Source organism: Phacochoerus africanus, chromosome 4, assembly GCF_016906955.1.
Source record: "Phacochoerus africanus isolate WHEZ1 chromosome 4, ROS_Pafr_v1, whole genome shotgun sequence".
In the NCBI taxonomy this organism is placed as follows: domain Eukaryota; kingdom Metazoa; phylum Chordata; class Mammalia; order Artiodactyla; family Suidae; genus Phacochoerus; species Phacochoerus africanus.
Window position 1 is genome coordinate 60,978,189 of NC_062547.1, and position 123,680 is coordinate 61,101,868.

A 123,680-nucleotide genomic window follows, 5' to 3' on the forward strand; every position below is an offset into this window, starting at 1 on the left:
TGGATTAAGATGAGTCCTAAACCCAAGGACAAGCGTCCCTATGAGGTAAGAGAAAGGAGGGGAATATGTGAGACAGAGGAGACAGACATGTGAGGACAGGGGCAGAGCCTGGAAGGAAGCTGCCACAAGCCAAGAAAGGCTCAGGGTTTTGGGCAGCCATCAGAAGCCAGGAGAGACCAGGGACAGATTCTCCCTCCCAGCCTTTAGATGAAAGAAACACTGCCAGTGCCCTGATCTCAGATTTCTTGCTTCCAGACCATGAGAGAAGACATTTTTGTTATTAAGCCACCCAGTTCTTGGCACTTTGTTTCAGTAGCCCCAGGAAACTCCCGCAATTCCCTTTATCCCACATAACAATCCCCCTGTGTTCTCGCAGGTACCCTGCTTGAAAGGGTGGTGCCTACCCCCAGGGAGTGGGGAGGCATGAGTTTTTCTTTTTGGGACCTCAAGGGAGTGTGGGTTGTGGACTCTAAGATGCTTAGAAACTCCGGACACTTTCTAAAGCATTGGAAAGTCTGAGTTTCATGTGAATCTGTGACCGGGGAAACTGGTTTTGTTGGATTTTGCAGTGCTTGCCAATTAAATGGCATATCATCGGTGTTTGGATGTGCATCTTCTTTATCTCCAATTGATGGTGAACATCTCACCACATGAGTTTTCTCCTTGGCTTCTTCGTACTCTTCATGATGAGTTATAGGAGTTCTTTATATATGTTTGATACTATTCCTCTGTCAGCTGAGTATAGCACAAATATCTCCCCCTCATTTGTAATTTGTCTCTTTCTTCAAGTTGCTTTTGATTAGTAAAAAAGTTAATCTGAATACATGCAAATTGATTAATATTCTTATAAAGTGCTTCTTGGCTCTTTGGGGGGAAGTCTTTCCTTATTGAGGATCACCTGTGTTTTCTACCAAGGCATTTGAGATTTAGTCAAGTTTTTTGTTTGTTTGTTTTTTGTTTTGCATATAACCCCTGCACCCACAAGGGGTTGAATTCTCTGTGATGCAGGGATCCAATTTAGGGGTCCAATTTTTTTTTTTTTGGTCTTTTTAGGACTGCACCCACTGCATGTGGAGGTTCCCAGGCTAGGAGTCGAATCGGAGCTATAGCTGCCAGCCTGCACCATAGCCACCGAGCCCCACCTGTGACCCACCACAGCTCATGGCAACACCGGATCCTTAACCCACTGAGCAAGGCCAGGGATTGAACCCGCAACCTCATGGTTCCTAGTCAGATTCATTTCTGCTGCACCACGACGGGAACTCCCCAATTTGTTTTAAATATGGACTCTCCCTTCCCAGATCCTTTTATGAGATAATCTCCCCTCCCCAACACTAGGACAGACCCTCTCACTCCATTTTGGAGCAAAATTCATGACCTATATTGGTGTCTGTGGGCATTTAATTTCAATCCATTAATCAATGTGTCTCTCCCTGTGCCAGCATCCCTCTGACTCAATTGCAGCCTTCATAATGGGTCCCAATATCTTGTAAGACAGGTAGAACCATCCTGTTCTTCTTCAGAAGTGTCTTGGCAATTTGCAACCCTCTGCTCTTCCAGATAAAAGTTTGAATCATTGTGTCAAGTTCCAGTGGGAGGAAACCCTGTTGTGACTTTGCCTGGGATTGTGTCACAATTTCAGATGGGGAGAATCGGTGTCTTTTGAGCCTCAGCTTCCCTGTCCATGAATATGGTACATCCACCATACCCACTTCTTCCTTAATATCTCTTAATACAGCTATTTATGTTTCCCAGAAGAACTGAGAGCTCTTGCTTCCTTTATTCCTCTTTCCTGATGCAGGGAGGAATGCTCCATCTGATCTTCCCTTTCGCCTCTTCATTCTTGATTCCACCAAGAGGTTTTGTTTTGTTTTGTTTTGTTTTTCCCATACCTGGTATTTCTGATTTTTGCCTGCTTCATAACTAAATTTTGTTTCGTTTCATTTTGTTCAGATGGACTCACTTTCTCATGGCTGGTGTAGTCCTCTGCTTGTTTGGGGAGGCACGTCAAGCTCATTTTAAGCTCCTGGCCTATAAATCCTCCTGTTCCCACTCCAGGTGGAAATTTCAGAGATTTTTTTTTTCCTGGTGAAATGATGTGTTTCTCCAGATCTGGTCATTTTGATTCCAGCCCATTTCCTTAGGAATGTCAAAGCAAGGCCAGCCCCTGTCCCCCAGACTCAGAATGAGATGGATCCGCAAGTACCTTAAAGCCTCAGGTCATCACTTCTCGCTGCCCCTCCCTCCCCAGTCCCAGCTTCCCCCAGCAACTCCCAGGGAGGTGGCCTGGCCCGTGGGAGGGGGATCACTCTGTCATTTGCAAGCATCCACCCCCAGGAGTAAGGAGTCATTCTTCTGGCAGGTGTGGGGGTGTGCACAGCATGTTCCTTCAATGGGGGGGGTGCGGAGAGTAGAATTCCCAGCCGCCCCCTCGAGGCTGTCTGGCGCCTCCATCTCAGACTCGGGTCATTCCCTGAGTTTTCTCAGCATCCCCCACTCTGGCGCCTCTGGGCCAGTCTCCAGGAAGAGCTGAGATTTCCCTCAGTCCTGGACATCAAGCCTGGGATCGGCCTCAGGAGCCCAGAGGTCATTTAAAACTGCTCTGTGTCATGGAAAATTTCAAACACACCCTGCAGTCAAGAAGGCACAGAGGTCCCTGGGCCATCCTCAGATTCGCAGTGACCCAGGTTGCACTCACTCCGTGTCCACAACAACCCTCCCCCCTTGACCTTATTAGGTCTGTGCTAATCCCAAGGTCATGTTCATGGCCTGATGTGAGACGCTGGGTTCTTCTTATAAGACAAGCCCGGTTCCAAAACCCAAAACCCACCAAGAACCAGCATCCCTTTCATTCCTTGCTCCTCAGTCTTTGGGGTCCTACAAACATTTCTCCATCCTTAAGGTCCTGGCTGGTGTCACCACCCGGGGAACTGCAGGTTGGGAGCTTGGGACCTCAGTTTTCCCATCTGTATGTTGAAGCTGAACCAGTCTGGTTGGGGGCAGGAGGGGTCTGCAAGCTAGACCTGGGGAGTGGGATTAAACCGCCCAAGGTCTCTCTCTGATTCTCCCCACCCTGTCTCTCCTACTGTCTCCCTGTCTCTTTATCTCTCTCCATCTATCTCCCTCTCTGTGTCTGTTTCTTCCATCTCTCCCTGTTTCTCTGTTTCTATCTCTGCTGCTCTCTTCCTTGTGTCTGTCTCTGTCTCCCTCCTCGTCTCGATCTGTTTCCTCATCTCTCTCTCTCTCCCCACCTCTCTTTCCCTGTCTTTTATCCATATCTCTCTCCTTGTGGCTCTCTCTCCTTGTGTCTCTCTGTGTCATTTCTCTCTCTCCCTCTCCCTGTCTCTCACATCCCCCCCAACTTTTTTTTTTTTTTGTCTTTTTAGGGCCACACAAATGGCACATGGAGGTTCCCAGGCTAGGAGTCGAATTGGAGCTGCAGATGCTGGCCTACAGCATGGCCACAGCAACGTGGGATTGGAGCCACATCTGTGACCTACATCAGGGCAACAAGGAATCCTTAACCCACTGAGCAAGGCCAGAGATCAAGCCTGTGTCCTCATAGATACTAGTTGGGTTTGTTACCACTGAGACACAATGGGAACTCCTCTCTCTCTCTTTTTTTTTTTTTTTTTGTCTTTTTAGGGCTGCACCCTCGGCATATGGAAGTTCCCAGGCTAGGGGTCTAATTGGAGCTGTTGCTGCCGGCCTACACCACAGGCACAGTAACTCGGGATCCAAGCCACATCTGCAACCTACATCACAGCCCACGACAACGCCAGATCCTTAACCCACTGAGCAAGGCCAGGGATCGAACCCGTGTCCTCATGGATGCTAGTTGGGTTCATTAACCCCTGAGCCATTATGGGAACTCCCCCCCCCCTTTGTGTCTCTCTCTGTCTGTTTCTCTTTCCCTGTTTCTCTGTCTCTCTCCTGTCTCTCTGTGTCCCTCTGTCACCGACTATCTGTCTCTCTTTCATACAGGTGTATTGGATCCACTGTCTGACCGCCTTGCAACCCCTGCATCTTCCTGAGGCCTCCAGTCTGAAGAAGGTGAACTATGGTTAATTTCTTCTTCTTCTTTTTTTTTTTTTGGCTGCACCCATGGCACGCAGAAGTATCCAAGCCAGGGATCAAACCCACGCCACAGCAGTGACAAGGCCGGATCCTTAAACCACTGCACCACAAGGGAACTCCAGGATGAGCAATGGCTGAACCTCCAGTAAATGGTTGATGGGCTGGACTTCAGGGTGAGGCCAAAATTGCACACACAAGCCCCAAGCCAAGTGTGGCCACCTTGTCCTGACCCTGTGAATCCCCACCCCCACGGGGGGCCCACATTGTTGAGTCCCCAAAGCAGCCTCCCCAGATCTCCATGCCAAGCTGTGAGCTCCCCCGTTGTCACCCTGAGTCCAGTTTCCCAATGATCCAGGGTCTCCAGTGTCAGGACACTGGCTCCTCACCACTCCCAAGATTGTTCTAGGGTAGAAGCAGCCCTTGGACTGGACCTTGTCAAGGGGCAGCTGTGTACTGGGATGTTGCTGAGACAGTGCTGCTGCCTCATTGGAGTGGTCCTGGCCATGAAGGGAAGGTTCCTGCCCTGTAGACTAGCAACCCAAGCCTTTGGACAAGATTGAGATGTACGATCTAGGTGTTTTTTTGTTTGTTTGTTTGTTTTTTGTCTTTTGGTCTTTTTAGGGCCCCACCTGTGGCACATGGAGGTTCCCAGGCTAGGGGTTGAATCACAGCTGTAGCCACCGGCCTACACCACAGCCACAGCAACGCCAGATCCAAGCCACGTCTGTGATCTACACCAGAGCTCACAGCAATGCTGGATCCTTAACCCACTGAGTGAGGCCAGGGATTGAACCCACAACCTCATGGTTCCTAGTTTAAGTTGTTACCGCTGTGCCACAACGGGAACTCCTGATCGAGCCTTTATGTTGACTTTTCTCAGCATAAAACAAAGGCGGCAGAGAGGACAAAAGATACTGGATGGAACCCAGGATTTATTTATCCTTCCCAGATGATTCCTATCACATCAACCTACTCTAACCCCAAAACCATTCCAATGGGGCGGGGGATCATTACCCCACAGTATAGATGGGGAAAATGAGGCAGCACCTCTGTGCAGCTGTGACAGCTATAATATCTCCATTTCCAAACAGACTGCTTTTTTAACCTTTTGCCTGTGTTTACATAATGGTATGCTCACATATTTTTCACAAGTGCCTCGCGTGTAGCCACGTTGACATTGACACAACTTAAAATGTAGATGTATTTTATTTTGAAGGGCACATCTGGACAGTGAGAGTAGTAAGAGATCATTTTTCTTCCTTCCAAGGCTCCAGTCAATAGCATGCATTTCCAAAACAGGGAGACTTTGTATAAAAACATTTAGTTTTTTTTTTTTTTTTTTTTTGGCTGCAACTGTGGCACACAAAACTTCCTGGGCTGGGAATTGAACCCATGCCACAGCAGTGACCTGAGCCACAGCAGTGACAACACCAGATCCTTAAGCCACTGAGCCACCAGGGAACGCCTCTAGATTTTTTTTTTTTATGGCTGCACCTGTGGCATATGTTAATTCCCAGGCTAGGGGTTGAATCAGAGCTGTAGCTGCCAGCCTAGACCACAGAAACTCAGGATTTTAGTCACATCTGCAACCTACATGACAGCTCACAGCAAAGCTGGATCCTTAACCCACTGAATGAGGCCAGGGATCAAACCCGAGTCCTCATGGATACTAGTCAGGTTCATTACCTCTGAGCCACAATGGGAACTCCTAGATTTTGTTCTTATGTTGCCTTCCCCCACCACTCCCGTCGTCTTGAAATAAAATATCATATACCTATTTTTAAAGCCAGCTTGATTAGGTTATAATTCACAAACAATAGAGTATAGCTGGATGAGTTTTAACAAAAGCATAACCTTGGAACTATCAATGTTGATATAATATTTCCATCACCCCAAAAGTTCCATCACGGAGTTCCCACTGTGGCTCAGCTGGTTAAGAACCCTACTAGCATCCATGAGGATTTGGGTTTGATCCCTGGCATCTCTCAGAGGCTTAAGGATCTGGCGTTGTGGCAAGCTGTGTCATAGTTCAAAGATGAGGCTTGGATCTGTTGTTGCTGTGGCTGTGGTGTAGGCTGGCAGCTGCAGCTCTGATTTGACTCCTAGCCTGGGAGCTTCCATATGCTGTGAATGTGGCCCTAAAAAACAAAACAAAACAACAAAAAGTTCCATCAGGCCCCATTGACGGTCACACACACACCCCCATTGCAAGTTGGCAGTAAACGATGAGTACTGGGTGAGAACATTTCTCTTTACCCACTGGATACAGCGAGTTACAGAGATTTACAGATTCATTTGGAGGGGAGGTAGGGGCTCCTCCTGCCAGGAACCCCCTGGACTGAGCCCAGGGCCTGGGGTGAAGAATCTGCCTGTGGACATCCATTGTTGGCCAAAGTCCCATTTTACAGCTAGTCCTACTGGTAAGGCTAGAGACAAATAGCCTGGTGGGTCCAGCGGCCTTAATTCTGCCCCTAGACAGGATCGGCAGCATCTCTGCAGTGCCAGGACACGGGTTCAATCCCCGGTCTGGCACAGTGGGTTAAAGGATGCATTGTTGCTGCAGCTGTGGCTGAGGTCACAACTGTGGCTCAGATCTGATCCCTGGCCCAGTGGGAATTCCATATGCCACAAGGTGGCCCAAAAAGGAAAGGAAAAGGGGGTGGGGTGGTGCAGCTAGTTAAGGGTCCAGCATTGTCACTGCTGTAACTCAGGTCACTGCTGTGGTGTGGGTTCAATCCCTGGTCCAGGAAACTCCACAGGCCACAGGTATGGCAAAAAAAAAAAAAAAAAAAAAAAAGGGAAAATTGGTTTTGCTGTAGACTGAATGTTTGCATTCCCTCTAAACTCATAAACTGAAATCGCAGGGCGTTCCCATTGTGGTGTAGTGGAAAGGAATCCGACTAGTATCCATGACGATGCCAGTTCAATCCCTGGCCTCGCTCAGTGAGTGGGGGATCCAGTGTTGCCATGAGCTGTGGTGTAGGTCACAGATGAGGCTCAGATTCTGCGTCGATGTGGCTGTTGCTCCCATTCAACCCCTAGCCTGGGAACCTCCACATGCCGTGAGTGTGGCCCTAAAAAGCAAACAACAACAACAATAACAAAAAACAACAACAACAACAAAAAACAAAACTAAGAAATCACAATCCCCAATGTGATGGTAGTTGGAGATGGGGCCTTTGGGAGGTAATTAGGTCATGATGGTGGAGCCCCCATTGAGGGGATTAGTGCCTTTATAGTAGAGACATGACAGAGCCTGTTCCCTCTCTCTGCTCTGCAGCAGCCACGTGAGAACCCAGCAAGAAGGGAGCCATCTGCCAGTCAGAAAGCGAGCTTTCACCAGACTCCAGGTCTGCTGGCACCTTAATCTGGGCTACTCAGCCTCCAGAACCATGAGAAATACATATCTGTTGTTTTAGCTCCCCAGTCTTTAGGTTTTTGTTGTTTGTTTTGTTTTATGGCCACAACCCAGGCATAGGAAAGCTCCCAGGCCAGGGATCAAATTTGAGCCATAGCTTCAACCCATGCCACAGAGGATCCTTAATGCACTTCACCACGTGGGGATTGAACCTGGACCTCCACAGCAACCTGAGCTGCTGCAGTCAGGTTCTTAACCCACTGTGCCACAGTGGGAACTCCTCCCAGCCTTAGGTATTTTTGTCATAGCAACCCAAACTAAGACCTGCTGCATCCTGGGGCCACCACAAATCCTTGGCCAACCAGCAGTTTCTTCCTGCTGGGGCTTTTTGTTTTTTTGAAGTACAGTTGATTTACAATATTGTGTTTATTTCAGATACATTTAGTTATATATACATATTTTGTATTTTTTCCTATCATAGGTTATTACAAAGTATTAAATACAGTTTCCTGAGGTATACAGTAAATCCTGTTGTTTATCTATTCTATGTAGAGTAGTTTGCATTTGTGAATCCCACACCCCTCATTTTTTTTTTTTTTTTTGGCTTTTTAGGGCCACACCTGCGGCATATGGAAGTTCCCAGGCCAGGGATCGAACCAGAGCTACAGCTGCTGGCCTACACCACAGCCATAGCAATGCAGGATCCAAGACTCATCTGCAGCCTACACCACAGCTCATGACAACACCAGATCCTTAACCCACTGAGGGAGGCCAGGGATCAAACCCACAACCTCATGGTTCCTAGTCGGATTTGTTAACCACTGTACCACGATGGGAACTCCCCACACTCCTAATTTATCCCCCTCCCTTTCACCTTTGGTAATTGTAAGCCTGATTTCTCTGTCTGTGAATCTGTTTCTGATTTGTACATAGATTCATTTGTATTGTATTGTTTTGTTTTGTTTTTTCTTTTTAGGGCCATACCTATGGCATATGGAAGTTCCTGGGCTACAGCCTCAGGCCTATGGCAGAGCGAGTGCAATGACAGATCCTTAACCCACTGAGCAAGGAGGATGGAACCTGCATCCTCACAGAGGCAGCTTTGGGTCCTTAACCTGCAGAGCCACAACAGGAACTCCATCATTTATATTATTTTTTAGATTGCACATATAAATGATATCATAAAATATTTGTCTTACTCCATCTGACTTACTTCATTAAGCATAATATTGTTTAGGTCTATCTGTGTTGCTGCAAATGGCATTATTTCATTCTTTTTCATGGCTAAGCAATATTGCATTATGTACATATAAACCACACCTTCTTTATCCATTCATCTGTCAGTGGACACTTAGTTTGCTCCCATGTCTTGGCTATTGCGAATAGTGCTTCAATGAACACTGGGGTGCATGTATCTTTTCAAATTATGGTTTTCTCCAGATACAGGCCCAGGAGTGGGATTGCTGGATCATATGGTCACTCTATTTTTAACTTGTTAAGGAAACTTCATACTGTTTTCCATAGTAGCTGTATCAATTTACATTCCTGGTGGGGGAGTTCCTTCTGTGGTGCAACAGGGTCAGGGGTGTCTCTGCAGTGCCAGAATGCAGGCTCCATCCCTAGCCTGGCACAGTGGCATAGGTTGAAACTTTGGCTCAAATCTGATCCCTGGCCTGGGAACTCCATATGTCACAGGGCAGCCAAAAAAGAGAAAGAGAAAAAAAAATTATATTCCTAGTGGAGCTTTTGTGGCGATTAAATGAGATCTTTCCTAGCAAGGCCTGGCTGGGCACTCCCAGGCATTAGTGGATGCTGTTATTGTGGTTGCTATTGTTGCCACCCCAGCCCAGCTTCTTGGCCCTGAGATCTCCTAGCCCAGCATCCCAAAGCTCTTCTCTCTGTCCCTTGGCCTCACCCAGCAGCCTGTGGCCCTATCCCATTCCTCCTGTGCATGTCTCCTGTGGTAGCCAGGGCATCGTGGGAGCAGAGGGTGCACTCAGGAGGCAGGCAACTCTGGAAATTCCAGGGCAGAGGCTGTGTTGGGTGCTATTTTGTCTCACCCCTGCCAGGGCTGAGGATGTGGCAGGGCTTTCATCCTTCTCACTGTGGGTGATTCAGGACACAGCATCCTGCCCAACTTGCCACGCAACCCTGGACATCCTAAACTTAGCCTTGCTGACTGTCTGCTGTGGAGCCTGCAAATTGTCAAGAGGAGCTCAGGGTGGCATGAAAACAGTCCTTGAAATCATCATGTTCCCTCCCACCCTGGGACCTTTGCACATGTTGTGCCCTCCACTTGGAACTCTGTGCCTTCTGTTTATACCTACAGGTCTCTCTGTCAGGTCCTCCAGGAAGCCTTCCTGGACTTTACGCTGGTGGGGGGGGCGGGGTCCTAGGACTGGGGGTCTCCCTTTGGCAGGTCCTGTCCAAGTTATAATTTTTCACTTATGGTGAAGGTAATATCCATCCCCTTTGTTGATGAGGAGCCCTGGGCAGCCAAGGATTGGGGTGCCTGGCATCTAGTAAGTATTTGATAAAGAGTGGTGGGATTGGAGTTCCCGCTATGGCACAGTGGGTTAAGCATCCAGCATTGCTGCAGCTGTAGCATCAGTCACAGCTGTGGCTTGGATTCTGTCCCTGGCCTGGGAACTTCCATATGCCATGGGTGCAGCATCTCCACCCCCTCCCAAAAAAAGGTGGGATCAGTTACTGAATTCAATTAACTACTTATTGAAGCCCATCTTCCATCCACTCAGTGACTCTTTCAGACTCTGGGTGCTGGGGACACACTGTGAATGAAGAAACTCGGACTTTCTTCCCTCCTGGGGGAACCCTGTGGTCTGGAGCCTCTTGTTGACAGTCCTAATGAAACTCTTGAATAATAGCACTGTTCTTGTCACCCAGACCCTGGTCCTCAGAGACAGATGATGTATTTATGAGCCACTCATCAGACTTTACTCCAGCTCATCCCCATGAGTTCCTGAGAGGGACAAGGATGATGAACCACTGTGGTATCACTTTGGCGCCACTGTCGGTGGTACCACTTTCTCTATGCCTGGCCCGGGAGCCCCTCAGAATCTCCACAACCTCCTGTGACTGAGGCTTCATCAAAGGGGGAGGGTCAGATTTAGCAAATAAACATCTGGGTAACCAGTTAACTTCAAATTTCAGATAAACAATGAATACATTTTTTTTTTTCTTTTTGGGCTGCACCCAAGGCATATGGAAGTTCCCAGGCTAGGGGATCCAAGCCACATCTGTGACCTATACCACAGCTCACAGCAACACTGGATCCTTAACCCACTGAGTGAGGCCAGGAATCATACCTGCATCCTTGTGGATCCTAGCTGGGTTCATTAACCACTGAGCCATAAAGGGAACTCCTACATTTTTAAATATGTAGGGGTGTGTGTGTGTGTGTGTGTGTTTTCTTTTTACAGCCATACCTATGGCATATGGAAGTTCCCTGGGTAGGGGTCAATCTCAGCTTCATCTGGGACCTATGCCACAACTACAGCAATACTGGGTCTGAGATGCAGCTATGACCTGTACCTCAGCTTGTGGCAATGCTGGATCCTTAACCACTGAGTGAGGCCAAGAATCAAACCCACATACTCACAGAGACAGTGTCAGGTTCTTAAGCCACTGAGCCACCATGGAAACTCCCATTTCTTTAGATATATAGTTTAATATGTAGTTTATATGAAATTCATAGGTGTCTTGTATTTTGTCTGGCAATGCTGATCCATCATCATTGTGCCCATTTTACAGGTAAGGAAGTGGAGGCCCAGAGAGGTTAATTCATACCCCTGATGCAGCATAGCCAGGGATGGGCAGAGGGAGAATCCAAGCGGGATGACACTCAGTGCCTTCAGTGCTCAATTCTTGCCTTCAGAGTGCTCGGCCTGAAAACAGGGGTCCTTTGAATGGGCAAAAGCAGCACCTCGCCTGGGTAGGGAGCACTTTTCCTCACTCTTGCTCGTGGTGCAGAGAGAGGGGTCCCCAAGAGCAGAGCTCTCTGGAAACAGGAGGAGCCTGTCTCACCATCTGGATTCTGGCATCCGGAAGCAGGACGGTTAGTCTCCTGTAAATAGCCTGTCTCGTGTCACTGTAAACAGCTGATGTCTAGAGTTGCTGTCACAGTGCCCAAGTCTTGGTGTGACTGCCCTGTGACTTGATACTCTGCCTCCGACCCCTGTCACTGGATACTTAGTAAACAGTGTTCTGAGAATGGGCAGGAGTGCCCCATCTGGTCAGTACCAGTGCCGGGGCAGGTGGTCGGGTTGGTCCAGCGTAAATCCAGGCCTGACATCAGCCCACCTCGCTTGCTTTGTTCTGATATTTTGTAAACATAGCATCTTGATACCTGTTACTTGTCAACCAGCCAACAGTGTTAGTCCTCAAACCTGCCTTAACATTTCCTAGCTTAACATTTCCTGGAAGCACTTTAAATAGCGTTCTGATACTTTGTAAATAATGAATCCTGATACTTTGTTACCCATCAAGGGCCTCCTCCAGAGGTTGCCAAACCACAGCTCTGGCCAGCCCTAGAAATGCCTTCTGCACTTTTCTACGGTTGCAGAGTTTCCAAAAGATGATTTTAGAGTTCCTGTCATGGCTCAGGGGTTAACGAACCCAACCAGCATCCATGAGGATTGAGGGTTTGACCCCTGGACTTGCTCAGTGGGTTAAGGATCCGGCGTTGCCATGAGCTGTGGTGTTGGTCGCAGACGTGGCTCAGATCCTGTATTGCTGTGGCTGTGGTGTAGGCCGGCAGCTACAGCTCTGATTTGACCCCTAGCCTGGGAACCTCCATATGCTGCTGATGTAGCCCTAAAAGACAAAAAGATCAAAAAAGAAAAGAAAAAAAAATGAAAGAAAAGAAAAAGAAAACAATTTTGTGACCTGAGAAAATGACCTGAAATTCAAATTTCAGTGTCCACAAATAAAGTTTTATCCGCTTACAATATTCATTTGAGTGACTAGTTGCAATAGATACCGTATGGCCCACAGAGTTGAGAAGATTTATAATCTGGCCATTTATAGAAAAAGTTTGTTGACTCCTAATTTAAATTTTCAGACAGTTGCTGTTTTCTATGCTATGTTTAGTATCCTGTTAGTAGTCAATAGTCCACGGTGTTCATATACTGTGCAAACAACGAGTTCAGTGGTCCATGATGTTCACGCACACAAGAGGCATCCCCTTACTTTGTAAGAGTCATAGTCAGCTCAATGGGATGACTTGCTTGGTGCTGTGACAATTTGGTCTCTGGCAACATGTCCTGAGTCTCTGTCAACAGTCAGTCCTGAGAGAGGCACCAAGATGAGACCCAAAGGGTGATTAAGAATTAGGCAAAGGGGAGTTCCCGTTGTGGCTCAGTAGTTAGCAAATCTGACTAGGAACCATGAGGTTGCGGATTGGATCCCTGGCCTTGCTCAGTGGGTTGGGGATCCGGCATTGCTGTGAGCTGTGGTGTAGGTCACAGATGCGGGCTCGGATCCTGAATTGCTGTGGCTCTGGCATAGGCCGGTGGCTACAGCTCTGATTAGACCCCTAGCCTGGGAACCTCCATATGCCATGGAAACAGCCCTAGAAAAGGCAAAAAGACCAAAAAATAAATTAATTAATTGAAAAAAATAAAAAATAATTAGGCAAAGGAAGAAGGAAGGATCTTGACACATTAGGGCAGGACATGGAACACTGAGCCAAAGAGTTTCAAGAACCCTGGTGATGGGAAAGAGATGAGGGGCATGCTTAGCTTGGATGCATTTTGGATGCAGGACCCTCCCTTGACTGGTATCTCCCACTTGTGCTGTGGGCTGAGGTGGCCAAAATAAGGACCTTTCTGGGCCTGGAGTCTGGAAGGAAAGGGGGCCCTGGATCTGATGGGGAGGGCTTTATGAGAGGCCACTCTCAGTGGGGATTTCTGCTCACCCCACCCCCATGCCCCAGACACCAAGTAGGCTTTGCAGAAGAGGGGGCGGCAAGGACCTGGAGGCCAGCAGTGAGGTCGGAGATGCTCCCTTAAGGGGACATGCTCTGAGGTCCTGCACCCTCCTTTGTTGCTGCCTGCCTCAGCTCTGCCCTCCTGGAGCTCCCATTACAGACGGGAGGTGGAAGATGACCAGGAAGCCACCAATACGCAGTAATTGGGAATAGTCAGAGCGCAAGGGAAGGGGTGGGAGGGAAAGGGTGAAGCAAAGAGCGTCAGTCAGGGAGGCCAAGGGGCCTCTGAGGAAGGGATATATATATAATTTTTATATATTAATATATTTCCTTCCTCCTTCCCTCCTCCCTCCCTTTCTCCGTCCTTTCTGTCTTCCTTCCTTCCTTCCTTCCTTTCTTTCTTTCTCTCTCTCTCTTTCTTTCTTTCCTTCTTCGGCTCCCTGTGGCATATGCAGTTTCCCATTCAAGGATCAAATACGAGCTGCAGTTTGACTTATGCTGCACTTGCAGCAATTCTGGATTATATATATATATATATATATTTTTTTTTTTTTTTGGTTTTTTTAGGGCCGAACCCATGGCATACGGAGATTCCCAGGCTAAGGGTTGCATTGGAGCTGTAGCCACCAGCCCACACCACAGCGACAGCAACTCAGGATCTGAGCCACATCTGTGACCTACGCCACAGCTCATGGCAATGCCGGATCCTTAACCCACTGAACAAGGCCAGGGATCGAACCTGAGTCCTTCCTCATGGTTACTAGTTGGGTTTGCTAACCACCGAGCCATGATAGAATTCCAATGCTGGATCCTTTTAACCCACTGTGCCAGGAAGGGGATCAAACCTACCTCCAGGAGCTGCAGAGACACTGCTGATCCTGTTGTGTCACAGCAGGAACTTCTGGGGAAGGGATATTTGATTTTTTTTTTCTTTTCTTTTCTGACTGTGCCTGTGGCATGTGAAAGCTCCTAGGCCAGGGATTTTTGTTTGTTTGTTTGTTTGTATTTTTTTTTAAGGCCACTCCCATGGCATATGGAGATTCTCAGGCTAGGGATCGAATTGGAGCTATAGCTGCTGGCCTACACCACAGCCACAGCAATGCCAGATCTGAGCCATGTCTGTGACCTACATCACAGCTCACAGCAATGCCGGACCTTAACCCACTGAGTGAGGCCAGGGATCAAACCTGTGTCCTCATGAATGCTAGTCAGATTCGTTTCCACTCAGCCATGATGGGAAGCTCCTAGGCCATGGATTTTCAACCCACGCCACAGCAGTGATCTGAGCTGCTACAGTGACAATGCCAGATTCTTTTTTTGTTGTTGTCTTTTATCCTTTTTTTTAGGGCCACACCTGCGGCATATGGAGGTTCCCAGGCTAGGGGTCCAATTGGAGCTATAGCTGCTGGCCTACACCACAGAAATGCCAGATCCGAGCCATGTCTGTGACCACAACTTACGGCTATGCCAGATCCTCAACCCACTGAGTGAGGCCAGGGATCAAACCCGCAACCCCATGGTTCCTGGTCAGATTCGTTTCTGCTGCGCCATGACGGGAACTCCAATGCCAGATTCTTAACCTGCTGTGCCACAAAGGAACTCTGGGATGTTTGATTTAGTCCTAAGGGAGAAGGTGAAGGCCTTGTGCAGAGTGAGGGGAGGGCTTTCCCAATGGAGGGAACAGCAAGTGCAAAGGTCCTGAGGTAGGACTGAACCTGTTGTGACGGAGGCTGTGGGAGCCAGGCTACACAGAACCTTGTGGACTTTGAGGAAGGTGTATAGGGATGGGATCCAAGCCTTGTTTCACAGTTCCTATAGCTGCCCTGGGGCTAGGCACCAGCAAGAAATCCCACCAGCACTAACTGGAGCTGGGAATATCTCAGATCCATTTGACAGATGAATCAGTCTGGTGTGGAGCTGATGCAAGCCAAGACCACTGGGGCTAAAGGCTTGGGCAGGAGAGTCTCTAGAACATACAAGCCTCTGGATGGAATGGGAATGTCTTGCCTGTCCTTTTAAACCACAGAGCTTGGCAGGTCCTTGGGGTGATAAGGCAGCAGGAGGCAACTCCTAGGAATGAGGCATCGCAGGGGGACCTGGGCTGGCTCCAGGAAGTTGGCGTGTGAGAAACATGGTCCCCTGTACCTGTTTGGGTGATGCTAGGCTCCTGAGAGGCCTCAGCCCTGGCCAGTCTAGAGCAGACAGACATGGCCAGACAAAAAGTGCCCTCAGCCCCTGAGATCAGAACTGGTCAGAGAAAAGGGGTACTGATGATGGGGTTTTGAAGGATGAGCAGAAGTTTGTGAGCAAGAAAAAGGTACCCTAGGAATGTAACCCACAGGAGGCCCCAGTTTGGCTCCAGTTAGCCCTTGTGGCTTAGTGACCCTAGAGTGTCCTCGACCCTCAAGTGTTTCTCTCATTTAATAGGAGCAAGGATAAATCCTCTGTGGGAGTTTCCGTCATGGCTCAGTGAAAACAAATCTGAGTAGTATCTGTGAGGAGGCTGGTTAGATCCCTGCCCTCAGTCAGTAGGGTAAGGATCTGGTGTGGCCGTGAGCTGTGGTGTAGGTCATAGATGTGGCTCAGATCCTATGTTGCTGTGACTGTGATGTAGGCCAGCGGCTACAGCTGTGATTCAACCCCTAGCCTAGGAATTTCCATATGCTGTGAGTGCAGCCCTAAAAAGACAAAAAAAAAAAAAAAAGGAATAATGCCTTTGGGAATCCGGCCAGCCCAGATTTGAATCCAGGCCTTTCCACTCTCTGGGTGACTCTGGATGAATGAAGCCACACCAAAACTGGCCTCAGTTTACAGGAGAATAAACTGAGGCTTATAGAGGAAGTTCCACTCATCCTTGGATGCACAGGGAAGTGGTCAAAGCTGGGACCTGTGGTCAGGACTCAAGAGAAGACAGAGAGGTAGTCAAGAAGCAGGAGAGGGGTGACTTGCTCAAGGCCAGTATCCTGGGGCCTGAGAGATAGTGAGGAGGGGAAGGAAGAGCAGTCAAGGGCAGTGGGCATAGCAGGTGCAAAGCCCCTGAGGTAGAAACATATGTGGCTGCCTCCAGGAACAGCAAGGAGGCAGGTGGGCCAGGGACTGATGTGTGAGGAGCAGATGGATGGAAAGGAGGGCAGGGCAGTCACAGGGACTGTGCAGGGCCTTGCGGACCAGGAGGAGCCATGCTGTGTTTGTAGCAGGGAAGAGATGGAATCCAGAGGGACCACCAGCAGCTGAATCAAGGTTTACTTGGGGATTCAGAGGGCTGGGGGCTGCCATATAGCCTCCTACCTGCCAGCACATTTTAGGCCACGCCAGTCTATATCGGCAAAAGCCTGGACAGGTCAGAACGCTCCAGGATAAGCCAGCTCTTGCCGGCATACACCGGTACCCACTGCCAACAGACACTGGTGCCTAACACCTAGACCCAGACATGCAAATGCACCCACATGTGCTTCCTGTATTGACAGAGATGTGTTCCACATTCAAGTACATCTACACATGTGCACAGCCCTCCGGGTCACTCCATAGACAAGGCGGACACGCCAACACGTAGGCAGAGGCTAGTGGCTCCACCTACTTCTAAGCCGCCTGCAAACACACATGTATGCACGCACACACCCCCCCCCCCCCGCAAGCCTGCGTCATGAGGAGGCTCAGGAAGTGCTGCTGGGGACTCCCTTGAGAGCTGGCTTCCTGTTTTCAAAGAGGCTGGGAACTGCTGATGGAATGTTCTGGACAGGCCCAACCCCTCCCCCTCTGCCTCAGCACCCCCTATCTAGCCCCACAGACCCTGTACCCCCTCTGTGCCCCAGTGGTGCCCTTGTCCTACAGTGAGGTCTGGCTCTAAATGAGGAAAGTGAGGTTCAGAGAGGTGCAGCCACTAGCCCAAGGTCACACAGTAGGAAAGAGGTGGTACCCTGTGTCCACAGCCCGAGATCTAACCTGCCTCCTTCTGGAGCACTGTTCGTAGAGTCCAGGATTCACAGATGAGGAATCACCCCCCTTCTGCCTGGACCATGGCCCAGATCCTCCTGGCTCCTGGGGCCACCCTCAAAGCAACTATAGGCTCTCCTGCCCCATAATCCAATCTCCCCATCCCCCTCACCCATCCCATCCCTCTATGTCCCCAAAAGGAGGGTCACCCAGTCACAGATATTAATGTAGCTTCAGCATCTAACAAAGCAGACCTGGTTTTCATCCACTGGGAGCTGAGGTGGAGAACATCCAGCAAATAAAAAAACATATCTACAGCTGTCTTCTCTATGCTCTGGCTCCCACAGAGCCACAAGGATGGCTGAGGACATGCTTGGCTCTCTCTTGTCTGCTGGGGTTGCATAGGCTGTTCCCTTTGCTTGGAGTGCCCTTCTCCAACTCCCTGGTGAACTCCTCTCCGTCCATAAAAGCCCCAACTCCAATGCCCTCTCCTCCCAGAAACACTTCCAGGACCCTCCAGCCCGCATCCTTCCCTCTGGCCCCACGCTGACTTCACAGGGTGGGGATATTTGTGGACTCCACCACAAGGACCCTGGGACTCTGTTCTGCTGTCCTTTTGTGGTGGCAAAAATGATCCCTATCGGATTCCCACTGTGGTGCAACAGGATGAGTGGTGTCTCTGCAGCGCCAGGACACATTTTTGATCCCTGGCTCAGCACAGTGGGTTAAGGGATGAGATCTCAGCTGCATTTTCAACCTATGCCACAGCTGCAGCTTGGATCTGATCCCTGGCCTGGGGAACTCCAGAGGCAATGGGGTGGCCAAAAAAAGAAGAAAAAAAGAGGGACCCAATCATCACTTCCAGGGAGTCCCCAAACTCCCACAGTGATTGGTTGAGCTGGAGTCACCTGTCCATCCCTGAACCAATCCTTGACTCTGTGGTGATGAAAGGCTCTAATTGGCCAGCCTTGGTCACATGTCCACATGCGCAAGCAGGAAATGAACCTGGCTCCTTTTGCCCACCAAAAGGTGGGCCGGGAAAAGCAGATGCCCTCAAGATACTGTTACTGAGGACTTGCCCCATCCTGGCTGGGGGGGGTCTTGGGCAAATCACCTGTTCTCTTTGCCTTGGTTGCCCTATCTGTGAATCAAGTTGGAGCACAGAGGGCCGGTCCAGGCACTATTCAGAGGAACTGTCCACTATGCACCTCCTTCCCCCATCCTTTCTTGTTGTTCCTGTGATTCCCCAGAGATGGGGCAGCACAGCGTGGCAGGCACACTGATGGCTGCCAGCTGAGTCACCACTTCCTCCCGGGCCCCTTGCCCAGCCCGATGCTTTTTGGGGACTTTCCTGGCCTTCCCTGAACATCAAAAACATGGTGGGGGAATGACTCCAGGCAGGGAAAGAGGAGGCAGAGGCGCATGTGGACAAGACTGTGTCCACCCTGGCATGGGTTCAAATCCCATGTCCTGTCCCCACCTGAAAAGAGGACTTAACCGCTCCTCCTCAGAGTTTGGGGGCTCCACACATGAACACTCCACAAACTCTCAACTGGGGCTGTGGGGCCCAGCACTGGGGTGAGCATGGTCATCACTGTCATACTTGTTCCATAGGTATGAGGAGGCATGTGGGTCAGTGTTAGTGGTTTCTGGACTGTGTGCGCCTGAGTTCGCTGGCCCGTTCCTGGGTTTCTGCACTTGTGTGTGTTCATTGGGGAGCTCCCATGTGTAGAACCCAGTGGGCTTAAAAGACAGGGATATCCAGGAGTTGCCGCCATGGCTCAGTGGTTAACGAATCCAACTAGGAGCCATGAGGTTGCAGGTTCGATCCCTGGCCTCGCTCAGTGGGTTAAGGATCCAGCGTTGCCATGAGCTGTGGTGTAGGTTGCAGATGCAGCTCGAATCCCGCGTTGCTGTGGCTCTGGTGCAGGCTGGTGGGTACAGCTCTGATCAGACCCCTGGCCTGGGAACCTCCATATGCTGTGGGAGCAGCCAGAGAAAAGGCAAAAAGACCAAAAAAAAAAAAAAAAAAGAATCCTACTAGTGTATCCATGAGGATGCAAATTCCATCCCCGGCCTCGCTCAGTGGGTTAAGGATCCTGAGTGGCCATGAGCTGTGGTGTAGGTCGCAGACACAGCTTGGATCCTGAGTTGCTGTGGCTGTGGCATGGGCTGGCAGCTGCAGCTCTGACTCCATCCCTAGTCTGGGAACTTCCATGTGCCACAGGTGTGGCCCTCAAAAAATAAATTAAAAATAATTGAAATGAAATGAATTAAAATAAAATACAGGGAGACCCAGCCCCTTGCTGGATGAAGGTATATCTGGTGGTTCAGAGGACTCCCTGGGCGGGGGCGCTGGGAGATGGCTGGTGTGTGGAAGGGTTGGGGGAGGCTGGGGCTGGGGCAGATCAGGCAGGCTGAGAGGATAAGGAACTGTGTGTGTGCGAGGTTGGGAGGCATCAATTCTTTTTCTTTTTTTGCTTTTTAGGGCTGCACCAATGGCATATGGATATTCCCAGGCTAGAGGTCGAATCAGAGCTATAGCCGCCGGCTTATGCCACAGACATAGCAATGTGGGATCTGAGACATGTCTGCGACCTACACCACAGCTCAAGGTGACACCAGATCCTTAACCCACTGAGCGAGGCCAGGGATCAAACCCACAACCTCATGGTTCCTAGTCGGATTCGTTTCTGCTGTGCCACAAAGGGAATCCAGGGCATCAATTCTAAAATATTCCCCAAGTACCTACTGTGTGTGCCCAGTGCTGTGGATATAGTGGGGCCCTGGGGTTACAGCCATGTAAATCAAGCCACATATAAATATATAACTCTGGGGAGGGAGAAGATCAGGGAGCAAAATGTATCAGAGCAGGAGGTAGGGGAATTGAGGAGGCCCTCTGGCCTAAGGACCGGGAGGTCTACAAAGGAGAAAGGTCTGGGACCTCTCTGCAGAGAGGGAGCTCCAGGTGGAAGGCACAGCAGGTGCAAAGTTCCTGAGGTGGGGAAGAGCTGGCAGAAGGGCCCCATTAAGGAAGATCTAAGCCCAGGGGGAGGAGGGGAGGCCTCAGGGGCAGCACTGGTAGCGGGGCTACCAGGACGGGCTGTCCTGTAACTGGAGCCCAGCAGGAACACATTGCCCCCCCCACCCGCCCCCAGCACTCCCTGCTTGGGACAGAATGTGCCGGGAGGGGAGGCTGGTGGTGGCTGGGCCTGGTGGCTGGAGCAGGGCGGCTGGAGGATTCCTGAACAGCAGCCCGGCTGGGCCTGCCGCCAACCAGGGCGGAAAACAAGCAGCAGGCGCCCTGCCTGCCTGTCACCCCATGCCCCGGGCTTGGCCTGGCCAGGGCAGGAGACAGAGACTGGGAAGGAGTCAGGGACTGAGAGAGAGAGACAGCGAGAGACAGAGATAGTGAGAGAGACAGAGATGCAGAGACAGGAAGACAGAAACAGTGAGAGAGCAACATGAAGAGGCAGAGATGGGGGAGACAAAGGTGGTGAAAGAGTCAGAGACTAAGAGAGAAAGACAGCAGTGAGAGGAAGAGACTTGGCATTGACCCTGAACCAGTGACAGGTCGGCTTCTAGGAGGTCCTGGGAACAAACATGAGGCAGTGATGCTCCCACCCCCATCAGAGTCTTTGTTTACACCAGAGTAGACGGGGTGTCCACTCAGTGACTGTCACCTGCTCTCAGGCCTGCTGTGTGCTGGGGCCAGGGACACAGCCCTGACTCAGCCCTGCCCTCAAAGTCTCAGACAAACAAGTGAATATCTAAATATGAATTTCAGAGATCGATGAAGACTATGAAAACAATAGGACAGGGGGATGGGAGAGGAAATGATGAGGGGTGGTGACTTTAAGTCAGAATATACCTGGAAAGGTAAGGCTAGTGGAGAACAAGGCATAGGGAAGAGCCTTTCAGCAGAGGGAATCACACATGCAAAGGCCCTGAGTTGGGAACCAGGTTGATATGTTTGAATAAACCAGGAGTGGAGGAGGAGCTGGAAGGGAGGGGTGGGTGGGTGGCCTTAGGGACCCCAGAAAGGGAGGAATTTTATCTTAGAATATTTGGCCACCTTCCTCTACACCCTTTGGGCCCCTCTCTATGATCAGGGAGTTCCCTGAATTTTGAATTGCCTGGACCAGCTCCATCCATGTTGTCATTTATCTGTACCAGAAAATCCTCCTCCCTTAGGGATCAGGTTCCAGATAGTTGCAGACACAGGAGTTCTGAGGACACGAGATGACTTGTCCTCCCAAGCCCCCCAGGGGAAAGTTTCAGAGGACTCAATTCATATCCACTGTTGCAATAAACACCTTAGACCCTTCTTAGTTTGAAATATGGATCTGGAAACGGGGATCTTGCATCTCCCACAACCCAGCTGATGGGGAACACAGCCCTTCCTGAGGCTGACATTTTGGGGTCTAGGTGAGTATGCTGTGGGATCCTCTCCCCTCCACTGGGCCCCAAGGAACCCCAAGTCCAACAAACTCCAAGCTTGATGGCAGACCAGCTGCCCAGGGTGGATGCTGGATGGGGGGCTGCGTGAACCCTAGGACCAGGAGCCCCTGGAAATCAGGGCCCAAATTTAGACTGGGGAGGGGGTGACTGAGGCTGTGGGGAGGTATTCCAGAGTCTCAGATGGGGAAACTGAGGCTCAGAAGCAAGTGACCTGCCCGTCATCACACAGAGAGCCAAGCCTGAACCCAGAGCTCCCACTACCCAACTCCTGAGTCCCCCAGTCCTCAGCCCTGCCCCTCCAGGATGCCAGTTAATTTTCACTGCCTTGGGCAGGCTGGTGGGTGTAGCCAGAGCTATCAGAGAGCTGGTCTAATTAGGCCCCACCCAAAAGGGGCTTGGCCTGGTGTCCAGGGTGAGCCTGGGCTTCTGGGAGAGGCACCATGGTGCGCACATGGCCTGTGGGGTTTGGATTCCAGAGTTCCAGGGCCAGATTTTTGAGTGGCAGCTCTGTTAGTCTTTACCATGAGTTCCTGGGCATGTCGCCTTGCTCTGATAGACTTACTTTTCCCACTTGCAGCTCCAGAACAATGACAATCTCCACACCATCCAGGCTGCCTTAGAGCCCAGCGAATATTCAAACAAGTCCTCGCATATGCACGACCACAGCAGTGCTATAGTGAAAAATTACCAAGCCACGATCACCAAAACATGGAAACAGTCCAAGAGGAAAACAATCTAAGATCAACTCCAAAATCAAGGGGATGGGGGTGGAGGAAATGAGTGGATTAATCAAATGTGGCTCGGGAGTTCCCATTGTGGCACAGTGGAAATGAATCCAACCAGGAACCATGAGGATGCAGGTTCAATCCCGGTCCCTGCCCAGTGGGTTAAGGATCCAGCGTTGCTGTGAGCTGTGGTGTAGGTTGCAGATGTGGCTCGGATCTGGCGTTGCTGTGGCTGTGCCGTAGGCCAGTAGCTACAGCTCCGTTTGGACCCCTAGCCTGGGAACCTCCATATGCCATGGGTGCGGCCCTAAAAATACAATAGATAAATAAATAAATAAAAAATGTGTCTCATCCACACGGTGGAATATTATTTGGCCAGCAAAAGGATTAAAGAATTGATTCCTCCTGCCACAAAAGTGGCTGAACCTCCAAATACATCATGCTGGGTGAAAGAAGCCAGACTCAAAAGGCCTGAATATACTATGACCCCATCTACATGAAATGCTGAGAATATGGAAATCCATCAAATCCACAAACAGAAAGCATGTGAGTGGTTGCCTTGGGCTAAGGGAGGGGGGATAGGGAGTGACTGCTAATGGGGTCAAGGGTTTCCTCTGGGGCACTTGAAAATATTCTGGAATTAGCAAGAGGTGGTTGCACAACATTGTCCTAAAGGCTGAGGAATTGTACACTTTCAAATGGTATAGGAATTGAACCTCAATAAAAGCAAAAACAGCCCAGACTCCACAGTCAGGCATCCGCTTCTACATCTGCCTGTCCCCTCCCCCCACCCCCACCCCGCCTTCCACACTCCCAGCCTCTGAGACAACATCCTGCACATGTCTCAGCCTCACCTTTACCTTCTGGCCAATGGGCTCCTCAACCCTTCACAGCCTGGAATTCTGTCTGAGATCTAGACCCACTGATGGTGGTTCTGGGCCACCCCAGCTTCCTTGGGCATCTGGAGGCAATAAACCATGAAGCCCAGCCTTTTCCTCTGTGCTTTTTAATTTTTTTTTAAAAAAAATAATTATACAAAAGAGAACAAGTTAAGGCTTGTCAGAAATGTGGAGTCCCAGGTGGGGGCCCTGCCTCCGCCAGGCCTGGGACTCTGCACTTGGGGGCTTGTCCAGCGGCCCCGCCGTGTTCTGTCCCTCCAGGACACAGGGAGTATCCAGAAGCACATTGGCCCTTGGTCCCCACAGCCTGGTTTAATGCTCTGCTGTCCCTGTCTTGAAATTCTTGAAATTCTTGGTTCTTGAATAAGGGGCCTTGCATCTTCATTTTGCAAAAATTATGTAGCTGGGTCTTGTCTGCTCCACTTGGAGCCTGGATTTCTTGGGCTATACAGTATTCAGGCAGATCTTATGTCTTGGAGTGTGTGGAAGGGTCCCCCAGGCAATTCAGCCTGGGCCAAGAATCTCTGACTTGCAAAGGTTTCAAAGGCTGAATTGCTGCCCCTATTGCCTGCTGGCTCCACAAGGGTCTGACAACCTGCTTTCCCTGAATGCCTCATTCCTGGGCCCTCTTGCCCGCCCGCCGATCTTACTGTAAGGCCTCAACTGAGGCACTTGCCCTCTGAGCCCCAGTTCTGAGATCAAGGGGGCAGTCTCCAAACATCACTCAGCTCTGACCCTCTTCGACTTTTTCTTCTTCTTGATCGCCTGCCTTCTGAGCTCTTATTCATATGCCAAAGCCTTCGGTAAAAAAGCCCTTTCCTCCACAAAGCCTTCTCTGCTCCTCCTTTGGACTCTCCCAGCTTCTGGGTCCCTTTTTCTGGTCCCAAGATTTATGTTTGACTCTGTCTCACCCAGACTGGAGGCTTCGAGGGACCCTAGGCTGGCTGCCAGGCCAGCATAGACAAGTTGAGTTGAACAGTCTCAGACCCTACGCTGGACATTTGATCCCTTAGGAGGACCAGTCCAGATATGTCAGACTCCACAGACTGGCTTCTTCCTCTGTTCTGTGTGATGTCAGAATGGCCCTGTCCCATCCCGAGACTCAGTTTCCACAACTTCACTGCAGTCAGGATGGTCTGCTTTTGACCCAGTCACACCTCACTCATGTCCACGGCTGGCTGGAAGGAGTACAACCTCATCCTTGGAAATATCCACTTGCCACTCAGTTCAGCAGGTCATGCAGCGTGGCCTCACAACCTCTGATGGTGGGTTTGGATCCTCCTGGGGCGAGGGTGGGATGGGGAAAGATCTCATCAGGTCTCAGGATGCCCTGGAAGCTCAGGAACACCCCTCCCCGCACCTCTCCACTCACTCAGAGGACACGCAAGGCGGGTTCAGGCCCCGCAGAAGCACAGGGGTTTCTTGAACCCCCCAGCTCACCTCGGAGTACAGGGGCGGCGGGCGGTAGCGAAACTCCTGGATGTAGGTGAAAAAGGGGCCTTCGGGGCTCATGTTAGGGTCCTGCAGTAGTGGGAAGGGGCTCTGCTCCACGGCTGCAGCTGCAGCTGCAGCTGCCACCTCGTCGTCGGCCACCACCTCGGAGTACTCGGGAGGGGCTGGAATCAAGAGACAAGGTGGGTGAGGCTGCCACAGGAGGCAGGGAGCCTCCTGCCACCCCAACATGATTGTTACTGAGCACTTTTATGGTTGGGGAGGGCACGGGGCTAGAGGGAGAATCAGCTTGGCGCCCCGCCCCACCCCCCCATCCCCTGCTGCAAGGTGGAGAGCTCACCTTCAGGCCGCTCCGGCAGGACCCCCAGCCCCCAATCCAGCAGGAAGCTGGCATGGCTGCCCACGCTGGACGAGCGGCTGCCAAAAGGATGCAGAGGGATGGTGCCGATGACCAGCGGAAGCTCCAGGAGCAGCTTGGATGAGCCTGGGATGTCCACGCAGACCTGGAGGAATGAGCCATAATGAAGGGCGCCTGGGCAGCCTTGGCCACACCCTCCTACAGGAGGTCCAGAGGCCCCGGCTCTAGCCTGGCACCAGGGTGGATGGGTGGCGGAGCCCAGCCTTGGGGACAGAGATACACCCCCACCCACCCACCCCTGGGCCTCCAAGAATACTCTACCTTGAGGGCATAGTCCACATGCAGCACGCGGCAGTGCAGGATAGAGGGACCCACAGGAGGGATCCGCAGCGCCCGGCCCTGCCACAGTGCCCGATGCCCAGGGCCCACAGGCTCCCCTGAGAGACTAGCCACCACTGATCGTTTCTGTTTGCGGGCACCTCGTGCCATGAAGGTCTGTGTCTGGACCACAGCCGCTCGGGGCAGCACTGGGCGTGTGGTGCCATTGTCGATCTCGGCGAAGACGGGGATCACCTCACCTGTAGAGGGGAGGGGCAGGGCCTCAGTTGCAGGTCGCCACCTGCAACCCCGACACTGGCCTGCTCTCCACTCCAGCCCCTCCCATGTACTACCTGGTGTGTACCCCTTGCGGTCAATCTTGGCTGAGAGGGAGACAAGGCCACGGTTACTGTACCAGGATCGGGCGATCTTCTCCCGAGCTCCCGCTTGAGGGGCCTGGTGGGATGGAGGAAAAAGATGTCAAACAGTCCTGCTGTACAAACTACAGACCACATGGAGCTTCTAAACCCTCAGCTGAAGGAGAAGGGCCAGGGCCTACTTTCCAGGTTTCTTTTCAACAATCCAAGAACTGTGTCTAAAATGGGTTCAAGGAGTTCCCATTGTGGCTCAGTGGTTAATGAATCTGATTAGGAACCATGAGATTGTGGGTTAGATCCCTGGCTTCGCTCAGTGGGTTAAGGATCCGGCGTTGCTGTGAGCTGTGGTTAGGTCACAGACGCGGCTCTGATCTGGTGTTGCTGTGGCTCTGGTGTAGGCCGGTGGCTACAGCTCTGATTTGACCCCTAGCCTGGGAACCTCCATGTGCCGCAGGTGTGGCCCTAAAAAGACAAAAGACAAGATAGTAATAATAGTAGTAATAAAATAAAATGGGTCCAGGAATAAGACCCACCTCATTAGGCCGAAAACAAAGTGAACAAGCCAAGCACTTAGGGTGTAATCAGTGCTCAGGAGGCCATTACTACCATAAGCTTTGTGCCTGATTTCACAGACAAAGCATCAGGAGGCTCAGAGAGGGTGAGACGCTCGCCCAGAACCACAAAGCAAATTGGTGCAGCTGTAATTTCCACCTGGATCTACTGGACTTCCCATGCATGCCTGCCTCCCTCCCTGCCAGGGATCAGCTGTGACCCCCACTTTGTGTAGGGACTGAGGAGCCAGTCATCAAGTAGCTAAGAAACTTTGCTTGTGGAACTCCCACCCCACCTCCCCACTACCCCACAAGGGCAGCCACTCACCAGCAGAGCTGGTGTGTTGATGTCCACAGGCTCGATAACAGTAAACACCTTCCTTGTGCGGCGGGCAGGGACCCAGGGACGGTGCAGGGTGGCTTTGATGCAGTATCGGACACTGCCATGTTTGCCTTCAAATGAAGTTACTAGAGTCCTAGGGGTGGAGGGAAGGGGCTTCAGGGAGTGAGCTCCAGACACCCAGGTGGGGGATTCCCAAAGACTCAGGGGGATGAGAGACACAAGACACTTGGGCCTCCTCCCCAGATCCCCAGCAGTGCAGTCCCAAACCCGGAAGGAGCTGCAGGCTAAGGGACCCCCACCCTCACAATGACTTACGGTGGCAGCTGAAAGCTGAATGGGAACTCATGGCGCCCAGGAGGTAGTGTTGTGATCTCTCCGGTGTCTGCAGGTAGGAGCAAGAGAGAGAGGAAAGCTCAGTGGCTGCGCAGAACTCCCGGAGCCCTGGAGCACGCGCAGCACGCGCGGTGTAGGGGTCCCGGTCTGGTACCTGGTGCAAGCAGCGTGGCGCGGTGGTTCACAAACTCCACGCGCTCGCTGTAGCTTTGTGTGTACGCGGTGCTCGAGCCCGCGCTGCGTGACTCGGTCCAGTGCACATGGGCGCGGCCTCGCGCGCGCAGCTTCAGGGTGCCCACGCGCGCCGGGCCCGTCAGCTCCAGCAGCACCCGGCCGACCACTGCCTGGCCGCCGCTGAACACGGGCTCGGCGCCCGCGCTCGCACCATCCAGTTGCACCATGAACGCCTTCACCTTATCGAACAGCATCACCGCTGGGATGCGAACTCACGTCGCGCCGTCCCTAGCTTCGAACCCGCGACACGGTGGCGCAAGGTGCCAACGCCGCAGCCTCAAGACGCGAACTCGGAAGAGACGCGCAAGCGCATTCCCCCACTCAGCCAGAAACTGCTCACAGCCTACGCTGGCGCCGCATTTATACGGCAGGGAGGGTGGGGCGCGGCGCCAGTCCCGCCCCCGGAAGGGAATACGCCAATGGGGCGCGACGAGAGGCGTGGTTCCACCCAGGCGTGGAGCAAAATAACAAAAGCTCGGGCTGGAGGTCGGCTGCCTTCCGCCCTCGGGGATCCTGGGGTGAAACAAGCATCGCAGGACAGGACGAATATCCGTCAGACTCCGGGAATAAAAAGAAAAAACAGGCCTGGAGGCGGGACCTGGGCCTGAGGTCGCCCAGCAAGAGATTCTGTCGGCTTAATTATCACCAATCGGCCGCCAGTTGCAGACGTGACTCGACGCACATTCAGCCCAAGCTAGAGGGGTGTGAAATGGCCTGGCCCCAGTCGAGGCCCTAAGAACTTAAGACTAACTACCTCGGGCTTCAGTTTACCCACTCTGTGCAATGGGAGAAGGAGGAAGTGGATGGCGCCTCCCTTCACTCGGGTGCCTGCTGCCCCCTCCTCTGATTCGAAACTCGCTAAGCTGGCTGACCTGGGCTAGTGACAACCCCTTGGAACCTGAGTTTCCAGGTTTGTAGAGCCAGAAGAAAATCAGTCCCGACGTTAGGGTTGTGCATGAATCATAGTGTAGCCCCTACTCGACCACTCCCAGAGCCTCTCTCCCAGCCTGACAACCACTACTCGGCTGCACCTTAGCTCTTTTGCCCAGGCTATTCCTACCATCCGGCTTTCCCTTTCCAACTTTCAACTATGGCCCACACCCCGCCCCCTCCGCACGACCCCCCGCCGCCACATCTCCGCCAACTCCTACTTGCCCTCCAGACCTAGTTCATCCCCTCACTGACAGAACCAAGTACTGGAGAAGCTCTAGGAACCCTCGGGTTCAGAGCTGGAGTGTCCCTTTGGGGACGGTAACCTCTCTCTGGGCCCCAGCTTTCTCAAAGAACCGCGAGTAGAATTTCCAAGTCGGAGGCGGCTTGCTCACGATCTGCGGGGCATCTGCGCCCTCTGGTGGCACGGGAATGCACTGCCTCTCCAACCCACCCTCTACCTTGGCCATCCCCTTTAAGTCTGGCTTAGGCCAGGTGGGCCGCCCCATCCCCACCCCCGCCCCGCCACTGCTCAGCATCCCAACGGGCCTCAGCTAGGAGGCCTCAGCACCCCAACGGGGGGCATCTATAACCAGTCACAGCCAGCCAGTGATAGGGGGCAGGACAGGCCGGAAGAGAGAGGTAGAGGCTGTCCACTCAGTGATCAGCCTGAGGGACTGCCTGGAGGAGGGGGCTCTGGGACTGAAATAAGAGGTTGAGACCTTTTCTCAGGTCTAAGAGGAGCCTAAAAGGAGGCGAAGAGGCCATAAGCCCAGGAGGGGATGGGCAATGAAGGGGAGATGGGAAGGCTCCTACTGAGTCAGGGCCCTCAGTCCAGTTCACAGCTGGGTCCCCAGAGGCCCAGAGACAGGCAGGGCCCCATGAGGGGTCACACAGCAGCTCCACAAATTTCACCCTTCCAGTATCTTAAGAAAGCCACCAGTAAGTGAGACCAGCCCCAATTTCGCTCGAGTCACAGGGAAAGGGAAGTGCCTACAGGGCCCCTTCCTGCCTCACCCCATGCTGGCTACACCTCAGTTTCCATAGCTGGTCAGGCGAGCCCTCACACCTGGGGGCTGCTGGGACAAGGCTGCAAACCTGCATGCAAAGCATCTGGTGTGTACAGTGCCGGAAAAAAAAAAAAACGGGTGTGTGGTGGGTATTGCAGGCAGGGAGCCAAGCCTGAGCTGCTTCCTGCCTCCACCCATTTTGCCAGCGGGTATGGTGAGGTCTGCCTTCCCTGAGAGGAGGTGGTCAGGGCAGCCCAGAGAGGCTAGCATCTTCCTTAGCCACACAGTACCATATTGTGACACAGACTTACTCCTTCTGTGGCCCCTGTTCTGCTCCTGACTGGCTGTACAGCCTGAGGGTAGGGATCTCAGGTTCAGGGCAAGGGAAGGCCATGTCCAAGACCTAAGACTGCCAGCCCAAGTCTCCTCCCTGCCTAGGATGCAGTCCTACCCTCTCATGTGCAAACACCACCAGAACCCCCAACCCTGCGAAGAGCCCTTCCTTCAAACACAGGGAAAGAGCACTGACAGTACATGAGACAGGGCCCTTCTTTGGGAATCAGAGGTCCCAGGCCTGGGGCTAACGTGGCATCTTGTGATCCAGAAAGGATTTCCCAGCTCCACCCAGGGATTCACCCAGACTCCCATTTAGTGCGTGTGTGGTGGAGGGTGAGGGGGTGGGGTGTCTCCACTGCAAACCTCTAAGTCGAGGTTGTCCCGGCTCTGAATGGGGTGCACCCAGATCCTGGGAGGGATTCCTGGGAAAGAGGGCTTAGGAAGTGGGTAGGTGCGTGGATGTCCCGGTAGGAAGGTCCACACCCCGGGGAAGAGGTCTCCACTTCATGAGGAGGATCACCCAACTGCACAGCCTCTAAGTCGAAAGGCTGGCTCCGGAGAGGGGGGCCCACTCCTCGGAAGAAGGTCCCGGGGTATCTTGGCTTGGGGGTGGGGGTTGGAGGGGCTCACCTCGGAGAAGCAGCTGCCGCCGCCGCAAGTACGTCTCGGCAGCCGCGTAGTCGCTGGACACGGCGTTTATACCCACGCTTCGGCCCTCGAGCCAGTGCGTGGCCGCCCAGCCGCGGGCCGCCACCTCGAGCGCTCGCACCCGCAGCGGCGCGGCCGCCTCCAGCAGCACCCGGCCGCACAGCCGCTCCCCGCCGCGGTACGCGCCGCCCGGGCCCCGCGCCAGCTCCAGCACGAAGCTGCGCACGCCCCCCAGGTGCATGGCGCGGGCCGGGGCCCACGGCGGGGAGGACGCTCCCGGCGGGGGCCCGTCGGGCCCGCGGAGGCCGGGCGCGCCGCTGGGGAGCGTCTGCAGGCCTCCCAGGTCTCAGCGCTGGTCCTTGCCGCCGCCGCCTCCGGGTGCCCCCCAAGCTTTCTCCTCCTTCTACAAACTTGTGCGGGCGCCGCGGGCCTGCGCGGAGTTGGCTGACTTCCTGATTCTCTGCGTCCGCCTTCGTGACGCGCTCGGCCCTCAGGGGACCTGCCGCCCGCGTGCTGGCGCGGCTGACTTTGCTACCCCTCAGCGCCGGGCGGGCCCTGCTTTCGCAGGGTAGGCGCTGTTGAGTCAGAGGCGGGCGGGGGCGGATGTGGATGGCGTGGAGCTACCCGGCTCTGTCTTGTGTCCTCATTCGTCCCCTACCCGGCACCTTTGGACCGGGCGCCGCCCCAGCCTCCTCCCTGGTCTCCCTGCCACCATCTGGTTGTTCCCCAGACACACCAAACTCGGATCTTGGCTCTTGGCCTTTGCACTGGTTGTTTTGTTACTTGGAACGCCCTTTTCCAATGTACCCACTCTCGCCCAGATGTCACCTCCTCAGAGTCATGCTCTGGGCTTATTTCTTTATGGTTCTGGTCGCTGTGTTTGCAACTGCTGTGTGTTTACTGTGCTTCCTCCATCAGCCTGAGTGCTCCCAGGGGTGAGCCCTGTGCCCTATTCTTTGGCACCTGATCTTACAGAAGAAGAAACTGAGGCTCCCAGAAGGGCAACCACTGGCCAGAAGCACCCAGCTGTGGCACAGTCTGGCTTGAACCCATGTCTGACCACTGCCCACCGACACTTCCCCAGACACTCTTGCTCTTGGGCCCATCCTATCATCCCCAAACAGATGGCCCCTGGCCTTATCAGAGGCTGCCAGGGCCTGGGCTCTCAGCTGGGCCCAGATTAGCCTCCCTCTCCACCCAGGGCCCAGCATCTGCCAAGTGCCTGGCACCCCCACCCGACTCCAGCATTCTGAGCCCAAGGCCTGAGGGGACCTGATTCTATTTGTTTGGAAACTTCCCCTCCATCCTACCCCAGGAGGTCCTCTCTCACCCCAGGATCACACCACTCTTCTCCCCATGGAGAGCCCTCCACCAATTCCTCTTGACATGTAGAACCCCCAATTTAATCCCTGGCTCCCCATCTCCCTCATTCTGTAGGTGGCTTCACTTCTCCGAGTCTCCCCGTCCAACTATGGTCAGGTCCTGAAGACTGGATGGCCCTCCTTACTCACATTACTCCCCCTCTAGACTATGGGCCCTGCTGGAGCCTGGCTCATAGTGGGTGCTCCAGCAAAGCCAGCTGGAAGGACCTCCCGATTATCTGCTGCCTCCTGCAGGCCAGGCCATGCCCTCCACTTATTTATTTATTTACTCATATTTTTTAGGGCCACACCCACGACATATGGAAGTTCCATATGGAGTCAAATTGGAGCTGCAACTGCCAGCCTACACCACAGCCACAGCAATGCCAGATCTGAGCTGGCAATGCTGGATCCTTAACCCACTGAGCAAGGTCTGGCATTGAACCTGCATCCTCAGGGATGCTATTCAGGTTCTTAACCTACTAAGCCACAGGAAGAACTCCTGGGCCATGCCCTCTGGAGGGGCCTCCTACTGGGGCCAGGTGGGACTGATGTAGATGTCCTCAGGGAGTTGTCCCTGACTGAACTCAGGTCCAGGAGTCTGCCAGGCTAGGATAGTGATGGGATGGGCTCACTGTGACCCCCAAATCCTGTCTGGGCCCTGGGGTCGGATGTCCACCTCCCATGTTATGTGATTATGGGTGTGCCCCCAGCCACACACAACAGGCAGCAGCTGGGTGGGTCCTGCTTTATTTGGAACTGGCAAGGACCCCTCTCCTGGCTGCTCCACACCCACCAGGGGCCTAGGGAGAGCCAGGGGGCCAGGGGACTAGAGGAAGCTCCGGGCTCCTGCAGCTCCAATCAGGGAGGAAGCAGTGGTCGGTGGCCCGCCCCTGCTCTCACCTGCGGTTTGGCCCTGCCCTCTGCCCGGACAGTCTAGGAGGGGCGCGGTGGGGCGCGCCCCAGTCCACTCAGCCCAACTCAGCTTCGGCTCCTTGAACTCCAAGAGGCGCCACTGTACAGGGCTTCCCGGATGGCATGGAGGTGGCGGCCACACGATGGCCAAGATTGAGGGGTCTGGTGGCAGGCAGGGCCGTCACCCGCAGTCTGAAGGGGCCACGGGTTGCCACCGGTGTGGGGAACTCCGAGTCACCTGGTCCGAGGGGCCGGGGCCAGGCCGGGGAGGCAGGGGTGGTGGGGGCGGGCGTATGGCTTGGGCGATGAGGCCGGGTAAGGCCTGCAGGGAGGTGCCCAATGCATCCAGGCGGCTTTCGAGGGCAGCCAGGCGGACCTCAAGTTCCTCGTGCTGGGCGTGCAGCTCGGACATGAGGTCGTACATGACATTCTGGGTCTGCCAAAGACAGAGAGGGTTGGAGAGAGAGGAGAGGCCAGGTAAGAGAGAGGGAGGGATGGACACAGAGAGAGATGGCAGAACAGCCCTGGTAAGGGGACCCAAATGAGGGGCAACTGTGAGGGCACCACCAGCCCAGCCAAAAGGAATGGTGGGAGAAGACGCAAGGGGAGAGACAGGAGTTTTTGTTTTGGCCATGCCTGTGGCATGTGGAAATTCCTGGGCCAGGGATCGAACCCACACACCCGTGACCCAAGCCGCTGCAGTGACAATGCCAGATCCTTAACCTGCTGCGCCATCAGGGAATTCTTGAAAGACAAGTCTCGAATGCCAGGCTCAGGGCCAGCAGATGAGGGGAAGGTCAAAGGAAATCCTGGGGACAAGTGGATGGAACAAGAGCAGCCCTGAGGGGATGAACTAGCCTCATGGCACATAAAGCCAGAAGGTGGTCTTGGATGATTCTGGGCTGATGTTGCTCCAGGCTGGGGTCTAGGTGGAGGGGGAGAAGGCTCAGTTGCAAGCTGTCCCCCGCTCCTCACATTAGACTGGAAAGGGAATAGGGGGAGAGGGGACCACCCCAAGGATCTGACCCAATCAGAGCAGGGAACACAACAGACACAGTTACAGTCACAGCAGGTGGTGGGACACCCCTGTCACCTAGACTGCTCCCCCTAACAAAGCAAGCAGGGGCTGGTTCTGCCAGTGTCCAGATAGGCCCCCAGGCGCAGGGATGGAGGAGTGGGGGGCCAGCCATGCAGGGATAGCCCTCGATGCAGACGCCACTATGGCCACCAGGTGGCGCCAGAACACCGTTCCGTGTCAGCCTAGCTCCGCGCAGACCGACTGTCCAGGGGGACCGCAGCTCACCATCAGCCCTGGACCTCAGCTTGGAGGATTTAAGGGGTTGTGTCATCCCTCACCCCCACCCCAGCTTCTCGTTCTGTGGGAGGGAGACAGGTCATTCACACCAGAGCTCCTTCTTACCACAATGAACCCGCAGCCTCTCCTCTCCATCCCCATGCCTTTACCTGGTCTGTGCCTTCTACCCTTTCCTGTTACTGCTTGGCCAACCTCATGCAAGGGTGAACACCGGCTCTGGGCCCCTCCTAGGGCCAGAGACTCGCACCCCAGCCTGCCTCGTGCTGCCACACAGTCCCCAGGGCCAGAGGGTAACATCTGGAGGCACCCTACTCTTTTTGGCGCTCTCTAAGTTTTAATTTTAATTAATTTAATTAACTAATTTATTGTCCTTTTTAGGGCTGCACCTGTGGCATATGGACGTTCCCAGGCTAGGGGTTGAATTGGAGCTGCAGCTGCCGTTAACTATGCCACAGCAACCCTGGGTCTGAGCTGCATCTGCAACCCATGCCGCAGCTTGCAGCAATGATGGATCCTTAACCCACTGAGCAAGGCCAGGGATCGAACCTGAAACCTCATGTTTCCTAGTCGGATTCGTTAACCACTGAGCCACGATGGAAACTCCTAGAAATTCACATTTTAATCATGTAATAAAGTGTGATATAGACCATCGAAAACCATTTTAGTACCTGAGTTTTTCAAAGGCGTTTGATATGTATTTAGAGGTATAATCTCATATGACATCAAATTAATAGGCTAAGGATTTCTGTTTGGGTTTTTTTGGCAACCCCATGGCATATGGAGTTCCTGGGCCAGGGATCATATCCGAGCAGTGGTTGTGACCTGTGCCACAGCTGTGGCAGCGCTGGATCCTTTAACCCCCTGTGCTGGGCCAAGGATTGAATCTGTATCCTGGTGCTGCACAGACGTCACCGATCCCATTGCACCACAGCAGGAACTCCTGGCTAAGGATTTCTACATGAGCTTAGGATTATGCTCTTTCTACTACCAGTTGAATTATTTCTTTGGGGTTCTAGAATATGTTTTTTCCTCTGTAATGCTCCCTTCCAAATTAAGTTTGTGTAGGTTAGTAGTATTAAATTACATTCTCTTGCTAATGATAAAGAGAGTGAGTCCAAAATGTGACGAGTATAAGATAGCAGAGGACTTAACATTTTCTAAAGATAACATTAAATTAGGCTCAGATAGATTAATTGATCAGGAGATGGAGCCAATTAGCAAAGTTCACACTCGAACTATTTGTGAAAGGTATGCCATTGGTCAGACGGGAGTTCAGAATAGTGTGACAAATATTCTGAGAGTTTGCCCAACTAAAGTTTGGTCAGTTGACATATCTTCTAATGGATTAATAAAAAATGGGGAAAAGATGGGACCTGACATTAGAACGAAGAGATTCATTTATAACACAAACCAATCTTTTTTTTTTTTTTTGTCTTTTTGTTGTTGTTGTTGCTATTTCTTGGGCCGCTCCCGGGGCATATGGAGATTCCCAGGCTAGGGGTTGAATCGGAGCTGTAGCCACCGGCCTATGCCAGAGCCACAGCAAAGCGGGATCCGAGCCGCGTCTGCAACCTACACCACAGCTCACAGCAACGCCGGATCGTTAACCCACTGAGCAAGGGCAGGGACCGAACCCGCAACCTCATGGTTCCTAGTCGGATTCATTAACCACTGCGCCACGACGGGAACTCCGCACAAACCAATCTTAAAGAGGTCTTGCAATCAACTTTAATTTCCTGAAAGATGTCTAATTGCTATATAAATAAGCTTTCTCTTGATGCTATAATTTGAATTTTTATCTAGAGCAAATTTGTTTTTCTCTTAAATTTTAGACATTCCTATATATGAAAATACCACGTCACCAATTTAGCCCACTAATTACTACATATCCTTATTAAAGCTATTTTATTAGCTATTAATTTTAAAAAGTAGCTGCCAACATTAAGAAGTAACGATTTTACACACAGATGGAGTTTTCCAGCATCTATTTTCCTTTCTTAATCTCTTTCTTTTTCTTTCTTTCTTCCTTTCTTCCTTCCTTTCCTTCCTTCCTTCCTTCCTTCCTTCCTTCCTTCCTTCCTTCCTTCCTTCCTTCCCTCCCTCCCTCCTTCCTTTTTTTTTTTTTTTGGCTACCTCTACAGCATACGGAGTTCCTGGGCCAGGGATCAGATCTGAGCCGCAGTTGCAACTACACCACAACTGCGGCAATGCCAGATCCTTAACCTACTGTGCTGGTGGGGATAGAACTTGTGTCCTGGCACTGCAGAGATGCAGCCTATCCTACTGTGCCACAGTGGGAACTCCCTGACATCTTTCTAACAATCAGAGCCTCTGGCCACAGTGGACACTTGCGGACAGGGCTCATGTCACCTGGTGTGATCTCTGCCCACCCTGCATTCCTTGCTTGAGTCACCTGTCTGCACCCCAGCACTGTCCCTCCCTCCCAGGCAGGAGCTGGGCCCTGTCCTTTACTGAACACCTCCCATCCTCCTCTGAATGCTGAACCAACCCCTTCTGGCCCAGGGAGCTGTCCTGCCCCACTCTCCCCTGCTTACCTTGGCCAGGTCTGCGAGCGTGTTGGTCTGGTCATTCAGTTTCCCTTGCTCGATTTTGACACTCCGGAGCCTAGGGGACAAGTGGGTGGGTGGGGTTCTGTGGGGGCTGCAGTGGGGCCAGGGATCTTTCACGTACCCACCCCACCCAGAGCCACCTTGTAGGATATGCAGCGAGGGATGAGCGGCAAGCCCCCTTGCAGCCCATTCCCTTCCAGCATGCAGGGTGCAGCAGCGCCTGCGGGGTGGTTCAGCCACCACCCTCGGAACCCACATGCACTCACCCCCAGCAAGTGACTTACTTCTGAGCTCTGGCAGGACCCGGCGGAGCAGAGAGAAACCACAAGGCAATTTTAATCTCAGCACACTGGGCGGAACGTGTCCAGCCCTGCCTGCCTCCCACATGCACCAATCCAGGGCCATGCCAGGGGGGCTCCCAGACAGCAGAGGGGCCACTGCCCTTGCTCTCGGGAGACATCCAGCCTCTGAGTGGGTGGATCAGCCCTCAGGGATGTATCCTCCCTCTGTCCCCTCCTTCCAGCAGCGCCCACCCAGCAAATGCAGCTGCTTTCAACCCTTCAGCCGCACTGTTTGCCAGCCTTTGCCAAGGCCCCAGCCCTGGAGGTGGCATTTAGTCCAGAAAAGTACCCACACCATTTCAAGAGGGGGAAACTGGGGCCCAGAGGGGCAAAGCCAGTGCTTACTGGCATCCCTGGAAGGATCTGAACCTGTACCTACCACTTGGCCTCTGAGACCCTGGCCCCCTGGACAGCTGCCCATGGGGTGGGGTGGGGGGAGTTGCCCAGGGTGTGTCCTCACCCCTCCTTTCCACCCCATCTGTAGCTAAAATGACCCAGAGAGACTGTTCAGAAGGACTCTCCTCCTCACTGGTCCAAACTCAAGCCCTGCATGCCCACATGTGATAGATGCTTGGGGAGGCCCCTCGGGGCTCACCCATGCTGGGTGCTGCCCGGACCCCTGAGAGGACCCAGCCCTTGGTCTGGAGAAGTAGAAGTGGATGGAGACAGCCCCAGACCTGGAATTCTGGGGGTGCTGCCCTAGAGAGGAAACAGAGGCTTGCCAAGGAGCCACTGACATGCCTTCCCTGGGGAAGTCTTTTTTTTTTTTTTGGCTGTGCCCTTGGCATGTAGAAGTTCTCAGGCCAAGGATCGAACCTGCACCACAGCAGCAACCCGAGCCACTGCAGTGGCCACACTGGATCCTTAACCCACTGAGCCGTATGGGAACTCCCAGGGGAGTCATTCTTGACTTATCTAGAACCTTCCCATTGTGGCTTAGTGGTAACGAACCCAATCAGTATCCTTGAGGACACAGGTTCGATCCTGGAACTTCCATATGCTATGGGTACAGCTCCTAAAAAGCAAAAAAAAAAAAAAAAAAAGATATATTGAGGTCCTAATCCTCAGTATCTCAGAACATGACCTTATTAGGAAATAGGGTCTTTGTAGATTTAACCAGGTTAGGATAATTAGTGTCTTTATAAAAGGGGGGAAATCTGGACATAGACACACATAGAGGGAAGACTGTGTGAAGCCAGAGAGAGACACTTCAGGAGGCTGGATGGTTGGAGCGATGCTTCCACAAGCCAAGGAATGCCTGAGGCTCCCAAAAGCTAGGAGAGAGGCCTGGAACAGACCATCCCCGAAGCCTGCAAAAGGAGAATGACCCTGCCGACACCTTGATTTTGGACTTCTGGTCTCCAGAGCATTGGGGTCATAAATTCTGTTTGTTTGTTTCTCTTTTTTAGGGCCGCACCTGTGGCATATGGAAGTTCCTGGGCTAGGGATTGAACTGGAGCTTCAGCTGCCAGCCTACGCCCCAGCCACAGCAATGCCAGATCTGAGCCATATTTATGACCCTCGGCTTTTGGCAACACTAGATCCTTAACCCACAAGGCCAGGGATTGAACAAGCCTCCTCAAAGACATTGTGTTGGGTTCTTAACCCGCTGAGCTGCAATGGGAACTCCTCATGAATTCTGTTTTAAACCACCCAGGTTGTGGTACTTGGTAAGGCTGCCCGAGGAGATGCGTACACTCCCCAGACCCACACTGTGTTCCTCAATCCGTCCTCTCCGAGACCATTTCTTCCTTTTCAGTGGCTGCTCATAAGAGTGTTCCCATTGTATGAGCAGCCAGGGCATCTTCTTTTTTTTTTTTTTTTTTGGTCTTTTGTTGTTGTTGCTATTTCTTGGGCCGCTCCCATGGCATATGGAGGTTCCCAGGCCAGGGGTTGAATCGGAGCTGTAGCCACCGGCCTACGCCAGAGCCACAGCAATGCGGGATCCGAGCCGCATCTGCAACCTACACCACAGCTCACAGCAACGCCGGATCGTTAACCCACTGAGCGAGGCCAGGGATCGAACCTGCAACCTCATGGTTCCTAGTCGGATTCGTTAACCACTGCGCCACGACGGGAACTCCAGGGCATCTTCTTGAGCTGGATACTCATGTACCTGCAGACGGTACCTCCGGTCTCCCTGGCACCTGTGCTCATTCCCACCTCCCCCCACCTTTGCCCAACTTGTGTACACTCCTTGGTATGCTTGCCCACCACCCAGTTTCCTACCCAAATCTCAGCTACCCTTCAGGCCCTAGTTCACACCTGTTTGATTTCATCAGCTACTCTCATAAAGCCACCTTGTGGGGGGCAGAGCAGGGGGACCTAAGGGTGAATGAGACAGTCCTGCCCCAGAACAAAGGGACACTGGTAATTCACCCAGCAGGTGCCTTCTCCGCAGACCTGGTTCTCCTGAATTCCTACCTTCCCACTTCCCCCAAAGAGCCTTCTGAGACATCTCTTAGAGCAATGTCCAGAGCAGGGCCGTGTCTGTGGCCCCCATGCCTGGCACACCAGCTGGTGCAGGAAATGCTTGTGGATGATCGAATGAACATACTGAGGGTGGTAATAACCACAATAATGCCAGTTCCCAGTTTCTGAAAATACTGTGGCAGGCAGGAGGCAAGTTATCTGATCACCCCAATTGTGACATACTCCATTCCTGGAGAAGAGGCCCATTACCACTGTCGCTACTTCATTGATAAGAACATGAAGCTTGGAGTAGCATAGTCCCTTGCCAAGGGCCCCACAGTTAGGTGACAGAGACCAGATGGGGACCCAGCGGTCAGTAAACAGCTGTTGGAGGGTCAACAAGGAGGTTCTTGGGGTCTGGTGAGGAAATACTGTGTGGCAGGCAGGAGGCAAGTGAAGTCAAGTAAGCAGGGTACCAACTTGGGTATCCTGTTGGGTACCCAACAGGGGAAGCAGAGACAGGGAGCACAGACTGGGGGCGCCATGTGTTACTTAGTGCTTGCTCTGCGCCAGAGACTTTGCCAGGCATTTCTGCACATCCCTCCATTTAGACCTGCCCACAGTCCTGTGAAGTAGGGGCTGTTATCATGAGAAATTAATCTAATCATAACAGTAAACACAATAAATGTAAATGGACTAAATGCTAGCTAAAAAACAAGGATGGTACAGTAAACATAATAAAAAATACCTGGACTAAACTTTCTAACTACAAGACAAGGATGATAGGGGCTCAAGGAGATTTTCAGGGTGATGGATTTGTTCATTATCTTGACCATGGTGATAGTTGCATAGGTGTACACATATTAACACTGTTCAAACTGTACACTTTAAATAGGTGCAGTTGACTGTATGTCAATTATACCTTAACAAAGTTCGTCTCTAAATAGAGGCAAAAGTGATTTGAAAGGATTAAAAAAATTCAAGTGCAGCTGGCTGAGCTTCCTCTCCCCTGGTCTGGTTTCCCTGTGGGTCACACTCCTTTACTCTCTGGTGGCCCAGGAGTTGGGTTGCCCTAGCCACACCCTGGGGTCTCCCCCAAACCAGCTGCCCCAGCTGTCCCATTGTACCACTCACATGAGGGCTCTCTGTGCTGCCTCCCAACTCTGTTCCCCATGGCTGACTTGGTTGCCTTCCTGGTTGTACTATTCAGACCCTAAGATTGTTTGCCTCACTGTCTGATTCATCAGCTCCTGAGTCTGGTCTGGGAGTTCTTAGGGCAGGGACCCACCTGAGTCACCTAGAGAAGCCCAATTGTGCCTGGGGGTTTCCAAGAAATAAGAGATGGGAATGCATGGGATCATTTTGAAAAGTGCCTAAAAACACATTTTTTTTTCTATTTTAAATCAGGTACCATGTGATTCAGCTCTAATTTATGTCTGAGTGCCTAACCCCGTAAAATTTGGAGCTCTTTAAGTTCTAGACTGGGCACTGTCTCATATACTCTCTAAATAGCTCCTGAGTATTGAAATGTAGCTGGTCTGAATAAAAATAGACTCCAAGTGTAAACTACATACCAGACTTAGAGGATTTAGTACTAAAAACTTTCTAAAATATCTCATTAATGATTTTTACATTCATCACATTTCTAGATAAATTTGATTGGATAAGTATATTAAAATTAATTTCACTTATTTCTTTTCATCTTTCTTTTTTTCCCCCCTTTTTGGCCATCCCATGGCATATGAAGCTCCCAGGTCAGGGATCAGATCTGAGTCACAGTTGCAACCTACCCTGCAGCTGTAGCAATGATGGATCCTTAACCCACTGTGCCCGGTCGGATCAAACTTGCATCCTGGCACTCCAAAGATGCTGCCCATTCCGTTGTGCCATGGCAGGAACTCCAGAAAATTTTAAATTATATATGTGGCTCATGTGGTATTTCTTGTGGACAGTGACTGGCATATTATAGTCTATAGGCCAATCTGGATAAACACTTGTTTTGGAAAATAAAGTTTTCTGGGAATATAGCAACACTCATTCATCTTTGCTGCCTTCCTGCTACAACAGCAGAGCTGAGTGATTGTGACGGAGACCTTTTGGGCCACAAAGCCTGAAATAATCAATATCTGGTCCTTCACAGAAAAAGTTTGCCAACTCTGGCTGCAGAGTGGACTCACCTGAGGAACTTAAACTTGAGCTCATGCTGCATCCCAGACTCTATTGTAACTGGTTTTGGGTTGGATATGGCCTGTGGGTTTTTTTTTTCAGCTGAGCTCACAGCATGTGGAAGTTCCAGGCCAGGGATCAAACCTGTGCCACAGCAGTGACCCAAGTTGCTACAGTGACAATGCCAGATCCTTAACCCACTGTGCCTCAAGGAAACTCTGACAGCCAGTGGGATTTTAAAAAGCTCCCCCACCAGGTGACTCCAATGAGCAGCCAAAGATGAGAACCACTTGATTAAATAGTTCTCAGGACAAAGGAACAACAGAGGAAATCATGTAATCTCTAATTACCCCACATGATCACATGAATTAGGCCATAAATTTAATTATGCGCTTCCTAGAAGCCAGAGCAAAGAGGGGAAATTGCTTCAATGTCCAAGAGCTATTCCAGAGAATAATACATGCTTCCTGCCACTTATATTGGGTGGTTTGCATAATTTATCAGAGGTGACTGTCCTGGATAAGTACTGGGCCCATCACTGTCCCCCTCTAATCATCCCACCCTCCCACCCAACACAGAAGCTACAGGCCCCAATCAAGTGGCCACCCAGCCCAGGAATGGCCACCATAAGGCCACAACAAGCTGCCTGGCCTAGTGTGAGGCCTCCTCCTGGGAGCCATGGCTGCCTCTGCGCCAGGCGGACACAGAAACATGAGTGGGAAAGGTGCTGGACTTACTGATGGATGGCTTGGAGGAACTTACGCTGGTGTTTCCGAACCCGGGCGTGGTCTGGCTTCTTCACCAGCCTGGTATGTTTGTAGATGAGCCACGTCTCCCTGAGAACATTAGCAGCGGCATTTTTAACCTGAGGCCAGAGAAAGAACAGTACCTTAGTGTAGGCACAAAACTACGGCATGTTCCAGAAATTCATGGAAATGGCCCTCTGGGGTCCTGGGACTGTAGGGCAGGGCCCTGTTCACACATCCACATCTGTGCTGTGTGTGTGTCTGCCTAACACACATCTCTCACCACGGGCCAGACCATTTTTATACACCTTCCAGATGTTAACTCAGTGAATATGTGTCTCTCTCTCTCTCTTTCTTTTTAATCTTTTTTTTTAGCGCTGTGCCCATGGCATATGGAAGTTCCCAGGCTAGGGGTTGAATTGGATCTGTAGCTGCTGGCCTACACCGTAGCCACAGCAACACCAGATCTGAGCTGCATCTACAACCTACACCACAACTCACGGCAACGCTGGATCCTTAACCCACTGAGTGAGGCCAGCGATGGAACCCACATCCTCATGGATACTAGTCAGATTCTTAACCTACTGAGCCACAACAGGAACTCCTTTTTTTTTTTTGTCTTTTTGTCTTTTTCCTAACAGCCACACCCACAGCACATGGAGGTTCCCAAGCTAGGGGTCTAATCGGAGCTGTAGCCACCTGCCTACGCCACAGCCACAGCAACGCCAGATCCGAGCCTCATCTGCAACCTACACTACAGCTCACAGCAATGCCTTAACCCACTGAGCAAGGCCAGGGATCAAACCTGCAACCTCATGGTACCTAGTCAGATTCGTTTCCGCTGCACCACAATAGGAACACCAGGAACTATTTTTTTTGCTTTTTAGGGCTGTACCTGCAGCATATGGAAGTTCCCAGGGTAGGGGTCAAATTGGAGCTGCAGCAGCTGGACTACACCACAGCCACGGTCACAGCAACTCGGGATCCAAACCACATCTGCTACCTACACTACAGCTTGCAGCAATGCCAGCTCCTTAACCCACTGAGCTGGGCCAGGGATGGAACCCACATCCTCATGGATACTAGTTGGGTTCTTAACCCACTGAGCCACAACAGGAATTCCCTATCTCTCTCATTTTTTTTTTATTTTTTTGTCTTTTTTTAGGGCCACACCTGCAGCATATGGAGGCTCCAAGGCTAGGGGTCCAATAGGAGCTGAAGCCACTGGCTTATGCCAGAGTAAAGCAACACAGGATTTGAGCCACGTCTGCAACCTACACCACAGCTCAAGGCAATGCTGGATCCTTAACCCACTGAGTGAGGCCAGGGATCAAAGCCACGTCCTCATGGATACTAGTCGGGTTTGTGAACCGCTGAGCCACAACGAGAACTCCTCATTTTTTAAATTTCTTTTAAACTTTTATTTACTTCTTTTTTGGCTGAGGCATGGAGCAGCGTGATATGCGATCTCAGTTCCCAGACCAGGGATTGAACCTGGGCCACAGTGGTCAAAGCACTGAGTCCTAGCCACTAGACCACCAGGGAGGTCTCTCTCTCATTTTCTACCTGGGAAAACAGAGGAACAGAAAGACCATCCTGGAGTTGCCGTCGTGGCGCAGTGGTTAACGAATCCGACTAGGAACCATGAGGTTGCGGGTTCGGTCCCTGCCCTTGCTCAGTGGGTTAACGATCCGGCGTTGCTGTGAGCTGTGGTGTAGGTTGCAGACGCGGCTCGGATCCCGCGTTGCTGTGGCTCTGGCATAGGCCGGTGGCTACAGCTCCGATTCAACCCCTAGCCTGGGAATCTCCATATGCCCCGGGAGCGGCCCAAGAAATAGCAACAACAACAACAACAACAGACAAAAAGACAAAAAAGACAAAATACAAAAAAAAAAAAAAAAACCATCCTGCAGAGATCATGTAGTTTGTAAGCTGCACCTGGCTGCCTGGCCACGGAACCCCTGCCTCCTGCTGAGTGGCCCACGACTGGCTGTGACTGGGCACAGAAGTGGAAACCTGTGTCCATCGCCATGTCTCTGTGCACGACTCATGGGTGTTCTCACAGTAGCACAGCCCAGGGCTGGCTGGGCACATACCATATGTGAGAAGTGAGGTGGGAAGGGTCTGCCCTTGATGACCAGGAGGCGAGGTGGCTGTGATGGGGGCCGGTGTCCTTACCCGCTTGGTGAGCTGAGTGTCCATCATGAAGTTGTGCACGTGTTTCTCTGCCTTGGTGAGCTCCAGCTTCCGGGCCACCACAGCCACCACGAGCGCCGTGCAGCCAGCCCCCTAAATAAAGAGGGCAAGGTGTACATAAGGGTCCATCCCATATGGGTCACAAATAGGACACCCTTCCTCCTCCAGGAAGCCTGCCTGGTTCCCCCCGCCCCCCGACCTTTGTCCTCCAAGCCTGCAGCAGTGGCAGAGCCTACCTGCTGAGTTCATTGACTCCCAGCCCCACCGGCTTGACATCCACCGAATGTCCAGGGAGCCTGTGCCACTGATTAGTTCATATCATTCCTGACAACCCCGGGAGAGAGGACCACTCTTATCCCCACTGGGCAGAGGGGGGAAAGTGAGGCTCCAAGATAAGCAACGGGGCAAGAAACACGCAGGATCTGCATTTGGGGCCACTGCCCATGGAGGTAGGAGAACTGAAGGCATTTCCATCCAGGCTTTGGGGTCTGGGGACAGAGACGTGGCTGATATGTTGCTGTTAGTAATGGGGATTCAGCTGGCAGGGTGAGAACGGTGGCAAGAAAGAAGGGTCAGGCCAATTGCCTGTGGTGAGGGCATTTGGAGAGGTCCCAGTAGCGGGAGGTAAAAGGATAGGACGTCTCCCCCGTGATGGGCTCCCTGCTCTTAGCAACCACCCTCCCCAGTATGTCCTGAATGGCAGCCAGTGCCCTGGCTAGGGAAGGAGGCCAGAGAGGACTTGCTGGTCCATTTGGGGCCACCTGAGAGACAGAAGGGCAGGAATGAGGACCCAGGGGGAAGGGCAAGGCTGAGAGACGGGGTGGGGGGCAGCAGAAAGTGATGCAGGAGGAGGGAGGGAAGACGGGGGTTCTGCCACTGAGAATTGGGAGCTGAGGAGCCCAGAACATCCAGGTGTCGTCAGCCCCAGGAGTAGCGAGGGAACAGGTAGCAAGGGCTGCTGAGGGGGGCCAGAAGGTGGCTCTCTGCCTGCGCTGAAGCTCTCTCTGGCACCTCACCAGCCTGCTACTTCCTCCTGTGGCTACAGCATATGGAATGGGAGGAAGGAAGAGACCTGGGCTTGGCCTCTGGGGGCCAGGGAAGTGGCTAGTTTTTCTTATAGATGGATGGAAACATTTATGTGGGAAGGGTGGACAAGGGCTGGGGACACCATTTAACCAACCCAGGTGGGATGGGCATAAAGTCACCCCGAAGAAACCCGATTAAGTGTTCCTGGCCAAGATGAGGGTTTTGAGAGGACCCGGGAGTCTGCGTTCAAGAAAAGCCTTGTCTTAGAGTTCCCACCATGGCTCAGCAGTTAACAAATCTGACTAGCATCCATGAGGACGCAGGTTCGATCCCTGGCCTTGCTCAGTGGGTTAAAGATCCAGCGTTGCCATGAGCTGTGGTGCAGGTTGCAGATGCAGCTTGGATCCTGCATTGCTATGGTGAAGGTGAAGGCATTTGCAGGCAGCTGCAGCTCCGATTCGACCCCTAGCCTGGGAACCTCCATATGCTGCGGGTGCAGTCCTAAAAACCAGAAAAAAAAAAAAAAAAGCCTTGTCTTGTTGCCCTGCTGTACAGCACAGGGAACTATGTCCAATCTCTTGGGGTAGAACATGAAAGATGATAGTATGAAAAAGAATGTACATATATGACTAGGTGACTGTGCTATACAGCAGAAATTGACACAACACTGTAAATCAACTATCTCTAATAAAAAAAAATAAAACCAAGATGTGATTATACGAAAAAGAAAACCCTTGTCAACTGTAAAGAAACATACTGGAAATGTCCACGTGGAATACTATGCAGCCAGGAAAGAGATCAGCCAGTGAATCCACACAACAGCACAGATGCCACATCCAGCAAGGCCATGCTGCGATGCCTTGAAGCTCAAGAATGAGCAAATGTGCTTTATAAGATATTAGAAGGGGGTGAGTTCATGGGGCAGTGTCTGGGAGGAGACATACTTGGATGGATGAGGAGAGAGCTAACAGAAGAATTAGAAACAGAAAGTAGCTAAAAAGACCAAGATGTGGCTTCATGTGATGCCTGGCTGTGCGGTGATGGGGAGAGAGGAAACATCCCTGGGTGTGGCCATCCTGCATGTGCCACAGGCGATGGCAGGGAGCAAGCGGTGGGCTAAACACAGAACTAATTCTCTGGAGGAGTCGTATCCCAGAGAAGAGAACATGGCTTTTCTGTTTTGCTGCGGGGTTTCTGGGTTTTTATCTGAATGCTTTTTCTTTGTTCCTTTGTAAAGTTCTTTTGTTGGGGGTGGCAGTGGGGGGAGTGGATTGTGGCTGATCTTTCATTTTTTCCCCTTTTATTCTTGCAAAATAACATAAGCAAATGTGCATCATGTCTTTTAACCAAAGGAGGGGCCATGTCAGCTTGGCTAGAAGAAGTGAGGTGTCCCTGGTGGGGGCCTGAGGAGGACACTGACCCCCAGCTTATGTCCAAATAAGAGTGGACAAGGAGTTCCTGTCATGGCTCAGTGGTAATGAACCTGACTGGTAACCATGAAGATGCAGGTTCAAACCCTGGTCTCACTCAGTGGGTTAAGGATCTGGCATTGCTGTGAACTGTGGTGTAGGTCACAGATGTGGCTTAGATCTGGCATGGCTGTGGCTGTGGCATAGGCCGGCTGCTGCAGCTCTGAATCAACCCCTAGCCTAGGAACTTCCACATGCCTCAGGGGCAGCCCTAAAAAAATGGAAAATAGAGGGGGGAAGCAGATAGGAGGGGATAAGAGGCTAAGAGGGAAGACAGCTATGGGCTTTGGGAAATGGTGAGGGTGTGCATTCCCTGTCACATCAGAGGGAAGGAGCAGGGTGACGGAGGGATGGGCTGACACTGAGTGCTCAAGATGGAGTGAGCTCCCCATCATCTGGGGGTGTGCAAGGGCCCTCGCCCTTACCATGATACCAGTAAGCAGGCATACGCCCTTCCCGCAGTAGGTGTGGGGCACCATGTCACCGTAGCCAATGGAGAGGAAAGTGATGGAGATGAGCCACATGGCCCCCAGGAAGTTGCTGGTCACTTCCTGCTTGTCGTGGTACCTGGAAAGGAAGCCAGAAGAGGCTCCAGTCAGTCCACTCTGGTCCCTCTGCCTTAATCACACCCCTGGGACAGCACTAGGAAGGCAGGGCCCTGGGTCTGCCAGGCTGCATGGGGGCCTTGCTTGCAGGAAGCTGATCATTTGGGGAGCTTGCAGTGACCAAGGTGCCACTGTAGGGTGGGGTGGGGGTATGGTTAGTGCCCGGGCCAGCCCTGTGGTCCTCCTGAGGGTGCCGTAGGGCAAAGGGCACCCACATTTCCTCCCCAGCACCCCTTCCAACCTTCTCCTTTTGCCTGACCCCCAAGCTGCTGATTTGGGGGCAGAGAGGGGCCCAGGGGTGACATGAGGGTGCGTCCACGTGTCCATGCATGTGCACACGATCCTCCTCCCAAAGACAGACACACAGACAGATACGAACACGGGTGGCCACGGGCGCCAAAAGCGGCAGGAAGTAAAGGCAAGGAATCGGGTCAGACACTAGGAAGAACTTCCCCAGTGAGCAAGGCCTGGAAGAGCAAGGAGGACTCTATGGGGGAGATGAAGCTGGAGGACCACACCCTGGGACTCAGGAGTAGAAGGGAAGTCACTATGTGGAGGGCAGTACCCATCACCCCAAACTTGGGCCTGGGGTTCTGGGGATCGGGAGGGAAGAGGCAGCTTGCTTGGCACTGGGGAGAGGCTTGGGACTCAGCTTCTGTTTTGTAAGGGGACAGACCCCAAGGGCTTGTAAAAGGACATGATTTTGTCCTGATCACACCTGGTCCTGGGACCCTGGCCACACAGGTTATGAACTGGTTCCACCTATGGTCAGCCCAGGCTTAGGGGCTGAGGAATTGGTTCTCTGGGTCTGGGGGTGGTTTGAGGTTCTGCTCCAGCCCAGCCGCCACCCGCAAAGCCCTTCCACCTCAGGGAGGTCAGGGAGCCCTTCCCAGCTTACCCCCTCCTTCCTAGGCCACAGGGGCAGGGCAGGGTGGGGTGGGGAGGAGGGCTGGTCCAGGCAGATGGGTTAGGGGCAGGGGTTCAGGATGGGGAGGAAATTGAAACCCAAAAGGTGGAAAGGAGGGATGAAGGGCTTTGCAGTAGGTCTGGGGTTTGACAGTCCCTGCCCCACCAGGGCTTCCAGGCTGCCTACTGGATGAGGGGGACCAGGGGCTGAATCCCATCTTTTACTTGCACCAGACTTCCTCTTTCAGGAGACCCAGCACCCCACGCTCAGGAGGCAGGAGGAGAGGAGAATCCACCAGGAGGAGAGGGGAATCCACCAGCCATCAGCCATGGGTGGGGGAGGCTCCCGGCCTGGCTGGAGCTACGGTGGGTTGCTAAGGGGACCACCCAGGACCAAGGAGTGGGGGGCATGCAGGAGGTGGGGTAGGACAGAGCTGTAGGGGTGGAGCGACGCAGGCGAGGGGGCGTCAAGCAGTGTCACAGGGCTCAGAATTTAGGATTGGCTGCTCCCCGGCCCTGCCCCGTCCCCCATCCTCTCCAGGCCTCCCTGAAATGACCCAGCCTGGCCCTCAGGGATGCCTGATGAGGGGCATCCTCTCTCACTTCCCAGATCCCAGGCCCAAAGTCTGTGGGAACTAGCATGGGGGGCGCATCGGGGGGGCCAAGGAGCCCTTGTGTGATCCTCAGATGGTCAGCCTTGATGACAGGAAGAGCTGGGCCCTGTCCCCTGTGAACCCCACATCAGGTTGAGGCAGGGGCCATAGAAGGGGTGCTTGAAGGGGTAAGGACTGGAGTTCAGAGGGCAGGTCCACCCAGGGACCACCCCAGGAAGCCCCACGAGGCTTAGCGAGGCACGAAGCAGGAGAGACCCACTCCCAGACAAGGCACCCCCATGCCCTGAGAGGTCTGGTGGGGCCACTCTTTCTCCTGGAACCCCCTGGGTTGGGCCCTTAGGGGTGTCCTTTGCCCCCCAGAGCCACAGTTTCCAGCACCTTGCAAGGCTGTTCAGAACAAAACCCCATACAGAGGTTTTAAAAGCAGAGGACAGTTTTCATTTACCCCAGACCCATTTAACTCTCCAAAGGAGCTGTTGGAGGCCCCTGGGGCCAGCTGCCCCAACAAGGCACCAGAGCTAAGCACTTCCCCTTCCCCTCCCATCCCCCACCCTGAAGACAATGGCTCGGGATGTCAAGAACCTGCCTTCTGCCACCCTGGGCTTGACCCCAGACCAACCTGCCTGGCTGCACTGGGACATGGAACCGTGGGTTCAGGGCCAGTCCCCCCGGCACCGCCTCACCTCCCCACTCCCTCCCCTTATGGCAGCTGATCTTAAATTCCTGGCGGGCAGGACAACTGGCAGCTCTGCACACACAGCTCGGCTGAGGGTAGGACTCACATGTTTTCCCTACAGTCCGGCGGGGCGGGCAGAGGGGAGAAGGAAAGCAGGTTAAATTGTGGGGGAGACGGGCAGATGGAGGGGGTCCCTCTTCCTGCTGCCTCCACCACCCTGGGCTAGAGGTCAGAAGTCGGGCCAGTGGAGGGGCCCTAGCGGAGGGGGTGGGGGGGGGAAGGGATGGGGTCCTAAAGGGGTGTGGGTTGGGGATGGGGCTGGGACTAGGGGTGACGGTGGACATAGGGCTGGAGTCCCAGGGATGAGAAAGCTGCACATGAGGGATATACTGAGGGCCAGGAACGGGGCGGTGTTGGGGCACCAGGGTCAGGGGTTATGGGGATGGAGTGCTGGCTGGGGCAGCCCTGGATCTCTGAAGTCATGGGTGAGTGTGGGGTTCACCAGGGTCAGGGGTCATGGGGTCGGAGAGCTGTGTCATGGGTGGGCATGAAGGGCACTGGGATCAGGAGGCAGGGGAGCCGGGGCGCACCTCTCGCAGACCCGCACGGTCCAGGCGGCAATGATCCAGGAGGAGATGCTGAAGACGAGGAGCACGGTGCCCGGGCAGATGGTCATGAGCGTCTTCATGACGAAGCGTGTGTTGAAGGTGATCTTGTTGAGAGCGCCGATGCTGCGGCTGGAGGCGTCGGTGAAGATCTTGCTGTGCAGCAGCATGACGCGGCCCAGCAGGTAGAGACGCAGGAACATGGGCACAGACAGCAGCACGTCCACGTCGGCTTCGGCTGCCGACGGCGCGTACGTGAAGGCCAGACGCGCTGTCCACGTGAAGCGGTAGTGGCCGGGCACCGGGTGGATGGCGCACACAGCCAGCTCCAGAGAGATGAGGAAGACGCGCTCACAAGTCATGGCGATGCGCCAGTCGTCCGCCCCGTTGTCCACCATGAACAGCTGTGGAAGTCAGGTGGGATGGACATGGTGGGTCTGAGACACGTGCCCAGGCCCCAGAGTGAGACCCCGGAACCCAGACCCCAGACCCCATTGGCTTTTACAAGAAACATGGCCTCTTAGGCGAAACTCCTGAGTTCTCAGGGTCAGATTCAAACCAAACATGGCACAAGTCAAAGGCAGAGTTACCAATGACCCAGCCTTCCCATTCCTAGGTATCTGGGCAAGAGAGATGAAAATAGCTGTTCAGGAGTTTACGTTGTGGCTCAGTGGGTTAAGAACCAGACTAGTATCCTTGAGAATTTGGGTTCGATCCCTGGCCTCAATGGGTTAAGGATCTGGTATTGCCACAAGCTGCGCATAGGTCGCAGACGCGGCTCGGATCTGGCATTGCTGTGGCTGTGGCACAGGCCAGGAGCTGCAGCTCCGACTCCAGCCCTAGTCTGGGAACTTCCATATGCTGCAGGTGGGGCCCTAAAATTAAATAATAATAATAATAATTAAATTAAAAACAATTTTTTAAAAAAACAGACATTTAAACACATCCTTGTATGTGCTCAATCACAGGAGTACTGTTCACAGTTGCCCAAAGTGGAAACAACCCAAATGTCCATCAGTCCATGAATGGATGAACAAAATGTGGTCCCTGCACACAATGGAACATTACTCAGCCATAAAGAGGACCTGGCACAGGCTACAATGTGGATGAACCTTGAAAACACTATGTTGAGGAGTTTCCGTTGCGGCTCAGTGGTTAATCCGACTAGGAACCATGAGGTTGCGGGTTTGATCCCTGGCCTTGCTCAGTGGGTTAAGGATCTGGCATTGCCATGAGCTGTGGTGTAGGTTGCGGGCACGGCTCGGATTCCGCGTTGCCGTGGCTCTGGCGCAGGACAGCAGCTACAGCTCCAATTTGACCCCTCACCTGGGAACCTCCATATGCTGTGGGAGCGGCCCAAGAAATTGCAAAAAGACAAAAAAGAAAGAAAGAAAGAAAGAAAAAAAACACTATGTTGAGTGAAAGAAGGCAGTCACAAAAGACCACCACCTAGGGCCGAGGGGGCAATGCTGCCACCCCAGTGGGCCTGGAAGGTGGGGCGTTTGGCCAAGGATGATCATTCTCCAGCCTTCAGATCTAATGGAATTTGCCTAGCTAGGTCTGAGACAAGCTTAGGACCTGTCGCCCCTTTCTTCTTTCATATTTATCCCTTTTGAAACTGAGAGGACTATCCTATGCTTGTCCCACCATTGTATTTTGGAAGCACACAACTTGTCTGGTTCACGGACAGTGGGGAATTTTGTCTCAGGAGGTATCATACTTCAAATCTCACCCATGTTGGATTAAGATGACATTTATTTATTTGGCCATGCCTGCAACATGCAGAGGTTCTTGGGCCAGGGTCGAACCTGTGTCATTGTAGCAACCCGAACCAATGCAGTGACAACACCAGATCCTTAACTCACTGAACCTCACAGCAGCTCCTGGATTGCAATGATATTAATTCATCTGCTTTTTGGCCACACCTGCAGCATGTGTAAGTTCCTGGGCCAGGGATTGAACCCGCCGCTGCAGTTACCAACACCAGATCCTTCATCTGCTGTGCTACAAGAAAACTCTCAATTTAGATGATATTTAAATTAGACTTTGGACTTTAGAGTTGGTGCTGGAATGAGTTAAGACTCTGTGGGCTGTTGGGATGGGATGAATGCATTTTGCATGGGAGAAGGATGTGTATTTGGGAGGCAGGCCAGAGGGTGGGGTATTATCAATGGAACTGTGTCCCCTCAAAATTCATCTGTAGAAATCCTAGCCCTCAATATGACTGTTTTGGAGATAGGGCCTATAAAGAGGTAATTAAGGTCATAAGAGTAAGGCCCCCATCCTACAGGACCGGTGTCTTTATAAGAAAAGGAAGAGACACTTGGGATGTGTATGCAAAGAGCAAAGGCCGTGTGAGGATACAGTGCAAAGGCAGCTGTCTGCAAGCCAAGGAGAGAGAGGCCTCAGGAGAAAACAATCCTGCCAGGACCTGATCTTGGACTTCCAACCGCCAGAACTGTGAGAGAATACATTTCTGTTGTTTAAGCCACTCGGTTGTGGTGCTACAAACATACAGTGCTTCATTTGTTTTTCATTTGGTTGAATAACATTCCATGCTATGGATGGACTACTTTTTGTTTATCTGTACAGCAGGTGATAGACCTGGGACTGTTTCCACTTTTTTGGCGATTGTGACTAATGCTGTTATGAACATACGTATGCAAGTTTTTGTGTAGATACAAGTTGTTGGTTCTCTTGGATGTATACCTAGGAGTGGAATTGCTGGGTCATATGGCAACTCCGTGTTTAACCGTTCAAGGAATAGCCAGACTGTCGTCCCCAGCTATACCTTCAGAACGGCTTCGTTCTAGTTCAGGGATCACTTCTCCCTACCCTAACTCCCAGCCAGATGGAAAACCCCTCCTGTGTGCCAGACCCTGGCTGTCCCCTTATAGGTCTACATATAGTGTAACCCAGGCAGGATTTTCCTGTGCTCGTCTCCTACCAACTGTGGTTCCTTGAGGTCAGGAGTCAAAGGCCAGGGTCAGGAGTCAAAGGGCAGAGTCAGAAGCCAGATCTGATATACTCTGGTGTCCCCAAGCCCTGGCACCCACTGCAGTAACGCCTGACTGACAAGCCCTGAGCTGAGCTCTCCAGGGGCTGACTAGGTTTTCATTAATCCCTGAAACAGGAGAACAAACTCCCTGGCACACGATACGTCTTTCAAACACAGGGTTGGATAGAAGAGGAAAAGGAGCCTGGTGCTGCAAACACTGGACCCCTTGGCTCCAAAACCTCAGAAGACCCCAGAGTTGCAAAAATGCACCTGTGCACCAGGACCCCAGCCCACTTCCTGCTCCTTCACTTTTCATCTTCTTTACCGAATAATCAACGAAAATTAAAACGAGGACATGCGTTCCAAGGAAATTTAGATTGATCTAAATGGTGTGTCTCCACGGAGGTCTTTTTTTCTTCTATAAATCTTCTATTGATCCTTTTATGTTTTAGAGGGCTGGGGTCACAGGTGGCTGGTGTGGGGTGGGGCCCTGGGATGTGGGGAGGGGAGCTGCTCCCACCCTACTGAGCACTGACCTGGATCTCCCGGGCATGGTAGAGGACAACCAGGCCCAGCAGGATGACCGTGGAGAGGCTGATGAGGCATTTGAGTGCAAATGAGTACAGCGACTCCTGGGCAAAGAGAGAGCATAGGGCAGAAGAGATGTTGTGGGGGCAGGTAGTCCTCCTGACTCCCCACCTGGTTGCTTTGCTCAGGAAGTGATGCTCCTATCCTTACTCCTTAGGCCTGGGCTGACAGCAAGGTGGGCTAAGCACTTCAGTTTATAAGGCCTGGCCTCACATGGGTACAGCACTTTACTGTTTATAAAATCTGGCCTCATGTAGACATAGCGCTTCACGGTTTACAGGCTGACACGGCTCTGATCTCTCTCCATCCTCACATCCACTTGGGAACGGATAACCAGGCTCAGAACTTGGCCCTGACCACTCTGGAAAGGGGGAGTGCTCTTCCTGCTCCTCTGCGCAGTCCCTGCCCCCGCCCCCCGGACCCTGATCTGGGAGGCAGCCCCCTCCCCACCTTCAGCCAAGGTGCAGCCCCGTGGTGCAGGGCAGAGAGAACGGGGTGGAGCCTTCTGCCCTCAGCTGCAGGGGTCCCTGCTGCCCCCAGGGGATGGACACAGCAGGAAGCTCAGGGCCCTCAGCTTCCCACCTCTGGGGTCTCCTCAGCATCCCCCACCCACTGCTACTAGGGCTGATGTGGCCCCTGAGCCCATGCCCAAGGGTCCTCGGGGAAGCCAGGCAAGCCCCGCAGGGCTTGCCTGGGGTTCCAGGGGGAAGGGCCATGCCTACCTTGGTGTAGACTCCCCAGGACAGCTCAGTCTCCGTCACCATGACAACAATGCCGAACATGCCAAAGATGAGGGCGTAGTCACTGAGGCGCTTCCGCTTCTCAAAGAGTGCCCGCCGGTGGCCCAGGCGGTGGCCGACGCTGGGGGGCTTCCCCGAGCCCCCCTGCTGGCCTGCCTCATCTTCCTCCTCATCTTCTTCCTCTTCCTGGTCCTGGGGCTGCCCCCGGGGGCTGCTGGGCGAGGGCTGGGCTGGCTCATTCTTGGCCACCACCACCTGGATGCCTGGGCCATTTGGAGGCTGCGGGGGGTGGCCAGCCTCGGGGTCTGGAGGGTCTCTTGCCAAGGCACCCAGCCCGCCACCCAGCGGCCGTCCCCCACAGCCATTGTGTCTGTGGCTGTTCATGACTATGTGGGTGCTGGGGTTGGGCTTGCTGCTGGCCGCCCGGGGCCTGGCATGGCTCAGTGACTGAACTCCCGCACTGACCTGCAGGGCATGGGGGACACAGTCACGTCAGGGACTTGCCAGCCAACGAGAGGGCTAGGGATCACCCACCCGCAGAACATTCTGAAGCTGGAGAGGCCATGAACCCATTGCAGTTGACATACAGATTGGCCACTCCAGAAACCTTCAAGTCAGCCTACATCCTTCCCCTGCTCAAAACCTTCCTGTGGCTCTCTGGTGCCACTGCATTAAAACTCAATTCCTCACCGTGGCCAGGAGGCCTCCGTGGTCTAGCTCCCACCCACCTTATCCTTCCTACTTTTCCCAGAGTCATTCCCTTCCAGCCACTCTGGCCTCCTCACTACCAGATCCCAATAAGCTTGGTCCTAGCTCAGAGTTCCCCTGTGGCACAGTGGGTTAAGGACCTGGCATTGTCACCACAGCACCTCAGGTCGCTGCCGTGGCATGAGTTCAGTCCCTAGAACAGAAACTTTCAAATGCTGCAGGCACAGCCAAGAAAAGGAAAAAGAAAAAAGCCTGGTCCTGCCTCAGGGTCTTTGCACCTGCTGTGCCCTCTGCCTGGAACACCCTCCTACCAGACCTTTGCCCACTGACTTTCTGTATCTCTAAGTATCTAGAACAATGCCTAGCATACAGGGGACACTCAGTAAACACTTCTGAATGCTTCAAGATGGAATCTGCTCCCTGGTTGGCCTGGGAGGACTAAAGCCCATGTAAGTGAGCAGCCAGGAGGAGGTGGTTCCAATCCAGGCTTGTCTCCTTCTGACCTTCAGGCTCTTGGACAAGTTAACTTCATTCTAGTGAGTCTCCAGTTCCTCCCGTAGAGTTGCTCAAAGGCCTGAACACACTTATGCAGTCACAGGGTATGGCTGGGGAGCAGGGACTGTGGCTGTGGCTATGAGACCCTCGGCTCTCTTCTACTTGGATGGAGGGAGGCCTGTGATCTCCAAAAAGATCCCAGGACCAAAGCAGAGATCCAGAATTGAACTCTTAAGATCCCAGAATGGATGCTACAGGGCCTTGGGAGACATGCTTGGCTCAGTCATAGGATCTCCGGCCAGACTCAGTTTCGCTACCAAGGAGCAGACTGGCTGATTGGCCCAAACATCCTCGAATTCTGCTCCTGCACAGGGCCGTGTCCCGTGGCGTCACATGCAAGAGCAAGGACCTTGAAAACCATGACATGCACATGATGAAGCTGCCTGGAGTCTGATCTCCTGGGTGTTCATTTGCCAGACCCGACCTTCCCCCAACCCAGCCCACAACCTCACCCCCCACCTTGCATGGAGCCCCGGCTGCTGCCCCAGCCCATGCGTACCAAACATGGACTGAACCTCAGCCTCTGTCTTTCACCCAGATTTTCTCCTTAATCCTCATAATACCCCAAGAGGGGGGTTCCTGGGATTTGGCCTACTGTACAGATGGGGAAACTGAGTCACCAGGCAGTGAAGGGACCATCTCCTTACAAGGCAGATTCTGGACCAGCCTGCCTGTGGGAGTCTCCTGACAAGCCAGGCAGGATGTGGGCCTAGTGTTGTCCCCTTTGTACAGGCCAACCCAGCATGTGCTGGGGACCCAGGAGAAGAGGCTACGTGCACAGACAGGACCCCTCTCTGGCCTTGAAGCCATGCTCTGGTGGGTGACAGACTCAGAAAGTATCACATCAGGACATGCCACGATGAACCATGTTGCCAGACAGGACACAAGTGACCTTGGCCAGGGCACCACCGCATGCATTGCAAGACCACCTGTCCTCCTGTTCAGTGCCCCCAGACAGTATCTGTCCCACTCACTACATGTCCCCAGATGAGGGTACCAGCACACAGTAAGACCACAAGAAACAGGAGTCTATAACATGTCCCAATCCCATCCATCACACCAGCCAGGTCATAGCCACCTGTGACCTGACACTTCATAGTTTATAAGTTGGCCTCAAGGGGGCCCAGTCCATCACATTTTATATGGGCTGGTCTCCTGCAGACCCAGCACTTCACAGTTTATAAGGCCGACCTTGGCCCTGATCTTTCTTCATCCTCACATTCAGGTGCCACACTCCTCCTGAGCTAGAGCCCCCGGCCTGCCACCTGAAGGGCCATCAGCTGCAAGGCGGGGCTAAGAGCTTGCCACCAGGACACCCACAGCGGCCCCAGACCCTGCCCTTGCCCAAGAGACAAGGAAACCACAAGCAGCCCTCCCACTTTCCCTCCTGCAGGTACGCAAGGTCCCAGCCCAGGGCTTAGGGAGCACAGGCAGGAGAGGCGGTGACCTGGCAGACAGGACTGGGAGCGGGTGGGGGTGCTGCAAACGACCTTCCGAAATGCACCGATGAAGATGCAATTTGGGGATGTGACTCAGCCACCTAACACACAGGCCAAATATGGCCGCATGTCCGCCATGCTCCTCCTTGCCTGGCAGCCGTGTCCCAGGGTGCCCTAGGCAGGGAGGGGGTGGGGGGACATGCAGACAGGCAGCAGGTGGCTTTCAGGAGGGCGGAGGCGTGGAGGGCCTTCCTGGTGCCCAACATGTTAATATGTACCTAGTGCGTATTGCGGGCCAAGACCTTCCTTGATCAGATTTATCGCATTTAATCCCTACTGCCACTCAGCCAGGCAAGTGGCATTCTTTCTCCCATTTTACAGATGGGAGACAAGCTCAGAGAGGTTCCATATGCTGCCCAAAGCCACACAGCCAGAAAGGGTAGAGACTAACTTAGTGCAGCCTGGGGGTGCTGGGTGGCAAGATCTGCCTGGGTCCCTCTTGACGAGTGGCCATTTGGAAAGGGAGCCGGCCTGACCCTGCTCTTGAGGGACCACAGAGCTCAACACACAGGCTTGGTGAGGGTCTGACCCCGGCCACCACCTCATAGGAAGTGGAAAGACAGAGTGGCCTGCCTGAGATCCCACAGGAGAAGGGGGCAGCCCATTTCTAAAGACTGGGCAGGGAGTTCCCGTCGTGGCGCAGTGGTTAACGAATCCGACTAGGAACCATGAGGTTGCGGGTTCGATCCCTGGCCTTGCTCAGTGGGTTAACGATCTGGCGTTGCCGTGAGCTGTGGTGTAGGTTGCAGACGCGGCTCGGATCCCGTGTTGCTGTGGCTCTGGCATAGGCCAGTGGCTACAGCTCCGATTGGACCCCTAGCCTGGGAAACTCCATATGCCGCGGGAGCGGCCCAAAGAAATAGCAAAAAGACAAAAAAAAAAAAAAAGACTGGGCAGGACCAGAGAGGACCCTGGGGACAAGAGACACCCACCTCCCTTCCCCTCCCTCACTGCAACCTGGGCCTAAAACTGGGGTCCCTGGGACCCTCAGAAATTCCCAGGTTTCCCTATGAAACCCCAGCCAAGATTTAGATGTCATGAAAGGGTGTATTTTTCTAGATGAAGGCTCTGGGCTCTCCAAGGAGTTCCCCTAAAAAATAAGAAACACCCTGCAAGCTGCATTTGGTTTTGAGGACCCCTGGAATTGCCAAAATTATCTCACATGTTTGGGGCACATGACCTTTGTTCCCTGAATGCTGGGGTGAGGGGATGAGCAGAACCCCACCTTCTGCACCCTCCCAAGACATACTGTGGGACACGTGTGGGGCAAGCAGGGCTGGGAGTACCCAGGAGGGCTTCTGAAGAGCAGAGGAAGGTGTGCAGGCAGCAGGGAGCAAGGAGGTTGGCCCCTCCAAACTCTCCCATCCAATAGGAAGAGAAAGAAAATAGCCAGACCCCAAAGGCCTTGTAAAAGAGTAAGTTCTTTTACAAATGATGGGCTGATTGCAGAGGGATCTTTGGGCATCCCAATTAGGATGAAGTCACTGTCACTTCCTCAGCTGCCTGTTTGGTAAAGGGGCATCTCAGTGCAGACCCAGCAGGGCTGGTGGTCAGAATTGAGTGAGAGCACATGTGGAAAATGCTTAGCATGGAACCGTGGGTATGCCAGTTGTGGTGCCACTGCCCAATGTCATGATCTTTCTTCAGAGGTAGTCCAGAAGGTGTCCCCTGCTCATCAGTCTCCAAGGCAGAGCCTCCTTGGGGCAAAACGTCCACCCTGCTGCTCCCAGGAACCATAGCCAGAGCAGCACATGGCAGAACCTTCCAGGATGTGTGGGTGAGTTGTGGGTTGTGTGTCCCTGTGGAGTATGGGGAAGGACCCCCAAGACACTCCCCCAACCAGCACCCCTGGGGCCCTATCCCTGCAGGGCAGACAGGATTCATTCACCCTCCCACCCCATGGGCTGCCTGAGAGTGGGTGCAGTAAGTCCCTGGCTGACTGCTCCATTCCCTAAGCATTCCCTCCATCACCACCCATCAGGAACCTGGCAGCAGCCAGCACGGTGCACTTAGCTTGCTCTAGCCTGCTCTCCCCATGGCTGCCTCCACGGGTGCCCTCCACTCTGATCCAACTCCCCAGCCTCCAACATTCACATTTGCAGCCCCACCCTCCAGGACAGCTGGAGCAGTGCGCTGTGCTGGGTACAGAACCTCTGTCCAGGGAGACCCCCAGAACCTGGCTTTCCGATCCCTGCCACCCTGTCCCTAAATGCTGGATACAGGGACCAGTAGTGAGGGATCTCCTTCCTCCCATTCTCTAGTCAGTCCTGGGCCACTGCCTCTTCCCCAAGAGCTTCCCCACGGTATCTATGGAGTTTGGAGACTCACTACTCTGCCCCCTGCCAAAGTGAACCCAGTACCTTCCCCCTCCAGGATCAGGGTCCATGAATCTTTACCCACTCGGGCAATGCATATATACACATTGCCCCCATTCCCGTGTCCCTTGGGTTGCGAACCCCACGGAAACCCTCCCCCTCCCTCCCGGTCCCTGCTCCAAGCCGCATCTCACTCCGGGACATGCATCCCTTCCTGGGTGCCCCTGCCCATCATGCTCCGTACCTGCGAGACTCGGCTCGGAAGGGCGGACAAGGCTGCAGGAAAGAGGGTCCCGAGCGGCCGCAGACCCCCAGTCGGGGGCCGCGGCCGGGGTCGCGGGCGGGGCGGACAGCAGCGGGCGGGCACGGGGCCCCGGGGCGGTGGGGCCGGGGGTGGCGGCAGTTGGCGCATCCCCTGCCGCCCTGTTCACGGGCCCGGCAGGGGGGCGAGCGCCCGCCCGGGACGGGAGAGGAGGGGGCGGTGCGACGCCGGCGGCGCAGTCGATTGGCCAAGCACGGGTTGGCCCCGCCCCCGGCGACCCCGCAAGCCCCGCCTCCATTTAAAGATCCCTCATTCCCGGCCCCTTCGCCCCCCAACGCGAGGCTGGTCCTCAAACTCGCCCAGCTGCCCCGCGCGAGGGAGAGGACTTTAGCGAAGTGACAACATTTGGGAACTCCTAACCACACCTTTTCCAAAATCAGGTCCCCAAACTCCAGCCATCTCTCACCCTCTGCGCACCTGGGGGCAGATCACATCACGCACTTGCTGAGGGGACAACTTTGCAAAGTGACTGGTTTCTTTCTTTGTGAAATGACCTCATCGACCGTCTGCTCCTTGTGGGGGAAGCTTTGGGGAGAGCAAATAGGATGTTGGCAAGTGGAGAGCGCCTAAGAACTGCAAGTGGGGGTTTCTGCGGTGCAGGGGGTGCATGGGATAAAAGCCGTTTGGGGAACGAGAGAGCCCACTCAGAGTTAGCCTCCTCCCTCAGTCCTTTTCTCCCAAACCAATGCCAGGGTGGGATGACAGCAGGACCCCCTTTGGGGGGATCCCCTAAGTGGTGTCCCTTGAATGTTAGTGGCAGCTCAGAGAAGCCTTGGGGACTGGAAAGTGGGGAGCACTTACTTCCTCCTTTCCTGGACAGTCAATACCTCAGCATCATCCTGTCCCCACACTGTCATCCTGTCACTAAGGTGACTGAGTCTGGCAGTCACTACCTCAGCCTCATTCTGTCCCCACACTGTCATGCTATCACTAAGGTGACTGAGTCTGGCTCTGTCCTCCCCAGCCTGGGGGCTCATGGGGGCAGAAGCTCCTTCAATCTCTCTCCCAGCACGCGCCCCCCCCATCTGTTTTCTTCCTGGCCCTGAGATTTAGACCAGGTCAGGAACATCCGATTGCTCATCACTGCCTGAGGGCAGCTGAACTGTTTTATTTCTTCTGTGGTGCCCAGAAAATAGCCAGGCTGAATGAATGAATGAGTGGACAGCTGTTTGGGTAGGGGGTGGGCCCATAGACCAGTGATGGTAGTGAGGCTGAGCAGAGCCAGGTGATGGCTGTTTTCTCCTCTCAAGAGCCTGTTCTTTATTCCAGCCTGTTGGGAATACCCTGAGGATGGCCTCGCCATGGTAAGTGTGCAGGTCTGTGATAGTTGGGAAGCGGAGGCCTGGGGACCACCCATGCTCTGCTGTGTCCACAGGGGCTCTGGGAACGGGGCAGTGGGGACCCTAAAAAGATGCATTCTCAACCATACTCCATCTCTCCTGCATTCCCCCATCCACTCACCAGCCTCCCACCACCCCAGGCCTCCCCAGTCTCCTCTCACTTCTTCCCACCTCCAGGCCTTTGCAAATGCTGTTCCCTTGCCTGAGCCATGGGGGGGGAGGGGGGGCGGTGGCAGGGGGGGGGCACTCTTTCTAAAGCACAGCAGGAATGGAGCCACCCACACCTCCCTGGGGATCCAGCATACATCTCTACATTGCATTCAATGCCCTGGCCCCTGACAGCCTGAGCCTGGTCCCAGATAGGTCCTTGCCCCACAAGAAGCCTTCTTACCTTGCCTACAGACTGACCTTGGCCTGCACAGATTGCTATGGATCCCTGCAGCATCAGATGCTTTCTGAATTCAAGTCCAACATGGAAATGTCCAGAAATTCACAATAGCATCGGCCACAGCCCACAGAGGCCTCTCCAGCTGTCCCACCCCAGCCGGGCCCCCCAGGCTCTGCAACCACCTTCTCTCTATGGAAAGTTCTCTCTTTCCCTTTTGGGCTCATCTGCATTGAGGTGTCAGAAACCTCCTTCAAAGTGCCATTTTAGGATAGTCAATCTGGTGACCGATCACCTGTCCAAGTTGACCCTGCTTTCTGCTTGAACCTTACCCCTCTGAGACAAGGCTGGCAGTGGTGAACAGGGGTCAGGGTGGATGAAGGTGGGGCCTGGGCAAGGTATACCTCAGTCCCCATTTCAGCCAGAACCTCTCATCAGCCCACAGACGGCTGGAAGGGACCCGAGGAGCATGCAAATGAACTTCAACTGGGATGTCCTCAGGACTCACATCCCAGGAAAAGGACTACAGAGGTGTCCAGGGGGTGGAGGCTAAATACAAAGCCCTTCCTCCAGGGGCCTGAGGACTGAGCCACAAGTTCACCATGGGTCTGTGGTGGGAGTCCTGGGAGAAGCTCACAGGAACTAAAGGACCAAGAGGCAGTGACCTGAGCTGGGGAAGACTGGTCACCTCCCCCCTCACCCCCAAGCCATGCAACCACATAAATCAGCCCCATCTTGGGTCTAATTGATAACTATGTGGAAGGAGTTGGAACCCTAAATATCCTGTGAGTGTGGGATGGCATTCATTCATTCTCTTTTATTCTTTTTCTTTTTTCTTTTCTTTTCTTCTTTTTCTTTTTTAGCCACCCTGCAGCATATGGAGTTCCCAGGCCAGGGATCAGATTCAAGCTGCAGTTGCAACCTACACTGCAGCTGCGGCAATGCTGGATCCTCAATCCGTTGTGCCAGGCAGGGGATGGAACCTGAGTCCCAGGGCTCCAGAGACACCACTGATCCCCTTGAGCCACAGCAGGAACTCCCACCCATTCATTTTCATTTATTCATTCATTCACATTCTGTTGTCCGCTTCCTGGTGTGAGTCCTGAGGGCAACCCAGCTGAAGTTCAAGCTCCTTCTCTAAGTCTGGGGCTGAGGATGCAGAGTCTGAGGCAGAGACAAACCTGCTTTTCTTAGAGCCGACCTTCTAGAGGAGGGGAACAACCCTCTCACATAAAGGACTGGTAAGGGCTCCACACAAAAGCAATGGAAAAAGGTCAAATGATGTCAAGAAAAATAGGAATGGGCATTCCCGTTGCGGCGCAGCAGAAACAAATCCGACTGGGAACCATGGGTTGCAGGTTCGATCCCTGGCCTCGTTCAGTGGGTTAAGGATCCAGCATTGCAGTGAGCTGTGGTGTAGGTCAGACACAGCTCGGATCCCAAGTTGCTGTGGCTGTGGTGTAGGCCAGCAGCTGCAGCTCCGATTCGACCTCTAGCATGGGAACCTCCATATGCCACAGGTGTGGCCCTAAAAAGAAAAAAAAAATGGGGGAGACTTTAATGAGGGTGGTCAGAGGAGGCCTCTCAGAAGGAACATTTGAAAGGGGCGGAGGGGCCAGCCCTGGAAGAGCAGGAGAAGGGTGCTCCTGGTAGAGGGCACCACAAGGGCAAAGGCGCTAGGTGGAATGGAGGAGGGTGTGTTGAAGGAAGAGGAGGGAGACCAGTGTCCAGAGTGAAGGAGTAAATGGCATGGGATGAGTCACAGAGGCAGGCAGCGGTCCCAAGGTAGGGCGTGGGGTGACTCTGAGCAGAGCGGAGGTTGTGGAGGGTTAAGCTTTCTAGTGTCCTATGAATTTGTTGGGGCAGGAAGGGGACAGGAAGGTCCAGGGGAGCTGGGGCAGGTGTCCCAAAGGGCTTGTTCCTGGGCTCTCCAGGATTCTGGGACCTGGAGAAACTCCATTGATTCTATCAACATTTATTCGACACTTCCTGTATGCAGAGCTTGCACCTGAGGTGGGGAATACTGTGGTGACACACAAAGACCCACTAAATCTCCCAAGCTCATGGCTTCAGGCTGGTGGGCAAGAAAAGAATAAATCAATGAATAAATATAGCTGGCCCTTGCTGATGGTTCGCAGGAGAAATGAGGCCGGGGTGGGGAGGGTGCGGGGGAGGGGACTCTGTCTCGCACCCCCTGGTCTTTGCCATGAGCAGCCCCCTGATCCCTCTGGGGGAGGAGGTGGGAGCCTGGGGGGTGACACGGAGGCAGGGTATAGGCTCTTTCATAAGCACGGATTTCTCACAAACAGCCAAGGTCTGGGAGCCCCTGCCACATCTTCCAGGGGACCTGCCCTGGTGCTGTCTTGTTCACTCAGCAGGCAGTGGCATCCCCACTCCAGACACTAGCCTCCTGCCCACCCCAAGGGAGGGCTGGAAGGCTCCAGACTAACTCTTCCTCCCCAGAGACCCCCTCGGCCAAGGGGCCCTCAGGCCTGTCCATCCTCACCCTTAAATTTGCTCCAGTTTCCATCCTTGCAGCCCCTGCCTTGGCACAAGCCCTGGGGCAATGGCTTGATTCTGAGGCACAGCATGCTACTGCATGTACCAGTCTGAACAGTAACCCCCCCCCATTCCAGTCCCTCCAAGACCTCAGAATGTGACCTTGTCTGACTGCATTCTTGGTCTTTGCAGATGTAGTTAAATCACGATGAGGTCATACTGGATTGGGGTGGGCTCTTATCCAATGACGTGTTCCTTTTTTTTTTAATTTAGGACCGCACGTGGAAGTTCCCAGGCTAGGGGTCGAATCAGAGCTGCAGCTGCAACGCTGGATCCTTAACCCACTGAGTGAGGCCAGGGATCAAACCGCATCCTCACAGATGCTATGTCAGGTTCTTAACCCACTGAGCCACAACGGGAACTCCTCCAATGATGTGTTCTTATATGAAGACCACTTTGTGAAGACACAGACAGACACACAGGGCAGGAGACCACATGAAGACAGAAGCAGAGACTGGAGTGATGCAGCCACAGGCCAAAGATTATCTGGAGCCACCAGAAGCTGGAAGAGACCTCTCCCAGAGCCTCCAAAGGGAATATAGCCCTGCTGACACCTGGATTTAGGACTGCTGGCTTCCGACACATGAGTGAATACATTTCTGTTGTTTGAAGTCACCCAGGTTGTGGTCATTTGTTATGGCAGCCCCTGGAAATTATACAGCAGTCATGGACAAGGGACCATCTCTCTCTGAGCCTCATGAGGGCTGTCCAAGGGCAGTGCAAGGGCCTAAGGAGCTAATCCCCATGAACTGTGCCAGGCATACTATGAGTGCTCACCCGATGCTCCTAGTTGCTACTGGCTTGATAATGACCTGGACCATTTCAAAAGCACCTTCCTGGCTTCTCCAGCTCCAGTCCAGTCTCTGCCAGGCCCCCCACAGAAATATTTCCTTGCTAAAATATGATCATGTTATTCCTAATTCCAAGTGGCTCCCCATGGCCCTCACAGCATCTGCACAATTAGAACCTGGGCATGGCTCCAGCTGGCCATGGGCAAACCCCTACTCACCCTTCCGGACCTAGCACAAAGAATGAGAACACCTCCTCCAGGATGCCTTCCTAGATTCCCCCAGGCACAACAAATCCCTCCTTCTTTCCCCATGGTCTCTCAGCGTCAGGCTGGCCACAAACAGTTCATTCTCCATGCCCACCTCAGTCCCAGAATCTGCCCGCTTTTCTCCATTCTTGAGGCCTCACCCTGGTCTCACTCAGCCCATCTGACTACTAAGATGCCTCCTTGGCCTTCCCTCCGCCCTTCTGTCACTTCTGCTCCTGCCCCTATAATCCCTGCTCTCCACTGCAGCCACAGGGCTTTTGAACATCAGAAATCAGATAATGTCTCTCTCCTGTTCACACACCCTCCAGGCTCCCTATTGTTCTGCAGTTCACTCCTTTATCTCAGCTCCTGCCTGCAGACCTCCCTGCCTTTGCTCCCTACCAAGCATTGTTTGTGCCTCAGGATCTTTGCACATTCTGTTCCCTCTGTCTGATATACTGTTCTCCCAGCTCTCGCCTGGCCAGCTACTCCTCCTCCTTGAGGTCTCAGCTCATGTCAGCTGCCTGGGCAGCCACTCTGCCCAGCTCTAGGAGCCTCCCCTATCCCCCCAATCTTTTTTTTTTTCTTTTGGCTTTTTAGGGCCTTACCTGCAGCATATGGAAGTTCCCAGGCCAGGGGTTGAATTGGAGCTACCGCTGCCGGCCTACACCGCAGACACAGACACAGCAACATGGGATCTGAGCCATGTCTGCGACCTACACCACAGCTCATGGCAATACTGGATCCTTAACCCATTGAGCAAGACCAGGGATTGAACCCACCTTCTCATGGATACTAGCTGGGCTCATTACTGCTGAGCCACAACAGGAACTTCCAACTCCCATCATTCTTTAATACATCTCCGTATTTTCTTTTCCCCTCAGCACACATCATGAGGGTCCTTGCTGTGTTCCCAGTGCCCAGGCCAGGGCCTGGCACACCATAACTGCTTAGTCTTTGTTGATTGAATAAATGACCCCACATGTCTGGGACTGGCACCTTTGTCTTCTCCACAGCCCCACTGACAGCTCACTGCTGACCCCAGAATGTCAGTGTTCACAGGAGAAAGAAGCAAAGGAGCTGCTCCCTGAGGGCTGTCTCCAGGGAGTGAGGCCACAGGATCTGGATGGTGGCAGTCACTGCCCTTCCAACCTGGTTCATCTCCCCACTTCTGGCTGTGTGACACTGGGTGGATCACTGAGCCTCTCTGAGCAGGTTCCCAACCACCAGTGATCAGAGAAAGTGGACAGTGACTCTCGGGGGGGCGGGGGTCTAGAAAGCATACTCATTACAATAATAATAATTACTATATTATTAGCATTATTTCAAAGGTTGGCATTTTTCTTAAGTCACCAGCTTTTCTATCCAACTCCTGGGAGCCCCCACCCCCAAAGGTGACTTGAGTTTGGGGTTCACTCACCCTGGGGTTCAGGGGTCTCCCTGATGAGGTACCACCAAAAGGCCTGTCCCCTTCAGTCCCACTGGGCTACCACTTGGCTGGCAGGAGGCTGAAGCAGCTTTTCTTCCTCCCTGGACCTGTAAGGACCAGATATGGACTGTGGGTGGAGGCAGGGCCCCAAGAGAGGTGTGTGTGTGTGCGCGCGCGTGTGTATAGCTCCCAGACTACAATGGTCTCTCTTTCTCTCTTTTTTTTTTTTTTTTTTTTAAGGGCTTCACCTGTGGCATATGGAGGTTCCCAGGCTAAGGGTTGAATCGGAGCTGCAGCTGCCAGCCTATGCCACAGCCGCAGCAACGCCAGATCCAAGCTTCATCTGTGACCTACACCATAGCTCACAGAAACGCTGGATCCTTAACCCACTGAGGGAGGCCAGGGATCGAACCCACATCCTCATGGATACTCGTCAGGTTTGTTTCCACTGAGCCACAAGGGGAACGCCTATAATGGTCTTGAGAACCAATCTGCACTCTGAAAAGCTGGGTAACCTTTTAAGTATTAAGGAACTCAGAATCAGTGGCACTGTCTGTCCAGTGGGGGCCCTGTTGACTCCCTCAGGCCCCTCAGCAAGCCCCTGCTGATACCTCCCCCATTATATCAGGCCTGCTCCCTGAAGGCCCCCCCCCCCTGTCCCCAGAACACTGAAGGTTCTACTTGCCTTTCCCCATGCTGTTCGGTCTTCCTCCCCCTCCCCCACCCCCACTATGCCCCACTGATTCCTTCACCACAGGGAGAACAGGGTGGGTGAGGCTAGGATGGGCTGGTGTGAGGAAAGAGTCAGGAATCTCTGGCTTGACCAGCTCTATTCTTGGCTGCCCCTAAATCCTCCCCATCTGCAGCTGCCCTGGGGAGTGTAGCTCTCTCGTGGTATTTGCTGTCTATACAGGGCTGTCTCCAGAATCCCCGTAGGAGTACCCAGGTCCTGCCCTGGAGGAGAGAGCAGATGGGAACGCAGGGCAGCCCCATGATGCAGAGGGGTGGGGGAGCGTGGCCAGACCCCAGAATGGGACTGAAGGGAAAACACAGCCAGCCATGAACATCATAGCTGTATTTTCTTTCACCAGGGGTCTGGGGTTAGAGGCCAATGGCCACCTGCATGGCTCAGGGGCCACCTGTTCTAGCCAGGGGGACTTTAGAGCTGACTCTGGCCCTGGGAAAGCAGAGGGATTGTCGAAGGTCAACCAGGGAATGTGAGAATCAGAGTGGAGATTATTCTACTGGCTCATGATGCTTGCCTTGCCCATCTGGAATCTGCCCCCCTCTACCCTAGGGATGTCCCTCAAGATCTTAAGCAGGCTCGGGGAACGGGCTAGGGGGCCTGAGAGACCTGGGAGCCAAAAGGAGGGAGCCAGATGAGCTTCTCCATTCAGTTTTGACAGGGCCTCTAGGAAGGCAGAGAGACTTGGTGAGAAAGAATGCCCCCCCCTCTAGTTCCGGGGCCCCCAGAAAGGCCCACACCTGTAGTTAAACGCAGGGAGCAGAGGACTCTAGAGCCAACACCATCACCGAGATTAGTGAATTGGCCACAAACCCAGCTCTGCCCCAGCCCAGCTGGTTGACCTTGGCTAAGTGCTAACCCTCTCTGGGCCTCTCTTCCTGTCAATGGGGGTGGGGGTAAGAGAAGCAGCTTAGGGAAGAGATCAGAGCAGGAGCTCCAAGAGCTCCAAAGAGCAGGAGCTCAAACGCACAGTAGGCTGGCAGGCGGGGGTTCCCTCCCGTAGGGCCAGCCGGGGAAATCCCTGCCACACACTGGGAGAGAAACGCCTGGGGGGAGGGGGAGAGAAAGGGGAGGGGGCAGTGGGACCAGTCCTCCCCAGCCCCCACCCACTGAGAGCGGCACGGGAAGATCCCCACGTCTCCACCCTCACCTCCCTGGGAGGAGGTCTCCGCATGCCAAATTTCAGGAGCCTGGCCCCCTTCTCCAGGGGTGGGGGGCCCTGGAGCTGACTCGGGGCTTGGTGTTGGGTGGGGGGATGGAAGGGGCTTCCTTCCCTCCCGAAGCCCCCCCCCCCTTTGAATTCCCCGAGTCGGGCAAACCCTGACCGATACTCCCATCGCGGAGAAGGGGAGCGCCGCTGAGACCTCCACCACGGAACCCACCCTCCTAGTGCCTACTCACCGGCCGGAGTCGGCCGCAGCAGCTGGAGCCCCAGCGCCCGGCCCGAGCGCGAAGACAAGTGCACCGCCGGGCAAGGGCGTGTGAGCCGGGAGGGTGTGCGCGCGCCGCCGCAGAGCTGACCCCCTCCCCGCGGTTCTGGGCCCGGCCCCGCCCCGCCGCCCTGGGAGGGGGGCGCCGACCGAGCGAGGAGGAGGCGGCGGGTTGCAGCCACCGCGCGACCCCCTTCCCGATCACGCAGCTTTAGAACTGGGGGGCGGGAATCCCCGTCCTGGTCTCGCACAAGCCCCCTCCCCGCAGGGGCGTGCCAGCAAACCTCCGAGGATGCTCAATCAACCGGGAGGACCCTTCGCCGCCGCTGGCCCGATCGGTCTTTTACAGATGGGGAAACTGAGACTCAGAGAGGGGGAGCCCTGGGTCGGGGCCCAACGACCCAGCAGCACAGAATACGACTGCCCCCCTCACTCTGGAGGCTGCTCTCGGGGATCTGGGGAAGGAGTAGAGCCAGGGAGACAGAGGAAGGCAATTAAGCTCCCCCTCACACATACCCTGAATGGGGCCTGGGGGTTCCAACGGGAACCTGGAGGTTTCCGGCAGCTGGTGATGTTGCCGGGGCGGTAAGGTCCTAGTGAGGGAGGACCCGGAGTGTCTGGAAAACAAACCACAAAAAACTTCTCTGTGTTATTGTTGGGTCGTGATATTCTGATATCTGCCCTTTTCCCGCACAATTCTGGGACCCCGCCTAACGTGAATGGCAGAGGCCTGGATGGGTTTATGAAGGTCACTCTGCCAAATTTAGAACAATGCAGCTCCCGAAGTCTGGGTCGCTAGGGGATGGGGGGATTGAGCCTAGGGCTCAGCCCCTCGGATGACCTTGGCCCTGCCCAGGCCCCTCTATAAGTCTGTTTCTTGAAGTGTCCGGACCGGACAGTGCCCACCTCTGGGGCCCCTCCAGCACTTGGGAGTCAGTAGGGCTGCCGGCTACGTTTTGCTGGTCTCCTCCAGCCCTCCCCTTCACCTCCAGAACGCGTGGCGCCCTCCCAGACCTCGATCTTCCCCCTCTTTGCCCCTTGCCCCCGCTGCTCCACCCGCCCCGTCTCCGAACCCCCCACCCACCTTCTGCCTTGGCCTGGGCTGAAGGAGATTTCCTCTAGGGAGCCAGAAGGCTTCTACGAGCCTCCATCCTTTTTGTTGTGGTTTTTTTTTCCCCCTCTTTTCTTCCATTCATTCTAAAAATAGCCGTCCCCCTCCAAATTCCCCCCACCCCCGGCGGGGAACATCTCGTGAAAGGTAATGCACTCCCGGGCGGGGTCCCGACGCCCGAGGCGGGGATTCCGTGGTTCGGGAGGGGTTGGGGGAAGCAGACGGCCGGGCGGCTGTGTGTGTGGTGGTGGTGGTGGTGGTGGTGGTGGGGCGACTGGGAATGCTCCCCCTCCCTCCCTTTATGTCTGTAAGTCGCTCTCAGAGGGAGCCGCCAGCGTGACCGTGACCAAGTGTGAAGGGAAAGAGAACAAAGCGGCGGGGGGCCTCCGGGGTCTGCATTGTGGAGGCAGAGAGGGGGAGGGCTGCAGGAACCGCGGGGACTCGACAGAGGAGGGGCTTCACCCAGCAGCTCCATGGGGGCGACTCCCCGCCCATGCGGGGAGGCTGAGGACCCAGGCGAGGGAGAGTCTCGAGAAAGGGTCGGGAGCCAGCGACAGGGCAGGCATCATTGGGGGTGTCCCCCATTGAACCCCCACAGTTGTCCCGTGGAGACCCCCATAATGCCCCCTCCCAGTCGCACAGCTCATGTGTCCCCTATGTCTTCCTACAGTCCTTTCTCTAGGATGCAGCCACAGAATTCTGTCCTCACCCATGTGACTGGTCATGTTCCTGTCCTGAGTTACCAGCACTCTCCTCCTTGAACCAAGAGGAGGAGCCTGACTCACTTCCTCCCAAAAGGACCACAGGTCTGGCCCCCCACTCCCCCTTTGTGCCCACCTTTCAGCTGTCTCCTTGTCTGGCCTCAGGGCCTTTGCATCTGCTGTTCCTTCTGCCAGGATCACCCTTCTCCAGCTCTCCTCATCTCCTATTGTCTTTCAGAGCCCTGTCCAATGTCACCTCCTGCCTAGAATTGTTTATTCTCTGGACACATCACCCTAGTTTATTGTCCTTACTCCCTGGTGAAAGTGATCTGTTACTTATTCACCTTTTGCTTCCCTTAGGGGAAGGGGGGGTGCTGGTGCAACTTGAGCCTGGCTGATGAGAGGAGGGGGCCAACTCTGACCCCTACCACCCCAGAAGCTACCCAGCTCCAAATAAAGGGATGGCATCCTCTGCTCAGGGAGCCGCCCCAGAAAGCACTCCTAGAACATGGCACAAAAGATCCAGGACCTGATTCTGCAAGGGCGTCGCCTAGGACAACAAAACTAAAAACACAGTCAGGGACTCAAATGTTCCCCATTCAGGGACTGCTTAGCCTGTTTTCAGAATAACATGCCGCTGGGAAAAATGACCCATGAGGCCAAGATTTCAGCCCGTTGAGCAGAAGCTAGGAGGGAGGAGCGACTTCTGTGTTATGATGGCAAATAAAAGATGAGAAGTAGGGAGGGGAGAGGCACTGGGAGCAGGGGCCCTCAGGAGCTGACCTTTCCAGTTATTAGCTTTCCCATAATGTTTTATTATCTTATATTTTTTGAAACCAAAGGGGAGGATAAAGGAAAATTGCTCTGTTATATGGTACAAAAGCTCAGAGAGGGTGTGTGTCCCTAAGGGATGGAAAAAGCAGCTGTGTTGAAAAATCAAAAACTCTCCCCAGTACTTGCCTCCATAAAATTACCCTCCAAAGTTTTTTGAGTAGCTACTACAGGCTTGCCCAGAGATTGAGGGGGAACCTGGTGTGGCAGCTCCCGGGGTTGCAGGCTGAGAGGTAAGGAGCCTTGGAGGTTCCAGAAGGAGGTGATGGCGGTTGGCAGGGGTGTTATGTCACCTCAGCAGGGCCAGGCCCATGGCAGAGGGTTTGGAGGGGGTTGAGAAAGAGAAAGAGAGACAGATAGGGAGGGAGAGGAGGCTCGTGAAGGTGCTTTTGGGTGCCCTGTCTTTGCATATTTCACTCCTGGCCAGGACTCCACCTCAGGGTGGCATTGTACAAGACCAGGAGGATGGGAGACAGCTCTGCAGGGCTGTGGGGCACCCGGGAGGTGAGACAAAGGCATCATTTGAGAGGTCCCAGTGGCTTTCAAAAAGACTCAAGGGACATGCAGTGAGAGGGGAAGTAAAAGTGGGCCAGACCATGATTAGGGCTACCAGTAAACTATAGTGCAGGGAAATGGTGCATCTTTAAAATAAAAATCATTCATTGCTTAACTGAAAGTCAGTTTAACTGTTGTGTCCTGTATCCTTTTTTTTCTTCTAAATCTGGAGACTCTACACCTGGATTCCCTGCCTCAGCAAACTGGGGTTTGCAGGTTGGGGGTGTCCTGAAGGTGTGCATCCTCTCCCCCAGTCACCCCTACACTCAACCGTGTCCTTTCATAAGCACTCTTTGTCCCCTTCATATTGTCCATGTCCTTTAACTGAAGTTCCTCTTCCCTTCCTTTTTCTCCTTTGTCCCCCTCTCTCTACACTCTTCCCCAGTAACCCCTCCTCCCGTACCCCTCTCTACATCGCTCCCACCCCTCGCATTCCCCCCCCTTCTCTGGCACCCACCCGGCCTCTTCTTTCCATCACCTTCCCTCCCGGTCCCACAGCCCTTCTCTGCGCGTTCACCCCCTCCCCTGGCTCCCACTGTCTCCTGCTCCCCCCCCACTTCCGCCCCATCCGTTCCCCAGGCGCACGAGGGGGAACCCCGGCCGCAGGCGCGGAGACCCACGCAGGCGCAGAACGGCCCGGCTTCCCCAGGCTGCCACCGCCCCCGCACTGCGGCCCGCGCGCCTGGTTGCCAAGGCGACAGCGAGGGCCGGAGTGGGAACCTGGGGAAGACCCCTCGCTCCCTCCCTCCCCTGCCTACGCTTCAGCGAACCCCACTCCAGTTTGAGCCGGTTTCCCCGCCCCGCCCCCAGTGCGCACTGCGGCAGGTGAGGATTCCCTGGCCTACAGGGCGGGGGTCGGGAGGGGGTCCACGCATGCGCGCCGGGCGAGCTTTTCCCTCCCTGACTAGCGAGCGACGGGAAAGCCCTGTCGCGGTGGAGACAACCCCTGCGCAGGCGCAGTGAGGCTCCGGCGTCCCCGAGGCCCCGCCCGGTCGTCCTGGCAACGCAGGCGGGGAGGGCTGGAGCCCATGGAACTCCCGTCTCACGCCCCCTCCCGCGCACTGCGGCGAAGCCGGGGATTCCCTACTGCCCGCGCGCATGCGCGGGCTTGGGATTTCCGCGGGGGCGGGGCCCGGGAGGTGGGGAGGGAGAGAGGGGAGAACAGGCTTTTCTTTGCAACGGAGCAATCGTTATCATCGTCTTTACGTCTGAGCAGTGAAGGCAGTCCTCTCAGCTCCTGGCTTGAGTTTTACCTTCACTCTCTGGTCCCTCTACAAGTCCCGGGCAGAGCTTGCCACGCGCAGCTCTGGTAGCTCTTCCTACCCTTGGTTCACACACCCGCCATGGCTCCCCAACGCCTTGGGGTGAAGCCCCATTCCTTAGCCTGGCATCCAAAGCCCTGAGCACTCGGCTGGCTTCTCCCCTCGAGTTAATCACCACTGGTCCCTGACCTTGCCCAACCACCCCCCCCAACCACCCCACCTCAAATACCCAGAGGTGGCCTTACAGAAGGCTCCTTTGTCAAGCCTTTCTTCAGGATACAGCCTTCCTAGGCACCATCTCTCTGACTCTCAAGATAGCCTGGGGTTAGATACTGTTTTCTCCCCCCTCCCCTGCTTTTTAGGGCCAGCATATGGAAGTTACCTGGCTAGGGGTCAAATCAGAGCTGCAGCTGCCAGCTTACACAGAGCAGCCACAGCAACTCAGGATCTAAGCTGAGTCTGCAACCTACACCACAGATCTCAGCGACATGGGATCCTTAACCCACTGAGGGAGGCCAGGAATCACACCTGAATCCTCATGGATACTAGTCGGGCTTGTAACCAGCTAAGCCACAACAGGAACTTCCTAGATACCATTTTCAGTCCTATGTTATCTAGGAGCAAACAGGCTCAGACCCATTAAGGCCCTGCCCTAAGGCCCCCCGAGGTAAGAGGCAGAGGCCTCCATTTGTAGAGAGCCATATGGGCTCCTCCACCCATTATTAGGCTGACATCTCACTTGGGCCCCAATTCTGGGCCCCACTTCCACCCTGCTGGCTCACCAACTGCTCTGGGTGTTTCCTGATTATGTGACACAGGCAGATGGCTTAGTTTTCCCATCCAGAAAGATCAATATGTTACAGGGCTGTTCCCAAGGCTCAGTGAAATGATATTACCATGTGCTAGGCCCTGGCCAAGCATCCAGTGCTTCTCACAGCTGGTCCAGTTCCCCTACTCCCTGGTGAGGACTCTGCTCATTGGTTCCTCCTATAGGGCTCCTTCCCTCTGTCTCACTTCCCTAACCCCCACAGAATCTTCCTGAATCCCTCACATATCTTCTAGTCCTTGTCTCAGAGTTGGCTCCTGAGGAAATCCCCAAACTAAGCCAGTGATCAATATGTGTTGGTTAGTTTTTATGCCAGCTATCATTGTTGCAGGCACCAGCCATACTGCACTTCATCTGTACCCAGTTATTAGTAGTCCCCCCTACCTTGAACAGGAATTGTGACCTCCAGGCTTTGCATGTGTGCTTCCTTCAGCCTTTTCTATGTAGAACTGCTATGCATCCTTCAAGGCCCTCCATCCATAGGCCCTTTTACCTTCCTACTTCTGGGCAGAGCCTAGCTCACTCAGGCTCAGCCCTGACCCCACACAGATGGGGACATATGTGAGGATCTGCATCTGAGACTTGACATGGGATAATAGCGTTCTTGTTCTTAGCAGGAAGAACCAACAGGGTATAAACCCTGAGGGGGAACAAGTCTGCTGTGTGGGAGAAGTTGAGAACAAAGAATCAGGTGGGACTGGAGCTGGGGCAGGGGGTAGTGGAGAGTCGGGGAAACAGGAGCAGCCTTGTGAGTGTAGAGAGAGTGTCACTGGGTGGGAGCCATAGCAGTAAGCTGGTAAATGTTTGGACCTCACCCCATACCCATGGGCCCATCTTCCAGCTGCCCTCCCTCTCTCTACTGACTCCCAGAGGCCAACTAAGCTCTAGGAAGCCAGAACCAAGTTTGACTTCATCCAACCCTTCCCAAACATGTGGCCTCTCATGGGACACTCATTCCTACCCAGATCCACCTGCCCACTCCAGCCTCCAGGCCTTTGTCTGCCCAGTGCCCTACCTCTGTGGTGGAATCTGACTTATCTCCCACTGAGGCCTGCTCTAAAGAAATCCTCCACCAGGAAGCCTACTCAACCCAGGTGCCTCCCATGTTGGAATAACAGAACCGCAACCATTTCCTGGCCCCAAGCATAGTATGTGACCTGGCTGCTGACTCTGAATCAGAATCTCAGGATGCCAGCAACTCTCTTCCAGTTCTCCTCTGGTTCTGCCTCTGAAGTACTGTGGGACCTGGAGCCAGTGCCTCGACCTTTCTGTGCTACCCCTTACAGTAGGCCAGCAAGGCTTCCAGGGGCTGATGGTACAAGTCTCTCACTGGACAAGTGGCCCAGCCAGGCGCCCAGCATAGCTCTTAGCTAGCTTGCTAGGACAGAAGCACTGTTGGGGCCCCTGTCTTCTCTGGCTGTAGTCTGTGCATTGCCCCCTCATTCCAGGCCTCCTCTCCCCACCACCCACCCTCCCAGTAGACTTCAAGTACACACTCTGCCTCAACGACCACCTTTATTGGACACTCAGCTCCAGGGCTCCAGCATGAGTGGGAAGGGAGGGGGTGTCACTGGAGCAGGAACCCTCCGACGGGAGGTGTGGCCAGCCATGCCACCTAGCCCCCAGGACACTCGCCGAAGCCCCTGGACATCTCTGTAACCCTCAGAGCTGATCCAGCGGGAGGGCACGTGGGGTCACGACCCTGACCGCCCACAGGGCGGCTCCCCCAGTTCCAGGCTCACTTGGGGGCATTGAAGGGCATGACCCGCTGGTTCATGGGGTTGTCTGGTGAACGCAGCCACTCCTTCTTGAGCAGCTGCTTCAGCTGTGACAGCCGCATGTTGGGGTTTTCTTGCTTGAGCCGGGGCAACTGCGCCTCCTCGAAGGCGGTGAAGGCCGCCCGCATGCGGCGCTCAGGGTGTCGGTCTGCGGCCTCCTCCGCCAAGCTGTGGACGAGAACGAGAACGCCGCGTCAGAGGGCTGGGGCGTGGCCAGACCCGCCCCGTCCCCAGAGGCTCAAGCCCCACCCCCTGCCCCACCCCAAAGACCGTGGCCCCTCCCCTGTCACGTACCTGAGCACCGCAATGGCATCCTCGATGGTGCGCGCCTCTACGCTGCCCTCCTCCAGCACGCGGCGGTTCACGTTCTCCTCCAGGGGTACCTCCAAGTGGCTCTTGGCTTTCTCGGCTGGCAGCGGAGGCGGCCAGGTGACAGAAACACACACAGAAACAGAGAACAGAGATGCAGAGTTCCAGGGAGATGAGAGAGACATCTCAGGGGGAAGAAGCAGGGGAGAGAGGGAGGCAGGCAGGCAAAGAGTGACAGCGGGTAGGAAAGAAAGGCGACCTGAGCTGGGAAGCCCTCCCAAGACCTACCTTCAGGACAAGCCAGTCCTGCCTGCCCAGCACCGGTACCCAGCCCTCCAACTTCCCTCCTAACTTCCCTCCCTCCAGCCCAGCACACAAGAGACACCTCACATGTGGCTGCTATCTCCTCACCTCAGGACACCCCATCAGCGTGAGACCCCCCCGGGGGTGGGGAGGGGCACAAGCCAAAGTCAGGTGCAGAGTAAGTACACACGTATGTGCCAGTGCCTACGGTGCTCAGAGCCAGGCCTCCTGGGGCACCACCCACCCACCCTTCACCTTGCAGAGCCCAGGTAGCTTCTCTGGGGGGTGAGCAGGGGGCTCTGGACTCAGCCCAGGGGGCTGTCCCACTACCTATCCTTTATGGGGTAAAAGGGCAGCTTCAGAGTAGGCCGAGTCCCCACCTGCATCTGAGGCTTCCTTGTGCTGATGGTCTCGGCGGAGCGTCTCCTCAATCTGGGCGCGGGTGACCTTGCTGGGCGCGGCTACCCGGGGGGCCTTGCCCCCCTTGAGCTTTGAATCCTCCTCTTCTAGCAGGCGCTGCGTCTCCTTCTTGCGCTCCAGCTGTTCCAGGCGCCGCTTCTCCTTCTCCTCCTGAAGGAAGGGGAGTCGGGAGTGGACCCTACCTTTAGCAGGGGGTCTGGGTTCTCAACCAATGTGGACTGAGGCCCTGCTGCGTGCCAGACCCTATGCTGGGCGTGGGACACGGGTGGGAGCATGATGGGCCAGGACTCCCATCCTATATGACTGTGGCAACACAGGGAACCTTGGCCAAGGCAGTGGGTGGCTCTCAGAGAAAAAGTGATACCTGGGCTAGAGGAGGAGCCAGCCAGGAAGAGAGCTGGGGGAAAGAAGTCCTTAGTGGTGGAAATGGCTGGTGCAAAGGTCCTAGGGCGAGAACCACCTAGCATGACAGAGAAGCAGCACAGAGGCTAGTGTGGGGGTGTGGCTAGTGTGGCTGGAGTGGGGAAGGGAAGTGTGGAGGGGGAAGAGGTGGGAAAGGTGTAGGTGGGACCACGGGGCGCCTCAAGGGCCTGGGGAGGGGTTTGTACTGGATTCCAAAGGTGATAGGAGCCACTGGAGTGTCTGGACCCATTTGCCAGCTGGGGCAGGGGTTCTGACTTTTTGGGCCAGGAGACCTCAGAGAGGCACCATCAAACTGTTCACAGCCAAGCGTCATGGAGGCTGGGACTGATGCCATCTTGGCTCCCCACTGAGGCCCTGGACGGGGGGACATCTGGTCCGTAGGACTTGTCCTTGGCCACTGCCCCTCCACTGCTCCAGGGGCAGAGTGAGGTTCTGGTTTATTTGTGGTGCAGTGTGGCAGTAGGCTGGGAGTATTCCACTGCCCCTCACCCAGCACCCCTGCCTGCCCACCCACTGCCTGCAACTCTGCCATCTGCCTGCTATGCCTTGGGAATGGTCCCTATGCTTGCAGTGCCCCCTGTGACACTCCTGAGGCAGAAAAAAGTGCCCCAGAAGAGAGGTTCCTGAGGACACCTACTGGCCCTCTGACTTCCAACCTGTCTGCATGATTGGAAAGGAGGGGGGAGGTTAAAGGTCAAGGTTGTTTGAGCACAGCTGCTAGGCTCTCATTTCTGTGGTCATGCACCTAGGATAGGTCTACAGTGCTCTGAGTCTGCGCCCACATCAGTCAGAGGTAATGTCCTCCCGAGGCTCCCTGACCACTGCATGATGCATGTACAGCCCATGTACACTCCGCTCACAACACAGCCCTGCCTCAGGGCCTTTGCACTAGCTGTTCTCCCCTCCTGGAGTGCCACTGCCAGCCTCCTTCCCTGATCAACCCTGGCTCATCCTGAGCTCCTGGCTCCCTATCCACCTGCTCTACCACATGGCTCTTTTCTGTGTCCCACATATCCCTGTTTCCTAGACTTCCAATTAGCCGGTGCAGCTCAGAGGAAGGAGGTAGGCCCCGGCACACAGTAGGTGCTTAGTAAAAGTGTGCAGAATGAATTCCAAAAGGCTCCCATAACTCAGGAAGGACACCCAGCATGCAGACGTTAGTCTCTAGGGACACAGAACTGAGGAGGGAGAGTGAACAGTTATACTTTGACATTCAACAGAATTTTCTGAAAAAGTCACTGGCAGTTTTTTAAAAAGGGCAATTAGCAATTGGCAGCATCTAGTGATGGGTGAAGGATGAGGCCACTGGTGGAATATTCCGGAGCCATCAAAAATGAGCCTCATAAATAATTGAGATGGAAACCAGAGAGTCAGATGCTCATCACTGATGCTTAATATGGAACAAATGGAGACAAAATGCCAACCTCTGGGCTGGAGGGGTTGAGGGGGGTGAATTATGGCCCAGTCCAAGGCTGATGTCTGGTGGCTGCGAGAAATTTGACAGTGAAATCTCATTTAACCAAGGACATGGCCTTCAGGGTGAGAAAAGCCTTTGGTGTCACTTGGAAGGGGTGTGTGTGCACTGTTTCTGGAGTTTTGGAACAAACCTGGATTTGCATGGGTTTTTTTTTGTTTGTTTTTGGCTGCACTTGCGGCATGCAGAAATTCCCAGGCCAGGGATCGAACCTGTACAATGGCAGTGACAACGCCGAATCCTTAACCGCTAGGCCACCAGGAAACCTCTGGATTTGCTTTTTTCATAGAAACAGTATCTTTTTAAAGCAGCTGTCATGTAAGAAAAGAAAGAGGGACCAGGTGTGCTATGCAGACTGTGGGCGCCACTTGCCCATCAGCAGGAAGAGGGATAAACAAAACCCAGAAAACCTCCCAAGGGTGAAGAAGAAACATCGGCAGCCCTGTGTAAAACACTTTGGAGGGGGGACTTCCTGGGAAGGACATGGGGCCTGGGAATGTTCTAGAGAGCAGGGGTTGGCAAACTCTGGCCCTCCACCTGCCCTGGTCAACTTTTAGCCCATTTGTGTATGGCGGCTTTGTGCTACAAGGACAGGGTAAAGCAGCTTTGAGAGCTCATCTGGTCCCGACTGGCTATCCAACCTCTGCCCTGAGCATTCTTCCAGGTGTGTGCTCCAAAGGTGAGCAGAGAGGTGAATACTCCCTGGGCCACACCCCTGGGTGTGTTTGCAAGGTGCAAACCTCATCATAAACCAGAATGCAGACCCCTGACTTCAGCTAGTGCCAGCCCAGCTCCAGCCCCTCCTCACAGCCTTGTGACCTGGGCTTCCTGCCTTGTCTGTGCCTCGGTTTCCTCATCTGGAGGATGGGGATGACGCAAGTCCCCAAGATGCAAGCCTGGGCTGGGCTGCTGCCTCTGGGATTGTCAAAAGGTGTCTGGCTTTTCTGTCTGGATAATGGATCCGTGGCAGATGTCAGTTTTCCTTTTGGGTTTGCAACTTTCCTATAGTGTCAATAAGAAAACTTAAAGACTTCCATAGGAGTTCCCATCATGGCTCAGGGGAAACAAATCTGACTAGTATCCATGAGGACATAGGTTTGATCCCTGGCCTTGCTCAGTGGGTTAAGAATCCTGTGTTGCTGTGAGCTGTGATATAGGTCACAGACGAGGCTCAGATCCAGCATTGCTATGGCTGTGGTGTAGGCCGGCAGCTGCAGCTCCAATTTGAACCCTAGCCTGGGAACCTCCATATGCTACAGGTGCACCTCCCCTGCTCCAATAAAGACTTCCATAGAACCAGTGCATTGTTCCCGTTGGGATTGTGGGGGGGACACACCAGTGATATTCAATTCCAAATAAACAAGGCAGGATCCAGCCCTGCACAGAAAGACAATGGGAAAAACTCACAAAAGTGCCAGGCACCCCCTGAACTGAGCATGCAGGGATGGTGTATCACCACTGCCATTTGGAACATTTATCATGCAGGCTGGAGCCTCTGACCAGCCCACGGACTAGGAGAAGCAGCTAAGAATGGTTTCTGGCGCCACCTACTGGACCAAACAGGTCAGCATCAGCCCTGAACCACTCCCCAGACTCGGATTAAGCAGCCACTGTATCCCTGGCACTGGAGCCCAGCAGGAGACAACCAACTATCCTTGCCCTCTTCTGTGTTTTTATAAACATCCGGAAGTCCCTGCAGGCCCAGGGTCAGCGGGTCAGAAACAGGACCTATCAGCATGTCTCAGCCTTGGAACAGCTGATATCTGGGCTGGCCCATTCCTTGCTGTGGGGTTGCCCGGTACAATGCAGGGTATTGAGCAGCATCCCTGGCCTCTGCCCACCAGATGCCAGTACCACCCTCTGCCTGGCACTTGTGACAAACGAAAATGTCTCCAGATATTGCCAAGTGTCCCTTGGGTGCAGAGTCACTCCAAGGTGAGAGAACTGCCAGTCTGGCCTAGCCCTGGCATTACATGGAGGGCTTGCTGTCCCCTAAAAATGCCAAGTCCTGGCCACCCCAGGGCCTTTGCATGAGCCTTTCTTTGTCTCTTGCTTCCTCTTCCCTCCATGCCTTTGCTCCTTGTCCAATACCTCCTCACCCTTCAGGGCAAAGACCCAGGGGCCTCCTGCCACCTTTTACTGTGTTGCCCGCCTGCCTTGCCCATGGGCACAGGAACCCAGGGCCCACCCACCTTGCGCTGTTCCTTCCTCATGACGTGTTTGTCCTCATCCTTCCAATAGGCATCCTCCAGCTCTTTCTGCTTCTTGGCATCAGCTGCTGCCTTGGCCTCAGCCCTCCGAGCCCGGGCCGCTGCCGACTTGGTGTTCTCACCCTGGAACTTCTTGGGCATCCCTCAGCAGGCTGTGAGAGGAGGGCAGGGACCAGTGAGTCAGGGGCATCCACCCTTGGCACCCCAAGGCTCATACCTGTGTAGTTACAGTCCCCTTGGGGCCTCAAAGGCTTTCTATGTAAAACAAGGGCTTTGGTTTTGTTTTTCTTTTTGCTTTTTAGGGTTGCATCCGCGGCATATGGAGGTTCCCGGGCTAGGGGTCCAGAGCTACAGCTGCCGGCCTAAGCCAGAGCCACAGCAACTCAGGATCCAAGCCGCATTTGCAACCCACACCACAGCTCACAGCAACGCCAGATCCTTAACCTACTGAGCAAGGTCAGGGACCGAACCCGCAACCTCATGGTTCCTATTCAGATTCATTTCTGCTGTGCCACGACACGAACTCCTAAAACAAGGGCTTTGGACTTAATAATTTCTCTTTTTAAAAAAAATCTGAGGTAAACTTCACATAATACAAAATAAACCATTTTAAAGTGCACAATTCAGGAGTTCCCACTGTGGTCAAGGATCCAGCGTTGTCGCAACTGCAGCTTGGATTCAATCGATGGCCCTGGAACTTCCATATGCTGTGGGTGCCACAATTCAGTGGCATTTAGCACATTCACAGCATTGTGCAACCATCACCTATATCTAATTCTAAAACATTTCCATCACCCCCAAAGGAGACCCATGCCCATTAGCTGTCACTCCCCATCCCCCACCCTGGCAACCACAAATCTTTGTCTCTATGGATTTGCCTCTTCTGGACTTCTTTAACGCAACATGATGTTTTCAAGGTTCATCCATGTTTTAGCATGTGTCAGTGCTTCATTCCTGTTGATGGACCACATTTTGTTTAATGGTCTATCCATGACGGACATTTGTATTGTTTCTGCTTTTCAGCTCTTACCAGTCATGCTGCTGTAGATCCCTGTGGGTCAGTCTGTGTGGACTCTTCCACTCTGCCATCTATGAGGCCTCATGCCCCGGCTCCCAAAGCCCTGAGGCCAAAGCCTTCTCTCCCTGGATAAGCAGCTGCTGTGAACTGGTTCCAGTGACCCAGCCCAGGCTGGGTTATAGTTATAACAATCATAAAACTGCTGTCCAGTGGGCACCTGGTCTGTGCGAGTCCCACACTGGGTGCTGGGGAAATGATGATACACTCAAATGGGAGGTGCCACCCTCCTCACACCTGGTGCCCTACTATGCATCTTATACGGACCAACTTCGCTGAATACTCCCAGAGCCTTAAACATGAGGACTGTCCTCATTCCCATCCTAAGGTGGAGAAGCCAAGGTACCTGGTCAAGTTGCACAGGGCTGAGCCTGGAGTCTGACCTCCAAAGCCTGCCTTTCAGGTGAGGAAGGGAAGCTGAGAAATGAAGAGCGCCTCTTCCAGAGAGCTGACTGAAGACACACCACTGTGTGGTCAGGGCACAGAAGCCCTCAGTTTTCCTCATCTAGAAAGGGGCTGATGTTCCTCACTCCTGTGTTGTTCTCTCCCCACTGAGACTCTCCAGCTCAGTCCCTTGCTGAACCTTAGAGAAGTAGTCTGGGCATCCAAGAATGAAGGGGAGAGAATGTGGGGGCCATCATGACCCGGGACCACCAGGCAACCCTCCCCCACCAACCTCCTAGCTGTGTGACTTGTGCAGGAGGGGGCTCCCACCTTGGAGCCCCGTTGGAAACTCTAACATCAGCTCCCATCTGCAGCAGTTGTGCGTTCGGGCTTAAGTGCTTCACACAGAACATCTTAGTGAATCCTCGCATCCCTGGCAGGTGGCAGCCACGCTGAGACCTGAAGGATGGGTTGGAGGCAGCCCTTTGGGGATGAAGGGCTGAGTCTTCTGGGAAGAGGGCACAGGTTATACAAAGACCCTGTGGCAGGGATGAAGCCATGGGCTACCGGAAGCATGGAGGCCTCTGAGACTTGTGTGGGTGACAGAGAAAGAGGGGGAGGAGGAGAGGCTGACAGGATGGGTTCTTATGGGCTGAGGAAGATTTCAACCCAGGCCCACCCCCTCACTCTCAACTTCATCCTCCTAACTACTGCCCCACCTCTATGTCCAGCTGGCCCCTCTGGGAACATCAGTGCAGATCTGATCTCTGAGGCCACTGAGGCTACCTCATTAGACACAAAGAGGCAGCCCCTCCAGGTGGAGTCGGGAGCGAGTCCCATGGGGCAGAGCAGAGCAAAGTAGGGGAGATCAGTAGACCACAAACTTCTCTTTGAGGTACTTGTTTGGGTTGATCTCTTATAATTTACACGATTACTCGACAAATGTTCATTTTCCCCACCAGGCTGGGAGCTCCTTGAGGACAGGGTTGGGACTGCTCTGGTCAGTGCCCTGTATAGTAAGGGCTCAAAAAAAAATTTTTTTTTTTCATTTTACGGCTGTACCTACGAATATGGAAGTTCCTAGGCTCGGGGTTGAATTGGAGCTGCAGCTGCCAGCCTACGCCACAGCCACAGCCAACCCCAGATCCTTAACCCACTGAGTGAGGCCAGATATCAAACCCACATCCTCATGGACACTGTCGGGTTCTTAACCTGCTGGGCCAGAATGGGAACTCCTCAAAAAATGTTTTAAGCAAATGAATGAGCAACCATCTATTTCCGGGGTTCCCTCAGTATTTATTTCATACTGTGCTGTATCCAAACTCAGCTTCTCACTTCCCACGCACTTCCCTCTTCAGCCTCTGAGCCTTTGCTCTTGCTATGCCTTCACCTGATACACCCTGACCTGTGGCCTCCTGTGAAAACCCTGCCCACTCACAGGGACTCTGCCCCAGCATCCCCTCCTCCTGTTGCTTAAGACCCCCAATACCATCTCAAGGCCTGACAGCGCTTTTTTGATCCCTCTCAGGCCAGCACTGAATATTTATGTCCCTTCAAAATTTTTATGTTGAAGCCCTAACCCTCAAATGTGACTATATTTAGAGACAGTGACCATGAGGTGATAAAGGTTAAATAAGGTTGTAAGAATGGGGCCCTAATCTAGTAGAGCTGGTGCACCCATAAGAAGAGAAAAAAGGGAGTTCCTGTTGTGGTGCAGCAGAAACCAGTCTGACTAGGAGTCATGTGATTGCAGGTTCGATCGCTGGCCTCGCTCAGTCGTTTAAGGATCCAGTGTTTGCCGTGAGCTGTGGTGAAGGTTGCAGACGTGGCTCAGATCTGGTGTTGCTGTGGCTGTGATGTAGGCTGTAGCTCCAACTTGACCCCTAGGCTGGGAAGCTCCATATGGCCCTAAAAAAAAAGGGAAGAGAAAAAAGACACCAGAGCTCACTCTCTCCACCATGTGAGGACACAATGAGAAGATGGCCATTTGCAAGTCAGGAAGAGAGCCTGCACTGGGAACAAACCTTGAATTTAGCCTTCCCAGCCTCCACAATTGTGAGCAAATATGTTTCTGTTGTTTAAGCCACCCAGTCTGTGGTATTTTGTTATGGCATCTGGTGCTAACTAATACAGTTTTTCTTCTTTGTTCGATAAATGCTCTCTCACACACTTTGTCATTCAGTAAACACGCACCGAGCACCTAGCATTATGTGTGGGATGCTGGGGAAAGGCATTGCTGATGGGCTTCCTGATTTAATGGAATTCCCAGGCTGGCTGAGAGACAGACAATAAGAATGGTAACTCAAGATCAGAGCTGTGGTGGGGACAAGCAGGTGCTAGGGGAAGCTGGGAGGGGGCTTCCGACCTGTCTGTGGAGAGGTGGGGAGGGAGTGTCAGAGGGCTTCCTGGAGGAGACAGCTAAGAAAAGGCCTGAGGGAGTGGGGAGCCCCAAGCCCCCAGAAGTGTGGGGGAGCCAGGCTGGGAAAAGGGGATTTGTATTCCAGGGTTTGGGGAAGGTGCGGAGGGCATCAGAGCCCTCTGGGCTTGGTGAGGAGGTGAACTGGATGAGTGAGACAGAAGCAGGGAGCTCAAGCAGGGGGTCTAAAGGAGTGGCTCTGGCTAAGCAGGGGTTGCAGTTAGGAGGGAGTCAAGAACCACGTGGTTGAGTGGATGTGAAAGTAAGAGAGAGAATAAAAGATGAAACTCAACGCTGCCTCCTCCAAGAAGTCCTCCAGATACCTCTTCTGGGCTCCCCCAGACCGTCATCCTCTTCCCAGTCCTGACCCCATTACAAGAAGCCAGGGACGTCTGTACTCAGCACTTGTCACCCCAAGTCTGTAAGCTGCTGAGGGAAGGGCTGGAGCTAGGTGGCCTAGAACAGAATGCTGTCTCTCTGGGTCTCAATCGCCCGCTCCGGGAAATCGGCATAGCCTCCGCGGGAGACCTGGAGCCTGGGGACCAGAGGTGGCCCCGTCTCTGAGCACCCCATCTCCAGCCCTTCCAGATGGGTGGTCCCAGACCCAGCAGCCTCGCGGGGCCCACCCGCACCCCGCCCCTCGGCTCCGCCCGCGCCGCCACTGTTCCTACCTCCTTCCCCCGGCGCCGGCCCGGTCGCGCCTCTGTGACGTCACCGCGGGGGCCTGCGCTCAGAGCCCCGGGCGGCGCGCGCTGATTACGTCCGAGCTCCGTCGCCATCTTGGTAGAGAAAATACTGCCCTGGTCTCCAGTCCAAGTCCAGGAAGTTAGCCGTTTCTTTGTCTCTTCAGGGAGCGCACGCTCCTCCCCTGCGCTTACTTCAGATATTAACAAGTCAGGAGAGAAGATTAGAAGCTACAACCTAAAGCATTACCTTTACCAAGATGGCCGTTGTCCAGATGAAAAATGGCTCCCTCGGCTTCACACGTGAGTCTAGTGGCCTCAGCCAGGAGTTGCTTGGCCGCCAGGGTGCGCCGGAACCCGCGGTCTACGCGTGGTTGGTTGATCCCCTTATCCAGAGGAAGCCTCTCAGGCTCTTCGCTGTCGCCTTGTGCTTTGAAGACTCATCTAGCCCACATTTTTTTGCCTCCCTTGTGCGAAGCTTAAAGTGGGAGGGAGCAGATTAAAGGGACAGAAATTAAAACACTGCGCTTTCCAGGTTCAGAGAGAACAGAAATTGAATTTGACCAAAGTAATGGAAAGACTCAAATTCCTCCGGGACCATCCTCCTGGATTGCTGTCAACCCCCCCCCCCCCGCTTTGTTTTGTTTTGTTTTGTTTGTTTATGGCAGCGCCCAGGGCATGCGGAGATTCCAGGCCAGGGATCAGACTGGCCACACAGCAGTGACCTGAGCCATAGCAGTGACAGTGCTGGATCCTTAATCCGCTGAGTCACCGAGGGAATTCCACATATCTTGCTCTTTTATTTTATTCAGCAATAGGTTTGGGGGGCCTGTTTGTCCAGGGCACCTGTATTTGTGCATTCACTAAGTAAGCCTCAGGGTCCTTCTCTGTAAAAATGGTTATATTAGGGGTCTGAGAATGACTGTACTGGGCCTGGCTGTAGGGAGAGAAGCAGGGCATGGATTTGGGGGCAGTTTAGGCAGGACAAGTTGACCACAGAGTTTGTTCTCCCGAAGGCAACCCCAGTGACACCTCAGGGACCTAAATTGGATCCGTGTATCTCCCCTGCTCTCAAGCCCCAAGTGGATCCCTACTGGCCTGCAAGACTGACCTCACCTCCCATTCCTCCTCATCCCCATTCTTTCTCAGCTCCAACCACATCAGCCTCCTTTCTCAGAATGCCAGATGAAGTCCCGCCTCAGGGAATTGGTCAGTGCTGTTCCCCCTGCCCCCAGCTTTTTCCATGAATGACCCCTTCATTTTCTGCAGGACTTTGACCAGATATCCCTTCCTAAGAAGGACCTTACCTGGCCTCCCCAGGAATTGGTGCCCCACCCCTGGCCCTCTTTTTATTTCCTTCATAGCATCAGCCATTCACCTGGAACGATATTTGAGAAGAAGGCACTCAACATGAACATTTTATTGTTGTTCAGTATAGGGTGGGGAATGGAGGAGCCAAAGGCAACACCTAATTAAGCTTCTACTGGTAAAGAGCCAGTCTTTAAAAAGAAAAAAAAAAATTTTTTTCTTTTCCAATTTAAAGAAAGAGCCAGGCTTGTCACACCTTTCTGAGGACTGGGAACCTGTTATGTCTATTGACATAACTGAGGAGTACAGGTCAAGTGAATCGTTCCAGAACAAGCTAAGTCTTCTGCAGGGTGACTTCTGCCACCTCCCAGGCTACAGGGCATAGTTCCCATTCCTGAGGACTCCTGACTTCTATTGTTCTGACATTTTATAGCTCTTAAATGCTTGCATTCTCAAGTAAGCGTTGAGGTTCTACTCTGTGCCTGTGCTGAGACCACAAAAGTAAATGAACAGACACAGTCCCTGGTCTCCTGAGGCTCAAAGTCAGGAAATCATACCAAAAAAATTATGATCCTAACATTGGCCAGAAGATGTACCGCACCTTGAAAGTGAACATAAAACCTGCAGGCAGATTTTGTGTGATGCACATAGTTTTATATGACACAGTGATTCATTTTATTTCTCTTTGTGTATGTAGGCATACAGGGGTATATGAATATACAAATATATGGAGTTATACCCTAAAATCCTACCTTGCTAATTGCTATGTGAATAATGTACACAATGAAGAGAATTTGAACTTGGGGCCTTTTTTTTACCTGTAAATTGCCTGTTTCGTCATGTTGAGATGAGTAGATGTTGCCTTTTGTCCCCCAGATACTGTTGACTCACGCTTTTTGAAATGTTCCCAAGTTGGGTTTTTTCGGGGTTTTTTTTGTTTTCTTTTTAGGGCTGCGCCTGCTGCTGGAAGTTCCTAGGCTAGGGGTCTAATCAGGTGCAGCTGCTAGCCTACACCACAGCCACAGCAACTCAGGATCCAGGTCACATCTGCAACCTACCCACAGCTCATGGCAACACCAGATAGATCCTTAACTCACTGAGTGGGGCCAGGGATCAAACCCTCATCCTCATGGATACTAGTCAAGTTATTACCTCTGAGCCACTACAGGAACTCCCCAAATTGTTTTTTGAAAGATTCCTTACTTTTGAGGAAAAAAAAGTTCCTAATAACTATTGTTTGTTACTGTGAAAATTTCTTGTCTTTGAGACTTAAATCTTTTCTCTGACAGATGTCATTTCCCAAATTTAGCCTTCAAATTCAGAATAACAGAACTTTGGGAGTTACTGTCTTGACTCAGTGGTTAACGAATCCTACTAGGAGCCATGAGGTTTCGGGTTCGACCTTTGGCCTTGCTCAGGGGGTTAAGGATCTGGTGTTGCCGTGAGCTGTGGTGTAGGTCGCAGACGCAGCTCGGATCCTGCGTTGCTGTGGCTCTGGCATAGGCCAGCAGCTACAGCTACAGCTCCAATTAGACCCCTAGCCTGGGAACCTCCATATGCCTCGGGTGAGGCCCTAGGAAAGGCAAAAAAAAAAAAAAAAAAAAGAACTCCGAGGATGTCTTTTGTGCCTCAGCTCCTGTTGGGCATCCTGAAATTGCCATTAGCTAACATGGGTATTTGTTTCTTCACCCATAGAAGCTAGGACAAAAGGAATGATCAGGTTTTCTAGAATTCTCTAAATTTTTTTTTTGTCTTTTTTTGCCATTTCTTGGGCCGCTCCCTCGGCATATGGAGGTTCCCAGGCTAGGGGTCTAATTGGAGCTGTAGCTGCCAGCCTACACCAGAGCCATAGCAATGCAGGATCCGAGCCGCATCTGCGACCTACACCACAGGTCAAGGCAACGCCGGATCGTTAACCCACTGAGCAAGGCCAGGGATGGAACCCGCAACCTCATGGTTCCTAGTCGGATCCGTTAACCACAGCGCCGCGACGGGAAGGCCGAATTCTCTAAATTTTAATTCCAAACTGTTAGGAGAGCTTTTTCATTTACCAAATTTAGGATTTTTTTAAAAATCCATTTTTTGGACAAATCCAAAAGAGTGCTATATTCCTCCATTGGCTGTATAGAAGTAAAATATGCTAAGATAAATATCTTTCAATGATTGTATACTTTTCAGGTTAAAAGAAACATGGCCACATGAAAGCACAAAAACTGCTGTAAAAAGCATCAGCATCACCTCAGTGTTCATTGCAGCACTATGTAAAATAGCCAAGACATGGAATGGACAAAGAAGACATGGTACATATATACAATGGAATATTACTCCACCATAAAGAACAAAATAATGCAAAATAATGCCATTTGCAGCAACAGGGATGAACCTAGAGATTATCATACTAAGTGAAGTAAGTCAGAGAAAGACAACTATCATATGAAATCACTACTATGTAGAATCTAATAAAAATTACAAAAGAACTTATTTGCAAAACAGAAACAGACTCATGGATTTCTAATTCAAACTTATGGTTACCAAAGGGAAACATGGTGGGAAGGGATATTAGGAGGTTGGGGTTAACATATACATACTACTGTATGTAAAACAGATAAAAAGGACCTACTGTATATCACAGGGAAATCTACTCAATATTCTGCAATAACCTATATGGGAAAAGAATCTGAGAAAGAATGGATATATATAACTGAATCACTTTGCTCTCACAACATTGTAAGTCAGCTATACTCTAATACAATTTTAAAGAAGAAGAAAGAAAAGAAAAATGGCAAAGGAAAAAACCTAAGCTCAAAAGTACTGCAGGGATGTCAGTAAAATAAAGGGTGTGTGCCTTCTGATCCTTTATTTCCTAGCAGGGGAACAACAACAAAAAAAGCAGCTGCAAAAGTATTTGTTTCCTGGATTCCAGATCCACACATTCTTGTCTCTCTCTCTCTTTTTTTTTTTTGTCTTTTTAGGGCCGCACCCATGGCATATGGAGGTTCCCAGGCTAGGGGTCTAATCGAAGCTACAGCTGCCAGCCTACACCACAGCCACAGCAGTGCCAGATCCTAAACCCACTGAGCAAGGCCAGGGACCAAACCCGCAACCTCATGGTTCCTAGTTGGATTTGTTAACCACTGGGCCACGATGGGAACTCCCCTTACTGGGATTCTTTTCTGCTGTGCCATGATGGGAACTCCAAATACTCCAAATTCTTTTCTCTTTTCTCTATAACATGGGAGTCATCCAGCACCATTGTTTATTTCAGTCTCTTATTGGATTCAATAGCCAGGGCCTGTCACCTTGTATTAGAACTAGAGCAGCAGCAGTAGAATTTGTGGGAACTTCAGAATTTGTGGGTTCTGGGGTCCATGCTCAACTTATTGGACCCTATGCTTATAGATTGTGGTTCGGACAGAAAACACTCAGCATTTCTCAGCTCCTTCAACATATTCCTGCTTTCTCCTTCAGGCATCACTCCTTCCCTGTAACATTCTAAACTCAGCTCCCCTCCTCCCCTCCCCAGAGAAGTAGAGTCCATAATTGCCGTCCTCTGTTAAAGAATTGTCCCAACTCGGAAGATCTTGCAGAACTGTGTCGTCTATTAGAAATAAATGTAAGGTGGGCCACTGTTGCAATTTAAGGCTTCCTAGGCACTACATTAAAAAAGTAAAAGAGGAAGTTCCCATTGTGGCTCAGCAGTAACAAACCTGACTAGGATCCATGAAGATGCAGGTTTAAGCCCTGGTCTCGCTCAGTGTGTTAAAGATCTGGTGTTGCCGTGAGCTGTGGTGTAGGTTGCAGACAAGGTTTGGATATGGTGTTGCTGTGGCTGTTGTGTAGGCTGGCAGCTGCAGCTCTGATTCAAACCCTAGCCTGGGAACTCCTGTGTGCCGTGGATTCTGCCCTAAAAAGACACAGGAAAAAAAAAAAAAGTAAAAGAGGGAGTTCTCTTGTGGCACAGTGGGTTAAGGATCCAGTGTTGTCACTGCAGTGGCTTGGGTTGCTGCTGTGGTTGGGTTTGATCCCTATCCTGTGAACTTCTGCATGTTGCACAAGTAAAAAGAAATAGGTGGAATTCATTTCATGATAAATTTCATTTGGACTTCCCGTGTGGCTCACAACATGATAAATTTCATTTAGCTGATGGGTCCAGAATATTGTGACTTCAGCAGCTAATGGGATTCTAAAACAGAACATAGACGAGTTCTCAGAAACCTTCCATCATCTTCCAAGGCCTAAACTTGCCAATAGCCTTGCTGGCACTAAAAATATATATATATCAAACCCCTCTAGGACCCACAAGTAATCTCATTGTGAGTAAATGGTAGGCTATCATGCCATCGATGGTTCCACTCCTAATCCTGAAGTCTACCCTATCACAGGCTAATGTAGCTAAATACTGCAGCAGACTCAGAGGATGCCCCCGCAGTATCACTGTTACGTGCAAGCTGCTTTTCCACATTGCTCAGGTAAGCGGTCACAGCATCCTCTGAAACTCAAGAGGTGGTGTGAAAAAGTCATCAAGAAATCTGCTCTTGAGTTTCAATGAAAAGGGTTTCGTTAGATTCTCTGAGCAACAAGCACAAAAGTAACTCTACAGTGCTGATGATAGGATCTCTGTTTCCCAATTAAAAAACACAAGTCATCTTATCCTGACCACTGGATGTCCATTCCATTGAGAGACCTTAAATTGAGGTTTCTTGGAGTGCTTTAGAAACCTACATCTGCAATAGGTAGGCAAGTCCCTGTGAAAATTAATAAAAGTAAATCTCATTTAAAATGGAGTTACGGGAGTTCCCGTCGTGGCGCAGTGGTTAACGAATCCGACTAGGAACCATGAGGTTGCGGGTTCGGTCCCTGCCCTTGCTCAGTGGGTTAACGATCCGGCGTTGCCGTGAGCCGTGGTGTAGGTTGCAGACGCGGCTCGGATCCCGCGTTGCTGTGGCTCTGGCGTAGGCCGGTGGCTACAGCTCCGATTCGACCCCTAGCCTGGGAACCTCCATATGCCGAGGGAGCGGCCCAAGAAATAGCAACAACAACAACAATAACAACAACAAAAAAAGGCAAAATAAATAAATAAATAAATAAATAAAATGGAGTTAGAACTAGATGAACGGATTAAGAAATGTGGTATATGTACACAATGGAATATTACTCAGGATAAAAAAGAACAAAATAATGCCATTTGCAGCAACATGGATGGAACTAGAGACTCTCATCCTGAGTGAAGTTAAGTCAGAAAGAGAAACAAATGCCATTTATCACTTATATCTGGAATCTAATGTACAGCACGAATGAACCTTTCCACAGTAAAGAAAATCATGGACATGGAAAACAGACTTGTGGTTGCCAAGGGGGAGGGGGAGGGACTGGGAATTTGGGGTTAATAGATGCAAACTATTGCCTTTGGAATGGGTAGGCAATGAGATCCTGCTATATAGCACTGGGAACTATATCTAGTCACTTATGATGGAGCATGATAATGTGAGAAAAAGGGATGTATATGTGTATGTGTGACTGGGTCACCTTGCTGTACAGTAGAAAATTGACAGAACACTGTAGACCAGCTATGATGGAAAAAAATAAAAGTCATTAAAAAATAAAATGGAGTTGGCACAATAGCTTCAACTTAAAAAGAAAAGAAAGGAAATACATTTTTAAAATGGAGTCAGGAGGAGTTCCCGTCATGGCTCAGTGGTTAACGAATCCTACTGGGAACCATGAGGTTTCGGATTCAATCCCTGGCCTTGCTCAGTGGGTTAAGGATTCGACGTTGCTGTGAGCTGTGGTGTGGGTTGCAGATGCAGCTCGGATCCCGTGTTGCTGTGGCTCTGGTGTAGGCCGGCGGTTACAGCTTCGATTTGACCCCTAGCCTGGGAACCTCCATATGCCTCGGGCGTGGCCCAAGAAATGGCAAAAAGACAAAAAATAAATAAAATAAAATAAAATGAAGCCAGGAATCCCTGAAAGGGAGTTCTCATGCACATACCTTCTGTTGCAGCTTATTTTATACTCCTGGGCAGGAAGATTATTTCCCCAGCAGGAGGGAGGAAGATTTTTTTTCCTTGCCCAGCAACTGGCCAGCCAATGAGGAACTGTCACCATCTTGAACTCTCATTATCCTCCAAAGGTTTTCCTTCAAAGCAGCCTTCCCACCTCCCCCATCAGCCTCCTCTTTTTCTCTATAAAGTTCCTCTCCTTTGTTCTCTGGACTTGCCTTTGGTTAGCCATAGCTTGCTTGTACCTAGCTGCAATTGCTCTGCCATTCCCCAATAAACTCATTTTGCTAGTGAAATAACTGGCTATTTTATTTTTAAGGTTAACACCCCCAACCGCCCATGCCCATAACCATTGGTCATGCCAATGACTACAGCTGCAGACATCTTCCACCGAAGAAAACAAGATTAGTTTTCTGATTCCACAGTTCTTTTTAACTTTCCTTTGACCCAACTCATCTTGTCTGTTATCATGTGTTGACATCCTGTATTAAATGTAAATGGCTAAAAGTTTTCTCAGTATGCTCTTCCTCATCTTCATCCTGCACTGGAGACCTCCTATGGTTTTCTTCTGCCACTTAAGCAAAAATAAAACTTTTCTTTTTTTTCTTTTTAGGGCTGCACCCCTATGGAAGTTCCCAGGCTAGGGGTTGCATTGGAGCTACAGCTGCTGGCCTATGCCACAACCACAGCAACTCGGGATCTGAGTTGCATATGTGACCTACACCACAGCTCACAGAAGCACTGGATCTTTAACCCACTGAGTGAGGCCAGGGATCGAATCTACGTCCTCATGGATCCTAGTCAGATTCATTTTTGCTCAACCACGAAGAGAACTCCAGCAAGGATAAAACGTTTATGTGTGTTTCAGACTGTGTGTTCTCTTCTAGATAGTAGCTGCTTCATCTTCATTCCCCACCCGATCCTGCTAACACAAATGAATTAGCTATCCCTTTAAACAATTCAGAAGGTAGATGTTGAGGGTTGAATTGTGTCTCTCCAAACTAGCTGTTCAAATCCTAACCCCAGGCACCCCTGAATCCACCTAATTTGGAAATAGGCTCTTTGAAGGTGTAATCAAGTAATCAAGTAACTTGGTTAAGGTGGGCCTTAATGCAATGACGATGTCCTTATAAGAAAAGGAAAGTTTGGACACAGACACCCAGAGGGAGAAGATAATATGAGGACGGAGGCAGAAATTGAAGTGATGCTGCCACAAGCCAAGGAACTCCAAGGACTGCAGGCAGCCACCAGAAGCCAGGAGAGAGGCACGGAAGTTTTCTCTTTCAGGGTGTTCAGAAAGATCCAACCTGCCAATATCTTGATTTCAAACTGAAAAAGTCAAAATAAATATCTGTTGGTTTAAGCCACCCAGTTTGTGGAACTATGTTACAGCAGTCTCAGGAAACTAACATGGTAGATTTCCTTATATAGGCCCCACCTACTATGTACACTTTCCTCACCTACCTAATCCCAAACATCATTTTGTAAAAACTGGTGCTTGATCTAAGGTCAACAAAAGGATCTGCTGAGATCATTACAACCCTATCAGCAAACCCAGCCCATCAAAAATGCATACAAATATTGGGGTTATCTTCCCTTTAATAATTACTGTTTTCCTCTTAGAGATAACCTAGTTTGCTAAGAAAAGCGCTCTGCCTTTTTTTTTTTTTTTTTTTTTTTTAATTGACCGCACCTGAGACACATGAACGTTCCCAGGCTAGGGGTCAAATTGGAGCTGCCTGCCTATACCAACAGCCACAGTAACACAGGGTTCAAGCCACATCTGCAGCCTATGCTTCAGTTCGCAGCAACACCAGATCCTTAACCCACTGAGTGAGGCCAGAGATCGAACCCACATCCTCCCAGACACTAGTTGAGTTCTTAACCTGCTGAGCCACAATGGGAACTCCAGAAAAGCTCCCCACTTAAGAGAATGATGTTTGGCTTACATTTGCCATGATAAACAGTACTTGTGTTCCCATTTAATCTCTCCTTTTCTATGTTACTACTTCTTAAAATGTCCAGCTGCTAGAGTTCCCATTGTGGCTCTGAAGTAATGAACCCAACTAGTATCCATCAGGACTCAGGTTTTACCCCTGGCCCCACTCACTGGGCTAAGGATCTGGTGTTGTCATGAGCTGCAGCATAGGTCGCAGATGTGGCTCTGATCCAGTGTTGCTGTGGCTCTGGCGTAGGCCAGCAGCTACAGCTCCAATTCATCCCCTAGCCTGGGAACTTCCATATGCTGCAGGTGTGACCCTAAAAAGAAAAAAGAAAAAAAGAGGTCTGGCAAACACTTCTTGCTGCACAAGATATTACTGCAGGTCAAGCAGAACAGTCTGTGACCAGAAAAGAGAGGGAGGGAGACAGAGAGGGAGGAAGAAGGAAGGAAGAAGGAAGGGAAAGAAAAAAGAAAAACCTTCTTGGATCTCTAGAATAGACCCCCAACTGAATTGGGACGATGTTTTCTGTGCCTGGACTTGGTCAGATGGCTCCTGGCTTTGGGAACCATGAGGCGAAACTTTCAAGATGATCCTCAGTGATTTCCACCACCCCCAACTCAGTATCCATGCCTTTGCATAAATTTCTCCCTTTGGAGTGGGCTGAACTAATTGACTTGCTTTTCAATGAATATCACATAACAAAAGTGATGAGATGTTACTTCCGATATTAGGTTTCAAAGACTACAGATTCCTACCCCAAATTCCTAGCCTCCTTTGTGGTAAAAGTGGCCATAAATGGAAGTATGCTATGGGGATCTCTAGGAAAGCTTCTTCCATCCTGATAAAAGGGAGATGCAGCTGGCACCTCTTTCTCCATTCTTTTTGACTTGAATGTGGATGTGATACCTGGGTATGCAGCAGCCATTTTGCAATCAGAAGGCAACAAGCCTGGGGATAAAGAGGATACACTAAAGATGGCAGAGCCAAAAAAGAAAAAGTCTGTGACATCGTGGAGCAGGCGAAGGGACACCTATGGCTGCCTAGTTCTGGTTTCTGGACTTCTTGTTATATAAGAAAAAGTACATCCATGTGTTTAAGCCAATAAAAGAAGAAAAGAAATGACCATGGCTTCCCTGTGTTCTCTCTCTCTCTCTCTTTTTTTAGGGCACCACCTGCGGCATATGGAGGTTCCCAGGCTAGGGGTCGAATTGGAGCTACAGCTGCCAGACTACACCACAGCCACAGCAATGCCAGATCTGAGCCGCATCTGCAACCTACACCGCAGCTCACAGCAACGCTGTATCCTTAACCCACTGAGTGAGGCCAGGGATTGAACCCGAAACCTCATGGTTCCCAGTCTGATTTGTTTCCACTTCGCCACTACAGGAACTCCCTGGTGTTCTCTCTTGAACAACTCACACTGGTAGAAGCCAGCTACTGTGTCGTGAGGCAGCCCTATTGGGTAATTGAGCATGGACGTGGACCCTCTAACCCTAGTGGAGCCTTGAGCTGACCTCAGCTCTGGCTATCACCTCAGCTGCAGCCTCATAAGAGACCTTAAGCCACAAGTACAGTGTGAAACTGAATGTAGGAAACTTCATTTAAATGAGGTTGGGGGGGGTTCTTGTTGTGGTTCATTGGGTTACAAACCCAACTAGTATTGCAACCAAGCTAGTGCCCCATGGGGCTCCTGGGCACACAAGCCTTTCTGTGTCCTCCAGTGCTCGTTTCTAGGGAATAAGCCTCAGCCTGCACGACCTTCCCTGAGTGCCAAAGGGCAGTTGCTAATCAGGGAAGGGAGGGGACGCAGAGACCAGGAAGGAGCACAGCAGCCTTAGGGCAGGGTGCTGGTACCTCCTCAAAAAAATACATAATATTTTTGAGCCTTTCTGTAAAACTAAACCCCCTCAACAAATGGAAGAACTACTTGATGAAGCATTGTTCATTTTGGGAGGGAGGACCACCAGAACCAGTCCAGGGGACACTAAACACCAGCTTTGAAAAATAATGCAAGTTTGCCTCTAGACTGATCTACCTATTTCCACTCGCCAAACTATAAAATCACCTCCTAACCCCTTCCTAGGTGGTAGGGGGGCACAGTCTTTAAGGCATTAGCCTGCTGAGGCTCCCTTTTCCCGGCAAAGCAATAAAGCTATCTTTTCCTCCTTTACCCAAAACTGTCCCTGCGTTTCACTTTGGCACTGGTAGACAGAGGCCAAATTTCAGCAACTGTATCCATGAGGATGTGGGTTCAATCCCTGGCCTTGCTCAGTGGGTGAGAATCTGGTGTTGGCATGAGCTGTGGTGTAGGTTGAAGATGCCGTTCGGATCCTGTGTTGCTATAGGTGTGGCGTAGGCTGGCAGCTGCAGCTCCTATTTGACCCCTAGCTGGGGAACTTCCATATGCCACAGGTGCAGCCCTAAAAAGTGAAAAAATTGGAGTTCCCACCATAGTGCAGTGGAAACAAATCCGACTAGGAACCATGAGTTTGTGGGTTCAATCGCTGCCCTTGCTCAGTGGGTTAAGGATCCGGCGTTGCCGTGAGCTGTGGTGTAGGTCGCAGATGCAGCTTGGAACCTGCATTGCTGTGGCGGTGGCGTAGTCTGGCAGCTGTAGCTCTGATTAGACCCCTAGCCTGGGAACCTCCATATGCCACAAGTGCAGTCCTAAAAAGCAATAATAATAATAATAATAAATAAAAATAAAATGCAGTTGGGAGGTCAATAGGGGGAGCGCTCACACACTACCATTTGATGTCAAGTACAGACCCTACCTTGAATTCCCAACAGGAAAGTGTCTCCAGTAGGAGGAAGGAAATTTTCTTCTAGCCCAGCAATAAGCTAAGTTGGGAACGGTCACAACTTAGCCAAGTGGAAACCATCACTGCCCTGAACTCTTGTTTTCCTCCAATTGAAACTTACAGCACTAATGGCTTGAACGTAGCTGGAACCCAGACTGGGATTTGAACCCATGTGCAGGGACTCTAACCCAGCCTAGAACCGGATTGGGACTCGAACCCATAGTTTTTCATTCACCCGGAGTCTGGACCTACTGAGATTCAGGTTCTTTGTGCCTCAGAACAAAAAGAATTCGGTGAGAGACAAAGTGACGGGCAAAAATAGATTTATTAAGATAGGATGCTCATGAGAGATGCAATTGGGCAGGCAAGGAGGGTTAGGTGGGCTACAGTTTTATAATCCAAAGGGAGCGGCAGTGGGAAAATATCACCTCTTCCTCTTTCTTGGAGTAGTAGCTCCTCCTTGGCATCTGGTAGGAGAGCATTTGACCCTATAAAGTCAAACTAGGATTGTCACGGTGTTTATTCAAATCAGCAGAAGGGTGGTCCTTAAACTCCTGCCCTTGGTCTGAACCTGAATGCAGGCCTCACTTCATCCCCCACTCAATGACCTGAGGCATATCTCGAGCCTCCACTAGTGAAGCAAGCTTGCCTCATTCTGATGGTTTTCTTGAGCAATTATTAACTTAGAGTGATCTCCTAAAGTTCCCTAAGTTTCCCCCTCTATCTTATGGTCCCTTACTGGGACTTCCACAACTACCTTTGTAACTATCCTATTCCATCCCTATCACAATGGATTTAATTTATTTTGTTTTGTTTTGCTTTTGTTTGGGTTTTTGTTTTGTTTTGTTTTGTTTTGTTTTGTCTTTTTGCCATTTCTTGGACCACTCCCGTGGCATATGGAAGTTCCCAGGCTAGGGGTCGAATCGGAGCTGTAGTCGCCAGCCTACACCAGAGCCACAGCAACTCAGGATCTGAGCCACATCTGCAACCTACACCACCGCTCACGGCAATGCCAGATCCTTAACCCACTGAGCAAGGCTAGGGATCGAACCCACAACCTCATGGTTCCTAGTCGGATTCGTTAACCATTGAGCCAAGACGGGAACTCCTGTTTGTTTTTTTGTTTTGTTTGCTTTTTAGGGCCGCACTCTCAGCATATGAAAGTTCCCAGGTGGGCATTTAATCAGAGCTACAGCTGCTGGCCTGAGCCACAGCCGCAGTAACACCAGATCCAAGCTGCATCTGTGACCTATACCACAGCTCACAGCAACGCCAGATCCTCAACCCATTGAGCGAGGCCAGGAATCAAACCCGAAACCTCATCGTTCCTAGTCAAATTCATTTCTGCTGCACCACAAAGGGAACTCCTCACAATGGATTTTAGTTCAAAGCAACCCCTCCCTACTTCCCCTAAAAATAATATTCCTAAATGCTCTAAAAATAACATTCTTCTCCTTTGTTTGCTGGACTTACCTATAGTTTTTGCTATGGCATGCTTGTCCCAAATTGCAATTCTCTGCTATTCCTGAATAAACCCATTTTCCTGGTAAAACTGGCTGTTTTATTTTGAGTTCTGTGCCAGCTAAGCCACTAAGTCAACCCCAGATTTCCTGACCCACTACAACCGTGAAACAAATGTTTCTGCTGCTACGTTTTGGGGTCATTTGATATGCAGCAGTAGATAGCTAATATAGGGCCTATTACGGGTCCAATAAGGAGTTTCTTCAGGAAGTTGTTACAGTGCAATTAGCCAGTGTAGTCTGTCTTGTCCTAAGATCTACTGCAGAGCCTATTGTCTCATCAGATGATCCAACAACTGCAACCTAAACAGCAGGAGGTATTAACTTCATCCAACAACAATTTTGGACAACCTCCTGAACAGCAAGATCCCAGCAGTGGTGAGATGCTTAATATCACGGATTAATGCCCAGCAGCCTGACTTCATGTGTTCTTAGCCAAAAAGAGGGACTGAAAAAACAAACAAACAAACAAACAAAACCCCCCACACAGCCTGACTGCTGTCAGCTTGAAATTGATCTGGCTCTACTAGCTTGGCTATTTAACAATGTCCCAGAACCTCAAGCAAGACCACATTGAGCAGCAAGATTGAAACAAGAGGACTGAAATCAAATACCATGCCTGAGGTTAATTTTATTGTGAAGACTAGTTAATTGTGCTGTGCCAACAGTCAATTTCCTGATTTGGGTGATGTACTAATGTTACAGCAGCTGCCCAGCAGCCCTGTGCCGCAGTGCATCAGCTCTGGCGACAGCCCTGTGGCTTTAGTGTACCTGCTCCAGCAGCTCTGTGGCTGCAGTGTATCAGCTCTTTTACCCAGCGAGAAACCAAGCGAGCCCTCGGAGAGTTGGAGAACTCAGGTTTATTATGCCGGCGGGCTCAGAGGAGATCACTCTCCAGAGTCTGAGCCCTGAAGAAGGGTTTCATGAGGCTTTTATGGGCTACCTCTTCCAGGTCCATGCTTGGCTGGTCAGACCAGAGTGAGGTCAGGCAAGGTAGTAGATGCGGAAACAAGTTTACAGAAGCAGGTGTGTGGGGGAGGGGTGGTTGGGGCCATTGGCTGGACTTTGCTTCGTCATCATGGCCGGGGTCTCTCTACATTTTTATCGGCACATTTTCTCCTACACTAAAGTTACCTGAGATGTTACTGTTGGAGGTAGTTGGGTGATGGGTATGTGGAAACTCTCTGTACTATTTTTGCAACTTCTTGTGATCTATAATCATTTAAAAAAAAAAGAAAAAACCCTCTTCATAAGCATGTCTGAGCACAGACAAAGACAAGAACACTGTAAACCAAAAAAAAAAAAAAGGCCAAAATTTATACCCCCTGGCTACCAGGAGCAACCATTGTTTCTAACAGTCATTAGCTGTAGCCTCATGCCATTCCTCCTGTCTCCTAGATAAAAATCAAGATGTCAAACAGAGAAATATCCCATTTCCTGTTTGTGCCCATTCCAGAACAAAACCAAACCTCCTTGAATCCAGATATAAAAACAAGTCCTGGGTGTTCCTGTTGTGGCTCAGTGGTAACAAACCCAACTAATATCCATGAGGATATGGGTTGGACCCCTGGCCTTGCTCAGTGGGTTGAGGATGTGGCGTTACCATGAGCTGTGGTGTAGGTTGCAGATGTGGCTCAGATCCTGTGTTACTGTGGTTATGGCTGTGACCAGCAGCTGCAGCCCCAATTTGTCCCCTAGCCTGGGAAATTCCATATGCAGCAGTGTGGCCCTAAAAAGACAAGATAAATAAATTAATAAAATAAAAATAAAAACAAGTCCTTCTTGACTGGAACTCTGGCTGAGATGCTCACAGGTCCCCAAGGAGTGTGTCTCCCTTGTTGCAAGGATCCCAACTCATCCAGCATTGTCCAACCAGGGCCCCTGGCAAGTTTAGCCAGGCCACTGGGAGAGGGTGCCACAGAAAGCTGGTGCTGGAGTTCCTGTTGTGGTGCAGCGGAAATGAATCCAACTAGGAACCATGAGGTTGCCAGTTCGATCCCTGGCCTCGCTCGATGGGTTAAGGATCCAGCATTGCTGTGATGTAGGTCACAAATGTGGCTTGCATCATGTGCTGCTGTGGCTCCGGCATGGGCTGATGGCTACAGCTCTGATTCAACCCCTAGCCTGAGAATTTCCATATGCTGTGCATGCAGCCCTAAAAAGACAAAAGACAAAAAAAAAAAGAAAAAGAAAAAGAAAAGAAAGCTGGTGCTGCCATGGGGTATGGTCAGAGGGAAAGGTTTCTGTCCCTATAATCCCTGAATTCTTGGAACGTGACCCTTGAAAACTCTTGATTTTTATTTATTTATTTATTTATTTTTTAATTTTCCCACTGTACAGCAAGGGGGTCAGGTTATCCTTACATGTATACATTACAATTACATTTTTCCCCCAGCCTTTCTTCTGTTGCAACATGAGTACCTAGACAAAGTTCTCAATGCTATTCAGCAGGATCTCCTTGTAAATCTATTCTAAGTTGTGTCTGATAAGCCCAATCTCCCGATCCCTCCCACTCCCTCCCCCTCCCATCAGGCAGCCACAAGTCTCTTCTCCAAGTCCATGATTTTCTTTTCTGTGGAGATGTTCATCTGTGCTGGATATTAGATTCCAGTTATAAGTGATATCATATGGTATTTGTCTTTGTCTTTCTGGCTCATTTCACTCAGGATGAGATTCTCTAGTTCCATCCATGTTGCTGCAAATGGCATTATGTCATTCTTGTTTATGGCTGAGTAGTATTCCATTGTGTATATATACCACCTCTTCCGAATCCAATCATCTGTCGATGGACATTTGGGTTATTTCCATGTCTTGGCTATTGTGAATAGTGCTGCAATGAATATGCGGGTGCACGTGTCTCTTTTAAGTAGAGTTTTGTCCGGATAGATGCCCAAGAGTGGGATTGCGGGGTCATATGGAAGTTCTATGTATAGATTTCTAAGGTATCTCCAAACTGTTCTCCATAGTGGCTGTACCAGTTTACATTCCCACCAACAGTGTAGGAGGGTTCCCTTTTCTCCACACCCCCTCCAGCACTTGTTATTGGTGGGTTTATTAATGATGGCCATTCTGACTGGTGTGAGGTGATATCTCATGGTAGTTTTGATTTGCATTTCTCTTATAACCAGCGATGTTGAGCATTTTTTCATGTGTTTGTTGGCCATCTGTATATCTTCTTTGGAGAAATGTCTATTCAGGTCTTTTGCCCATTTTTCCATTGATTGATTGGCTTTTTTGCTGTTGGGTTGTATAAGTTGTTTATATATTCTAGAGATTAAGCCCTTGTCGGTTGCATCATTTGAAACTATTTTCTCCCATTCTGTAAGTTGTCTTTTTGTTTTCTTTTGGGTTTCCTTTGCTGTGCAAAAGCTTTTCAGTTTGATTAGGTCCCATGGGTTTATTTTTGCTCTAATTTCTGATTTTTTTTTTCTAAAATTGGGGTAGAATATACATACCATAGCATTAATTTTAACCATTTTTTTTTCTTTTTAGGGCCGCACCTGAGGCATATGGAAGTTCCCAGGCTAAGGGTCGAATTGGAGCTACAGCTAGAACTCACACCACAGCCATGGCAACACCAGATCCTAGCTGCATCTGTGACCTACACCACAGCTTGCAGCAACACAGGATCTTTAATCTGCTGATCCAGGCCAGGGATTGAACCCGCATCCTCATGGGTACTAGTTGGGTTCTTAACCCACTGAGCCACAACGGGAACTCCACTTCATTCCTTTTTCTAACAAGGGCTGGAGATGCTGAGTCTGTGGCCCATGCTCTGAGTGGTGCTTGTTCTCCCACTGCAGGACTCTTGGTCCCAAGACTCAGGCTTGGAGAGAAGCCCACGGGTTCAGCCACGTGCAGCCCCATGCGGCTCCAGCCGTGTGCCTCTCTCCTCCTCCCCCCGAGCTGTGGGCTCCAACCAGCGCTAAAGGGCATGAGGCCTCTGCAGGCGTCTTGTCCTGAAAACAAATGTTTGAACAAGGGCTGAATTCAGCAAACATGCTGCACCTTCGTGGGGATGTCAGGAACAGAATGGGCTGGGGTGGGGATCAGGTGTTAACGTGTGACCAGCCCCTCAGGGACGCAGGCTGTTTGCTTTCTGGGGGTGACCCTTCTCCCCAGTAGGAGTGATCTGTGGGCTCCCACTGTCTTAGCATACCCCGGGTGTGTTTTCATTTTGCCCTGATAGTGGCCAATCTGGTGCCTCTTTCCCTACATCAAACATGGGCCTCTACCGGCATCCCTGTGGCCACCCTGGCAGTGCCCTGGTGCTTTTGCACTGCCCTCAGAGCATGAACCCATTTTTATGGACCAGCAAACTGAAGCTTCAAGTGATGGAATTGCTTAAACACTTTAGCTGGTAAATAGCAAGGTCAGGATTTGAACCCTACTCTGCCTGGCTCTTTCTCCAGCATCCTCATATAATCCTACTGGGAAGTGTAATGAGGAAGGGAGGAAGGAGGGAAAGCAGGGCGTCAGAAATGGCCTTTTGTCACCAGATAGATTTTGTTTTGAGCAATAGGGAGCTATGCAGGGTGTGTGAGCTGGGGAAGAGGGTGGATGTTTGATATGGTGTGTTCCTTGATTTCACCAAATATGGGAGCTGTGGGGGACTGCAGATTGTCATAACAAGACTTCCAGTAGTTCCCACTGTGGCTCGGGGTAATGAACCTAAGTATCCATGAGAACTCAGGTTCAATCTCTGGCCTCGCTCAGTGGGTTAAGTGTCTGGTGTTGCCACAAGCTGTGGGGTAGGTCACAGACATGACTTGGATCCTGAGTTGCTGTGGGTGTGGTATAGGCTGGCAGTTGCAGCTCTGATTTGACCCCTAGCCTTGGAACTTCCATATGCTACACCTGTGGCCCTAAAAAAAAAAAAAAAAAAAAGACTTCCAGAGCAATCTGGCTCTTTAAACATAATATTGTGTGATAAAATGCAGCAAAAAAAAAAGTGAATCTTTAAAAAATTAAAAGAGGAATAATGTTTTTAACATTTCTATGATTTTTTGGGGGGGCCATGTCCACAGCATGAGGAAGTTTCCAGGCCAGGGATTGAATCCAAGCCAGAGTAGTGACTGGAGCCACAGCAGTGACAATACCAGATCCTTAACCACTGGGCTGCCAGGGAACTCCACATTTCTTGAGGGCAAAGAGCAAATTTCAGGGTAATGTCACTGATGTGATCCAGTATTCAGTTTTTTTAAAAAGGAAAATAAAGGGAGTTCCCGTTGTGGCTCAGTGAATTAAGAACCTGACTAATATCCATGAGTATGCAGGTTCCATCCTTGGTCTTGCTCAATGGGTTAAGGATCCCGATTTGCAGCAAGCTGTGGTGTATGTTGCAGATGCAGCTCAGATCCTCATTGCTGCAGCTGTGGTGTAGGCCTCTAGCTACAGCCCCAGTGTGACCCCTAACCTGGGAACTTCCATATGCCCCCAGATGCAGCTCTAAAAGAAAGAAAGGAAGGAAGGAAGGAAGAAAAAAATCTTTACCTTAAAAATAAAATCTTTGGAGTTCCCGTCGTGGCTCAGTGGTCAACGAATTCGACTAGGAACCATGAGGTTGCAGGTTCAATCCCCGGCCTCGTTCAGTGGGTTAAGGATCCGGCATTGCCATGAGCTATGGTGTAGGTCGCAGACGCGGCTCGGATCCTGCGTTGCTGTGGCTCTGGCGTAGGCTGGTGCTACAGCTCCAATTTGACCCCTAGCCTGGGAAACTCCATATGCCGCGGGAGTGGCCCAAGAAATGGCAAAAAAGACAATAAGTAAATAAGTAAATAAATAAATAAAATCTTTACCTCTCTAGATCTTTTTTCTTTTCTCATGATATCGGGACTTTGTGTTGCTGGAGCTGCTATGAGGTTTTTGACCTGTTCTTTGAGTTACTTACTCATTGACAGGTAAAGATCTGGAGAACGTGATATGGATGAACAGGAAGGGGCAGCAGACTGCACAGCAATTTCATCAGCATTCTGTCTATGCTGGTGGGTGGTGTGATGTGAGGTGAACTGCCTCCTGAGGAGCTGCTGCTTTAAAGGGCATCCTAGATCCCATTCCTAGTCCGAGACGTGGTCCTAGGATGGTCAGGATTAAGGGTGGATCTTCTGTCCTTGCACCCGGAGCCAGCTGACCCTGAAGGTAACCCAAGTAGTGGACCTAGGGAAGAGGTAGCTGGGGCCCTATCAGTGGAAACTTACCTGCCTCCTGCCCCAGGTCCTGTTTTCTGCTCAGTCTGGCTTCTTGACAACTCTCCCAGGACACCAGAACAAACAAGAATTTTGGGCCTCTTCTTGGCTTCAGCTGAAGATGCCAAGATCAGCAGGGGAGACTGAGACACGCCTTCAGCCCTGGGGTGTGTTGTGTAGGGGATGCTGTGTGGTTTGCCCCTCCCCCCATGAGTCAGGTCAACAGGACTCGGGTAGGGGGTTGTGGTGTAGAGGGTGAGGAGAAGCAAATGGCTAGGATGCTTCCTAGGGTGCTAGGGTGGCATCAGGGTCACTGGGAGGCAGAGCATTTCAGGAGGGAGGCTGAGACCTTCTGGCTTGAAGTCACCCCGTTGAACTCATGCAGATGTTCTGTGCAGACCTTCTCCTGTACCCTGTGGGAATCATCTCAGCTGCAGGCTATGGAGATGCCAGGAAGGGGTCAGGAGCCTGGGTGCATGCAAAAATGCTAAATAAAATATTAGCAAATTGAGTTCAGCTGCACTTTAAAGGACAACATACCAAGGTCATGTGGAGTTTTATTCCAAGGAGGCAGGAAAAGTTCAGCCTCAGAAAGCCTCATTTACTCAATGAAGAGATGAAAGGAGAAAAATACCAAATGATTATATCACCATGCTGGAAAAACATTGGATAGCATTCAGCGACCACTTCCAATCTAAAGTTCTCAGTAAATGGGAAATAGGAAGAAATTAGTCTGATCAAAGATAGTGATTAAAAATGAAACATCCGGGAGTTCCCGTCGTGGCGCAGTGGTTAACGAATCTGACTAGGAACCATGAGGTTGAGGGTTCGGTCCCTGCCCTTGCTCAGTGGGTTAAGGATCTGGCACTGCTGTGGCTGTGGTGTAGGTTGCAGACGCGGCTCGGATCCCGCGTTGCTGTGGCTCTGGCGTAGGCTGGTGGCTACAGCTCCGATTCAACCCCTAGCCTGGGAACCTCCATATGCTGCGGGAGCGGCCCAAGAAATAGCAACAACAACAACAACAACAACAACAAAGACAAAAGACAAAAAAAAAAAGAAAGAAACATCCACATTAAGTTAGGTGATGAAACAGTCTTCTAGTACCATGTTCCAGAATGGGGCATGGCTGCTTACAGTCGTGGCTAATATTTAACACTGATGCAGAAGGGCTGGTCAACGCAATAAGATATGAAAATGAATTGAGGAGTTCCTGTTGCGGCTCAGTGGTAATGAATCCAATTAGTATCCATGAGGACTCGGGTTCAATGCCTGGCTCACTGGGTTAAGAATCCGGCATTGCTGTGAGCTACAGTATAGGTCACAGACTCAGCTTGGATCCTGAGTTGCTGTGACTATGGCTGTGGCCGGCAGCTACAGTTGCCATTCAACCTCTAGCCTAGGAACTTCCATATGCTGAGGGTGTGGCCCTAAAAAGACCAAAAAAAAAAAAAACCAAAAAAGAAAAAAAGAAAAGAAACTGAGACCAGATATACAATGATCTACAGAAAATAAAAACAAATAAGCAAACCAAATTGGATAGAATCTAATGAAGAGACTGAAGGCAAGTCTAATATAAGTGAAACACAGAGGATTTTTAGAGCAGGAAAACTATTCTGTGTGATCCTGTAATGACAGAGATATGACATTACGTATTTATCAAACCCATGGAATGCACAACACAAAGAGTGAAACCTGACTTAAGCTGTGCACTTCAGACGTTAATAACAGTGTATCAACATTCACTTAGCAATTGTGACATCGGCACAATCAATCATTCTAATGAAAGTTAAATATGGGGAAGCTGAGGAAGAGAAGAGGGGTATGTGGAAGCTTATGAACTTCCTGCTTAATTTTCTGTAAACCTAAAACTGTTGTAAAATATAAAGTCTAGGGAGTTCCTTTCATGGCTCAGCAGTTAATGAACCCGACTAAGATCCATGAGGATGCGGGTTCGATTCCTGGCCTCACTCAGTGGGTTAAGGATGTGGCATTGCCGTGAGCTGTGGTGTAGGTCACAGATGTGGCTCAAATCCTGAGTTGCTGTGGCTGCAGCTCCGATTTAACCCCTAGCTTGGGGGCCTCCACATGCCTTAGGTGTGGCCCTAAAAAGACAAACAAAACAAAACCCTGAATCACTTTAAAAATCAAACATACAATGTGGAAAAGGAAACCCTACATATATATCATCTTGATTTTGGGGGGGCATAGAATAGTCGTGATTTATCAAGGATGATTCTTGGAGTTCCCATCATGGCTCAGTGGTTAATGAATCTGACTAGGAACCATGAAGTTTCGGGATTGATCCCTGGCTTCGCTCAGTGGATTAAGGATCCAGCTTTGCAGTGAGCTGTGGTGTAGGTCGCAGACGTGGCTTGGATCTGGTGTTGCTGTGGCTGTGGTGTAGGCCGGCAGCTGTAGCTCTGATTCGACCCCTAGCCTGGGAACCTCCATATGCTGCAGGAAGCAGCCCTAGAAAAGGCAAATAAAATAAAATAAAATAAACAATGACACAAAAATTCTCAACAAAATACTAGCAAACTGATTTCGGTAACATATTAAAAAGATTAAACACCATGACCAATCAGGATTTATTCCTGGAACACAAGGATAGTTGGACATACAAAAACACCACTATAGTGGAGTTCCCATTGTGGCTCTACATTAATAAATTGCAGGAAGGAAACATGATTATCTTGGAGTTCCCGTAATGGTGCATCAGAAATGAATCTGACTAGTATCTATGAGGACTCAGTTTTGATCCCTGGCCTAGCTCGGTAGGTTATGGATCTGGCATTGCTGTGAGCTGTGGTGTAGGTCTCAGATGTGGCTCGATCCTGTGGTGTAGGCCAGCAGCTACAGCTCCGATTCGACCCCCAGCCTGGGAACTTCCATATGCCGAGGATGTGGCACTAAAAAGATAAAAAAAAAAAAAAAGGTAAGGAGAGAAAAGAAAAGAAAAAAGAATATCTCGGTCAATGCAGAAAAAAAAGCATGTGACAAAATTCAACATATTTTTGTGACAAAAACACTCAACAAACCAGGAGCAGATGGAAACTACCTTAATATAATAAAAGCAATATATGAAAACCCACAGCTCACGTGGTGAAAGACTGTCAGCTTTTCCTGTAAGATCAGGAATAAGACAAGGATGTCTGCTTTTGCCACTTTTATTGATATAGTATTGGAAGTTCTAGTCAAAGCAATTAGGCATGTAAAAGAAAGGAAAGGCATGCAAATTGAAAAGTAGGAAATAGGAAGTTCCTGTTGTGGCTCAGCAGTAATGAGCCCAACTAGTATCCATGAGGACTTGGGTTCCATCCCTGGCCTCACTCAGTGAGTTAAGGATCTGGAGTTGCTGTGAGCTGTGGTGTAGGTCCCAGATGTGGCTCAGATTTTGTGTTGCTGTGGCTGTGGTGTAGGCCGGCGCTGTAGCTCTGATTGGACCCCTAGCCTGGGAACTTCCATATGCTGTGGATGTGGCCTTAAAAAGCCAAAAAAAAAAAAAAAAAAAAAAAAAGAAGAAGAAGAAGAAGAAAGAAAGAAAAGGAGGAAATAAAATTATCTCTTTTGGCAGATGACATGATCTCATTTTTCTTTTTGGCCCCAACTATATACCATGTGGAAGTTTCTGGGCCAGGGACTGAACCTGAGCCACAGCAGTGACCTGCTGGAAGCTTAAACTGCTAGGCTACCAGGGAACCCCCAGACATAACCTCATATGTAGAAAAACTTGAAGATTCCATACAAAACTGTTAGAATTAATAAAGCAGTTCAGGTGTTCCCATTGTGGTGCAGTGGAAACGAATCTGACTAGGAACCATGTGGTTGTGGGTTCGATTCCTGGCCTTGCTCAGTGGGTTAAGGATCTGGTGTTGCTGTGAGCTGTGGCTGTGGCTGGCAGCTGTAGCTCTGATTAGACTCCTAGTCTAGGAACCTCCATATGCCACAGATGCAGCCCTAAAAAGCAAAACAAAAACAAAAACCAGTTCATAAAAGTTGCAGGGTACAAATTTGCAGAGCACAAATCAATACCCCCAAATAAGTTGCATTTCTTTTTTTCTTATTGAGGTATACTTGATTTACAATTATATATATATATATGATAGGCAAGAAACAAAAGTATTAAGACCCTCCCATGTGAGGAAGAAAAATGGAATTGGAGGAATCAGGTTCCTTGACTTCAGACCCTACTACAAAGCTACAGTCATCAAAACTGTATGGTACTGGCACAAAAACAGAAATATAGATCGGTGGAACAGGATAGAGCCCAGAATTAAACCCATGCACCTACAGTCAACTAATCTATGACAAAGGAAGCAAGAATATACAATGGAGAAAAGACAGTCCCTTCAATAAGTGGTGCTGGGAAAATGGACAGCTACATGTAAAAGACTGAAATTAGAACAATTCCTAACACCATACAAAAAATAAACTCAAAATGGATTAAACATCAATTACTATAAAACTCATAGAAAAAACAGGCGGAACACTACGACATAAACCTCAGCAATATCTTCTCAGATCCACCTCCTAGAGTAATGACAGTAGAAACAAAAATAAGGAGTTCCCGTCGTAGCACAGTGGTTAACGAATCTGACTAGGAACCATGAGGTTGCGGGTTCCATCCCTGTGCTTCCTCAGTGGGTTAACGATCCGGCGTTGCCGTGAGCTGTGGTGTAGGTCGCAGACGTGGCTCGGATCCCGCGTTGCTGTGGCTCTGGCATAGGCTGGCAGCTACAGCTCTGATTCGACCCCTACCCTGGGAACCTCCATATGCTGTGGGTGCGGGCCTAGAAAAGACAAAATAATAATAATAATAATAAAATTTTAAAAAATTAAAAAGAGGAATTCCCGTCGTGGCACAGTGGTTAGCGAATCTGACTAGGAACCATGAGGTTGCGGGTTCCATCCCTGTGCTTCCTCAGTGGGTTAATGATCCGGCGTTGCCGTGAGCTGTGGTGTAGGTTGCAGATGCAGCTCAGATCCTGCGTTGCTGTGGCTCTGGCGTAGGCCGGTGGCTACAGCTCTGATTAGACCCCTAGCCTGAGAACCTCCATATGCCACGGAGCGGCCCAAGAAATAGCAAAAAAAGACAAAAATAAATAAATAAATTAAATAAATAAAAAAGAACACAATGAACTCTTTGCAGAACAGATACTGACTCACAGACTTTGAAAAACTTCTGGTTTCCAAAGGAGATACTTTGGGGGCTGGGAGGATGGGCTGAGGGTTGGGGGTGAAAATGCTGTAAAATTGGGTTGTGATGTTCGTTGTACAACTATAATTGTGATAAAATTCATTAAGTTAAAAAAAAGATAAGATCTTTGTGAGATATACAAGCTGGCAGGCAAGGAAGCTCTGCCCTAATATTAATTTCAGGTGTACAACATAGTGATTCAAAAATTTTATAAATTATACCCCATTTAAAATTCCAGTCAAATATTGACTATATTCCTTGTGCTGTTCAATGTACCTTTTGTAGCTTATTTATTTTATTCATATTAGTTTTTACCTCTTAATCCTCTACCCTTGTCTTGCCTCTCCTCCTTTTCCTCTCCCCACTGGTAATCACGAATTTGTTCTATCTGTGAGTCTCTTTCTGTTTTGTTATATTTGTCTGTTTTATTTCTTAGATTCCACATGTAAATGATAATATACAGTATTCATCTTTCTTTTTCTGACTTATTTCACTAAGCATAATACCCTCCAGATCCATCCACTTTGTTGCAAATGGCAAATTTTCGTTCTTTTTTATGGTTAAATAGTATTCCATTGTGTATATATACCACATCTTTATCCATTCATCTGTTGATGGACATTTAGGTTGCTTCCATATCTTGGCTACTGTAAATAGTGCTGCTGTGAATATTGGAGTGTACACTGTCTTTTTGAATTAGTGCTCATGTTTTCTTTGGATATATACCCAGAAGTGGAATTGCTGGGTCATGTGGTAATTATATTCTTAGTTTTTTTGAGGAACCACTAAACTATTTTTCCTAGTGTCTATATCAATTTATATTCCACCAATGCTGTACAAGGATTCCCTTTTCCTCACATCCTTGCCAACGTTTGTTACTTGTGTTCTTTTTGAGGATAGGCATTCTGACATGTATGAAGTTATATCTCATTGTGGTTTTGTGTGTGTTTAGGGACGTTAACCACAGCATATGGAAGTTCCCAGGCTAGGGGTAGAAGCGGAGCTGTAGCCACAGGCCTATATAGCACAGCCACAGCAACGCGGGATCCGAGCCGCATCTGTGACCTACACCACAGCTCACGGCAATGCGAGATCCTTAACCTACTGAGCAAGGCCAGGGATCGAACCTGAGTTCTCATGGATACTAGTCAGGTTCATTACCTCTGAGCCACAATGGGAACTCCCCTCATTGTGGTTTTGATTTGCATTTCACTGATGATTAGCCATGTTGAGCATCTTATTTTGTGCCTGTTGGGGCCATATGCATGTGTTCTGTGGAAAAATGTCTAGTTAGGTCACCTGCCTTTTTTTTTTTTTTTCTTTTTAGGTCCACACCCACTGCATATGAATGTTCCCAGGCTAGGGGTCCAGTCGGAGCTGTTGCTGCTGGCCTACGCCAGAGCCACAGCAATTCCAGATCCAAGCCAAGTCTAAAAACTACACCACAGTTCATGGCAATGCTGGATCCTTAACCCACTGAGTAAGGCCAGGGATTGAACCCGAAACCTCATGGTTCCTTGTTGGATTCATTTCCGGTGCTCCACGATGGGAATTCCTGCCCATTTTTTGATTGGGTTGTTTGTTTGTTTTTTGATATTGAGTTATATGAGCTGTTTGTATATTTTGGATACTCCTTACGAGTTATATCATTTGCAAATATTTTCTCTCATGCAGTAGGTTGTTGTTTCATTTTGTCAGTAGTTTCCTTTGCTGTCCAAAAGCTTTTAAGTTTAATTAGTCCCATTTGTCTATTTTTGCTTTTGTTTCTTTTGCCTTGGGAGACAGATCCAAAAAATATTGCTATGATTTATGTCAAAGAGCATTCTGCCTATGTTTTCTTCTAGGAGTTTTAGGAATTCCAGTCTTACATTTAGGTCTTTAATCCATTTTGAGTTTATTTTTGGATATGGCATGAGAAAATGTTCTTTTTTTTTTTTTTTTGTCTTTTCTAGGGCCACTTCCCACGGCATATGGAGGTTCCCAGGCTAGGGGTCAAATTGGAGCTGTAGCCACTGGCCTACGCCAGAGCCACAGCAATGCGGGATCCGAGCCGCATCTGTGACCTATACCACAGCTCATGGCAACACCGGATCCTTAACCCACTGAGCAAGGCCAGGGATTGAACCCGCAACCTCCTGGTTCCTAGTCGGATTCGTTAACCACTGAGCCACGATGGGAACTCTGAGGAAATGTTGTAATTTCATTCTTTCACATGTAGCTGTCCAGTTTTCCCAGCACCACTTATTGAGGAGACTGTCCTTTTCCCATTGTATAGTCTTGCCTCCCTTGTTGTAAATTAACTGATCATAAATATGTGGGTTTATCTCTGGGATCTTTGTTCTTTTCCATTGATCTATGTGGCTGTGTTTGTGCCAGTTCCACGCTGTTTCAGTTAATATAGCTTTATAGTGTGGTCTGAAGTCAGGAAGTGTGATACCTCCAGCTCTGTTCTTCTTATTCAAGGTGCTTTGGCTATTTAGTTTTTTTCGTTTGTTTGTTTTTTGCTTTTTAGGCCTGCACTTGCAGCACATATACGTTCCCAGGCTAGGCATCAAATCAGAGCTAGCTGCCAGCCTATGCCACAGCCAGAACAATGTGGGATCTGAGCCATGTCTGTGAACTACACCACAGCTCACAGCAACACCAGATCCCTGACCCACTGAGTAACGCCAGGGATTGAACCACCATCCTCATGGATACTAGTTGGATTTGTTTCCATAGCACCACAAAGGGAACTCCCAGGTCTTTTGTGGTTTTATACAAATTTTAGAATTATTTGTTCTAGTACAATGAAAAAAGCTATTGGTATTTTGATACAGATTGTACTGAATCTGTAGATAGTCTTGGGTAGTATGGTCATTTTAACAATACAATTTCTTCAAATCCATGAGCATGGTGTATCTTTTCATCTGTTTTTGGCATCTTCAATGTCTTTCATCAATGTCTTATAGCTTTTCAAATACAGGTGCCTTATTTCCTTAGATTTATTCCTAGTTATTCTTTTTGATGTGATGGTAAATGAGATTTCTCTTGGACAGTTTGTTATTAGTGTATAGAAATGCAACAGATTTCTGTATATCAATTTTTTTTTTCTTTTCTAGGGCCACTCCCGTGGCATATGAAGGTTCCCAGGCTAGGGGTTGAATTGGAGCTGTAGCCGCCAGCCTACACCAGAGCCACAGCAACGCAGGATCTGAGCCGTGTCTGCAACCTACCTCACAGCTCACAGCAACACCAGATCCTCAACCCACTGAGCAAGGCCAGGGATCGAACCCGAAACCTCATGGTTCCTAGTTGGATCCGTTAACCACTAAGCCATGACAGGAACTCCCTTTATTGTCTTTTGTCTTTTAAAGCCACACCCGTGTCATATGGAGCTTTCCAGGCTAGGGGTCAAATGGGAACTGTTGCAGACGGCCTACTCCAGAGTCATAGCAACTCAGGATTTGAAATTAATTAATTACAAAATTAACGTACAGAAATCAGAGTTCCCATGGTGGCGCAGCGGAAATGAATCCGACTAGGAAACATGAGGTTGTGGATTCGATTCCTGGCCTCGCTCAGTGGGTTGAGGATCTGGCATTGCCATGAGCTATGGTGTAGCTCACAGATGTGGCTCAGATCTGGTGTTGCTGTGGTTGTGGTGTAGGCCAGCAGCTGTAGCTCTGATTTGACCTCTAGCTGGGAAACTCTATGTGCCTCGGGTGTGGCCCTTAAAAAAACAAAAAAAGTAATTGAGTGGGCATTCTTGTCTTGTTTCTGATCTTAAAGGAAATGCTTTCAGCTTTTTTTTTTTTTTTTTTGAGTATGTTCCTAGCTATGGGCTTATCATATATGACTTTTATTACGTTATGTTCCCTCTATACTCACTTTATAGAAAATTTTTATTATAAATGGATGTTGAATTTTGCCAAAACTTTTTTCTCATCTGTTGAAGTGATCGTATGATTTTTATTCTTCAGTTTGATAATATGGTGTATCATATTGATTGATTTGCGGATATTAAACAATCTTTGCACACCTGGGATAAGTCCCACTTGATCATGGTGTATGATCCTTTAAATGTGTCGTTGAATTTACCATTATTTTCTTAAGAATTTTTGCATTTGTATTTATCTGTAATATTGGCGTATAATTTCCTTTCTTTCTTTCTTTCTTTCTTTCTTTCTTTCTTTCTCCTTTCTTTCTTCCTTTCTTTCTTTCTTTCTTTCTTTCTTTCTTTCTTTCTTTCTTTCTTTCTTTCTTTCTTTCTTTCTTTCTTTCTCTCTCTCCCTTTCTTTCTTTCTTTTTCTTCCTTCCTTCCTTCCTTCCTTTTCCTTCCTCTCTCTCTTCATCTCTCTCTCTATCTTTTTTTTTTTTGTCTTTTTAGTGCTGCACCCACAGTATATGGAAGTTCCCAGGCTAGGGGTCAAGTCAGAGCTGCAGCCGCTGGCCTGCGCCACGGCCATAGCAACACCACATCCGAGCTGCATCTGTGACCTATACCACAGCTCATAGCAATGTTGGATCCTTGACCCACTGAGCAAGGCCAGAGATCAAACCTGCATCCTCATGGATACTAGTCAGGTTCATTACCACTGAGCCACGACAGGAACTTCTGCCTATAATTTTCTTTCTGTGTGTGATACCTTCATCTGGTTTTGGTATTAGGATGGTGCTGGTCTTGTAGAATGAGTTCAGAAGCATTCCTTCCTCTGTAATTTTTTTTGACTACTTTGAGAAAGATAGGTGTTAAATCTTCTCTAAATGTTTGGTAGATTTCACCTGTGGGAATTCCTGTTGTGGCGCAGGGGAAACGAATGGAACTAGGAACTATGAGGTTGCAGGTTCCATCTTTGGCCTCACTCAGTGGGTTAAGGATCCAGCGTTGCCCTGAGCTGTGTTGTAGGTCGCAGACATAGCTCAGATCCTGCTTTGCTGTGGCTGTGGTATAGGCTGGCAGCTGTGTCTCTGATTTGTCCCCTATCCTGAGAAACTCCATATGCTAAGGGTGCGGCCCTAAAAAAAAAAAAAGAAAGAAAGAACGAAAAAGAGAAAAAAAGAATTATCCTGTGAAGACCATCTGGTTCTGTACTTTTGTTTGTTGGAGTTTATTATTTTTATTACAGATTCAATTTCTTTACTGTTGAAATATCTGTTGATGTTTTCTACCTGGTTCAATCTTAGGAGATTGCACATTCCTAGGAATTTGTCCATTTCTTCTAGGTTATTCATTTTATTGGTGTATAGTTATTTGTAGTAATCATATAATCCTTTGTATTTCTGTGGTGTTGGTTGTAACTTTTTTCATTTCTTTTTTTTTTTTTTTTTTTTGGCTGTGCCAGCAGGCTGCAGAAGTTCCCAAGCAGGGACAGCCTCTTGCTGCAGCAGTGACAACACCAGATCTTTAATCCACTGAGCCACCAGGGAACTCTTTGTTTCTGATTTTATTGATTTGGGCCCTTCCTCTTCTTTTCTTCATGAGTCTGCTCAAATTTTTATTGATTTTGCTTATCTTTTCAAGGAACCACCTCTTGATTTCATTGATCTATTTTTTTGGTCCCTATTTCATTTACTTCTGCTCTAATTGTTACAATTTCTCTCCTTCTACTACCTATGGGTTTCCTTTGATCTTCTTCTTAATTTTTGTTTTTAGCTATGCCCGTGGCATGCAGAAGTTCCTGGGTCAGGGATCTAGCCCATGCCACAACAGCAACCCAAGCCACAGCAGTGAAAACACCAGACCCTTAACCTACTGAGTCACATGAAGACTCAGTTCTTTTTCTAGTTCCTTTACATGTAAAGTTAAGTTATTTGAGATTTTTCTTGTTTCTTTTTCTTTTTTCTTTTCTAGTGCGGCACCTGCGGCATATGGAGGTTCCCAGAGTAGGGGTCTAATCGGAGTTGTAGCCGCTGGCCTACACCACAGTCACAGCAACGTGGGATCCAAGCCACATCTTCGACCTACACCACAGCTCACGGCAACGCCGGATCCTTAACCCGCTGAGCGAGGTCAGGGATTGAATCTGCAACCTCATGGTTCCTGGTCGGATTTGTTAACCACTGCGCCATAGCAGGAACTCCAGATTTTTCTTGTTTCTTGAGATAGGCTTGTATCTTCTTGCTTAGAACTTGAACCCTTTTTCCTGCATCTCATAGATTTTGGATCATTGTGTTTTCATTTTCATTTGTCAGGTATTTTCAAATTTCATCTTTAATTTTTCCGGTGATCCATTGGTTGTTTAGTAGCATATTGTTTAGCTTCCATGTGTTTGTGGGATTTTTTTGCAATTTTTTTTCTTGAGTTGCTTACTACTCTCATAGTATTTTAGTCAGAAAAGATGCCTGACATGATTTCCATTTTCTTAAATTTACTGGGACTTGTTTTGTGGCCTCACATGTAATCTATCCTGGAGAATGTCCCATGTGCACTTGGAAAGAATATGTATTTTGCTGCTTTTGGATATAATGTTTTACATATATCAATTAAGTCCATTTGATCTACTGTTTCATTTAAGCGTGTCCTTATTAATCTTCTCTCTGGATAACCTGCCCAGTGATGTCAGTAGGGTGTTAAAATCCCCTACTGCTATTGCGTTACTGCCAATTTCTCCCTTTATGTCTGTTAACATTTGGTGGGAGGAAGTTCCTGTGTTGGTGCAGTGGAAACAAATCCGACTAGTACTCATGAGGATGCAGGTTTGATCCCTGGCCTCACTCAGTGGGTTAAGGATCCAGCGTTGCCATGAGCTGTGGATGAGGCTCAGATCCTGAGTTGCTGTGGCTGAGGTGTAGGCCAGTGGCTACAGCTCTGATTCGACACCTAGCCTGGGAACCTCCATTTAAAAGGAAAAAAAAAATGGTGGGAACGTAAAACAGTATTTAAAAAATTAAACAGAACTACTATATGATCCAATTTTGCACTTCTCCATATAAGCCCAAAAAGAACTGAAAACAATTTTTTTTTTCTTTTTAGGTCCGCACCCACGGCATGTAGAGGTTCCCAGGCTAGAGGTCAAATCGGAGCTACAGTTGCCGGCCTACACCACAGCCACGGCCAGATTCAAGTCTCATCTGCGACATGCACCTCAGCTCACAGCAACACTGGATCTTTAACCCACTGAGCAAGGCTAGGGATCGAACCCACAACCTCATGGTTCTAGTCAGATTTGTTTCCACTGCGCCACAACGGAAACTCCTGAAAACAAATATTGAACAAGTATTTTGACATCAATAGTCACAGCAGTATTATAGCGAAAAGGTGGAAACAATCCAGATGCCTACTGATGGATGAATGGACAAATAAAATGTGTTATATACATACAATAGAATATTTGTCAGCCTTTAAATGGAAGGAAATTCTGACACCTGTTGCAGCATGAATGAACCTTGGAGACATTATGAAATAAGCCAGACACAAAAGGACAAATATGTATGACTCCACTTATATGAACTCCCCAGAACTGTCAAAGAAAATAAACTAGCAGCTACCAGGAGAATGGGGAATTAGTGTTTATGGGTATAGAGTTTCAATTTTAGATGAGTAAAAAGTCCAGGAGAGGATGGTAGTGATTTACAACAATGTGAATATACTTCATGCCACTGAACTATACACTGTGAAATGATGAAAATCATGGAGTTCTCATTGTGGCACAGTGGAAACGAATCCAGCTAGTAGCCATAAGGGTGAGGGTTCCATCCCTGGCCTCACTCAGTGGGTCAGGAATCTGGCATTCCCATGAGGTGTGGCATAGGTCACAGACGTGGCTCGGATCCCATGTTGCTGTGGCATAGGCTGGCAGCTGCAGTTTGGATTCGACCCCTAGCCTGGGAACTTCCATATGCCATGGGTGAGGCCCTAAAAAGAAGAAAAGAATTAAAATCATGACTTTTATGTTATGTGAATTTTGCCACAAAGAGAAAAGGAAAAAATGATCATTGTTAATAAATCAAAACTTTAATTCTGCTCTCTCAAAGGCAGTCTTGGACTTTCTCTGTGGCTCAGCTGGTTAAAGACCCAGTGTTGTCACTGAAGCTGCTCAGGTCACTGCTGTGGGGTGGTTTTGATCCCAGACTCAGGAATTCCGTATGCTATGGGAGTAGCCAAAAAGAAAAAAAAAAAGTTAAAGACAGTCTTATCAGCTGAAGAGGCAAGACGCATTTGTGAGAAATATTGGCAATGAAGAAATTGTATCCGGAATACAAAAATAACAGTTGAAACAATAAAGAAAGAACCCAATTTAAAATTTGGCAGAAGAGGAGCTCCTGCCGTGGCACTCTAGGTTAAGGATCTGACTTTGTCTCTGCAGCAGGAAAGACTCAATCCCTGGTCTGGTGAAGTGGGTTAAGGACCTAGTGTTGCCACTGCTCTGAGTAGGCTGCAGCTGTGGCTCAGGTTTGATCCCTAGCCCAGGAACTTCCATATGCCACAAGTGTGGCCAAAAGGAAAAAAATAAATAAAACTGGGCAAAAGGTTTGAACAGACACTTGACCAAAAATATATGGATGGACAACAAGCACATGGAAAGACATTCTACATCATTAGTCCTCAGTGAAACATAATTCAATACCACTGTGAGATATCACCACATACCCACTATAATGGCCAAAACTGAAAGAATGAACCACACTAAGTACTGGCAAGGGTGTGGAGCAATTGGAACTCATACATTGTTCATGACCATGTAAAATAAATCAAGCACCTTGGGAAATAGTTTGACAGCTTCTTAAACAAACATACACCTATCCTGAAAAAGAAAAATGGAGCTGGAGGAATCAAGGCTCCCGGACTTCAGGCTATACTACAAAGCAACAATCATCAAAACTGTATGGTACTGGCACAAAGACAGAAATATAGATCAGTGGAACAGGATAGAGAGCCCAGAATTAAACCCACGCACCTACAGCCAACTCATCTATGACAAAGGAGGCAAGAATATACAATGAAGAAAGGACAGCCTGTTCAATAAGTGGTGCTGGGAAAACTGGACAGTCACACATAAAAGAATGAAATTAGAACACTTCCTAACACCATACACAAAAATAAACTCAAAATGGATGAAAGACCTAGGTATAAGACCAGATGCTATAAAACCCTTAGAGGAAAACATAGGCCAAACACTCTCTGACATAAATGACAGCAACATCTTCTCAGATCCACCTCCTAGAGTAATGACAGTAAAAGCAAAAATAAACAAATGGGACCTAATCTTAAAAATTTCAGCACAGCCAAGGAAACCCTAAACAAAATGAAAATACAACCCACAGAATGGGACAGAATCTTTGCAAATGAATCGACTGACAAGGGATTAATCTCCAAAATTTATAAACACCTCCTACAGCTCAATACCAAAAAAACAAACAGCCCCATCAAAAAATGGGCAGAAGATCTAAACAGACAGTTCTCCAAAGACGACATACAGATCACCAAAAACACATGAAAAGATGTTCAACATCACTCATTATTAGAGAAATGCAAATCAAAACCACCATGAAGTACTACCTTACACCAGCCAGGATGGCCATCATCAAAAAGTCCACAAACAATAAGTGCTGGAGAGGGTGCGGAGACAAAGGAACCCTCATACACTCTTTGTGGGATTGTAAATTGGTGCAACCACTGTGGAAAACAGTATGGAGATTCCTCAGAAAACTAAACATAGAATTACCATGTGATCCAGCAATCCCACTCCTGGGCATCTATCCAGAGAAAACCATGACTCGCAAAGACACATGTACTCCAATGTTCATTGCAGCACTCTTTTCAATAGCCAAGACATGGAAACAACCTAAATGTCCATTGACAGAGGCGTGGATCAAGAAGAGGTGGTACATATACACAGTGGAATATTACTCAGCCGTTAAAAGGAACAAAATACCAGCATTTTTAGCAACATGGATGGACCTAGAAACTATCATGCTGAGTGAAGTCAGCCATACAATGAGATACCAACATCAAATGCTTTCACTGACATGTGGAATCTGAAAAAGGGACAGACTGAACTTCTTTGCAGAACAGATGCTGACTCACGGACTTTGAAAAACTTATGGTCTCTGGAGGAGACAGTTTGGGGGGTGGGGGGATGTGCTTGGGTTGTGGGATGGAAATCCTGTGAAACTGGATTGTGATGATCATTATACAACTACAGATGTGATAAAAAAATTCATGAAGGAAAACAAATAAAAAATGTGTTAAAAAATACAAATAAATAAAAATAAAAATAGTAATTAAAAGCAACAACAACAACAAAAACGTACACCTACTGTTGGATCCAGCCATTTCACGCCTAGAAACTTACCCAAGAGAAATTCAAGTGTATGCATATTTACACAAAAATTGTATACTAATGTACATGGCAGCTTTATTTGTAATAGCCAAAAGCTGGAAATAACATGAATGTTGAGTAAATGAACAAACTGTGGTGCATTCATACAATGGATTACTACTCAGCAGTAGTAAGTGATGAACTATGATACACATGACGACGTGTCTGAATCTCTAAAACAGCAGCCAGACCAGCCTGCAATGTCCACACTAGGTAGCTTTAGCCCCGCCCTATGCCCCTCATGCCCCTTCCCACTTCCAGCTTGGGCTCTGCTCGGAGGAAGGACCATTGACCCCTGGAGAGTCTGTTTCCCACTTCACTTTGATTTACAATTTCCACAATGGAAATTTCCTGTGATGGAAATTTCCATCGTGGCACAGTGGCTAACGAATCTGACTAGCATCCGTGAAGACGCAGTTTCAATCCCTGGCCTCTCTCAGTGGGTTAAGGATGCAGCATTGCCGCGAGCTGTGGTGTAGGTCACAGATGTGGCTCAGATCCTGCGTTGCTGTGGCTGTGGTGTAGGTTGGCAGCTACAGCTCCGATTAGACCCCTACCCTGGGAACCTCCATACACTGCAAGTGTGGCCCTAAAAAGCAAAAAAAAAAAAAAAAAAAAAAAAAAAAAAAAGGAACCCAACTAGTATCCATGAGGATGCAGGTTTGATCATCCCTGGCCTTTCTCAATGGATTAAGGATGCAGTGTGCCACAAGCTGTAGCAGTAGGTTGAAGATGCAGCTCGGATCCAGTGTTGCTATGGCTGTGGCAGGTGGCGTAGGACAGCAGCTGCAGCTCCAACTGGGAACTTGCAATCCCCACTCAGGAACTTCCATAGGTCACAGATGTGGCCATAAAAAGGAAAAAAAAAAACCTGTGATCGTCACTTTTAAGTCCAACTCTAAAGGTCTCCCCAAAACAGCCTGTGCAGAGGCCATGTCTGAGTCAGATTGGGAGGGGTGTATTAGTTTCCTGAGGCCGCCATAGCTTCAAACAATAGAAGCTCACAGTTCTGGAGGCCCGCATTTCAAAAATCAAGAGGGTGGCAGGGCCGGAGTTCCCATTGTGGCTCAGCAGGTTAAGAACCCAACTAGAATCCATAAGGATATGGGTCCGATCTCTCACCTTGCTCAGTGTGTTAAGGATCCAGTGTTGGAGTTCCTGTCGTGGCTCAGTGGTTAACGAATCCGACTAGGAACCATGAGGTTGCGGGTTTGATCCCTGGCCTTGCTCAGTGGGTTAAGGATCCGGTGTTGCTGTGAGCTGTGGTGTAGGTTTCAGATGCAGCTCGGATCCTGCATTGCTGTGGCTGTGGTGTATGCCGGTGGCTACAGCTCCGATTCGACCCCTAGCCTGGGAACCTCCCAGAAATGGCAAAAAGACAAAAAAAAAAAAAAAGGATCTGGTGTTGCCACAAGCTGCGGTGTAGGTTGCAGATACGGCTTGGCTCCAGTGTTGCTGTGGCTATTGTGTAGGCTGGCGGCTGCAGCTCTGATTCAACGCCTAGCCTGGGAACTTTAAAAAAAAAAAGGTCCAGCAGATGGATGGTAGTGATTTACAACAATGTGAATGTACTTAATGCCACTGAACTATACACTTTATTTATTATTATTATTATTATTATTTTGCTTTTTAGGGATGCATCTGCGACACATAGCCTAGGAGTCAAATCAGAGCTACAGCTGCCAGCCTACACCACTGGCACAGCAACGCCAGATCCTCAACCCACTGAGCGAGGCCAGGGATCAAACCCAAAACTTCATGGTTCCTAGTCGGATTCATTTCCGCTGTGCCACAATGGGAACTCCTGAACTATACACTTTAAAATGATTAGAATCGTGGAGTTCCCATTGTGGCACAATGGAGGCAAATCCAACTAGTATCCATAAGGATGCGGGTTCGATCCCTGGCCTTGCTCAGTGGGTTGGAGATCTGGCATTGCCATGAGCTGTGGTGTAGGTGCGGCCCTAAAAAGAAAAGGAAGAAGAGAGGTTGGCAGGGCCATGCTTCTGAAGGCTCTAAGACAGAATCCCTCCCAGGCTCTTTCCTAGCTCCTGGTGGCTCTAGTAATACTTGGCATCCCTTGGCTTGTAGATGAATCACTCTAATCTCTGCCTCCACATCCCCATGGCTTTCCCCCCATGTGTCCGGGCCTCTTCTCTTCCTTTTTTCTCCTGGCCATGCCCATGGCCTGCAGAAGTTCCCAGTCCAGGGATCCAACCCACTCCATAGCCATGACCCAAGCTGCTGCAGTAGCAATGCTGGATCCTTAACCCACTATGCCACAAGGGAACTTCTCTTCCCCTCTTCTTATAAGGACATCATCTTTGGGTTCTGGGCCCATCCTAGTCTAGAGTGATCTCATCTTAATTTGACAAATTATACCTGCCAAGATTCTATTCTCTTTTATTTTATTTATTTATTTTTTAGGGCGTTCCTGTGGCATATGGACGTTCCCTGGCTCAGGGTCAAATTGGAGCTGCAGCTGCCGGCCTATACCACAGCCACAGCAACACCAGATCCAAGCTGCATCTGTGATCTATGCTGTGGTTTGCATCATCGCTGGCTCCTTAACCCACTGATCAAGGCCAAGGATCAAAACTGCATCCTTGGAGTTCCCATCGTGGCTCAGTGGTTCATGAATCCGACTAGGAACCATGAGGTTGTGGGTTTGATCCCTGGCCTCGCTCAGTGGGTTGAGGATCTGGCGTTGTCATGAGCTGTGGTGTAGGTCACAGATGTGGCTTGGATCCCGAGTTGCTGTGGCTCTGGCGTAGGCCGGCGGCAACAGCTCCAATTAGAC

General features: G+C 50.8%; 3 protein-coding genes and 1 non-coding gene across 10 annotated transcripts; all 4 read right to left on the reverse strand.

Moving 5' to 3' along the window:
- Positions 1–23,491: 23,491 nt before the first annotated feature.
- On the reverse strand, positions 23,492–30,822 carry ARRDC2 (arrestin domain containing 2). 2 transcript variants are annotated; one of them, XM_047776573.1, is made up of 8 exons: positions 30,273–30,822; positions 27,115–27,181; positions 26,785–26,932; positions 25,882–25,984; positions 25,532–25,788; positions 25,193–25,355; positions 24,841–25,016; positions 23,492–24,681 (listed from the first exon to the last, which is right to left on the reverse strand). In XM_047776573.1, exons 1-8 carry the CDS (start codon positions 30,529–30,531, stop codon positions 24,628–24,630), a joined length of 1,227 nt encoding a protein of 408 aa, XP_047632529.1. In that variant the 5' UTR covers positions 30,532–30,822; the 3' UTR covers positions 23,492–24,627. The 2 variants fall into 2 exon arrangements, with proteins under 2 accessions (XP_047632529.1, XP_047632528.1); XM_047776572.1 differs by lacking the exon at positions 30,273–30,822 and adding an exon at positions 27,287–28,448.
- Positions 30,823–32,385: 1,563 nt separating this feature from the next.
- On the reverse strand, positions 32,386–66,707 carry KCNN1 (potassium calcium-activated channel subfamily N member 1). Of its 6 annotated transcripts, none has more exons than XM_047776580.1 (10): positions 66,679–66,707; positions 54,522–55,004; positions 53,748–53,843; positions 50,199–50,617; positions 47,233–47,374; positions 44,295–44,405; positions 42,108–42,235; positions 36,736–36,744; positions 36,437–36,506; positions 32,386–33,002 (listed from the first exon to the last, which is right to left on the reverse strand). In XM_047776580.1, the coding sequence occupies exons 2-10, from the start codon at positions 54,921–54,923 to the stop codon at positions 32,748–32,750; spliced, it is 1,632 nt and encodes a 543-aa protein (XP_047632536.1). In that variant the 5' UTR covers positions 54,924–55,004; positions 66,679–66,707; the 3' UTR covers positions 32,386–32,747. The 6 variants fall into 6 exon arrangements, with proteins under 6 accessions (XP_047632536.1, XP_047632530.1, XP_047632531.1 ...); XM_047776574.1 differs by lacking the exon at positions 66,679–66,707 and adding an exon at positions 59,861–60,072; XM_047776578.1 differs by lacking the exon at positions 66,679–66,707 and adding an exon at positions 59,861–60,043 and having other exon boundaries at positions 32,941–33,002; positions 42,133–42,235.
- Positions 43,590–43,661, reverse strand: TRNAQ-UUG (transfer RNA glutamine (anticodon UUG)). The gene has a single exon. It is a non-coding gene; the product is annotated as a tRNA-Gln (tRNA).
- Positions 66,708–75,646: 8,939 nt separating the features above from the next.
- CCDC124 (coiled-coil domain containing 124) lies at positions 75,647–85,733 on the reverse strand. Its single transcript, XM_047776581.1, has 5 exons — positions 85,612–85,733; positions 81,048–81,217; positions 76,919–77,108; positions 76,221–76,335; positions 75,647–76,094 (listed from the first exon to the last, which is right to left on the reverse strand). Exons 2-5 carry the CDS (start codon positions 81,204–81,206, stop codon positions 75,887–75,889), a joined length of 672 nt encoding a protein of 223 aa, XP_047632537.1. The 5' UTR covers positions 81,207–81,217; positions 85,612–85,733; the 3' UTR covers positions 75,647–75,886.
- Positions 85,734–123,680: the final 37,947 nt, after the last annotated feature.

Bases quoted from the DNA above. Each gene is read 5' to 3' on its own strand.
- ARRDC2 (XM_047776572.1), bottom strand. From the start codon at position 27,560: ATGCTGTTCGATAAGGTGAAGGCGTTCATGGTGCAACTGGATGGTGCG. The intron at 25,985-26,784 runs GTGAGTGGCTGC...CCATCCCACCAG, and splicing joins TCAACACACCAGCTCTGCTG to GCCCCTCAAGCGGGAGCTCG. The intron at 25,789-25,881 runs GTAGTACATGGG...TCCCCTCTACAG, and splicing joins CCGCAAGGGGTACACACCAG to GTGAGGTGATCCCCGTCTTC.
- KCNN1 (XM_047776574.1), bottom strand. From the start codon at position 60,028: ATGCGCCAACTGCCGCCACCCCCGGCCCCACCGCCCCGGGGCCCCGTG. The intron at 42,236-44,294 runs GTAAGGACACCG...CTCTGGCCTCAG, and splicing joins ACACTCAGCTCACCAAGCGG to GTTAAAAATGCCGCTGCTAA. The intron at 33,003-36,436 runs GTAAGCAGGGGA...TGTCTTTGGCAG, and splicing joins CGCTCGCAGACCTGGCCAAG to ACCCAGAATGTCATGTACGA.
- CCDC124 (XM_047776581.1), bottom strand. From the start codon at position 81,206: ATGCCCAAGAAGTTCCAGGGTGAGAACACCAAGTCGGCAGCGGCCCGG. The intron at 77,109-81,047 runs GTGGGTGGGCCC...CCCTTCCTTCAG, and splicing joins TGAGGAAGGAACAGCGCAAG to GAGGAGAAGGAGAAGCGGCG. The intron at 76,336-76,918 runs GTGGGGACTCGG...CTCCGCTGCCAG, and splicing joins CAAGGAAGCCTCAGATGCAG to CCGAGAAAGCCAAGAGCCAC.